Source organism: Engystomops pustulosus, chromosome 1 (genome assembly GCF_040894005.1).
Source record: "Engystomops pustulosus chromosome 1, aEngPut4.maternal, whole genome shotgun sequence".
Lineage (NCBI taxonomy): Eukaryota > Metazoa > Chordata > Amphibia > Anura > Leptodactylidae > Engystomops > Engystomops pustulosus.
In genome coordinates this window covers 70,263,721-70,407,899 of record NC_092411.1, presented here as the reverse complement: position 1 = coordinate 70,407,899, position 144,179 = coordinate 70,263,721, and the positions used below count along the sequence as shown (strand labels likewise).

Here is a 144,179-nt window from a genome sequence, read left to right as displayed (position 1 = left end):
CCTTAACGAATATTTAGAACAGAAGGTGGGCCAGTCCTTGAGCTTATCAGTTTCTTCCAGGGTGGACGTGTGGAGCTGTAACTACGGTCAGGGCCAGTACATGTCCTTTATGGCCCACTGGGTGAATGTGCTTCCTGCCCAGCAACAACAACCACTTGAACAAGAGACGCCGCTTTCTCCTCCACGTTGTCAAACTGCTGCTCCTGTGCCAGTGTCCGCCTCCTCCTCCTTCTCCATCACCACCTCAGCCTCCACAAGTCTAAGTGTTTCTCCATCATACCACATGTGCAGGGCACAGCGGTGTCTACAACTGGTTTGCCTGGGTGAACGAAGTCACACAGGGGAGGAACGGCTCCGCGTCATGCAACAAGAAATCAATCTGTGGCTTTCTCTGTGACTACTGAAAATTGGAACCATGGTGACAGACAATGGGAGGAATTTGGTGTTAATGATTTTTTGATTATGCAAGCGGACCGGAGTACTTCCCTGTGTAACTTTGATGTCAGCCACTGGCAGCTCGTGCGTGACACCTGCCGTTTGCTCAGGCCCTTTGAAGAGGCCACATTATTTGTCAGTCGCCAGGACTGCGGGATGAATAAAGTCATTCCTCTGCTGCAAAATCTGTCTGGTCAGGGCATTTGAGAAGTGGAGACTACATCTCATGGCCACATGAGTCTGGAGGGGGCTGAACTGGAGGAGGAGGAGGAGGAGGACATTGGAGCACAAGCAGAGTCTGGGGAAATCAGTAGTTTTTCCACTCAGGTGACAAGAGAGGAGGAGCAGGAGCATCCAGAGGAGGTAGAAGATGAGGCCCAATAGTCAATATCCGGCATAGGGATGAGTTTTGGCTCTCCACCCTCTTGGACCCTCGATACCGGTCAAAAATGGGTGACTTTTTTCCAGCTGCCAAGAGGGAGGAACAACTGGCATACTATAAAGAAATTCTTAAAAGACAGTTGTCCAGAGTTCGGTTTGCGCACTCCTTATAGGCCACAGCAAGTCTCTGTTTGCTTCTCCAAAACGACGTTGACAAAGTCCACATATGGAGCGGGAAGGCTTGGAAGGACTTCGGAAGAGACACAGTGGAGATGAGACAAGGTAGCTCCAGACATCGTGAATGGCAGTCTGATCCCCAGCGGAGAACTTCCCCGATCTGCCAGTCGAGCACCAGTACATGGTGCTGCAACCACGGAAGGCCCAGAAGAACTGAAGACATGGACCGGGTTAGCACGTAAAAGGAAAGTCTCTGCTTGTGCAAGACTCCCACTTGCTGGCATAGGGGTTCAGTGTGGTACCAGATGGGGTCGTGGAGAATCTGCCCACTGACTGACGAGATGACCAGCAGCTTCTCGAGTTGGACCACAGGAACACGATACTGAGAGACCAGGGCAGCATCTACAAAGTTTCCTGCAGAACCAGAATCCAGGGAGGCAGAGGCTTGAAACTGATTACCCATCCCGGAGTAAGACAGGTATGTTCAGATGTGGAGGGACGCTTCTCCCAAGAACCCTAGGTGCATACATTTCCCGGATGCTAAGGACAGAGGGGACTGGTCTGAAGGAAGTGTTCCGAGCTGGCACAATAAAGACAGAGGTTCTCCTCACATTGCCTGGAACGCACCTGGGGAGACAGCCAAGCTCTATCCACCTGCAACGGTTCCTCTGCAGCTGTCACAGCAAGTTGCTGAAGCACGTGGCTGACTTGCACTTGTTTAAGATGTTCCTCCTCAGAGCAATCCATAAATTGGATTCAATTTGAGTGGCCAGAGAGATGAGACCACTCAGAGTAGACGTCAGGTCACGTGCAGACAGTGCCTCTTTAACCGGTCCTGAAAGTCCCTTTTTAAAGGTTGCAACCAGAGCTACTCCATTCTAGTTTAACTCAGAAGCCAGGGTATGGAACCGAACCACGTAGTCACCAACAGATGAGTCCCCTTGACACAGGTTCAGCAGTCCGGTCTTAGCAGAAGACGCCGTGCATGGGGGTAGCCCATGCCAATACCTTCCCGGAGATGAGGCTGATGATGAAAGCCACTTGTCCAAGTTGTTGACCTTGCGTGGCAATCTGCTGGGACTGCTGGACCACTATGGTGGTAAGATCAGCCAGTTCAGGTAGCGGAACTTGGGTGGGATTTATGGCCAGATCTTACTGTCAAGCACCAGGTGTAATGGACTCACTAGACCACCACAGACGATGACGTAAGCTGACACCTGGGAGCAGAGTCTTTGTTTACCCGGCTTTCACCAGTGCTCGCTGCAAAGCGGGTTGGACTTGTGACGGCATGGTACCACCTGGTCGCTCCACAGGCAACGTGGTCCGCGGTGGTGGCCAAGGCAAAGTACAAAGTTGTATAGCAGAATTGGGGTTGGGGACAGGCAAGAGGTCTAGACAGGCATCACAGGCATCACAGAGTCTGGGATGTAGCAGAAGGTCAGGACAGGCAGCACGGGATCGAAGTCAATAACGGAATTGGAGCCACAACGGGAATTCACAATACAAGCACAGGGCACCAGACAAAGCTTTCTCTAAGGCTATGAGGCAGGGTACACAGGAAGGGGTTGGATATTTAACAGAATTGACAGCTGGCCACAGCCAATTATCGGTGCGCTAGGCCTTTAAATCTCCAGAAGCTGGCGCACGCGTGTCCTAGGAGGCGGGGATGTGCGGGCTGGCCCGCCGGAGCCAGCGCTGGATCGAGGGATGGTGAGACCGACAGCAGGGGTCCTGGGGAATCTGGGGAATGGAGAGGGGCATGGGTGCACCTGCGACCCCGGGATGTGGGGGCACCGTTCCAATAATCTTTGGCCTGCTGCAATATACATTATTCATCAGAGGGGTTACTTCTTCTACAGGTGCCTGCACATTTTATAATTGTTCCACTCATTTTGATAGCATCCCATATTTCCTTATAATTTAAAAGGGTCTTGAAACTTATCACATATCAGCCAGTGACTAAAACTAATGGAGTGTTTTTGTGGGGGAGAGGAAGGTAATGTTTGCTATAAATGTATTATATATTTATATACAAATTAAACAATACAATGATTTATGCAATTATTTATCTTCTTATTTTGTTGTTGAAATTAACATGTAAAAATCTTAAAAACAATTAATGGTGTGTTGCTAAAATGCAATAACATATCTGCTAGTCTAGGAAGAATGGGAGATAAGAGAAGAACACACAAGGAGTTCTGGGAGATTCTAAAATAGGACTTGGCTGGCTCATAATGCAACATCAGTGTTAATAATGAACCCAGTTGGATAGATTTAGATTCCCACTCATTAAATAAAGACAAAAATGTACATTGGGATAAAGTACCAATTTTACTTGATGTTTCCATAGAGTGGATGAGTCTCAGACTGCCTTTTATGAGCTATTAATGGGGGATAAAATAAGATGCTTTGAAGTAACCACTTTCCCTTTGAGAGGGAGCCAGTGGCATGGATACAATTAATAGAGAAGTTGGTCATTTGTGTTCCCTATCTTGGTGTGACTAATGTGTTGGTGCATATCGTTCCCAGTTGCTCAAATTCAAGCTACACCACAGTACTGAGCAGTTTATTTTTATTCAGTGTGACCCCAAGACAATAAGCTTGAAACCAAAAACTGAGGTTTTATAGTCCAGACAATTTCATGGTTTTCCCAATAGAGTGATAGCATTAGTAATATTATTTATGCTTCTAGTATTAACCCCTTAAGGACGCAGCCATTTTGAAGCTTAAGGCTCAGCCCCATTTTCTGGATTCTGACTTGCGTCGCTTTATATGGTTCTAACTTTTGAACACTACTTTTGAACACATTACTTATCAAAGCGATTCTGAGATTTTTTTTTCCCACATGTTGTACTTCTTTTTAGTGGTAAATTTTGCGTTTATTTACAAAAAAAGAAAAAATTATGAATTTTTTTAAAAATTAGCCATTTTCGAAATTCAAAATCATTGCGTTTTCAGGCACATAGATTTGCCACCTAAATAAATAACTGAATAACATTTCCCATATGTCTACTTTACATTTTCATAATTTTTGAAATGTCTGGATAATTAATTTTGACGTCACGTGGCTTAAAAATCGAATATCACTTTTCCGCATTTTCAGAATTAACTATTTTGGGGATAAATACAGTTTTGAATGAAATTTTACATATTTAGCATCAAAACCCCCTATATAATCAAACCATTTTCAAATCCCTCAAACTATCAGAAACAGCTTTTAGAAAGATTGTTAACTCCTTGAGATCTTCATAGAAATTTAATCAAAATGGAGGTGAAATTTAGAATGGTCAAATTTTCATGGTTATACGTTTATTTATCCCTAAAATTACACATTTCCAAAATATAAAAAGAGAAAATCCATCTTACAATTTGTTATGCAATTTCTCCCGAGTACAGAGAGAATAGGTTAAAATCATAATTTTTGGAGGGTTTATAACAGTTTTTTTAACTGCGTTCATCGTGACGGTTCAATAATTATTTACTGTTATTCTACCGGTTGTTACAGACGCGGTGATACTATATATGTGGGGTTTGTTTTATGATTTAGACTTTTTTTGCATTATATGTCTCTTTATATGTTATGTTATAGTTTCCACCATGGGACTGATGTATTGCAGAGTATTAGCAGTGTCAGCCTAGCACATGCCTAGGCTGACATTGTGCCTGTAAGATGACGTCACTGACGCCATCTTACAGGCAGTTCTTACAAGTTGCTATAGCAACGATTGGCGCCCCCCCCCCCTTCCCCCCGAAAACGGCTCAGGGGGGCCGATCGTGGGGAAAAGACCCCCCAAAGCCATGTTAAAAGCCATGGTCACACTGACCACTCCAAGTTCGGGTGTTACACTGGGGTGTCGGCTATATATTACAGCCGGCACCCCGTGTTTCCCGATGCCGGTTTGGCTTAGATTTTGAGCCGAACCGGCATCGGCTCTGTGTCCGATATATCGGACGCAGAGCGGGAAGGGATTAAGTAGTCTTAAAGGGGGAGAAGTGTCCCCAATCTGGTGGACGCTGGTTTAATCCATATGATCTGGAGATGTCCAAAATTGACCCATTACTGGGAGGGAGTAATGAAATGTTTACAACACTCATTTGAATGCTATGAGAAATGAAATGTGAAGGTGCTAGAGATAGACTGCATAAAATGTGGTTTGACAGATCTAGAGCCCTTGACAATAACAGTTGAATCTATATTTATGGCATGCATAATCACCAGCCACTACTGGGGTTGGAAGGGGTGGGTCTGGGGAATAAAGGAATATATGGTATATTATTCTGGACAGGTGCTGGGTGCTGCTGCTGGGTCTTCCATGGCTGCAGCTCCACAAACCTTTCCTTAACTGGAAGATGGGGGATATTCTTCGTTGTGGACCCGAGTGTCTGTCTCACTGCATGGTGGCGCCTCTACCTGTCCTTAGTCTCCTCCGTAGCTCCCAAGCCTCTGGAGGGCCTACCTACATGTCTCTGCACCATCCCTACAATTGCCCAGTGGATCTCCTGCTGGGTGCCTCTCCTCCCCGAGGTCAGGTGTGGTGTATCCTCTCTCTGTTCCCGAGACTGCAGTCCGAGTACATCCAAAAGAACGTGCAGCGAGGGTTTATATGCAAATCCTCGTCTCCGGCTGGTGTGGGCTTCTTTTTCATGACCAAGAAGGATGGCTCACTCCCTCTCTGCAATGATTATCGCTGTCTTAACAAGGTCACAGTTAAGAACCAGATCACGGAGCTCTCTGACCGCCTCTGTGGTTCCCAGGTCTTTTCCAAGTTGGACCTTTGTGGGGCCTAAAACCTCATCCGGATCCGCAAGGGTGGCAAATTGCAGACAGCTTTTAACACTTCAAGTACCTGGAGATCCCATTCGGGCTGTGTAATGCGCCAGCTGTCGTTCAAGAATTCGTCAATGACATCTTCAGGGATATGTTGTATACGTGTGTTGTAATCTACCTTGACGACATTATGATGTTCTCCCCGGATCTTGAGTCCCACCAGTCCCACGTACGGCAAGTTCTTGGTCGCCTTCGGGCCAATCGTCACTACACCAATTTCTAGAAATGTGAACTATTACCGGCAGTTTATGCCGCATTTCTCCACTCTGGTGTCTCCCATCGTGGCACTCACTAAGAAGGGCACTAATACCCGCCTCTGGTCTGAAGAGGCCTTCTCAAGGTTGAAATCCGCTTTTGTCTCGGCTCCAGTTCTCACCAAGCCTGATACAAAGAAGCCCTTTCATCTGGAGAATGACGCATCCTCTGTAGGTGCAGGGTCAGTGCTCACTCAGAAAGGACTTAAAGACCGAATTCTCACTTGCAGCTTTTTCTCTAGGACTTTTTCCTCCACTGAAAGAAATTATTCCATAGGAGAACTTCTGGCCATCAAACTTGCCTTGGAGGAATGGCAATATCTCCTGGAGGGAGCTCATTATCCGGTCTGTGTAAAATTACAGATCATAAAAATCTCCTGTATTTCCAGACAACATCTCAGTCCATTGGTCGCTCTTCTTTTCACGCTTCAACCTTTTCATCCACTTCCGTCCTGCGGAGAAGAACATCAAAATAGATGCCGTTTATCTTGCCTCTGATGTCATCGGAGAAGAGCCGATTCCTCTGCATTTTATCTCTCCTGAACAACTATTGGTTGCCGCTCCAGTGGATCTTCAGCAGCTTCCCCCCGGCAAGACGTATGTCTGATGTGCACTGCAAAAGAGAATTCTGCCTCGGGGTCATTGTTTGTTTCTGACTGGGCACCCTGGAGTGCAACATTCCATGGCCCTTATATCCCGTTACTACTGGTGGCCTGACCTGGTCAAAGATTTTCGGGATTTTGTGGGCTCCTGTACTTCCTGTGCCTGTAATAAGCATACCATACCGCTCGCCACCACAACTGAGCTCACCCTAAATAAATACTTTATTATGTGTAATATGTTGAGGTCCCTTTAACACCCTATGTTAAAAATGCACCGCAAAAAAGATGGTGTACTCTGTCGGACCTGTAGGGGGAAACGACACAATCTTGATTTCTGGCGTATGATCTTAGTGAATCGCCGCATGCTGCATAATAGACGGATACTGCGCTTTCATTGAACTCCTATGACCCTGTAAGTAAATGTGCCCCGTTATGTACACCACCCATTTGTTAATTATATAAGCAATAAATTGTCCAAAGCCCTTGTCCCCTCTGCATTAAAGGAAATCTACGGTCAGGAATTTACTAGGTTACGTACAAGATCGTTTTTTTTAGTTTGTACTTAAGTTGCATGTGTCTGTAAGTTGGAACACTAATATTGTAACTCCAGAATTGCCAAGCTGCTTGTTCCCCCATATTCTTATAAACCGTGCATTGCCAAAACGCTCTCCCCCATATTCTTATAAATTGTGCAGTGCGAAAACCGCTCGCCCCATATTCTTATTAACTGTGCAGTGCCAAACTGCTCCCACCCACATTCTTATAAACTTTACAGTGCCATTCCCCTCCCAATATATACTTATAATCTGTGTAGTACCCATCAGTTCCCCCCCTCCAATATACTTATATTCTCTGCAGTGCCCTTCCGTGCTCCAGGGGCGTCGCTAGGTCAAAACATCCGCGGCTCGTGCCCCGGATCTTTTGACCGGAGCCCCGGATCTCCCCAGATCAGCTGGTCCCTGGTCCCGCTGTCTGGGGAGATTTTTTCACTCTCATCTCTATCTGTGTCATCAGGACACAGATAGAGATGGATAGTGTAATGGTGCACGCAGGCTCGGACTGGCTTGCCGGGGTACCGGCAAATCCCCGGTGGGCCCTGGCACCTGTCACTGTGCTCCCGTTCTACCCCTGCTGTGGACTCCTGCACTGGCACTTGTATGCTGCAGCTGCCGGAGTTCCCCGCCTGCTCCTCCCGCAGACCAGGAAGTGATAGAGATGCCGGGATGGAGCTTGTGGAGGAGGAGGTGAGCAGTGAATATGTAATGACCTGGTAATGACTGTGCTTGCAGCAGCTGCTGCTGCTTTGATTCTCCTCCTCTTCTGCTGCTGCCCTGTATACAGTGTGATGTACTGTATGTATTCATGTCTGCTCTGTGTATACTATAGGTGTATTGAGTGCTGTATTATGTATACTATGCGTGTTAATGTATATATAGGGTATGCATATTGTGTTTCCAGCATGTATTAAAGTGTATATAGTGTGTCCGTGTGTATATAGTGTGTCCAGTGTCTGTCAATGTGTGTATATAGTGTGTCCATGTGTGTATATAGTATGTCTATGTGTGTGTCCATGTGTGTATATAGTATGTCCATGTGTGTGTCTATGTGTGTATATAGTGTGTTCAGCGTGTGTAAGGTATGCATATTGTGTTTCCAGCATGTATTAAAGTGTATATAGGGGGTCATTTACTAAGGGCCCGATTCGCGTTTTCCCGACGTGTTACCCGAATATTTCCGATTTGCGCCGATTGTACCTGAATTGCCCAGGGATTGTGGCGCACGCGATCGGATTGTGGCGCATCGGCGCCGGCATGCACGCGACGGAAATCGGGAGGCGTGGCCGAACGAAAACCCGACGTATTCGGAAAAACCGCCGCATTTAAAAACCGAAAAAGTGTCGCTTGGGGAGCGCTTACCTTCACCTGGTCCGAGGTGGTGCATTCCGGCGCGATGAGATGACTTTCAGCGCAGCAGCGCCACATGGTGGACGGCGGAAGAACTACATTCATAAATCCCGGCCGGACCCGAATCCTGTGCAGAGAACGCGCCGCTGGATCGCGACTGGACCGGGTAAGTAAATGTGCCCCATAGTGTGTCCACTGTGTGTCCATGTGTGTATATAGTGTGTCCATGTGTGTATATAGTATGTCTATCAGTGTGTCCATGTGTGTATATAGTATGTCCATGTGTGTGTCCATGTGTGTATATAGTGTGTTCAGCGTGTGTCCATGTGTGTATATAGTGTGTATATAGTGTGTCCAGTGTGTGTCCAGTATGTCCATGTATGTGTGTATATAGTATGTCCATGTATGTGTGTATATAGTATGTCCATGTATGTGTGTATATAGTGTGTCCAGCGTGTGTCCATGTGTATATAGTGTGTCCATGTTTATATATTGTGTCCAGCATGTGTCCATGTGTATATAGTGTGTTCATGTGTGTATATAGTATGTTCATGTGTGTTCATGTGTGTATATAGTGTGTCCATGTGTATATAGTGTGTCCATGTGTATATATTGTGTCCAGCATGTGTCCATGTGTATATAGTGTGTCCAATGTGTGTTCATGTGTGTATATAGTATGTCCATGTGTGTATATAGTGTGTCCATGTGTATATAGTGTGTCCAATGTGTGTTCATGTGTGTATATAGTATGTCTATGTGTGTTCATGTGTGTGTATATAGTGTGTCCTGTAAACATTTATAGTAAATAGACTATGATATGTATATACATATGCTATATGTAGTTAGAGTGTTAGTGGCGTAACAATCAGGCCTCATGATAGAAGGGGCCTGCTACCTGCGGGTCCATTACGGGAAGATAACACAAATACAATTGATTATTAGAGTTCACGGGCAGATGCATGTCTGTGCGCTCTGGCCATGCACACTGTGTGACATTATACAGTATGCACTGGGAAAGCGCACACACATGTCTATACCCCTGCTACAGCATGGGACACCACAAGGAGACTGTCAATGGACATTTTATTATTAAGTGCTACCACTAGACATTTTATTAGTGAGGGGAGGCCGCTGCTGGACATATTATTAGTGAGGGGAGGCCGCTGCTGGGACATATTATTATTGAGGAGAGGCCGCTAGCTGGGACATGTTATTATTGAGGAGAGGCCGCTAGCTGGGACATGTAATTAGTGAGGGGAGGCCGCTGCTGGGACATGTTATTAGTGAGGGGAGGCCGCTGCTGGGACATATTATTATTGAGGAGAGGCCGCTAGCTGGGACATGTTATTATTGAGGAGAGGCCGCTAGCTGGGACATGTAATTAGTGAGGGGAGGCCGCTGCTGGGACATGTTATTAGTGAGGGGAGGCCGCTGCTGGGACATGTTATTAGTGAGGGGAGGCCGCTGCTGGGACATGTTATTAGTGAGGGGAGGCCGCTGCTGGGACATGTTATTAGTGAGGGGAGGCCGCTGCTGGGACATGTTATTAGTGAGGGGAGGCCGCTGCTGGGACATGTTATTAGTGAGGGGAGGCCGCTGCTGGGACATGTTATTAGTGAGGGGAGGCCGCTGCTGGGACATGTTATTAGTGAGGGGAGGCCGCTGCTGGGACATGTTATTAGTGAGGGGAGGCCGCTGCTGGGACATGTTATTAGTGAGGGGAGGCCGCTGCTGGGACATGTTATTAGTGAGGGGAGGCCGCTGCTGGGACATGTTATTAGTGAGGGGGTGGCAGCGCAATTTTAGATATATGGGAGCCCCAATCCAAAGGTCACATTAGGGCTCACTGATGTCTTGTTATGCACTGTATAGTGTATAATTAACCCCTTCCCACTCAGGCCCTTTTTAGTTTTTGTGTTTTAATTTCTTTACTCCCCACCTTCAAAAACCAAAACCTTTTTTATTTTTCCATGTACAGAGCTGTGTGAGGGCTTGTTTTCTGTGTAACAAATTGCACGTCATAGTGACGGTATTTAATATGAAAAAAATTTGTAGTAAGTTAGACGGTATTTAATGAAAAAATGCATTTGCACCATTTTCTTGTGGGCTTGGATTTTACTGATTTCACTGAGCGCCCCAAATGACATGTCTACTTTATACTTTTTGAAAAAATTGTCGCATGCATGAGGTCTTAGTCTGCGTTCACATCATGGGGGAGATGTATCAAAAGTGTCTGAGAGCAGAAAATAGCTCTTTACAAAAGGAATCACCATATCTGATTGGTTGACATACTAGTCGTTAAGGGAATTTTCGCAGCCTTATATTGTACATGCAATATTTCCTCTTAGCAGTAGGTGGGCCCCCAGAATCAACTTTACTGGTGGGCCCTAGGCCCCCAGTCCGACCCTGGGTGCACGGAGCCGTCAGGTCCCTGCAACACTACACAGAGCAGGAGACGCGATAATTGTGACTACATCGCGTCTCCTGCTTCATGCAGCTCAATACAGCAGCCGGGAGCAGGAGACGCGATGTGATGACGTCACCGGCGATCGTCCTGCACAGAAGACAGGATAAGCAGGGAAAACAGAGGTGAGTATTAGGGATTTTTTTTGTTAATTAGTAAACCGTGTGGGCATTACTTTATAAAGGGTATAACTGTGAACAGGGGGCATTATGTGGACTGAGGATATTACTTTATATGGTGACATTACTGTGAATAGGGGGCATTATTTGGACTGGGGGTATTACTTTATATGGGAGCATTAATGTAGACTGGGGACATTACTTTATAAGCGGGCATTATTATGGACTGGGGACATTATTATGGACTGGGGACATTATGATGGACTGGGGGAATTACTATGGACTAGGAACATTACTTTATAAATGGAGCATTTCTATATAAAGGGGGAATTACTGTGGACTGGGGGCTTTACTTTATTAGGGGGACATTTCTTTGTAGAGGGGGCATAATTGGACTGGGGGGGCATTAATGTAGAGCGTGGGTAATACAGGGAATTACTGTGGGCAATAATCCGGGCATTACTGGGGAGTTTGGGGGCATCACTAAGGAATGTGGACTTATTTAGAGGGAAGGCACTTTTAGGTAGGGGTTCCTTTCAGTGGGCAATGTTAGGACAGGAGCCACAGTCGGGGAAGAGGAATTATTAGGAAGGAGAATTGGGCAGGGGGACACAATTATGGGGCGTAAAGTATAGGGTCTTTGAGGGGGCATTCTTTAGTGTTAGGAGACACAGTAAGAGGGAATTAGTAGGGTATACAGAGATTTAGTGAGTGGCATTATAGCACATAGTCAGGCCACATTTATGTAACATTTATTGGGTGGGTGGCACGATGGGTGTCATTATTAAGTACAAGTGACACCTCAGAGAGGGATAATGCAATGTATGGGACCATATACTAGGATATTAGACGGTTCATTATAAAATGTGGCTAATGTACAGTGTCTAAACGTGAATGTGGAGTTTAATGCTTGTTGGTCATTACTAAGTTTGGGAGCCAATATCAGGACAGTATACTGCCACAATGTCCCGCATTATAAATTGTGGGGGCCATACAGCTCAAGAATCGTAAAGAGGGCTTTTTATGGTGTAGGGCCTGGAATGGGGGTAATTTTACAGCGTGTTATACTAGGAAGCATTATTTGTATACTGGTGCTTATAAATACTGTTACAGAGTTTTAGGGGCAGCAGCAGGATGGCACTGTGGGGGACCGACATGTAGGGACAAGAGGAAACTGAATAACATAAGATGCATATGCCAGGCCTGATGGAGAAGATAAAGAACAGGTACAATGTGAGGACATGTCACCCGCATTCAGTGAATGGAATAGGTAGGGATTTCGCCTGTGTTTCCTGTAACTGTATAGGTGCAGTTATTGTTGGTGCAGGAACATGTAAGGGGGTTATGTACGGCAGTGGACACTTCAGTAAATTTTTACATATGCATTGGGGCCTGTGCCCCCGGATCTTTTGCTACCCTAGCAACGCCCCTGCCGTGCTCCCATATGCTGATAATCTGTGCCGTGGCCATCCAGCCTCCCCCCCCCCCCCACAATATACTTATAATCTGTGCAGTGCCCATCCGGCTCTGATACCCGACCCCCTCTCCCTCTGAAAGAAGTAGCTGCATGCTGCTACTGCCTCACCACCTGTCAGTCAGCCCAACCGGCATCAGACAGGCCCCAGATCGGTCCCGGACCTGTCGGCCCACTGAGAACGGCACCAGTGGATTGAATAGGCAGTCCGCCCCTGGATAAAACTCACCAAAGACTATCCAAATCAGCTCAGCTACACCTTTATTACTCGCCATAAGGGCCGCATCTGCCATGAGGCATGATGATCTGCTCGCCTCAGGCAGCAGATGGAAGAGCCCTTTCTGAAGCGGAAAAATATTTTAATATAATGTGGGCGATTCGGCCGCCCATGGCCTTCTGAATCGCCTGCCAGAAAAATCAGTCGCATCTGTGACTGTGTCACTGAAGCGATTGATATACAGAGTAGCGAAGTTACCCAACTGTCTACGCCACTCTCATCTTTTTCATGCTCTTCTGCTGGGTCACGTCTCTGCACCAGGTCAAGTCTCCATGGAAGAGCCGGAAGAAGATGCACCGCATGGAAGACAGCAGCGATCACGTAGCACAGACTGGATCAAGGCTGTATTAGTTTTAATTTTTTTTAACTGGCCAGATATTTATTTATAAGACTAAATCTACAGAAATGTGGGGGGGGGGGGGTTAGAATTGTACATGGGGTCAGATATTTATTAAACTGGGGGGAAGGAATCTACTAATGGGATCAGAATGTATTAAACTGCAGCCTGCAGGGAAATATCTACATAAGGCCAGGTATTTTAGTAAATTGGAGGGGGCATAAATGTGGTCAAATATTTATTAAATTGGAAGGGGTTCTTTTTATGGGACCAGAAATTTATTAAACTCAAGGGGGAATCTATATGTTGGGAAAAATATTTATTAAACTAGGGAGGCTGCATATTGAGGGTTCTGTTTGTAAATGAGTGGATCAGAGTGAGACTGTATATAAAATCATAATAACAGGACGTTGTATATTAATTAGAGGATACAATATACAGTACTATTCATATGATGCGTTTGCTTTGCGTTTTGAAATGGCCAAAACAGGTCAGCAAACGCATAGTTGTGTTATAATTGGCAGCCTGTATTTTACATTGTTGATCTAATTGTTGTTACCTATATAAATAATGTATAAATATGTGTTTGGTACAGTGCTTTGCCTGATGCCCTTATACCTGGTTTCAAAACAAAATACAAACGCTCTTTATTTGAGGGGTCTATATTAATTAGTTGGTGCTGTATTTAATTACTACAGGGGTTTCTGTATATAATAAATGGGGGTACTGCACATGCTATAATTCCAGGGGGCTATATATACAGGACCATCAAATGGATGCTTTTACGTGGCGGGCAGTAAGGTCAATTGTGTAGTGAGGGTAATATATATTTAGAAGCACAATGTTGTTATCCAGGTGAAATTATACTGTAAGTGACTGTGGTTTTTATACTGACCCAGTGTGCTGCATGGCGCTGAGGACATCTGGGGATGGTATTAGCAGTAATGGCTGGGAGAAGTCATGATCAAGTCCTCTTCCTGATGGAGCAGATTATCATCTATAAGGTACTATTTGCCACTAATGTCTGTCTCACTGACTGACCTACTAATATGTGATACAGTGAGTGAGACTAGTGTGTGTTGTGACGGTCACAGAGTTCCTGTAAGGCTGATGCCACACGACACGTTTTTGGACCGTTTTAAAGCATGCGCTTTCAGTCTGTTTAAAAAAACATGTGTTTTTAAAATGCATGCAGTTTTTTTTATGTTTACCATCCGTTTGACTGCTTTGAATCTGTTTATCTTCATTTCTAGAAGTGTAGGCAGCTGTGTAACAGATTAAAACCAGCTAAACACATGGTAAACATTCAAAAACGCATTTGTTTTTAAACGGACTGAAAATGCATGCTTTACCAAGAGAAGGCGGAGATACTTAATAGGTTTTTTAGCTCCATTTATACGATAGAAGAAAGAACTTCTGACGTGGGTGGTGCCAGTGCGGATCATGGATCCTGTGATATACTAGACTGGCTGAATGTAGACATGATCCAATCTAAGCTCAATAAAATCAATGTGTACAAAGCTCCTGGACCAGATGGGTTACACCCCAGAGTTCTTAAAGAACTCAGTTCTGTTATTGCTGTACCGCTGTCTAACATTTTCAGGGATTCCGTAATGTCTGGTGTGGTGCCAAGTGACTGGCGCAAGGCAAATGTGGTGCCAATATATAAAAAGGGCTCTAGAACTTCGCCAGGCAATTACAGGCCTGTAAGCTTAACTTCCATTGTGGGGAAAATACTGGAAGGGTTAGTAAAAGACTATATACTGGAGTATGTGACATCAAATAGTATAATAACTGACAGCCAGCGTGGGTTTACTAAGAATAGAAGTTGTCAAACTAACCTTATCTGCTTCTATGAAGAGGTGAGAAGGTGCCTGGATGAAGGAGCAGCTGTGGATATTGTGTTCTTGGACTTTGCAAAGGCATTTGACACTGTCCCTCATAGACGCCTGATGGGTAAAATTAGGGTTATTGGTTTGGCAGAAATCATTTGCAATTGGATTGCAAACTGGCTAAAGGATCGTATCCAGAGAGTTGTGGTCAATGATTCCTACTCGGAATGGTCACCAGTTATGAGTGGTGTACCCCAGGGTTCTGTGCTTGGCCCACTACTATTTAATATATTTATCAATGATATAGAGGTAGGTATTAATAGCACTGTGTCTATTTTTGCAGATGACGCCAAACTGTGTAGTGTAATACAGCCTATGGAGGATGTTCATAGGCTGCAGGGTGACTTGGACAAACTGAATGTTTGGTCATCCACTTGGCAAATGAGGTTTAATGTGGATAAATGTAAGGTTATGCACCTGGGGGCCAATAATCTAAAGGCAAAATATGTACTTGGGGGAGTAAATCTGGGAGAGTCCCTTGTTGAGAAGGACCTGGGTGTACTAGTAGATCATAAATTGAGTAACAGCATGCAATGTCAAGCAGCTGCCTCTAAAGCTAGTAGGATCTTGTCATGTATCAAAAGTGGTATGGACTCTCGTGATAGGGATGTAATATTACCACTATACAAGGCATTGGTTCGGCCTCACCTGGAATATGCTGTCCAGTTCTGGGCACCGGTCCATAAAAAGGATTATGGAACTGGAGAGGGTTCAACGTAGAGCCACAAAAATGATAAGGGGTATAGAGGGTCTTAGTTATGAGGAAAGATTAAAAAAAGATTTATTTAGTCTGGAAAAAATGACGACTATGAGGGGACATGATTAATTTATTTAAATATATGAATGGTCCATACAAAAAATATGGTGGTAAGTTGTTTCAGATTAAATCAAATCAAAAGACGTGGGGGCACTGTCTCCGTTTGGAGAAATCAAGGTTTAATCACCGGGGACGACAGGGCTTTTTTACTATGAGAACTGTCAATCTGTGGAATAGCCTGCCTCAGGCGCTGGTCACAGCAGGGACAGCAGAGAGCTTCAAGAAGGGTCTAGATGCCTTTTTAAACCTAAATAACATTGATGGTTATGTTATATAGAATTGTTTCCCCTAAATCCCTTCCTCATCCAATCCCTTCCCTTCCTTGGTTGAACTTGATGGACAAGTGTCTTTTTTCAACCGTATAAACTATGAAACTATAAAAATGGCCCAGAAACGTGACGTTGTGGCATTACCCCAAGGGTCTCGGGATGTTATGAAATGTTAGTAAAGTCTTCAGTATTTTCTTATGAAGGTGTGGGCACCTATATATTTGATGGGGTGCATGTAGCAGGAGATCAGGGGTAGGAGTGCATTTTAATTTTTTGCCTCAGGTACCAAAAAGGCTAGATTTGGCCCTGCTCACCAACACCTATCCAAATCAGCTCAGGTGCACCTGTCCAACTCAGCTACACCTATCTAAATTAAACCTATAAAACTCACCAACACCTATCCAAAGCATCTACGCTACACATGTCCAGCTGAGGCCAGAGCCATCCTGTAAAATTAATGGATAGATGTAGTAGAGCTGATGTGTCCACCTAAGCACAGCTACATCTATCCACTGTGGACAGGAGTGTGTGTTAGGGAAGGGCTTCAATGTTTGCTAGAAGAAACTGGGGAAGAAGCTGCCTGGGAAAATAAAATAATGTAACCTTACATAGCAACTACTACATACAGGACACCAGCAAGTAAAATCCCAGAGTAGTGGAGGACATGACACATATCTACTGCTGACTGCCTTGTATCTGCTTTTGCTGGCAGATTCTGCTCCTTCTCCTCTCCAGTCAACAAAGTAAGAGCTTAAAAATGCTAAGAAAGTAAAAAAGAAAACAGTATAAAGTGGTATAACTTTAATATACAGTGATGAACCCTTACTAATGTGTATAAAACTCAGCGGTGGTAGAAGTGTTAAGCTAATGAATATGCATAAAATATTTCCACTGCAATACTGAATCCAATGATGAGGTTAATGATTCTAGAATACAGACATGTGCACAGAGTACGGCTGCAATGGAATATTTTGCTGAGATTCCTAGCAAGCAGTGACAGGCCCAGCCGAGCTTCTACGGGGAAAATACTATGCAAAGAATTCAGTTTATCTTCCTAGGATGAGCTGCTCCGCATTAGGTGTGAATGAACATTTCTCTGCCAAAAGCATCAGTTAATCACAGCCAACTGGAAGATAATAGCATGGAACAAGTCATTACCTTCTCTAGCTTTCTAAAGTCCTTTTGTATTTTCGAGCTTTGTTCCAAGCACAGTGGAATACTCTATAAGTATATCATTATAATGAAGCTATTTCACCATACAGCCAGCTCAACAGACTGTGAAAACTACACATTGCAGGACAGCCTGGAATGATACATGTCATTTACAAAATCTAAAGTGTCCCCATCTGGTGAAACTCACATAAATAGAGGGTTTTTCTCGGATAGTTGCAGCAAGAGGTATTAACCCCTTAATGCATATGCCCTTTTATCTATTTTTTTATGTTTTGCTCCAATCCTTTCAAAAGCCATAACTTTTTCTATTTTTCTGTGTAGAGAGCTGTATGAGTGCTTGTTTCTGCATATCAAATTGTGCTTCCTATTGTCAGTATTTAATATCCCATATCATGTACTGAAAGCTAGAAAAATATCAAATGCAGCAAAATTATAGAAAAAAAACTATTGTATAAAAATTCTACCATTATGTTGTGGGCTCTTTTTTTCTCTGATGTCTTTCCCTATGTGCTCCAAATGACACCGACCATAGCTGTGGGTGTTTTCAGCATAATATAGCAATCACCCACTATGTATGAAACCAACTTTATGCATGCTTAATGGTATATAGATCCTGATTGTGCCCTTAAAGGGGTATTCCAATTTCAGAACATTATTGTTATTGTTTTTATTATAAAAAGTTATACAATTGTCCAATACACTTTCTGTATCAATTCCTTATGGATTTCTAGATCTCTGCTTGCTGTCATTCTATGGAAAGCTTCTATGTTTACTACTAGTGGACAGAACTGCTCGTTATATCACAGAGAGTAATCAGAGCAGAGTGATATAGAATTCAATAGAATGACAGCAATCGGAGATCTAAAAAAAAAACTGTAAGGAATTGGTACAGAAAGTATATTGGAAAACTGTATAACCCTTTATCCCAAAAAGAATAACATTAATTTGCTGAATTTGCTGTAATGGGAATACCCCTTTAAGGTGTTAACATTTCAACCTATAGCTAAATAGTCTACTTGCTTGCAACCATAGTAGAAGCATCACGAATTATCATCATTGTAAGAAAAAAGGAAACAGCTCTCCACAAAATGAAGGCATGATTTACAGTACTTAAAGGGGTTAGCCACTAATATGTTTACCAGGTTAAGTACAATAGCCTAAGGGTCACACATATGGACCTATACTCACACAAAGTGGAGGAATGCTTGAGAGCAGAACAAAAATGTAATGTTAACTTCTGTTATGCATCATATGCTTTCTGTAGAACGATAATAATTGTAATAAAACATGCCATGTCTTCTTTCACTTATCTGATAAAACAGCAAGACCTGCAATCCAGTGACTGTAGTAAATTTTATGTGACATCAGCGCCATCTGCAGTCTACTTCTCATAATGACAATTGGTGACAAAGCCTCTAACCACTCTTAGAATCACTCTTTCGATTAGTAAATTGGAACCATGTACTATGAGGAGTACAAGTATAAGAGTATAACACCAAAATCTGGGGCATAAACACAAATGCATTTTAAGGGAGTCTACCTCGTCACCCAAATGTGATAATCTGCTGGAAGCATGTTTTGGAAATTGCACTGTAAGGAATTTCCATTTTAATCCATAAGTTAATGAGGTAGATGATGTGCCTGGGAGGTGCCATCAACATTGCGAGTGCTGATATTCCTGCCATTCCCTCAGTGCAGGGAGTTGCACAGAGAGGAAAGAGAAGCGGTTCAGGAATTCCAGTGCTACAGACTTTAAAGGGGTATTCCCATTTCGGCAAATTAAAATTATTGTTTGGATGATGGAAAATTGTACAATTTTCCAATATACTTTCTGTATCAATTCCTCACAGTTTTCTAGATCTCTGCTTGCTGTCATTCTATGAAAAGCTTCTAAGTTTACTTCCAGTGGATAGAAATCTGACGATGGACACACAGGTGCACGGTTCGTTATAGAACACAGCTTTGATTACTTTCTGTGATATAACGAGCCGCGCACCTGTGTGACCATGGTCAGATTTCTGTCCACTGGAAGTAAACAATAAAGCTTTCTATATAAGGACAGCAGGCAGAGATCTAGACAACCGTGAGGAATTGATACAGAAATATATTGGAAAATTATATAACTTTTCATTATACAAACAATACCCCTTTAAGAGTACATCCTAGGTGACAGGTAATAGGTGGTAGGATCAGGGATTCTTTGATGCACATATTCAACACCGTCTTTCTATACAGGCAATTTTGGCGTGACATCTTCATATAAGATGTAATACTCATCACTCATGACAGCTATTAAAGGTAATGATAGTATGTCAATTAGTGTCCTATAAACTATACAATATTCTGTTCACTTTTCAGCAGTTCTGTCTTAATATTCACAGGCAGGACTATAGCCCCTCCATAATAGGATCCACTAGATACTGTAGGTAATGAACATGCTCATGGATGAACATGCTCCCTTACACACTCCCAATTCACTATGGGGCACATTTACTTACCCGTTCATGTGCTTTTCCTGAGGTGCATTACCCAACGAGAATGCACAGCTGTCGCGATTCACTGTGCATGTGTTGCTACCCTGTTCAGGTCCGCCGGAGTTCACCATCTTCTTTCTGATGCATGTAAGTGCTTGGCTTGCGACACAATTTTGAAGTTAAATCCCGCGGTTTGTCTGAATCCTGCCTGCCCCCCGATATGTGTCGCAAGAAAACCGGCACCAAAATCCCCTTCTAAATCCCTGTCCTGGCAGCGCGGTCCCTGAAAACCCGACAGAAATGCGGCCGCAGAATACTTAGTAAATAAGCCCCTGCACAAGTCACAAAACATATTGAGAAAGTGGAGTAAGATCGTAGCCACCATAATTATATGAAAAAAACTAATATAACATAAAAATGTGTTTATTGCTAGATTGTTACCACATTCTTTAGTAAAATCGCATGATTTAGTTAACAATAAAAATAACCAATTCATTTTGAGAGGCAACAATCACTATGACTGGCCTATAATTGGCACTAGCATCTTGTCCGCCTTCATTGTTCAGTTGATGTGTCAATCTGTATAATTTTTTGTTTTATAACCCAGTCCCAGGACACGCCCACAGATCTTAAAGCGTAACTGTAAAGTTATAATGATTTTACCAAATTATTATATGTGATTCTCCTTTAAAAATAAACATAACAATGCTTACTTTGTGTGTAAATCCATGGAGAACAGCACAGTGCACGACCAGGATGTATATGGGGACTAGCCTGGCAGCTTCCATAACATGGAGGAGCAGGGAACATATAATAAGTGGTAGAAATCATAATTAAACCAGATACATGAAGTCTATAGCATGTGCTGTGTGAGCACCAAGGGTTAATAGCTTTTCTGCAAACTGCTGATGCTGCCTATGACAAGGTGGTGGAAGGGCTAAAGCATGAGGTAAAGAGAGACACTTAGAGGGAACAGGGGAGATCTTGTATGTCACTATTTTGTGCAGGAGACGTCTGTACTATAGGTTCACAGGGCTTGTCAGCACATGCAGAGGAAGCAACCATTGCAGCAGGTCTCCAGCAGGTGGTGTGAGCAAGAAATATAGAGGGAGAGGCTGATGCACTGGTTCTCCCTGGGGCAACCCCTTAGTGTTTGTAAGATATGCCCCTGCATAATGGATGGGAGCCCGTGTTGGTGACAGCCGTATCCAGGGATCAGACATTTTTGAAACGTATTTTTTGTCCATTTTCCAATTATTCTAATTAACATAATTGGGAAAAATGGTCAAAAACTGATGTGTTTTCAAAAAACGCATGCATTTTTTAACGGACTGCTTAAAAAATGTTTTCAAAGCGCCACGTGTACAACCACCCTTACATGAGTTGTACAGGCTCACCTGCTGGGGAGAGACAAATAGATGGCCTATTCACAACTGTCCCTTGCCTATACTGTACATTGGCTGGGTAGTTGCAGATCCATGTATTAAAGCAATGCTGTAGGGAAACGTGGGCCAACATTTCCACAGAACAAATCACAGACTAATAAAGTTATAGAAAAGAAGATGACTTCAAGTTATAGCTGCTGAAGGTAGTGATTGATTTATGGTGTTTACTTACTTTTCACAAGTGTTGTTTTTAATTTTGGCTTTGCCTTTTAACCCCTACGGGACTCAGCCTCTTTTGGCCTTAAGGATGCGGCCCCATTTTTCAAATCTGGCCTGTGTCACTATAAGTGGTTATAGCTTTGGAACGCTATGAGACATCCAGGGGATTTTGAGATTGTTTTCTCGTGACACATTGTACTTCAAATTAGTTTAAAAATTTGGATGATATCTTTTGCGTTTAGTTATGAAAAAAAACTAAATTTGGAAATATTCTTTATTTTCAACGTTCTAAATTCTCTACTTTTGATGCAGATAGTCATAGCACCCAAATAAATTCATAACTTACATTTCCCAAATGTCTGCTTCATGTTGGATGTTTTTTTAAGATTCCACATATTTTACTAGAATGTTATGAGGCTCAGAATTTAGGTATCATTTTTCACATTTTTTATAAAATCACCAAAACCCGTATTTAGATGAACCTGCTCAACTTCTAATTGACACTGAGAGGCCTAAATAATAGCAAGACTCATAAATTACCCCATTAAGGAAACTACACCCCTCAACGTATGAAAAACCACATTTAAGAAGTTTGTTAACCCTTTAGGTGTTTTATAGGGGTTAAAACAAAATGGAGGTGTGGTCTACAAATTGTAATATTTTTTCACAATGCACTCATTTTGGGAGGAAAATTAAACATTTACAATGGATTAAATGAAAAAAGGCTCCACAAAGTTTGATACCCAATTTCTCTCGAGTACACAGATCCCCCATATGTGGTGGTATCCTGCTGTATGGGCGCACGGCCGGGCATAGAAGAGAAGGAGCCGCAGAGCAGATTTGCTATGTCACATTGTACAGGCTATAATTTTTTTCTTTTTTTAATGTGGACCTATAGGGGCTTATTTCTTTTGCCACATGAGATGCACGTTTCTGGTACGTAATTTTGGGGCATCTATAGGTCAGATTTTATTAACTCTTTCTTGGTAGAGGAAATGAAAATCATCAATTTTTAGGAAAATTTTTATGTTTTTTTTTTGGTCTTTGACCATACCATAAAAATAGTATATTACTCTATGGGTCGCCATGATTACGAAAAGACCTCATTTATATAGATTTTTTATTTTTTCCCATTTTTACTGAGTAAAAAGTAATTTGGCAAAAATGTTGTTAATTTTAGCATCACCGTCTTTCATATGCATAACTTTTTTATTTTTCGCCTCACAAATCTGTTTAAGGGCTTATTTTTTGCAAGAATGATTGTTCTTTTTAGTGGTCTTATTTTAGAGTGCATAACATTTTTTAAATCACTTTTTAGAGCATTTTTTATAGGGTATTAATTGAAAATTAGCTTTTTTTTAGCTTTTTTTTTACAGGGTTCACTTTGCGGTTCTAATAATGATTCTGTTTTATTATGCAGATTGTTACGGACGCAGGGATACCAAATATGTGGGGGTTTTGTGTATTTTATTCAATTGTACTGAATAAAAACTAATTTGGAGAAAATCTTGTTCGTTTTAGCATTACCATCTTTTCATATGCATAACTTTTTTATTTTTCGGCTGACAAATCTGGTTAAGGGCTTATTTTTTGCGAGAAGAGTTGCTCTTTTGAGTGGGCTTATTTTAGAGTGCATAACATTTTTTAAATCACTTTTTAGAGCATTTTTTATAGGGTATTAATTAAAAATTATCTTTTTTTGGAATGTTTTTGTGTTTTTTTATCTCTGGCGTTTACTGTGCGCATCCAGTAATGATTCTGTTTTATTATACAGATTATTACGGACGCGGCAATACCAAATATGCATGGGTTTTTTGTGTTTTTTATACTTTATTAAGTGTTTTTATGGGAAAGTGACATTTTAGGGGCTTATATTTAAATGTATTTATTTTTTATTTATTATATTGTGTAGTGTTCAGTGTTTTTTACTTTTTTTTACTAATACATACTTGAACTTGAACCAGCGATGCTCTGATCGCTGGTTCAAGTTCAATACACTGCTCTACAATACTATTTTATTGTAGAGCAGTGTAATCTGTCTGGCATGCTCGCGCATGCTCGCGCATGCTCAGACAGTTTGCAGTCAGTCCCAGAAGGGGTCTGACTGCCAGGGAGACCGGGCAGCTCCAGGGCACATGCCAGTCCTCGGAGCTGCCCAGAAGGGGATCGGATCCCCCGATAAGCGGCGCGGGGGATCCGATCCATAGCGCAAACACCCTTACACGCCGCGGTCATGCTTGACCGCAGCGTGTAAGGGGTTAACAATCGCGATCAGAGTCGGCTCCGATCGCGGGTGTTATAGACAGCTGACAGCCGCTGCTTCTGGTGCCGGCTCCGTTCGTGAGCCGTGCCAGAAGCAGGACGTTATAGCACGTCCGTGTACGCTTAGTATGTAGCCCCGGGGACGTACTATAACGTCCTGGTGCGCCTAGGGGTTAATGAATCTGTTGTGTGTTGTTCTTCTTAGGCTGCATTCACACGACCGTTGGGCGGCAATGGGCGCACAGAGCAGTACGGAGCGATACGGTGCAGCATACGTGGATAGGACATTTTCCCCGACTCTGTACACGAGGAAAAGATAGTACATGTCTTATCCTACCTGTGTTACGGCACCGTGTCTCTTTATGGAGAGGAGAGTGGTTAACCCTCCTGCTCTCCATGGCGCCGGGCATACATTTGTGTAAATGCACCTTAGGCTATATTTACCTGATTTTAAGACTTTTTAAGGAACAGATTCTTTTCATCTTTATTTATACATTATGTCATGATATGCAAAATGATAGAATGCAAAGAGGATGTACTCTCTTTTTCTCGACTGTACAAATACAGCATGTGGTTCAGTAGTGAAAGTATCCAATATACCATGCATGTGCTAGAATTTCCTTCTGTTACCATGGCTACTGAAATCTTACTCCCTAATTTAGTTACAATGTATTGTGTGACAGGCCATACCTGCACTGCCGGTCTTACACAACACTCATCACAGGAGCAATACTGAATACAAAGGTGACATGGAAACTGGCTTTCAATGGCAACATAAGATTTCTTAGTCTACTCTGCTCAATACATAAGATTAGGAACATCCATTATGCGGCTTAACAATGATCATCAAATTGATTACGTGAATGATCCAGCCATCAGCATATCGGAATAACCCAGAAGATCAAGGATATAGTTATAAATAAGGTGTAATGCTCCTGCTCAAAGTGGCAAATGAATGACCACAAGCGACACAATGGTATCAATAATAATGTCAACTCGTCAAGCTAAAAAAATGACACCTTTCTCAGCCCTGTTCACTGTGAAAAAGTTATGAGTATCAGAAATCATGGGGGTTTTTTTAAAGGTACATAACAAGTCTATAGACTTGGTATGCCATACGGACACAAAGAATAAGGGGGATATGTCAATTGTACAATTGTACAGTACAAGCTGTACAAAGCTTCATGTGACAAAGCACATGAAAAAAATGGTGCAATTTCATTTTATGTCAATTTTCATAATTTTTTAAGCTTTCCAAAACACTATATGGAATTTTAAATGGCACCACAGAAAAACCCTCATACGTGTCTGCAAATGAAAAATTAATAAACTTATGGTTGTTCAAATGTTGGGAATAAAAAATACTGAAACTCCAAAACAAGAAGGGCTGAGTCCTATAAGGGTTAAAGAGACCCTGTCAGGACAATAAAACCCCCTAGCAGCACTTACTAAAGGAAGCCCTAGCTCTCCCCCAGTTATAGCACTGTAAAAATTTCCAGCTTTATTGGAACATACAGAAAAGCTATGAAACATTGCAGTACTTATAGGTCCGATTGATGGACCTAGCTTCTGGCGGTCTCATTTATCCATCAGGGGGGCGGTCTGAGGAGGCGGTGACTGTAGCATCGAGCCTGGCAGTCAACGCCGGCATCTGGTATGGGGCTGTGGCCCACTGAGAGAAGCTGAAGAGAGGGGAGTGCCTAGGACAGCCCCTCATGAATATGCCAGACTGCCGGAAGCTAGGTCCTTGATCAGACCGCTACCTACTGCAGTTTTTCATAGCTTTTCAGTATGTTCTAATTTTCTAATGCTAGAAATTTAACATTGCTACAACAGGGGTATGGCTAGGGAGCTATGAGGAACTACAGGGGTAACAGCCATAGCAGGGGGCCTGACATCTGACCTGCCACACACATGCTATGCATAAAACATGTTATGTACAGCATAATATGTTTAAAACAGTGCAAATGTTGCACAGTACACAGTCAGTAACTCAGATAAGTTATGTTACGAAAGGGGGGGCGGAGCAAAATGGCAGGAAGTAGAAAATCTCAACTCTAGGTCCTGCTGTCTACTTCCCCTGGTGAGCAGCTACTGGGACACTTCTGTGACCTCTGACACACTCCTAAGAAGACTGTATGTGTGTGTGCGTGTCTGTGTACACTGTATGTCTGTTTTATACTGTATGTTGTCTGTGTGTCTTTGTGTCTTGTGTGTATGCTGTATTTGTGTGTGTGGTGTGTATAAACTGTGTGTGTGTCCATGTTTTTGTCTGTTTATATACTGAATGTATATTCTGTATGCGTGTATATGGCGTGTGGTGTATATATACTGTATGTGTGCGCATATGATGTATGCTTTTAGCTTCCATGCTCCGTTGCTCTCATTTCATCACATGGGCCTTCAGCAAGTGATGGTGAATCCGTTGCAGGTGGACATTCAATATCATGATGTGGCCCCTGCACCACTGGTCTGGGATCAAGTTGCACGGAATAGAACAAGGTAAGTATTTTTTTTTTTACCATTGGCTACTGAGGGCATCAATGTCCCTACTAGCTACTGCGGGGCATGACTCCAACTACTGGAGGCATTATTGTGGCCATTGGGAGCATAAATGTGACTACTGGTTACTGGAGGCATCACTATGACTACTGACTACTGGGGGCATTATTGTGGCAACAAGAGGCATCACTGTGGCTAATGGCTACTGGCGACATCACTGTGACTGCTAGCGACAGAGGTATCACTGTGACTGCTGGCGACAGGGGATCACTGTGATTGCTGGCTACTGGGGCATCACTTTGAGTACTGGGTACTGGGGGCAACACTGACTACTAACTACTAGGGTCATTATTGTGGCTACAGTAAGGCATCACTGTAACTATTGGCTTCTGGGGGCATCACTGTGACTAATGGCTACTGGGGACATCAATGTGACTGGTGGCTACTGGGGCGTCACTGTGACTACTGGCTACTGGGGGGATTACTGTGACTACTGGCTATTGGGGACATCACTGTGACTACTGCCTACTGGAGTTAGTAATTTCGGCAACTAGGGACAAGCACTGTAACTAATGGCTACTGAGGGTAGCCACTGAGACTGTTAGCTACTGTGGATACTGGGAGCAGGCATCATGCCTATTGGCTACTGTGACTGCTGACTACATAGTCACACCAGGATGCTGGTGTAACTATTGGCTACTGTGGGGCTAGTGTTATGACTACTGGCTACGGTGTATGGCTGTGACTATTGGCTACTGTTTGGGGGCATTGGCAGGAACTGTGACTATATTGTTGACTATGAGGGAAAAGTTACTATTTTGGCTACTGTGTGGGGGCACCATAAGTATATTGGCAACTGTGAGTGGAATGCTACTATATTGGCTACTATGTGGGGGCAATGTTACTATATTGGTGACTGTAAGGGGAATGTTGCCATATTGGCTACTGTGTGGAGGTACTCTTACTATATTGAAGAAGAGGATGAAAGAGTTTCCTCAGATCATATGTCATTGAATTTACAGTAAGTCATTACACATGAGCTCACAATTTTGCACTCAATCCTTTTTCCTATCTTTGTTCTATTTTTATGTACTTAATTGGCTTCTGGTGAATTTATTTAGTGATCTCTGTTCTGTTGCTTTTATTTTTCTTCTAATATCAGTTTCTGGTGCTGTTTTTATGTACTAAACTGGGTTCTGGTGTTATAAATATGTACAAACTAGTTTTTTTTTTTTTTGCTCTAGTTACTTTAAGTAATGGGCACAATTCTGATGTTATATGTGTTGTACCTTCTAAATCCATGCAGTTAACACAACATTTTTGTATTTATGGAATTTTAAATAGTGTCACAATAAAGTGCATTTGTTACACAGAAAACAAGCTCTCATACAGCTCTGTATATGGAAAAAAAAAAATTATAGTTTTTTTGAAGGTGGGGAGTGAAAAATGTAAAACTAAATAAGAAAAAAGGGCCAGTAAAAAGTAAATTAAAATGAATGCATTTTAAATATTGGAATTAGTGATTAGAGTAATTTTTTCTCGCGTGGCACGACGGGATCGTCGTATCACTCCAAAAGTAGAGAGCCTGTTGTTAAAAATTTGGATCATGCCTCCTTTACCCCAAATACGCACCTTGATGTAATAGTATGTACATGCGGGAAGCTACTTCCCGCAACCAAACATACTATTACATCCTGTTTCAGGCAGTGCCAGAAGCAGCGGGTGTTGGCTGTATATCACAGCTGACACTGTGTTGTAACACCAGTGCCTGGAGCTGTCTCCAATCGCAGTGTTATCTCCTTACACGCTGCAGTCAAGCATAACCATGGCCTCATATATTAGTATTGCAGTGCAGTGTCTTGGAATTGACAAAATGGGGCTTTTTTACTAAGGGTCCACGGATCGCATTTCTGTCGGACTTCCCAACATTTTCAGGATTGTCACCACTGTGACAGGGATTTAGCAGGGGATTGTGTAGCACGAGATCAGATTTTGGCGCAGCGGCGCCGGTCTTCATGCGACAGAATTTGGGGGGGGGGCGTCAAGCGATCCGACTGATTCGGACTGAGCACGGGATTTAAGATTCAAATTGTGTCGCATCCGATGCACTTACATACACCAGGAAGAAGATGGTGAACGATTTTCGTGAATCGAGGCACAGTGCATTGTTGTCGGACAATGCACTTTTGGGAACCCCAAGGGACCGGGTAAGTAAATGTACCCAGTGTCCTCTCTCATCTCAGTCTATAATCCAATCCGTGCTCTTTGATCTGATAGTGATCTTGGATTATTCTCTTCCTTAATTCGAACTTCCCACTCATGTCTCCAGGACTTCTCCAGAGCTGCACCAATTCTCTGGAATGCCCGGTCTATCAAACTAATACCCAACCCCTAATGCTTCAAACATTCTCTTAAAACTCATTTTTTTAGGAAAGCCTTTCCCGCTAACTAACTTCAGCCACTATTTTCCATTACAGAGTTAAGCCCCGGGAAAAAACTTTATTATATTTTGATAGATTAGATATTTGGGCACACGGCAATACCTAACATGTTTATGATTCTTACTGTTTGTTTATATTTACATCAGTTCTAAGGAAAGGTGGGTGATTTGAATTTTTAGGGGTTATTTATTTATTTTCAACTTTAAAAAATTTTTTTTTTTACTATTTTTCAGACCCCCTATGGTACTTTAACCCAAGGTTGTCTGATTAATCCTACCATATATGGCCATACTAAGTATGGCAGTATATCATGACATACTTTCCAACCACTCCACATTTGGTGGGACAGTCCCGGATTTTGGGCTCTATCCCACTGTCATGGGCGGCTTGGAGAATGTCCCGTGTTCCCTCCAGTTCCCCCGGTTTGTACCGCCTCTTCCTGGTCCTGTACATTAGAGCCGCAGAGCAGCCAAAGCATTGGGACCAGGAGGAGGTGGGATCAGCCCCCGCTACCTCCTCACATTATGTCTTCACAAATCATTGGCCACTGAGCTGGCCCCTCCCCCTTCACAAGTCAGTCCGAGGCAAGGGAAGAGAGAGTGATCGCGGGGGAACGAGGTAGGGTAAGAAACAGAGTTTTTTTGTTTAATACCAGGGAACAGTGGGCCACAATAAGAGCAGGCTGGAGGCCAGGAGAAGGATAGAGGACAGGGGAGGCTGGAGGCTACAGGAGGAGGCTGGAGTTCAGGAGGAGAATAGAGGACAGGGGAGGCTGGAGTCTACAGAAGGAGGAGGCTGGAGCACAGGAGGAGAGTAGAAGACAGGGGGCTGGAGGACAGGAGGAGGCTGGAGGCTACAGGAGGCTGTAAGACAGGAGGAGGATAGAGGACAGGGGAGGCTGGAGGCTACAGGAGGAGTAGGCTGGAGGACAGGGGAAGTCTGAAAGCTACAGGAGGAGGCTGGAGGACAGGGGGGCTGGAGGGCTGGATCCGGGGCTGAAGGACAGTAGGAGGATAGAGGACAGGGGGGCTGGAGGACAGGAGGAGGATGCTGGAGGAGGAGGAAGCTGGATGACATGAGTAGGCTGGAGGAAAGAGGACAGGGGGGCTGAAGGACAGGAGGAGGCTGGACAACAGAAGGAGGAGGCTGAAGGAGGAGGCCAGGAGGAGAATAGAGGTCAGGGGACTGAAGGACAGGAGGAGGATGCTGGAGAAGGAAAATGACAGGAGGATGCTGGAGGAGGCTGGAGACATGGGGCAACAGGAGGGTCTGGAGGACAGGAGACCACATGAGTAGACTGTAGGACAGGAGGCTACAGGAGGAGGCTGGAGGACAGGAGGCTACAAGAGGAAGAGGCTGCAATATGAGGAGGATAGAGAACAGCGGCCACACCACTGTGAGGAGGGATAGGGGTAGGAGTACAGATAGTATGATGTGTAAGTTGGGGGAGATAAATAAAAGTGGAAAACCAAATCGAAAGGGAGGATAAAATTTAAGAGGGAGTTTTATATGTTTTATATGTTGCAGAGTTGCATTGGGGAGTATTATACGGGTCCATGGGAGGGGGTTGGTCAAAGTAAGGGGCATTGTACTACGTGGGGATCATCAAGATCGATATTATATGCTAATATATGATATTCTATGTTTGTGGGTGGAACAATGGGCGTGGTTTATAAAAGGGGAGGGGCTTTTATCTACACCAAAAGTTGGGAGGTATGTGGGGATTTTACACATCATCTATCACAATGTGCAAATCGCACATTGTAATACGCAAGTTAAAACGAGACAGTGAAGACCTTACAGGGGGCGTTGATCGAATCCAATTTTGCGGTGCCACCAGGATTCAAATGCCTTTGGCAGCTTTGCATTTACACGATTAACACCCTCGATCAAGGCCAGCACGCCCACTGGTGTTACCCTGGGGTGTTTGCTGCAATATTCCTTGTATGGAGAGGGCTCAGCCCATAAGCTAAACACCAGTCCTTATCCCAAAGAGTTTGGCTTCATTTTTATTTCACTAGCCAGAGGATACCATTGGATTATGTGAATTTCAATGTATTTATCTATTTATTAGATATAAGGTTCCACACCGCACACCATTTGGTACATGCTGCAGTAACACCATAATCCCACAGACCACAAATATAAAGTCATTTTTTTCTATTCCAACAAAAAAAAAACTTTTCAGTTTCTAAAGACATTATACACTAACAGGCGGCGGTAACCTACATGCCATAACTACAATATGTCATGCAGCCACCACTAGGAGGTAGTGTCTGCTGTGGAGCGGGGAGGATCCCCGGCACTGTACACGGGTGAGACACTGCGCCACGGTGCTGACAGCGGGACGTGACTCTAGTGACCCCCAGCGGACGTCCAGTGTCACTGCCGCGCTCTGCCTCTTCCTGTGTGACCTCGTTTCCATGGTGACGGCGGTGCACCTGAGCCCTGCGCCGTTGTGTGCGGGGTAGAGAACCCTGAGCACCGGGACACAGGAAACGCCCGAGAGGTCGGACTCACCGTCCAAGTGTACACTGTCACCTACGCGGCCTGCACCGCACCATAGCTGCTACATGTTTGCCGCATCTCCGGGAGGCCTCCCGTCATGCACTGCTGTATTGTGACCGGTAGCTCAGGGAGATAGGAGCTGGACACAGGGACAAGGCCGGCGGACATGAGCCTGTGACCTGCACAGCGGGTAGGTATGGCCGCTACACTCTGTGATTGTTGGCTGGATGCCCAAATGTGACACCGGACAGGATTGCAGGGACATCCAGCATAGCCATGTATCAGAGCTGCAGGCACATCCAGCATAGCCATGTATCAGAGCTGCAGGTTACATTCAGCATAGCCATGTATCAGAGCTGCAGGCACATCCAGCATAGCCATGTATCAGAGCTGCAGGTTACATCCAGCATAGTCATGTATCAGAACTACAGGGGACATCCAGCATAGCCATGTATCAGAGCTGCAGGTTACATCCAGCATAGCCATGTATCAGAGCTGCAGGGACATCCAGCATAGCCATGTATCAGAGCTGCAGGCACATCCAGCATAGCCATGTATCAGAGCTGCAGGTTACATCCAGCATAGTCATGTATCAGAACTACAGGGGACATCCAGCATAGTCATGTATCAGAGCTGCAGGTTACATCCAGCATAGCCATGTATCAGAGCTGCAGGTTACATTCAGCATAGCCATGTATCAGAGCTGCAGGCACATCCAGCATAGCCATGTATCAGAGCTGCAGGTTACATCCAGCATAGTCATGTATCAGAACTACAGGGGACATCCAGCATAGCCATGTATCAGAGCTGCAGGTTACATCCAGCATAGCCATGTATCAGAGCTGCAGGGACATCCAGCATAGCCATGTATCAGAGCTGCAGGCACATCCAGCATAGCCATGTATCAGAGCTGCAGGTTACATCCAGCATAGTCATGTATCAGAACTACAGGGGACATCCAGCATAGTCATGTATCAGAGCTGCAGGTTACATCCAGCATAGCCATGTATCAGAGCTGCAGGTTACATCCAGCATAGCCATGTATCAGAGCTGCAGGGGACATCCAGCATAGTCATGTATCAGAGCTACAGGCACATCCAGCATAGCCATGTATCAAAGCTGCAGGTTACATCCAGCATAGTCATGTATTAGAGCTGCAGGGACATCCAGCATAGTCATGTATCAGAGCTACAGGCACATCCTGTATAGCCATGTATCAGAGCTGCAGGGGACATCCAGCATAGTCATGTATCAGAGCTACAGGCACATCCAGCATAGCCATGTATCAGAGCTACAGGCACATCCAGCATAGCCATGTATCAGAGCTACAGGCACATCCAGCATAGCCATGTATCAAAGCTGCAGGTTAAATCCAGCATAGTCATGTATTAGAGCTGCAGGGACATCCAGCATAGCCATGTATCAGAGCTGCAGGTTACATCCAGCATAGCCATGTATCAGAGCTGCAGATTACATCCAGCATAGCCATGTATCAGAGCTGCAGATTACATCCAGCATAGCCATGTATCAGAGCTGCAGGTTACATCCAGCATAGCCATGTATCAGAGCTGCAGGTTACATCCAGCATAGCCATGTATCAGAACTGCAGGGGACATCCAGCACAGCCATGTATCAGAGCTGCAGATTACATCCAGCATAGCCATGTATCAGAGCTGCAGATTACATCCAGCATAGCCATGTATCAGAGCTGCAGGTTACATCCAGCATAGCCATGTATCAGAGCTGCAGGGACATCCAGCATAGCCATGTATTAGAGCTGCAGGTTACATCCAGCATAGTCATGTTTCAGAGCTGCAGGTTACATCCAGCATAGTCATGTTTCAGAGCTGCAGGTTACATCCAGCATAGTCATGTATCAGAACTGCAGGGGACATCCAGCATAGCCATGTATCAGAGCTGCAGGTTACATCCAGCATAGCCATGTATCAAAGCTGCAGGGACACCCAGTATAGTCATGTATCAAAGCTGCAGGGACACCCAGCATAGCCATGTATCAGAGCTGCAGGTTACATCCAGCATAGTCATGTATCAGAGCTGCAGGTTACATCCAGCATAGCCATGTATCAGAGCTGCAGGTTACATCCAGCATAGTCATGTATCAGAACTACAGGGGACATCCAGCACAGCCATGTATCAGAGCTGCAGGTTACATCCAGCATAGCCATGTATCAGAGCTGCAGGTTACATCCAGCATAGCCATGTATCAAAGCTACAGGTTACATCCAGCATAGCCATGTATCAGAGCTGTAGCGAGCACCCAGCATAGCCATGTATCAGAGCTGCAGAGACATCCAGCATAGCCATGTATCAGAGCTGCAGGCACATCCAGCATAGCCATGTATCAGAGCTGCAGGTTACATTCAGCATAGCCATGTATCAGAGCTGCAGGCACATCCAGCATAGCCATGTATCAGAGCTGCAGGTTACATCCAGCATAGTCATGTATCAGAACTACAGGGGACATCCAGCATAGCCATGTATCAGAGCTGCAGGTTACATCCAGCATAGCCATGTATCAGAGCTGCAGGGACATCCAGCATAGCCATGTATCAGAGCTGCAGGCACATCCAGCATAGCCATGTATCAGAGCTGCAGGTTACATCCAGCATAGTCATGTATCAGAACTACAGGGGACATCCAGCATAGTCATGTATCAGAGCTGCAGGTTACATCCAGCATAGCCATGTATCAGAGCTGCAGGTTACATTCAGCATAGCCATGTATCAGAGCTGCAGGCACATCCAGCATAGCCATGTATCAGAGCTGCAGGTTACATCCAGCATAGTCATGTATCAGAACTACAGGGGACATCCAGCATAGCCATGTATCAGAGCTGCAGGTTACATCCAGCATAGCCATGTATCAGAGCTGCAGGGACATCCAGCATAGCCATGTATCAGAGCTGCAGGCACATCCAGCATAGCCATGTATCAGAGCTGCAGGTTACATCCAGCATAGTCATGTATCAGAACTACAGGGGACATCCAGCATAGTCATGTATCAGAGCTGCAGGTTACATCCAGCATAGCCATGTATCAGAGCTGCAGGTTACATTCAGCATAGCCATGTATCAGAGCTGCAGGCACATCCAGCATAGCCATGTATCAGAGCTGCAGGTTACATCCAGCATAGTCATGTATCAGAACTACAGGGGACATCCAGCATAGCCATGTATCAGAGCTGCAGGTTACATCCAGCATAGCCATGTATCAGAGCTGCAGGGACATCCAGCATAGCCATGTATCAGAGCTGCAGGCACATCCAGCATAGCCATGTATCAGAGCTGCAGGTTACATCCAGCATAGTCATGTATCAGAACTACAGGGGACATCCAGCATAGTCATGTATCAGAGCTGCAGGTTACATCCAGCATAGCCATGTATCAGAGCTGCAGGTTACATCCAGCATAGCCATGTATCAGAGCTGCAGGGGACATCCAGCATAGTCATGTATCAGAGCTACAGGCACATCCAGCATAGCCATGTATCAAAGCTGCAGGTTACATCCAGCATAGTCATGTATTAGAGCTGCAGGGACATCCAGCATAGTCATGTATCAGAGCTACAGGCACATCCTGTATAGCCATGTATCAGAGCTGCAGGGGACATCCAGCATAGTCATGTATCAGAGCTACAGGCACATCCAGCATAGCCATGTATCAGAGCTACAGGCACATCCAGCATAGCCATGTATCAAAGCTGCAGGTTAAATCCAGCATAGTCATGTATTAGAGCTGCAGGGACATCCAGCATAGCCATGTATCAGAGCTGCAGGTTACATCCAGCATAGCCATGTATCAGAGCTGCAGATTACATCCAGCATAGCCATGTATCAGAGCTGCAGATTACATCCAGCATAGCCATGTATCAGAGCTGCAGGTTACATCCAGCATAGCCATGTATCAGAGCTGCAGGTTACATCCAGCATAGCCATGTATCAGAACTGCAGGGGACATCCAGCACAGCCATGTATCAGAGCTGCAGATTACATCCAGCATAGCCATGTATCAGAGCTGCAGATTACATCCAGCATAGCCATGTATCAGAGCTGCAGGTTACATCCAGCATAGCCATGTATCAGAGCTGCAGGGACATCCAGCATAGCCATGTATTAGAGCTGCAGGTTACATCCAGCATAGTCATGTTTCAGAGCTGCAGGTTACATCCAGCATAGTCATGTTTCAGAGCTGCAGGTTACATCCAGCATAGTCATGTATCAGAACTGCAGGGGACATCCAGCATAGCCATGTATCAGAGCTGCAGGTTACATCCAGCATAGCCATGTATCAAAGCTGCAGGGACACCCAGTATAGTCATGTATCAAAGCTGCAGGGACACCCAGCATAGCCATGTATCAGAGCTGCAGGTTACATCCAGCATAGTCATGTATCAGAGCTGCAGGTTACATCCAGCATAGCCATGTATCAGAGCTGCAGGTTACATCCAGCATAGTCATGTATCAGAACTACAGGGGACATCCAGCACAGCCATGTATCAGAGCTGCAGGTTACATCCAGCATAGCCATGTATCAGAGCTGCAGGTTACATCCAGCATAGCCATGTATCAAAGCTACAGGTTACATCCAGCATAGCCATGTATCAGAGCTGTAGCGAGCACCCAGCATAGCCATGTATCAGAGCTGCAGAGACATCCAGCATAGCCATGTATCAGAGCTGCAGGTTACATCCAGCATGGTCATGTTTCAGAGCTGCAGGTTACATCCAGCATAGCCATGTATCAGAGCTGCAGGTTACATCCAGCATAGTCATGTATCAGAACTGCAGGGGACATCCAGCACAGCCATGTATCAGAGCTGCAGGTTACATCCAGCATAGTCATGTATCAGAGCTGCAGGTTACATCCAGCATAGTCATGTATCAGAGCTGCAGGTTACATCCAGCATAGTCATGTATCAGAGCTGCAGGTTACATCCAGCATAGTCATGTATCAAAGTTGTGTTTGTCTCAACTTGAAGGGGTCTTCCAAATGTAACATATTATTTTTTTTATATGGAAAATGGCTCATCATGCTCTTAAGGGTGTTGACCAGAAGTTGTAAAACATGGCTACTCTCTTACAAAAATCTCCTGACCATGGGTAGTGTGTGGTATTGCAACTAAGCTCCATCTATCCCTATACAGCAATACCAGCAAAAAACATGGTCAGGTGTGATGCTGTTTTGGCATGTAACCATTTGTTTCAACCTTAGGACAACCCCTTTAACAGTAACAAGAAGTAGCGATAGTCACTTGGCCATTTCCTCTATTTGGTGCTGCTGGTCTATTATGTACTGGTGCAGCAGTGATGGGATGAGACACCTATAGGCTGTCATCCATGATTGTCCACAGCTGCTAATGTCCCTATGACAACATGTAATGCCGATCAGAAAGTGTCAGAAGGAGGCAACAGGGAATAGCAAAGACACATTTAGTTCTTTTTCACTACTCAATGGCATGCAGGGCGATTTACCGAAAAATTGGGTATGACTAGAAATATCTGTAAAGGGGTTTTACTAACTATTTAATTTATCCACACAGGGTAGGAGATAACAAGCTGAACAGTGAAGGTCCGACTGTTGGGACCTCCACAAATCCAGAGAATGAGGTCCGATTCCCACTATTGTGTGGCGCATGAGTCCTTCTGTTCAATAGTATAGGAGTGTCACAAATTGCCAAGGACAGTGTTTGGCTGTCTCTAGCACTCTAATAGACAGTAGATGGTAATTCTCATGATCGGTGTGTCAGAGCCTCACAATCAACTTGTTGTCCTCCTATCCTGTAGAAAGGGGGTAACCTAAATAGTTAGGTGACCATGTTTGCTTGTGTCATGTCCCTGCTACACCAAAAATGATTTGCATCAGATAAAAAATTCAAATTCTGAAACACAGATAGATGTATATGAGGTAGATATTTATGGCAAAACCTTTTATATTGATTAAATAACGGAAACTTTTGTTTTAAAGGACACCTGTCATCAGGTCTCTGCCACTAGTCCTGTCACCTCTACCTGTTGGAGCAGATCACAAGGATCCATCCCAGCCTTTATCTAGTTATTTCATACATTAATCATTGTAAAATCATCTATTTTTTATCATGTAAATGAGGCTGGTCACATGGTCAGAGGCAGTGATGTCACCCCTGTTACCCCTCCCCTCTCCTCCCCCTGCTCATGTCTGTGTGTAATGTATAGTAAAGCATGGCTAGTGTGTGCACTGTTTCTGCTGACATGCTGCATCCTCCTAATATACAGGTGATAGACAGACATCAGCTACACATCAACCTGACATGTTCTGCTGTAACATGGCTGCATGGAGCTGCTGTATCTCTCCTATACAGACACATGCACACACAGGCTGCAGGGGGCGTGGCCACCAGCACCAGGAAGCACATCATTATACAGCCTCACATCATTATACAGGCTGTCAGTCATGCACTGGGGGTGTGGCTGTGCCTCCCACTCATGAATAGAGTGGACAGCTTGAATATGCTAATGCTTCATTGGACACTTCACAGGTCATTTGCATACAGCTTTAGGACCTCATTGCTTAGGTTTACAGGCATGTAGAGGGACAATGAAGGGATAAAGGCAATGCTCTCTAATGGCAGTTTATGAAAATATATTTAGTTTAGGGGGGTTATTTTGCATGACGGGTTCTCTTTAAGTTTTGTGCTTGTTACCCTTATCACGTCTGCACCATTACAGTATAATATGCCTCTATTTAGGTTTCTGGGAGGGTATGTTGACATGCTAGGCTTCTGACCAGGATAGAAGCACTTCAAAAACGACATAAATTGCAGGGTAAAGGTAAACTGATGAAGTTAGCATAGGACAGTACCTATAGGCTAGGGTCACACAACTGTGTATGGCCCACATACTACTGACTGTATGTCAGCAAAATACTGGGAACGAAAACTGGGGATTGTGTCAGGATTCGGGATATGTGGATCCACTGGACCACTGCGGGAGATGGAACTAGCCGACACCTGGGACTGGAGTCTAAGTATCACCTGGTCTTCACCAGAGCTCACCGCAAAGCGGGATGGACTTGCTGGGGCAGGGTACCACCAGGTCGTTCCACAAGTGGGAGTAGCCTGCGGTGACAGCTGAGGTCGAGGTACCTTAACGGAAGACAGTCTTGTGGTTGGGTCCAGGCACAGGGTCAGGGCAGGCGGCAGAGATGCAGGGTCAAGTCCAATCCGGGGTCAGCAATGGGAGATTCAGATGGGAATGGGAACATAGGCACATGGGACACAGCAACACAGGAACACGGATGGACTCTGGTAACACAGGAACACGGCAACACAGAACTCAGGAGGAGGAACACACTGGAACGCAGGAATACACAGGAACACACAGAAACGCAGGAATACACAGGAATATCGCTGGGGAGCTTTTTCTAAGGCTGCGAGACACAAAGATCCAGCAGAGGACACAGGCAGGGGCTGGGAATTTAACTGAGAAGGCGGCAGGCCAGCGCCAATTATCGTCACGAGATGGGGACAAGGTTGCTGGACCGCGGGAGCTGCAGAGACTGTCGCTGGAGCCAGGAGAGGTGAGTTCTCCGGCGGTGCAACTCCGGGGGCACGCGGAAGTACACTGGTGTGCCTGCGACCCGGGGTATGGGTCACAGGAGCACCCGTGACAGATTGGAATTGCCAGGATTATAGTCATTTATACCATTATTCCTGCCTCCTTGTAGGATATGAGTACAACTCGGGAAAGTGTCAGGAAGTGTCGTCCAATACCGGAGAAATAGAACTCCGCTATGGATACTGAACCCCTGGTTTTCTGTAGAATCAAAAGTTCTCAAATCACGTGCTAAAATGTTGTGTGACATGTTGAGGTTCTTGTTAAGTTGTAAGGTTATCTACTTTTAGCTGTCTACTTTTAGCAAATAATTGATATTGTTTGAGTAATGAAAAGTTATACAAGTTTCCAATGTGTCTTCTGTATCAATTTAATTTTTCCAGATCTCTGCTTCCTGTCATTCTATAGAAAGCTTCTATGTTTACTTCCAGTGGATAGAAATCTGTCCATGGTCACACATGTGCGCAGCTCGTTATATCACACAACTCTTATAACTCTCTGTGATACTAATGAGCTGTGCACCTACGTGTCCATCACATGACCATGGACAGATTTCTATACAGTAAGCATAGAAGCTTTCTATGGCGAGGCAGCAAGCACAGATCTAGAAAACAGCGAGGAATTGATACAGAAAGTATATTGGAAAATGGTATAACTTTTCCTTACACAAACAATATTATTTGCTGAAAGTGAACAACCCCTTTAAGTCTTTAGTAAGTCTTCTTTTAATCTCAATAAAGGTGACGACGGCGTTGCCATGTTTTAAGCACCACGGGATCTTTGCTGGCGGCAGACAAGAGGTTAACACCTGCATTCGGTGCAAGCACCGACCGCGGCTGTTAGCAATGGGTCTTTGCTGCAATATGCAGCAAAGCCTATCTCTGTATGAAGAGGGCTCAGCCCGTGAGCCTTCTTCATACACCCTTCATAGCTCTGCGGCGGATATAACTGTTGCAGAGCGCAAAGGGGCTAGAGAACCATGTGAGGGCACAGCCCTATCACTATTTCTGTTTACCTTCAGTTACTACTCACCACATCATCTCCTAAAGTGTTCTTATAACAATGTGGTGATTGGGGTTGTTTCAAGAGATAATGTACCATTGCTTGTTGTTTGGAGAAAATAACCTGAAGTAATCTTAGAAATTGGTAGTAGAAATTGACTTAATAAACCACTACCAGTTTATTGTCAAGCATCCTCAAATTATCCTTGAAGTGAAATGTAAATTGGTTCTATAAAGAGGCAGAAAATTCTGTACTTAAGTCAGGTGCTCCCTGCCTAACACTGCTCCCCCTGTTGTGATTGAGGTCACAATAGGGATGTTTAGTCAAGTCCTCCTCACCTTAAAATGCCTCCTTCGCTGTAATTGATGGCTCTATCCAGGGACTTCACTAACCGGCTCTAGAAGACTGGAGAATGACATCAGTCACAACAGAGGGGACATTCTGAGATGGGGAGAGCTTGACTTCAGTACTAAACTATACCCTTCCGTGACGTCATGCAACCAATTTACATCTCACTTCAAAGTTGATTTTCTGGATGATGCCACCATACTGGGCCATGAAAGAAACATCATCTAAAATGTGGTAATCTTCTTCACAAGATACTGGAAGAGGTTTATGCCAACAGTCAGTTTACGCTGACAGGTTCCCTTTAATGTAATTAAATAAAAGAAATTATTTGTAATCACTTCCATACTGCTGTACGACTATATATGTCATACAGCGGTGAGGGGAGTATGAGGAAGGCTCACGGACTACACAGCAGGTGTCCGCTGTATTACAAAGCTTACACCCGGCGGTCGGTGCTGGCACCAATCGAGTTAGTTGACCTGTTAGGTGCCCGGTCAAAGCGGACAGCGGGACCTAACAGTGCTTCCAATGGGCACTGTCATCTTGGATTGCCAGCTTAAGGCTCCATAGCTGTCATTCATCTTCAGTTTTCAGAGACAGACTCTATACTCTATATCTTCAGAGACAGACTCTAATACAGAAGCAGTATATTCACAATACAGGCAGTCCCCGGGTTACATACAAGATAGGGTCTGTAGGTTTGTTCTTAAGTTGAATTTGTATGTAGGTCGGAACTGTATATTTTATCATTGTAATCCCAGCCAGAACTTTTTTGGTCTCTGCGAAAAAATGTTGGGTTGTCATAAGAATCAATATTAACACTAAATCTTCAATACAGACACCTGTGATAACTGTTACAGCTGATTATTGTAGCCTAGGACTAAAGTACAATCAATTACCAATATCCAGAGGTCCGTTTGTAACTAGGGGTCGTATGTAAGTCGAGTGTTCTTAAGTAGGGGACCGCCTGTATATAGAAATACAATTGTATTGCAGTATACTGTATGAGTGATCAGACACTCTTGGGTTAAACTACCCTAGGAGGTCTGAAATAATAGTAAAAATAAAAATTTTATAAAAGTTTAAAAACGATAAAGAAATATAAAAATTCAAATCACTCCCCCCTTTCCATAGAACGCATATAAAAATAAATAAGTAAAATCATAAACATGTTAGCTACCGCCGAGCCCCAAAATGTCCCATCTATCCTAATATAAAAAATTATTATTCCCGACGGTTAACCCCTTAACAGAAAATGGTGCCCAAATGCCTAGATTGCCACTTTTTGCTATTTTGTAACACATACAAATTTAAAATAATAGTGATCAAAAGGCTGTACCGTCCCCAAAATGATATCAATGAAAATGTCATCGTGTCCCGCAAAAAATGAAAAAGTTATTGCTGTCAAAATATGGCAAAGCTAAGAATTTTTTTCACAAAAGATTTTAATCTTTTTTTTTAGTTAAAAAGTTTAGTTAGTATAGTTTTTTTTTTAGTTAAAGTTTTAGTTACTTTGGTATTACTGTGATCATACTGACCCAAAGAATAAAGGTGAGGTTTTATGTGGACCGCACAGGAAAAGCAATTCTACCACATTTGGAATTTTTTTCCAGCTTCCCAGTACAATGAACAAAATAAAAAATGATGCCCCTAGAAAATACAAAATATATGGCTTGTGAAAGTAAAGAAACGGAAGTGCAAAACTGGAAAATTGTCCAGTAATGAAATGGTTAATGTTAGTAAACAAAATTAGGTGTTAGATCCGATAGCTAGTGCAGGTCAGTCAGCTGAGGGCTATAAATATTAGGGAGTCTATGCTGATTGGAAATACCCAGATAAATTACCATATATACTCAAGTATAAGCCAAGTTTTTCAGCACAATTTTTGTGCTGAAAATTCCCCACTGACTACTCACCATTCTGACGGCCCGGGCTGCTCCGCCTCTTCATGTCGCAGGTCCAAGACAGCCCTGTGGCCGCGCCTCTTCTGTCTTCATGCGGGCACCAGTTCCGTGACTGCTCCGTGCGCAAGGCCCGGCCGGTGCACAACTGTCGTGTCAGCCACTGCTGACATCACAGAGTGCACCGGTCGGGCTGTGCGCACGGAGCTGTCACGGACCTGGTGCCAATGTGAAGACAGAATATATATACTATATACTACAGGAAGCTGGCAGGCTATATACTACAGGAGGCTGGCAGGCTATATGCTACAGGGGGCTGGCAGGCTATATGCTACATGGGGCTGGCAGGCTATATGCTACATGGGGCTGGCAGGCTATATGCTACAGGGGGCTGGCAGGCTATATGCTACAGGGGGCTGGCAGGCTATATGCTACAGGGGGCTGGCAGGCTATATGCTACAGGGGGCTGGCAGGCTATATGCTACAGGGGGCTGGCAGGCTATATGCTACAGGAAGCTGGAAGGCTATATACTACAGGGGGCTTGCTGGCTATATACTGGGATGCTGTGACTAATGCATTTCCCACCATGGGCTTATACCCGAGTGAATAGGTTTTCCCAGTTTTTGGGTACCTCGGCTTATACTTGGGCCGGCTTTTACTCGAGTATATACAGTAAAAGTATAAAGAATTTTTTTTTTTTTTAGTAAATTGTTGGCCCTTAATGTGTGCCATACGATGTTTTATCACTTCTCAGGGGTATACAGTACTTTCCTAGGGGCTATACCTTGTAGAAAATATGAATCTATGGGAAAGATATATCACACGCTGGCATTGGATGATGGTGACCACTCTTTCTAACGATCGTCCAAGAGGCTTCGGTCTTTTGATGTATCTGGCAGGCAATGCACCTGCAGGGCAAATCTATGCTAGGTCCGTTTGTAAAAAAAACTTGCAAACAAACAGGTTTTTCAGAATTACATGAGCCCATTCCGCCGGCCTGGATTTGCAATTCTTTAACTGCTTCTAAGCAAGAAAACAGAGCAGTGATACATCTCCCTGTGTGTTATATATTGTCTGCTGCTGACAATGCTTTTTGTAATGAATAATTGAATTTGTGTTGGTTGGGGAATAGTAGTGTCCCTGTTGGGATTATTAAAGTTATCTATTTATCTATAAATAGGTTGCATCGGATTTGGTCTACATATTTAGCCTTGAAATTGAAAGAATACGTGCAGTGTACAGGAAGACAGAGATATTAGAATGTTGGAAATACCTATTTCATAGATTGTAAGCTCTTGTGTACTGAATCCTAACTCATAGGGTGGATATGTTGTTTTACTTCTGACAATGAGCCCTTTAATAAATAAAGTTCTAATGTATGTTACAATCCTAGATAATGTTACAATCCTATACAATGTTACAATCCTATATAATGTCACAATCCTATATAATGTTACATCCTATATAACAGTGATGGCGAACCTTCTAGAGACCGAGTGCCCAAACTAAAACCAAAATCCACTTATTTACCGTGAAGTGTCAACACGACATTTTAAGCAGTAACTTATTGCTACCTGTTCTTCCTCGTCTTTCAATCGTATTGACCCCCTGAGGCCACCAATACAGTTGAAAGAAGGAACACAGATGCAGACCCTCATTGTAGCTTCTCTCCTGGGTACCTCTGTAGAGAAAGAATAGTGGGTCCAGCCGGATGACCAACAAAGACCAATTGCACTTCTGTCAACACCTCACTTTTCCCAGAGTTCAAAACAGCAAATGAAATGTCGCTTTAAAACAGCATCTCTTAATTTGCCTGGGACTGCAGGTGGATTTGGTCCTATTTAGTGTACTCTGTCCTGGAGCAATGGTCTGAGTGCCCACAAAAATGGCTCTGAGTGCCACCTCTGGCACCTGTGCCATAGGTTCACCACCACTGCTATATAATGTTACAATACTATACAATGTTACAATACTATACAATGTTACAATCCTATATAATGTTACAATACTATATAATGTTACATCCTATATAATGGTGCTATGTAATGTTACACTGCTATTTTAATTATTATCATGAGTGACATTTCTCCTTCTTGCACCCCTGACTAGTTATTAGCCCACTTCCTGTAATTTCATATAAGGAAGAGGTTAGGTTTTTGAACATTATATTAGGCTTGTTAAATATTGTAATCTATCAGCGCTTCCTCTTTCACAATTTTGCCAAATAAATAAATTAAGGCACTTATAGAGGGTCTTTTACTACTTCCACCAACTCTTTGCATCCTTCGATAGTTATCATTTCATGGATGCTGGTGCATATGAAATTATTTTTTAGCTCCCCTAACTTGCCTGAACGTTCAGTACCATGAGTTTCAGTAGCCTAATTTCGGGTCCCGTGCTGAAGCAGACAGCAGGGCACCGCCCACCTGACAGTAAATTTGCATAAAAAGAGATAATCGCTTGAGAACGTTGAGGGCTAGAGAAAAAATTTCAGCTATGCCAGAATTGGTGAAGCTACACCCGTTACAGGACAGAAGATTTTGGAATCGGTGGAGGTGACAATAGGTTTTTTATTACATCTGAAGAGGTTCAATAACTGTTTGGAGTCTTTCTTAAGGTTTTGGCTTGGTCATAAGTGTTTTTTTTTCTTTTTTTGGGGATGTGTATAGATGGAAACCTGAGAGCTGTGACCTTCATGATCTGCTCATTCTCTGGCGTTACATATGGAAAGAAATTTTGAGTGACCCCTAGCCAGGCATTTTATACTTGTATAGGAAGGACGTTTCTATGGCTTCAGCTGGACTTTTCTAGGACAATGATTTTAACAATGTGTGTTGTATCATTTTTTGGGGAGCTAGGGGTGAGGGGCTTGTAGGATAAATATTATATTACAGTGTTATGATATTATTCCATTTTAATGCTTTTCACATTTCTTGCTTACCATAAATAATTCTCATGTACTTATATTGTTCTATAGTGGACATTTATATATTTACTTTGTTTTTGTTACATAAAATATTTTATTTTTACCTGGGCACAGGCTGGCATCAGCTGGTACCACCCTATGATGTGACTATAATGCAACCTCTAGAAAACCAGCTGCTCTGCGTGACATAATCTCTGCATTGTCGCTATATTGTACGTCTCATGGCTAGGACTGTCTGTAGATGCAGTCTTATTTTTAGCACTTTGTAGCAATACATTTGATCTACTAGTTCTGATGTGAGGGAGGGGCTGAGGCTTTTTTTTCCCAGCCTCCCATGTCTCGTCATCAGTATGCGGGGCATTGCCTGGGAATAAACGATCCATATTGTACCCCCGGGATATGAAGGGCGTTTTCCTCCCCTGATCACTGGAGGACAAGGGGCTCGGAGCATCCTCTCTATGACAGGGTGGGGACACGGTGCAGTCTGTGTCTGCATACATCGGTGTGTGAATAGCAGAGCTGCACTTCCTCATGAGCTGACCCTTCTACACGTGGTGCTGAAATCTTCAGGAGGCGAGGATAATCCCCCAGAGGTAACGACATAGATTTCTGATAATGTAATGTAGATTTCCTTGTTCCAGTTTACGGACGTAATGTAAGCAGGGATCAGATGGTCCGCATTGCAGATGGAGAACTAAGTGTCCTGGCTGGTACCTCCGTGATTTACTCACATAGATGTTAGACTTGCTTTAATAGAACAGTCTTGTATCATCCCTCCTGCCCCTGCAATGTCCAAAAATGATTAATTGCTTTCTAATAATAACCTGATCTAGCACCTCGTCTGCGTCCAGACACTCAGCCTTTCTTCTGGGTGGCATTGTTAGGTGGGCACGCTGTTGTTTAGGGGATCCCGGACCACACTTGGAAGAAGTAGGTCGGCTTTTATCTGTTTTGCTGGTAATAATGGAACAACCTGTTCCTGGAGAAAACAAAGGATGTAAAGATGTGTCCATATGACCTACCGCGGGAGGGGGCGATGAGAACATAGGTGTCGCCCGCATTGTCTGCAGCAGCCTCAAGGAAAAACTTTCACTCCCAGATTGAATTCGGATGAGGGATCATATTGGGTTATCCTAGATATCCAGCCCAGGCCACGTGCGTTTCATTTGATATCCCCCGCAGAGATTGCTTACTTGAATGCTTCAGCTCTATCACAGCAGCTTTCTGTTCCTTTTTCCTGTTTTTGTTCATGGTGATATTCTGGGAATTTGCAGCTGTAACTACATTGTGAGTGAATGTCACTTGCACAATTAACCTTTTCTTAGTCACATGAGTTACATGTAAGTTGTTCTAAACTTTCTGTTATTGTATAGCGGCACCGTATGATAGAGCGCAGTACACGGTGGGGCTCATAGTTAAATCTGCAGATCTCAGATGTCCATTCCAGAAATGTATAGGATATATATCTACTTGTGGGTTATTATTGTAGTGCGGTTAATGGTGACTTTTTTGGAATAGTTTGGCTCCCACTGCGCTTCTGGCCCCGGGCACGTTCCTCGCTGTGCAGTGCTGCTCATAGTCAGTCAGAACTGAAAACTAAAAATAATTAAATTGGTTGATGTGATGCAAAAAATTGCAAGTTTACCCTGAATATACAGTGACTGCTGGGAAGCATGATGTCAGCTGTCAGTTTACCATTGTTCAGAGACACACCCATGAGACCTGCGCTCGTGTGATCTCCTCCTCTACCAGAACGTATGTCCCGCCCTTGTGTCTAGTACATACAATGGTTGGGATTTATGCAGTACACATATATTGTTATCATGACTACAGTGAAGCTTTGTGTAATGCATATGGAGATAACATTATACATTGTGTACATTAGAGCGCTGTCGCAGCTTGTCCACTTTATATTTAGTTTACTGTACCAGAAAAGCCACACACAGGCGAGATCTAGTGACTTATTACCAATTATTATCAACTATCTCAACAAACTGAGCCTTATTATCAAAACTGCCTCAGGCCGGGTCAAGAAGAATAAACAGAGTTTGGCTGGGGACACACCTTGTGAAATCTCTGCAGGTTAGCCGCAGCAAAATATCGTCATTTACCCATTCCAAATTTACAGCAAGTTGGTGATAGCGGCAGATTCCTAACCTCTGCAGGGATTGGTTATTCTGGCCAGTAAGTTAAATGGGTATTCCCATTCCCATTATTTGTACAATAAAAAGTTATACAATTTTCCAATATACTGTCTGTATCAATTACTCACTGTTTTCTAGATCTCTGCTTGCTGTCATTCCATAGAAAGCTTCATTGCTTATTTCGAGTGGACAGAAATCTGACCATGGTCACATAGCTCAATATAATCCACAGTCTAATGATACTAATGAGCCTGTGTAACCATGGTCAGATTTCTGTCCACAGGAAATAGACATAAAAGCTTTTTATAAAAGGTGAGCAAGCAGAGATGTAGAAAACCATGAGGAATTCATACAGAAAGTATAATAGAAAAATGTATAATTTTTCATCATGCAAACAATAACATTAATTTGGCGAAATACCCCTTTAAAGTTTGATTAAGTTAGTAATACTACAGTGTGTCAGAAACAAAAGTTCTAAACTTTTCTTGAGGTTTGATCAGTCTAAATTGGCGCGGTTAGCTATAATAGAGACATATAGTTATCCATCGGTAAGTTTGTTAGGTTGATATTTTTGGTCTGTGTGACGATGTTGACTTGTAAATACAGGCGGTCCCCTACTTAAGAACACCTGACTTACAGACTACCCCTAGTTACAAACGGACCTCTGGATATTGGTAATTTATTGTACTTTAGTCCTAGGCTACAATGATCAGCTCTAACCGTTATCACAGGAGTCTGTAATGAAGCTTTATTGTTAATCCTGGTTCTTATGACAACCCAACATTTTTAAAATCCAATTGTCACAGAGACCTAAAACATTCTTGCTGGGGTTACAATTATAAAATATACAGTTCTGACTTACATACAAACTCAACTTAAGAACAAATCTACTGAAGCAATCTTGTATGTAACCCGGGGACTGCCTGTAGCGTGTTGCACAAGAGCAATAAATTTCGATTGCAAGATTTTTACTTACAATATGGTATATGATACATCTGGATCACTTCTTCACATGGATGAATCCCAAAATAAAATGTATATTCAACTACAAGTCTCTTGTCATAATGGAATGGAGTAAGGGGTACAGCTAGTTAATACTGCACAAGTAGGCTTGGGGCTATGAAATGACCTTGGTCTTCCTCTCTATTATTGGACTTCTACACTATCCATTAGTTGCATTTATTTTTTGATGCAGCTGAAAGAACTCTAAGTGCATGCAAGGTCACTTCATTTATTAAACTAAGAAATCTACTCCAACATATAGTAAAAACTATTAAAATCCACTTTCTTGCATAATAGTTTAAAAAAAAATCTGAGCACCACTTAACATAAGAAAGGAATCATTTCAAATCAGGCCTTGTACCAACAATTTAAAGGGAACCTGTCATCAAGAATTGGCCTATTAAACCACTATATAGTATAGTGTCTAGCTTTCTAGCTTTCTGGTTTTTGTTTCTTTCATGGCCCATGGTGGTCGCATCATCCATAAAATTAACTGCTTGGTAACATACTGGTAGTGGTTTATTAGGTTGATTTCTGATGACAGGTTCCCTTTATGTTATCCCCTACACAAAGGAGTTCCTGTTCTCACTAAAGGATTGAGCATCGGGTTTGAGCATGTGTCCTGCCACTCCATTCAATTGTGTGTTTGTGTCAGAAATATCCAAACACCTTGTTCATCAATGAGAGGCATGCTCGACCCCCTGTTACTGAGAACAGGACCCAAGTTCTCCAGATTGATGAGGGTCTCGCTCTTGCAATCATTGAGGTCTCAGCAGTGAGACCCCACTATCCGCCTGTATTCCTTATCCTGTTCTTTATCCACTTTCATTGTCTGTGGGACTGTACAGGATGGAGAATAATGTTATAACATCAGACATGCCGTACACATTGCAGATTATTCTGATAATTATCCATTGTAAGATAACCTCTGATACAATAGATTGGGTACATAGTACAACAAGAGATGAACTGTCTGATAGACATCCCAAATATTTCCTGCACTGCTGGTACCTGTGCCAGTGCCGTGTACTCATTCATGACTCAGCAGCTATTTATACATAGATTACATGTAATCCTATTCATAGGAAATACTAACCTGAGGAGGATTGTTTCCTGGAAGACTATCCAGTAATATCAGAATGATAACAGTACATGTATATCCAGCAGCACAGTGCCAATATGACAAAATATGTGAAAGAGAGGTGAAGTGGTTAATCTCATGTTATCAGATTTCTATTTATACTACTAGATGTGCACCAATGTATTAGCATAGGCCCTGGTGCAGGTAGCTGTACTATATACAAGGTGTGAGCCCACTGTCATCGACGGCAATAAGTGTTATGGATTATTGAAACCCAGACCCATCGGCTTTGTCATATATCAGGGACATCTCCAGCAGTGATGGATCACGTATCGGGAAGAAGATGTGTTGTAAATTGCGGTAATAGAGGAAGTGATCTACGCAGGACCAGGTCCTCTCTAATCTTTCTCTTCGAGATATGGGCAGCAAAAGTAAATAGTTCTTTAAAACAATGCGATTTCCTCATGTTCCTTTACAAGGTGTGTATGTGTTTTTCCACATCTGTTCATAAAATGTATTTTTCCTTCTTCAGGCTGACACCTTCCTCACTCCATAAAAGCGATCAAAATGGCCACTTCTAACCTGGAAAATCAATTACAGAGTGCCCAGAAAAACCTCTTGTTTCTCCAACAAGAACATGCCAACACGCTGAAAGGATTACACGCTGAGATCCGCCGGCTACAGCAACACTGCACAGGTGGGAATGGAGAGCCATGACCTTCTAAGGGGTTATGTACGGCTTTGTTTCTGTGATGACAAATCCTCATGATTGGCCATTATTATCTGGTCAGTGCCAATGCACCCTCCAGCTATAGGGGATGGTGGGTGACCTGCCACAACCTCAGAAGCTGATGGCCATGCAATGCTTTACCATTACTGCAGGCTCCACTGCCGAGTCCCAGGAATAAGTAGACTGATACCAGGGTATGAAACTGTGTGGAAAAGTATCCAATATAGTCCACCCGCTATTTTCTAGAACAACATGTGGTACTTTTATTTCTGCAGTGGATCTGCACAAGGAATAGCTGCATTGGTATTCACCAGGACTAATCGATGGGTACATGCAGAATCTAGAGAATTGTCATTCTTACCATATTTTTCCATAGTAGATTCTCCGCAAAAGTGGAGCCAGTTTTTACAACACATAACATTTAAAACAACCTCCCTCCGTCCCCTGTCCGTACATCAAACATCAACTTTTGCTTAACCTGAAACAGATATGGCTTTAAGTAAGAATCAAGTAGATGGATATATATTAATGAGATGGGTCCAATGTTATCCCCCCCTAAACTAGGGAGTTAAATGGGAATGTACCATAGGACCACAAAGGACCAGATTCTCCACCTGAGCCGTCCAGGCGTGTCTTAATTGTACGAATTTGTAAAATTGGTGACAAATTAAACTCCTCTTGAAGGACTGCAAACTCTTTAAAGGACACCTATCATCAGTTTTTAGATGGTAGATGTGTCCTAATAAAAAATTCTTGAGGAACATCGTTTTTCAGGACTTCTTTTATCATAACTCTATATGCCGCAATGGCGGAGGTGTTTAAATAAGGGGTATTAGATACAGCAGAGGTCTCTGGAAGAGGATCAAGAGGGGGTAGACATGACTTGCTCCAGTTAATCTTGAGCCCTGAGTAGTCACCAAAACAACTGATGACTGATATGGTCTGCAGCAGAGAGTGACCCGTTATCCCTAGAAAAAAGGAATAGGTTGTCTCCATAAAGTGCTGTTTTTCCAATATGCTGATCATTTTGCAGACCTGTAATTGAGGAATCGCTTCTTACTATCTGGGCCAGTGGTTCCACCGCGAGGGTGAATAGCAAGGGCGACAGCAGGCAAAGACATTTTCAGTATAATATGAGCAGGGGTGAGGAAAAAATCAAGACTAGTCAGTTGCAATACACAAAAGAAAATCTGATATTCAGTTGTATCTGTCTGGCTTCCTCTTTGTCTGGGTGGAGGTCTCCTTCTGCTGACTGAACGTCCCCTGGGACTGTCCCCGCTGGTCCTCTCTGTTGTCCATGGGGCAATATGTTCTATATGTGTAGTTATTTGTGTAATATGACTGATAATAGCATATATGTACTTTATACACCAACCAAAAAATGGACTCAATCCTGCCTAAGGCTACATTCACACGAACGTATGGAGGACGTATATACGGCCGACGTATATACGGCCGATATACGTCCCCCATACACTCCTATGGGCGCACGGCACCCTACGGGAGCGGTACGGTGCCGCACACGTGTGGCACCATACCGTTCCGTACCCGGGAAAAAGATAGGACATGTCCTATCTTTTCCCGTAATACGGCGCCGTGCGCCATAGGTTGCTATGGAGAGGGGCGGGGGTGAGCTGCGCTCACCTCCTCCTCCTCTCCCCGTACACTGCCGTTGCCCGCTACGGTACGGTACGGGCGGGCAACGGCAGTGTGAATATAGCCTTAGTCTCTATAGACTAAAACATTAGCTTTTAGCTAAGAAAGCCAAAAAATGTGAACCATCCATCAGGGGAACCCACAGCATTCACACATCATGGGTAAGGTACCGTTTATTTCTCAAACCACTGATATCATTTGACTGACATTTACCTTCCCTTGTGGAGGATATGGTATATATAATTGTACAAAAAAAATAAAGAAAAAATGTAGAAACGTGGTCCCTGCACCTCTAACTTTTCCTACGCATATGCAAATGGGCGAAGCCCTCTTCCACTGTGGGCGCAGATGCAATGTGTGGTTTGGAAAAGACTACTAACCTCTCTGTTACACATGGATGAGCAGTTGTGGTTGTGCTTACTATATGGAGAAAGGGGCCTGTGCCTTGTTGTATACCCACGCGTCAGAACACGGTATACTGTATACCTAGGATATACATACATATTGATGTTCAATAGCTTCAACCAGATTTTTATTCATGAAAACATGACACAAAGTGCTTGAAATTATTTCTGAACATTTGGATGTCTGCTTTCATTCAGTATTTCATGCAGTGGACAGGTTTTGGCCTTGGGTTGTTATGTGTTCAGTATCCCAATATACGGAGTTGTTTTTAGAATTAGCCCTTTTGACCATAAGTGATTGCAGTCAGTGCAGAACGCTCTGTGCGCTGAAGGGATGTCCCAACCCACTTCTGATTACTGCAATGAGCACAGATTCCTGTGGTGAATGGTTCGGGGTCGGGAGATCCCCTCGGCACACGGAGCGATTTCCACTGACTGCACTCGCTCGTGGGCCGGTGGCCTAAGTCATGGTGTATCACTAGGATCAGCCACCACTTACATGAAGCACAGTGGCTCCTGCACTTTTCCCTAGCAGAGTAGATTGTAAACTCTTGCGAGCAGGGCCCCCATCCTTATTGTTTTATATGACAATAGTCTTACTCTGTAATGCCTTATGTTGGTTTTATAGGTAATCCATGATCTGTAAAGCGCTGCAGTATATAGTGGTATTATTAGAATAATATTCCTGTACATCACAGCCCCATGTAACTGCATTGCAGTTCTCCGCCTGGCGTGTGGCCGGGAGCTCCGCTGTGCAGGAAATAAGCCACAGAGACCAAGCTCCATTATTTCCTCTGATGATCAGAGACAGCAGAGGTCAAATCCTCAGCAATCGTAGTGTTACTGTAATACCAGCAATATCCATGGCACTATAACATGGGATTACCTTTTTGGGGCAGTTATAATGTTTCATCTATCTTTTATTTTCTATCTCTACAGATCTAACATATGAGCTGACGCTGAAATCCTCTGACCAGACAGGTAAGCGTCATTATTATATTATTTCATCAATTTTTTTTTTTTCATTTTCCGTTGCAAATTGAGACTGAACAGTTGTGTTTCTGGTCTCAATAGTCACTTTTATTCAACGTTGGAAAGAACAAGAGGCATTTTTTTTACTGATCCAGTATGTTCTTTCTAAGCTGAATATGATATAAAAGTAGAGCTCTATGAGAGGTTGTGAAGAATGAAAGGCCACGGGGACCGAGCCAGCATGGACACAACACCACTCACACTGCGGCCTTTGTAGTTATTATCTATTAGATCTCCACTGACATTTGCTAAGTCTTTGCTGGAATTTGAGATGTTATAGTGTAACACTGTAACTTCTAACCAAATAGACTTGAAGTTGATCTCACTTAAAGGGGTTGTCCGAGAGTTCAAAGGAAATGTACAATTAAAATAAAGAATGATAAACCAGAGACACTTACTCCTAGATCCAGGCACCGTGACTGTGGTAATCTTCTTATATTTCTTATCTAAAGCCTCTTCCCTTCCAAAATCACAAAAAGCCACAAGTGCTTTAGTTGAGCCCCTCCGTGCTGTAGCTTCACAGACTTTCACACTGTCTCCTCCTCCCTACCTAAGGGGAGTGCTTCTGTGCAGTGTAACAGCCTGTGAAGCTACAGCACTCTGGCACCATGGAGTCCTCCTCGCTCATTATTTTACTAGTTGATTTTAGAAGGAAGGAGGCGATGGATAACTAATTTAAGAACATTACTCATAGATCCAGGCACCGTAACTGTGGTAATTGTCCCTGGTTTATCATTTGAATTTGATGGTAGATTTCCTTAAAGTAATGAAATGGCAAGAAATGTTATAAACTAATAAATAAATAAATAAAGACTTTACTCCCCTGTTTAGTATTCCTGTACTGCAGCACCCATGCTCCAGTGATATTCAATTGTCTATAATGTCCTAGAGCACTGATGTTCTCTACATCTTCTTGATCCATGCAACCATTTCTTGTACTGAACAGTTAATATTGTATGCATTTAGTTGTTTTTAAGAATGTTCTTGTTTTGTTTCAAACATTTGGACAGTCCCTTAAAGTGGTTCCCCATAAAATACATGTCTCCCCTTTCCTGTAGATAAATGTAAGTGATTACATGGGCTGAGGCAGCAGGGACCCCCATTATTGCCATTATACCCCCATTATACAGGCTTCCAGCATTAGCTCATCTAAGCCGTCTTGGAAGTCCTATACAGAAGCACCAGATAGGGGATAAATGTATGATAACAGGGGTCTAAAACCTGGGATGGGAGAAAAAATGTATATTAGATAAAAACCTTATTCTGTTTAATCAATGCACACTGCTCTACTAACCCATCAGATCTAATGGAGCGATAAAGCAGAATCCTGCTAAGTGTTTCCTGAGACATTGAGGCCACGCCATCCTGCAGCTGATCATCTCTCTGCTTACATGCTGCCATACATGCAGTGTCCCCTGTGGGTTACAGGCGATATAAATGTTTCATGTAATCTTGTTACAGCCAGCATTGATGGGTCAAACAAAATGGGAAAAATTGGACCCTTGAACAAGAAATGACCTCTCCTTATTGATTTATTGGCCATTAGTGTCCTTGAGCAGACGCTCTCCTCCATGTTGTCCTCTGCTTACGGTCTGAAATCTGAGCTTGTAGGTGGAGGATAAAAACACTGCAGTTTCATAAATGTTTTATTATTTCTTATGGTGCATGGACTAAACCATGTCTGACGGGAATAGGAAATCTGTTCTCATAGAAACATACAGGACTTTTACTTACGTTCAACATTTCCCTGAATTTGCAAGTGGATTTATAATTTTTCTTCCAAGATATTTTCATTTACAAATGAATGCAAACATAATCTGAATAATGAATGAGCACAGGATTTTCTCAAAATGCTTGAGTGGTATTTTTGTACTTTACAATGAATTCCTTGTCCTTAGGAGAGGTCATGTTTCCTGATTTGACATAAAGAAAATAGCATAGGAACTGCACAAGAGAGTTTAGTTAAAAAGATAGGATTGCTCTAAAATGGAAAGGGTCACCTTTACATTTAATTTCATCATTTTTTGCATCACTTATTGTGAGCCAAAACCAGGTGTGGAGTTTACACAGGGATAAGATTTGTGCTTGTTCTGTGTGTTTGACCACTCCTGGTTTTGGCTGAAAATAACTGATGAAAAAAACTTGAAATGAAACAACCGAGATGTGAACTGGTCCTTGGGGTAAAAAATTTTGTTCAGTGACATAGAAATAGTTAAAAAATGATTGAATTAGATGAGCAAATTTTTTGAAAAGATTCAGTTCGGGATCAAATCGAACTGAACTTGATTTTTTTCATAATATTTTCTTTCATTATTTTTCTATGAATTTTTTCATTTGGATTAACATCAGGGTTAACCAAAACGGCCTCATGAAAAAATTCTAAGAAAATAAATGAAATAAAATGCAATCCACCTCATCACTAGGTGGATTGCATTTCTTCTAACAGTGCTGCCAGGGACTATGGTACCGTTTATAGCCAAGGCAGAGAATGGTAATGTACTGCATTGAATAGATGGCATCTCCAGAATTGTGATGTTATGTTTTCATCCATTCGTAGGAGATAGTTTTTCAAGAAGTGATGAGCTCCGAAGAAAATGTGAAGAACTGGAAGCTCAGCTAAAAGATAAAGAAACGGAGAACAACGAGTTAATAAAGGAGCTAGAACAGAAAAATGCCATGATCATGGTGCTGGAAAACACAATAAAGGAAAGAGAGAAGAAATATTTGGAAGAACTGAAAGTTAAAAGCCATAAGCTCAACATGTTGTCCAGTGAGCTGGAGCAAAGAGCCAGCACTATCGCTTATCTCACGTCACAGCTGCATGCAACAAAGAAAAAGCTGCTAAGTACAAGTGGGGCCCCTGAAGCCGCTCCTCCGGGGAGTCCAGTCATGTCCACCTACAAGCCATCTCCTCCAAAGGAAAAGTTACCAGAGACCCCAAGAAGAAGGATGAAGAAGAGCTTATCCACTCCCCTGAATGCAGACTTTGCAGAGGTCTATAGGCTTGGGGCTGATGGTCGTAAGATAATGTTGCGCGAACCTGTGGATGCAATGCCTGATCCCACCCCATTTTTACTGGCGAGGCAGTCAGCGGACACACAGGTCGTCAAAGAGCGCCCACTTGTTATCCCTCCCATACGCTCTGACTCTAGTAGTCCAGCTAAAGAGAAGAAGCAGAAGGCCCATGTTGGGGTTGCCCATAGGATCCCACACGCCACCTCTGTCCAGAGTCAGCTCGTACCCCAGCCAGAAGTCGAGACCCTGGCAGTGGACCAGGTCAATGCAAGCAAAGTTGTTAGGAAGCACTCGGGGACGGACAGAACTATTTAAAACATATGTATCCACATCCACTGGTAAAAATAATGATGATGACGCTTTTTATGCACTGTGTTACCATATACGGTAAATACAAAAAGTAGATTTGATTTCCTTTTTATTTTTTTTCCAGTTACTTGATCTCCCTGCATGCCAAATATAATACAGACCTAATTCACCGTTCTGAAATCCTGATGGCAAATCACTCAATAACTATCAGCCTGTGCAATGCTTGCTCCCAGAGTCACTGACTATGCTGCCAGACCTGCAGCATTACTAACACAGCAATACTAGTGCAGCAAGCTGTATGAGGCTGTTCACACCTACTGCTCTAATGTGTACACTGTATAACAATACCTTTACTGGCAGAACGTCAAACCACGCAGATAAATGTATATGTCTGATCAACTGAATAAGACACTTTACTCAAAGTCAATGGTGATGTGTAGAGGTTTCATTTACCACAATGCCACTTGCTCCTTCCTAGGTCTTTGCTCTTTATTTAATCTTTATTTTTAATTTGAAGCACCCACTTGAAAAAGTAAGTGCATCCTCTTTGAATTCTATGGTTCCACATATCAGGGTATTATTAGAAATCTTGTCATAGAAGGTCTTAAAATTCGGTAAATATAACCAGAACAACACAGAACACGTTCCATTGTGCTATTACTTAACAAGAATGGCACAAAAATGCAAATACAGTGTGTAAATAGCTCGGTGAACCACCACTGGCAGCAATAACTGGTAGTCATTGTTGGTCAACTCTTCTCAGCATTGCCCCAAGGGAGGTTTGTAGTTGTTTGCTGTGTTCAGCAGCATTTCTATTGTGTTAAGGTTTGGGCCTTGGCTGATTCTTCCGGTTTCAATTTTTAGTTGTTGGTTTGTGATGGGGAGAAACACCTCCCTGCTGTACCTGAATTAGGTTTTTATCACAAGAGAAAAGGCTTCAGCACTTAAAGGGGTATTCTCGTCTGGGCAATCACATTCAGTTTCACTAATCTTCCATTTATAAACATTTCTTCAATAGGATGTTATTTAAAAAAATGTTCCTGTGTGAAGATAATTTCCCATAAACATAGCCATGTTGTCCCTTAGAAACGAGATTGCTTCCTCGGTTACGACCACCTCACATTTGGGCAGCAGTTGCCAGACATGTGCTATTGAGTCCTGTCTGACCACCAGGATTCAGCGTTCATTACCACAGGACGGCTGTAGGATATGCAGTAATTCCCAGACATTTCATATACAAAAACTTTTTGTTTCTTTGTGAAATCCATCGAGCAGAGGTGGCCGTATCCGAGGAAGCCATCTCGTTTCTAAGGGACATAATTACTACATTTATGAGAAATTATCTTCATACAGGAACATTTTTTTTAATAACATCTAATTAAAGAAATGTTTATGTATGGAAGATTTATCAAACTGAATGTGAATGCCCAGATGAGAATACCCCTTTAAATATCAGATGAAAAAAGTGTTGGTGCTGGTAAAGGAAACACTTTTTTATCTGATATGAGTGCCGCCGCCGTTTTTCTTTTGATGGCTGTGTTTGGATCCGTGGAACCAGGATTAAAAGGTTACATGCACCCAAATGAACCTAATTTGGCTAAAATCCAGTGCTGCTCAGCTAGTTGTGAATTAGGATTCAAAACTCAATTCAAAACACACTAGGGCACATTTACTAAGGGTCCGCACACCACATTTCCGTCGGGTTTCCCGACTATTTCCGATTTATGGCGCATTTAACAGGGGTTTTTAGCGCACCCGATTGGATTTTGGCGCCAACTTTCATGCAACACAAATCGAGGGGCGAGGCCGTCGGACAACCCGACTAATTTGGACTAAGTGCGGGATTTAAAATTCAAATTGTGTCGCATGCCATTCACTCACATGCACCGGGAAGAAGAAGGTGAACTCCGGCGGACCTCAGCAGGGAAGCGACACATGCAGGATATCGGGCACACAATCTTAGTGAATCGCGCTGGACTTCATCCTCGCCGGACAACGCACCTCAGGGATCGTGCAGGGAATGGGTAAGTAAATGTGCCCCAGTATGTAAACACAGCCTGAATGCTCCAGACCTGCAGATTGACAAAACCTCTGCTTTTATAGGAGTGGTCACACTTGCTGGTGATCAATTAATCAAGGACATTTGATTGCAAACACATTTATTTCTATGGAACCGATGAGACCATCCTTAGGTTTTTCATGCAGAGTTTGAAACCAAAAATGGATTGATAAAAAGAAGGGAAGGAGCACCTGTTCTTTACCCCCATAACACATTATGATTTAATAATCTTTATATAGCGCCATCAAATTCCGTAGCAGATTTACAGATTATGTCTGCTTCCAGGATGAAGGACTGTATGCAGGCTCCAGTCCCATAGGTGTTAATGGAGCCTGGATTCCCTCAGGCTCATTTGGTAGATGTCCTTTAAGGAGGCATGAAGAGGGTTTATGGGCTAAGCCCTCTTCAAATGTTGTGTTTGCTGCCTTATGTAGCAAGCACTCATCACTGACAATCACTGCTGGCACCATTTGCTGGTGTTAACCATTTAACTGCCATCTACAAAGCTGTCGACAGCAGTTAAATGTCAGCAGTGCATGAGCACCTCCATCTTGGAAGGGACATTGCTCTCCATGACTTCATTGAGGGGCAACTATCCGTTCCCATGACAGCCTGGCGTCTTTATAAGCCTCCAGGACCTGTCTTTTAGAAAGATCTATAACAGTGTGCTGGAGGCACAATGTCATAGATCCCTAACTCATTCTCCATGTACTGCAATACAGTAGTATTGCTGTAAATGGTATGAGCTATCAACCTACGGTCAAAGTAAAAAAAAAGTAAAGTAAAAAATATAAAAACTAAAAATTAAATTTGAAAAAACAACTAAAAACTCGAATCACCCTCCTTTCCCTAGAAGTGATCTAAAAATAAACAAATTAAATCATAAACATGTTGGTTATTGCTGCATCCAAGGAGTTCTGATCTATTACTGTAATATATAAAAATCCTTTATCACAAAACCACATATCCATCAGTTTCTCTTCTCCTGCTCTATACTAAACATACTAGCTATAGATTAAGTGGCGTTTCCAAGGTGATAAACTAAAGTGGGACTAACAGTACAGTGATAAATATATTGACCAGCCGTCATTTATTAAAGTCTTTAGATTTTCATTTATTTAAATGTAAGAACATTTAACAAAAAATATATATATTATCTTTAATAAGTCTTTTTTTTTTTCCAAAAAATAAATTCTTCTAATCTGAATTAAGTGTAAGGCAGACGCCTTGTAGCACCCAGTGCGAGATGTGTTTAGTTGTGAAGAGATCAGCCTCAAACACCAGACCAACTCCCATTGCATTTCTCCTCATTGATGTAGTGTAGACCGGGGTCCTTAATGTATTCTGCAAAACACCAAGAGGTACACATCACATAACATATCACCTGTACCAGAAGATCAGCACTTTACCAGGAACCTTTGTATTCTGCGGCACATAAATGAATTGTTCAAGAAGGGTTCTGCCACAAAAAATATGCAAATGTGGGCAATTTTTTTTGACAAATTGGAAATGTAATGTTAAAAATGTACTCTGAGTAAATGTGGTGCAGTACAAGACTGTCCCTCTGATTTTGTACTTCCTAACTTTTTGCGAATCTTCCTGTGTCTTTAGAGGAAGTCATCTAAACATTAAACTAGTCTTTAGCACGTTGCATATATCGACTATTCAGACAGTAAAAAAAAAACTCACATTTACGACTGTGTGTTACTGAATGCATGTCTATGTATTCATATAGCAGTCTACGTATGTATCTTGGTATATGTGCAGTATGTGTGAATTCTGTGCTTGTGTTGGACCATGATAGACTTGGTGAAAAGTAAAAAAGCATCTGCCAGAATATGTTCTGTGAACGACCATATGGCTATATACCTGTAGTTTAAGACGATGCGCTTCAATCGGAATAACCTTTAACACAGGCAACTCCACTACAAGGACTTTGGGTTTGCTTTTAATCAGACAGGATTTCTCAATGTCCCAGTCGGCTCCTTCCAGGTACAGGCCAGAAATAAAGCATCCTGCGCAAAGGAGAAAAACGCTAAGCACTCATTTGGTGTGAATCTACATAGTAGGAACACATTCTGATAATAACATTCTAAATACATTAAGAATAATTTTTTTTATAAATCTGTTGCAGAGTACAACATTTTGAATAATTGGAAAGCTCCTAGATACCAATTGTAGTAATAATTCTTGACGTATCTTTTGGTGTTCTCAATAGAATTGAAGCCTTCTGATGTACATATAGTCCTAATGGAAATGGTCTCTGGTAATTCTTACCTTGGCCGGGTCTCTCAGTGACCTCTTCAGCAGTGCGAAACTTTGTAACCTGAGTGTACAATGTAGAACGGTCAAGTGGCCACCCATTCTTTCGACAAGTGGCTTGTACCAGAGCTGTCAGGTAGGACTCTGGAATGTGTAACCCGGACAGCCACATGACATTTGGCTCCCCCTCGTTCACCTGCACAAAAAAAAAAAAAAAAAAAGATATTAACATGACCAATGTACATGAGTAATGTACAGAGCTTGACAGGGAACCGGTCTCCATGAAAATGCTGCCCCATCTGCCCGCAGCACGTTATAGATTAACAAGAGAGGAGCAGATTGGTATATAGCTCATGGGAAAGGATTTGGTAGAAAGGAATATATATCGGTTTAGACTTAGGAGTCCAGTGAGTGATCCTAATGTGGCTGTGGATGTAAATAGATAGGAGATCTCTATGTAACCATCTCCTGAAGTGTAACATGTTTGTGTACTTCACAAGCATCTACACTGTAGTATACAGAGATTCCATGTAGGAATACAGGCAGTATGTCTGATCATACCCATGATGTATACTGATTATAACGGGTCCGGAAATGAATCATCCAGTTTCCCAATGACTTTAGGGTATCAGGCGCCAGTCTTCTCCATATGCCTGGAATCTGCCCATTAAATAGAGCTCGCGCTACCTCATCTAATTCATTGCTCATCCCAACTTCACCAGCCAAGGCCTGTGGACACAGAAGAACAAGAAGTAGAACGTATATACGAGGACAGCTGCAGCTATGTGAACACTTACACATTGATCCAGGACTCAGATTTTTCTGTAGTTAAAATAATACAAGTACTCCATATGAATTGATATAAAAGGGTTAGAGGTTAGGAGACATAACACCAAGTCATCACAGTACTCACCCTCTGAAGTTCAGCCAGAGACCTGGACATGCGTACGATCAGCTTATTAAATCTCTCCAGCTCCTGAAGTAAAACCACTGTGGTTGGTGATATTTCCAACCCAAAATTTTTCCGTATTTGATCTAGATCAAATACTTGAGGCAGCTTGTTTTCAATGTCCTTTGCCACCTGTGCAATATATTCATCCCGGCTTATACCTTTGCCTGATTCTCCTGTAGAGACATACAGCTAAGTTTTACAAACAATATATAAATGGTTGCCAAAGATCTACTAAGGAGTTTTACAATGTATAATCTCTGAAGTTATATATATTTCATCAGTAATGTAACTTGAAGCTGATGTACCCCAGTGTAAAGTCTGTGCCAGGCCCCGACTATTATGTAAGGTTTATAGTAGTAGACTTCTCATAGGGAAAAGTGAGACTTATGGGTCCCCTAAGCCTCTTGTTACTGCACCCTCTGCGCCCCCTCAAGTTACGCCCTCAAGACCACCTTTATGTTGTTTCATATAGCTTTTGGAACCACTAAAGTGTTAATAATTTGTGATTTCTTGAGGATTTTCAGAGAATTTTTCTTATTTTAGCCTGTGAACCTATTTGGTCTTTTATAATTATACTAAGTAGATCCAACGTCCAGTTCACATTTCTTTTAGGCTTACAATTATTATATAAGACATTACCAGATGTTGAACACACAGAACAGATGCAAGCCTTTCCATTATACCTCATCTCTGTACAGTTCAAACCTCATTTAGGCTCACAATAACCCAAGGAAAATCTGAATACATAACAGAAATGTGAACTGGGCATACGATGTTTCCTGTTCTTGAGTAAGACTAGATGATATGTCCATAGCTGTGAAAATCTATATCACAACAGGAATGCAGCAGATTGCTCAGGACCCCAATTCCTGAGCAACACATTTCATTAAGAAACAGGTGAAATCCAGGAAACTCTTAACAGAATTTAAGGGAAACAAAGTAAGAAATAAATCTATAGAATTAGTGCACCGAGAACTGTGTTCCCATGCTGCAGATGCTCAAAGATTAAAAAGAAATCCAATTAAACACAGGCAGTCCCTGGGTTACATACAAGATATGGTCCGGAGGTTTGTTCTTAAGTTGAATTTGTATGTAAGTCGAAACTGTATATTTTATAATTGAAGTTCTAGACAAAAAAATGTTTTTGCCCCAGTGACAATTGGAGTTTCAAAATTTTTTGCATGGGACCAAGGATTATCAATAAAGCTTCATTACAGACACTTTACATCCAATCATAGTAAAGCATCCAGAGAGTAAAGCACCCAGAGAGCTTCACCAGAGGTCACAGTGGGCAGAGGGGTCCATCTGTAACTACGGGTCGTCTGTAAGTCGGGTGTCCTTAAGTAGGGGACCGCCTGTAATTACATTACTTTTATAAAATAATGTAACTCTTCTAAAAAATCTAATGACCCCGCATGATCGTGATTGGATTACCCCAATTCTTGTACCTGTTTGCGGCTGCAGTTCCAGGAGGTGAGACCACATATCTCGTGCTGCCTGGGTGTAGTACCCAATTTCAGCATTCGGATGCAGGCCAAACACTTCAGGGGTATTTGCTAGTGGAAGCGATTCTATTTCCTCTGTTAAAGTGAATAAAAGATAAAGATTAAAATAAAAAGCTAATTTAACATAATTATTTATATACATATGAAAGCAAAATCACTTTACAGATTATCCTTCCCTTTCTCCAACCACATGGGGCACAACATATTTTGGTTACTTGCTGATTGTTTCCAATATTGCGAGCGGGGAAGAAAATACATGTACATGACATAGAGTCTAAATTATAGGCTGTAACTATATAAATCTTACCCACAAAGTCGTCTTTTTTATCTCCGCTTGGAATTTTATAATCAACATCATCATTTTTATAGAAATGGAACAGCTGAAATGTGTCAAATATAAAGTCTCCCAAATATTCATCCATGTAGGTGGTGAGAATCCGGCGGTCAAAGCTGTCGATGGCTCTTCCTCCGTACATAACCTATTCAGATACACAGGTGGTAACACTTGCATGTGATTTGCATCTTATCATAGAGGGGAGGCCACTAAGCCAAATTTTGGGCTACATCAACTGATATGAAGTGGACCAGAGCAGTGCTAGCGGTGAGTTCAGTTTTATATGTCACTTTTCCCCAGTAGACCTACTTGCTGCATAATCTTACATTGTCAGAAATTCTTGGCACCATTCTCCTAAACTATTTGTAGTCACTCCACACAGCATGCCATTACCTCCAATAATGAGGAAAGGTTACATTTTTTTATCGTCACTCAAATAATAGAGTAATATTGCATAATAGCAAATAATGCACACCCTTTATTGGGAGACCACCAAACCCAGCGACACCTTTCATCACTCCAGCTATGATTAGACCATTTGATACTAATCACTATACACTGATAAGGAAGGAAGATCTGTGTAGTCAGAAGATGGTAGACACCCTGGTTTGAGATATTTTATAGTACAGTACTTATATCCCTCACGGGAATCTGGTATCGTATTGGCTCATTTTAACTTTGTCTTTTGTGACATGTATGAGGTATGTTGAGAGCAGTCAAAATAACAATGCGATGCCCTTTTTGTGGAATGGGCTCTGTGTAATGTATAGTAATGCCCAGCGGTGGCGCTGCAGGGGAATGAAACAATAATGCATACAGGCCTTTATCTCTGAGAGTCCCAGCATGAGAAATGTAAAAATCTAAGAAATACTGTACCTATTATCCAGTGGATGTTACACTACAGGACACTGAAGTCCCCTTATTGTTATTATCCATAGCTATTTTAATAGATGTTGCCGAAACAATTCTAGATACTGGTGAAGGGGGGGGAGGGGTTGCTGACTGGCATGCTGGGAATACAGCCGTCATGTTTAATTCCACGGGATTTCCAGGAAGCTGTATGAATAAGCTTTCAGCGAGTTATGTCTAAGGGAGTTAATAGAAATCAATGAGTGTAAGAAAATAGCTGCAGTATAAACAAACCTCGCCAATGAGATACTTCAGGCTGCCCCAGGGTATTCTGGTGTCATGCTGGGTATAAGCTTTGGTCAGATACGTGTTTAAAATTTCCATGCAAACCTGAACAAAACAGAAAAGCAAGTCTGTTATAAAAGCAAATGATCAAAATAACATATGCCCCGAAGTGAATGATGCTGCATAAAATCAGATCCAGGCAGTATTCTGGTACTGACCAATATAATAGCCTATCACTGACTTTACAAATGTCAAACACGTAAGAACACATCAAACTCTCACTGACACCTTATACGTAATAACTAGTTCAATAAACTCAAATTAACATAATCCATTGGTATCCTCTGGATATTCACATGAAAATGAAGTTAAGCTTTTTGGAGACTGGTGTTTATCCATCGATTCTTCTATCACATAAAGTATTTTCTCTGCATGAGGAGCTTTGTGATGTTTATTTTAAAGGAAATCTACCATCAAAATCAAGCATGATAAATCAGGGGCACTTACTCATAGATCCAGGTGACTGTGTTAATATTCTAATATTTGTTATCTCTGGCTTTCCTTATATAGAATGTAACGACGTGTCAGCACAGAGAGCTTCTGGTAACACGCCCAGAGCCCTTCAGACTCATTAGCATACTTTAAAAGTTGTAGAAGGATAATAATAATACCACAGTCGTGGTGCCTGGTTCTATGAGGAAGTGTAAAAGGTTTATCATGTTTGATGGCAGATTTTCTTAAGGTCTTATACACACAACTCCATACAACTCAAAGCTAAAGGCTAGGTTCACATCTGCACTGTTTAAAATGTAAGGCCTAAAAAATGTCATTGACTCTAAAGGGTTTTTGTTATTTTTTTTTGTTCTATGATATTCAGTATACCCTAAGAGAAATGCTCCACAATCATTGGGCAATTACAGATGTGTCATTATCCTTCAGGATTGCCTTTAGAGAGGATATTATACAAAAGCTATGGGCTGGTTAAATCATTCATCTCTAAGGCCACTATCCTTACAAAGCCATATTTATTAGATACAAAAAAATAGTAATAATTACTTATTTAATTTCCTTTAGTAGTCTCGTAATCTATTTCTAGCCACCATTTATACACATCTTACAGCTTCTGAATTCTGCCTGTCACTTCCGGATCATACCTGGAAATCAGATTCATTAAAATCATATGGGACATTCCATCCAATCTTTCCAAATTTCCTCCTCTCCTGCACCACAGCATGAAAGAAGGCCAGCACATAGACCAGGGATTTAAAGGCTGGATGTTGGCAAGCGTCAAGAGCTTCGTGAGAGATCTTGAAGTACGTAGCCCTCATATTCAGCTTTAGGCCATTAGGCGGTTCTGTAACAACCTGTAAGGAAACAGAGAACATTTAAACTATGTAAAATAATTGATCTAACTCTACTTACTTATCTTCTGTTACATTTCCATGATGTTGACTATATAGATATTTGATTTTGGAAACTAGAACCTACTTATTAACACAATGGCGCAGATTTATTAACTGGCTTGTGTCAGTTTTCTTTTTTTCCCGCTTTTTTATCTACAGAACAAACCTTGAGGGATTTCTGAAGTATCCCAATAGGAAAGTCTTTGGTGGGATCTGTAGTGAGCCATAGACGGAAGTCTGGATGTGGTTTCCTTATCATCTCCAGGGCTTTCTCCAAATCTTTGAGCCACTTCACCAACAAGTGGCAGTTCTGTAACATAAGCCACTGGCCACGAGACACTGCTGTTTCCAAGAGCTGAAGCGCAACCTATCACGAGAAAAGTAACATGCAAATTAACTACTTTGTTAAGATATCGGTGTGTTAGGTGTGCTCACACGAAGAGGACAGTAGAAAAGGACTAGGAACTTCTCCAAAATTTCTGGCTTGGGCAAATCATGGCCATGGTTTGAGTGAGCTCCCTGAAGTAGATGGAGCTGGCACACTGCCAAAAAACACATCCTTGTGAATGTAGCCATAGGTCCCTTTCACACACACATGGTCAGGACACGGCAGGAGAGGTGGAGATGTGACCCCTCTACATGAGTGCCATGTACCGTGCCATGCACAATGCACTTCTATGGCAGTCGTATTGTAGCTGCTGTTCGTACAGCTAGCATACGGCCGCCATAAACACATGTGCCTAAGGGGTCCTAAGGGGTCTTAGATTATCTGACATCTGATGTTCAAAGAACAATAAAATCATTTCAAAGCTGAGAGGATCCTGAATTTAGACACAACCTACACATCATGGCCTTTGAAGAAAACCTGCAGACAACTAGTCAAGTTACTTACCTTCTCCTGTCCTTGCCCCATTGCAAGGAACTTAAGGCGATTTCCTCCAAATCCTGACCTTTCTGCCAATTTCATGAGGTCACTAGCAGGATCAGACCCAGGACTCAGGATAAAGACAATAGGTGAAGTTGGAACACTCTGTTCAAATATAGCTTCAAAGCTTATGACTGGCGGCTGTACATATCTAGGGGTGATAAAAATGTACAATGTATATATAGCATGGTATGTACATGTTATACCAAAAATATCTATTTTACTATACATTATGTACTATGATCTATCTGCCTTCTGCATATTAAAAGACATCTGACAAAATGGAAAACTGCACTGTAAATTCTAGAGTTTTTGTAATATTACAGGAACTTAAAAATAGATGTCTGGGTGTATTTACACTGCAGTGTACATTGGAGGTATATGTCAGGTGTTTGTATTGTGTATACATACTGGGGCATACATCATCAATCCATACTTCAGTGCCTCTGTCCGAAATAGTGTGGAATAGGACTATAATATACATCCTTAAAGGAAACCTACCACTTCTGACCTATAAATACCGTTACTTTGGGGTATGTAAGCTGATGCTGGAAGTGCTCTTGTTAAGGCAGATAAATCCACAGTTTCGGCAAAATAATCTATTTTTACACTAATCAAATGACGCCATTCGGCGCACCTGTGCCCCTGACACAGGAGGCTCGGCGCTTGGTCACGATCATGAGAATTTTATATTAAAAAACACATTATAAAATAACAATAATAGAGGAAATATCTCAAAAGCACATATTTAGCTGTTACATTATTATAATGGCTATTACTATGACAACTGGCTTGCCATCACAATTAAAGCATGCTGGGATACAGGTTAAAGGCCCAGAGGCATTAATTTGAGCAGTTTACACCAAAATTTGGTTTATATGGATGATATAATTTATGATCTCAAAAGAAAATGACTCTCGGGTATTGCATCAGTCCTTTGCACCAGTTATTGTAAGCCAAATCAACAAGTGGTCAAACCAGCAGAACAGATGCAAATCCATTATAACCATTACATCTTCTCTATAGGTTTGGCTCATAATAACCAGTATAAAAAACATATGAAATATCTGAGTTGTGAACTGCCCCTTCGCTATGTATGTACTCACTTCTCTCCCATGGTGACAGTCACGTAGTCAGTCACAGCTCTGTAGACGCGGTCTACTCGGAAGCATCGCAGGAGAAGCAGTTTTTGAAAGGTCGAGAGTTTGTCATTGTAGTTTAATGGTAAGGGGTATTGTTCAGGAGTATCCAGGTCATACCACTGAATGAAAGAAAGTGACATACCTCAGGTTTTTGGCGATTCAGCAGGAAAATATACTAGAAAATGATTATACATATCTGAAATGGTTCCACCTTTTTTATTATAAAACAGCTACAATATAGGGCTATTTAGGATAGAAATTAGCGGTATATTACTAGGATATGCCAGCAATGCAAAGGTAAGGAAGACCCCTGAATGGACTTTGATGAAATTACAGGAGGCTATGTTGCCAATGTCTATCCTGAGACTCCTTTAAAATGCAACGGCTTGTTACTGTTTGAGCTAAAATAAAAAGGACTCATTGTCCATAATTTTATATATATATACCGTATATACTCAAGTATAATTGAGTTTTTCAGCACAAAATTTGTGCTCAAAAACCCTAACTCGGCTTATATTCGAGTCTATGAAAAATTAAGACTGTACCTCACCTTTCCGATGTCCCCTTCGGGTTCTCCCGGTTGTCTTCGGGTACCCTCGCGATGCCGGCGGCTCACAAACAATGACGTCAGCAAGCGACTGATGTCAGCTTGTGTGCCATCCGAGCGCGAAGACCCGAAGAGGAGCGGAATACTGCAGGGGGCAGTCAGGCCGCACACTGCAGGGGGCAGGCAGGCCGCACACTGCAGGGGGAAGGCAGGCCGCACACTGCAGGGGGAAGGCAGGCCGCACACTGCAGGGGGCTGGCAGGCCGCACACTGCAGGGGGCTGGCAGGCCGTTTTCGACAGGGGCTGGCGGGTTATATACTACAGGGGCTAGCTGGCTATAAACTACAGGGGCTGGCTGGCTATATACTACAGGGGCTGGCTGGCTATATACTACAGGGGCCGGAAGGCTTTATACTACAGGGGGCTTGCTGGTTATATACTGGGAGACTGTGACCAATGCATTTCCCACCCTCGGCTTATACTCAAGTAAATACGTTTTCCCAGTTGTTTGTGTTAAAATTGGGTACCCTGGCTTATACTCGGGTCAGCTTATACTCGAGTATACACGGTATATATATAATATATATACACTCACCGGCCACTTTATTAGGTACACCATGCTAGTAACGGGTTAGACCCCCTTTTGCCTTCAGAACTGCCTCAATTCTTCGTGGCATAGATTCAACAAGGTGCTGGAAGCATTCCTCAGAGATTTTGGTCCATATTGACATGATGGCATCACACAGTTGCCGCAGATTTGTCGGCTGCACATCCATGATGCGAATCTCCCGTTCCACCACATCCCAAAGATGCTCTATTGGATTGACATCTGGTGACTGTGGAGGCCATTTGAGTACAGTGAACTCATTGTCATGTTCAAGAAACCAGTCTGAGATGATTCCAGCTTTATGACATGGCGCATTATCCTGCTGAAAGTAGCCATCAGATGTTGGGTACATTGTGGTCATAAAGGGATGGACATGGTCAGCAACAATACTCAGGTAGGCTGTGGCATTGCAACGATGCTCAATTGGTACCAAGGGGCCCAAAGAGTGCCAAGAAAATATTCCCCACACCATGACACCACCACCACCAGCCTGAACCGTTGATACAAGGCAGGATGGATCCATGCTTTCATGTTGTTGACGCCAAATTCTGACCCTACCATCCGAATGTCACAGCAGAAATCGATACTCATCAGACCAGGCAACGTTTTTCCAATCTTCTACTGTCCAAATTCGATGAGCTTGTGCAAATTGTAGCTTCAGTTTCCTGTTCTTAGCTGAAAGGAGTGGCACCCGGTGTGGTCTTCTGCTGCTGTAGCCCATCGGCCTCAAAGTTTGACGTACTGTGTGTTCAGAGATGCTCTTCTGCCTACCTTGGTTGTAACGGGTGGCGATTTGAGTCACTGTTGCCTTTCTATCAGCTTGAACCAGTCTGCCCATTCTCCTCTGACCTCTGGCATCAACAAGGCATTTCCGCCCACAGAACTGCCGCTCACTGGATGTTTTTTCTTTTTCGGACCATTCTCTGTAAACCCTAGAGATGGTTGTGCGTGACAATCCCAGTAGATCAGCAGTTTCTGAAATACTCAGACCAGCCCTTCTGGCACCAACAACCATGCCACGTTCAAAGGCACTCAAATCACCTTTCTTCCCCATACTGATGCTCGGTTTGAACCGCAGGAGATTGTCTTGACCATGTCTACATGCCTAAATGCACTGAGTTGCCGCAATGTGATTGGCTGATTAGAAATTAAGTGTTAACGAGCAGTTGGACAGGTGTACCTAATAAAGTGGCCGGTGAGTGTATATATATATATATATATATATATATATATATATATATATATATATATATATATTATACCCTAAAAAATACTCTATTGTGGGTTATAGTAATACTACAGCCTGGTTGGTGTAATTTTGATGCGAATCTGACACTTACAGCTTTCCATTGTGACTCTTGTCTCTCTACATCATCAGGGAGCGACCCAAACAATGTTGGGAATTGTTCAGATAAGCGCATGATGTCCTCCCATCCTTGGTCAGGGAGCCAAGAGCATGGCTTCTTCCTCCTGCTTTTCTCTAAGGAAATATTTCCTAGAATAAAAGTAAAGATTAGAACCTAATGAATCCAAGCCTGAAATCTCATTGCAAGAACAAATACAATTTATATGTTAAGAAGATGATAGCAATTTAGTTCTTGTACCTTTTAAGAAAAAGTCCAGTTCTTCCTGTGGCACCCTGCCGTCCGCTTGTTCAATCTTGATGGTCATATTGAAAGAAAACAGCAACTTATGTCTTTCAAATAAGCCTGAAAGAAATGGTATATTACTTTGACTAATCTGCAATAGGAAAATATATAATATATGGCTGTGACTGGTAGGACAACTATAAGCTAATGGTAAGATTTCTAATTTCAAGGGAACCTGTCACCAGCTTTTACATCAGTAAACAACATCAACCTAATGTAAGGGTGTGAAATATTCCCTGGAGTCTCACTCATTTATCTATAAAAAAAAATCACTTCTATAGTCACATTCAAATGAGGTGAAGAGAGCCTGAGATGAGTAATACAGAGAGGCTGCAGGGGGAGTGTCATTACAGATGTCTCTATCTTCTAGTTCTGTGGTACCTATAACCATGCTTATGGTGTCATATTAGAGATAAAAAGCTCATCTTTCAAATGGACCCAGAAATATAAGTAGTTAAATAAAAAGGGAGGAATTGCATTTACAACTATACCTTTAACTGCCTGTATCTCCGTTTCTGTAACTCACAGAAGCACAAAGATATAAAGGGTGGCATCTATATCTTTAATATGGTACCAAAGGCTTCCCCCCTATCAATGGAAAACATCCAAGTGTGCATGTGTATGGTGGATGTTCTGAATGCAGCAATAGATACAAGTAGTAGGGGATGCTTTATGTTTTTTAAAGTCCTATTTGAGACAAGTTCCCAAAACTGCAATGGAAAGGGAAGTGATCTTCTAAGGGAGTGATCTTCTCAAAGGCTTTATTCACACAACTTTCAAGGCCATTTCTTGGATGTGAACATCCGTTTTTGGCTTTGTTTAGCCTCGGTTTTGCATCCATGTGTCCATTTTTAAGTAGACAAACTGCAACCATGTGGCAGGCCATATGTTTTTGAGACAATAAATTGCTAGCTTGTGGGTTTGCAAATATCAAGCTGCCAATTGGACCTTAATATAGTGAATGTGGCTGTGCTAGTATTCAGCAGGTTTGGATTTCTGTCTACTTGACAACATTCACCAACATTAATTGCAATGTAGCAGTGCATTTTATGTTGCCTTGCCTCTGTCGCCCTCACTGTGGTGTTTCACTAAAATAGGGCTGCATTAATGTTGGCTAAAAAGGATCATATAATTTATTGCTCTCATATTTAGGTCTATATTAGGTCGGGATAAAGAATAGAGTTTGTAAAAAGCCAACCTGTACAACCGTAGTTATAAACATTGAATGTCAAGGTGTCCATTATGTTTTTCAACCTTTTGCCCAAAATGCCGTCAGGAAGAGACTTCCGCAGAGATAAATCGAAGACAGCCAAGAAAGACGACAAAGAGTACTGATACATGGAGTTAACTAAAGCCATTTCAGAAAGTACAAAGAACAGTATGGCTCCACGCTTGGCAGCTGGTCTGTAACCATCTCGCAATTTATCGATGTCTGAGGCAGTCCGCTCTGCTAATTTCAGTTTTTCAGACACCTAAAAGTATGACATTTATTAATATTGTTAAATCTGCACTTGTTATGTTATTCTTTATGAGCAAATATACAATAACATTTTAGGTGCTGCAGTCCCCCACTATGCATCAAACCTCTTCACTCAGTCACATTTCATAGTTACCTCTGTAGCTTTGGATTTTGTCTCCTCTAGTGTATGGACTAGCTCCACATTGTCCAACATGTTACCGGTGGAAGTGGCGAGCTCTCTCAGCAAAGAGTCTTCCAGATCTTTCAATAGCTTTTTATTCTCACTCGTCTCTTGAATTAAATGTTCTCTTTGTTCTTCTAATTCTCTTCTCTCAAAACCAACAATGACACTGAGCAGCTGATCTTCAAGGCCCTTTAGGGTGACTGAGAAAAAGAATGAAAAAAAGATGTACAGAAAACAATATGGACATATTTATTGAGAACACTCCTGCTATAAATGGCCAGTTACTAGTGACATCTAGTTTCAAGAAAGCAATGAGAATCTGAAGAATGAGAATTAGTTCTGTATTTGATTACCTGTATAATTGATGACCATGGCTTTACCAAACACTGAGGGAGAATACTTTGGATTTGCCAGTTTTGTATTCAGGTAGAGTTTGAAGTTCGGATCGTAGTCAACTTCTTTATCTCCTAGGATGATAAACTGACGACCTTGGGCACCCTTGATATTTTTCTCTAGAACATTGTCAATGACAGGATCAATATATTCATCAACGTCTTGAAAGAGGAAGGGGAAGCCGTATTTAATTGCCATTTCTAATTGCTTTAAGAAATCAGGATCATTAAAAGAGGAAATCTGAAAAAGAAAAAAATATCAATAATTATTTTTTTCTGCGGTCAATGTTAAGTGTGCTTAGTAGCCTAATTTATTCCATTAAAACAGATTAGACAGATGAGAGCTTCAATTACAACAGAATTCAGATTAAAAAGTGAAAGCGATGGTGTTCTTCCAAATAAGCCAAGCTTCACTTTGAGAAAACATATATATAGTATACTCGTATATACTCGAGTATAAGCCAACCCGAGTATAAGCCGAGACCCCCAATTTTACCACCAAAAACTGGGAAAACCTATTGACTCGCATATAAGCCGAGGGTGGGAAATGCAGACCCCCCCCCCCCCAGTATATAGCCAGCAAGCTCCCAGTAGTATACAGCCAGCCCATTCTGCCCCCTGTAGTATACAGCCAGCCCAACACTTAAAAAACAAAAAAAAAGCTTACATACTCACCCTCCGGCGGCTCCGATGCACATCAATGCTCCCCCGATGTCAACGCGGCTCCTCTTCTGGCTTCCCGGTTCCTCTTCTTTCTTTTGTAACAGGCGGCAGGACGCGGTTATGTTATCTGCCAGCAGGCGTCGGCTGCTGCCGACGTCATACTATGCGCCTGCCGGCTGTGAGATAACATGGCCCCGTCCTGCCGCCTGTTACAGAAGAAAGAAGAGGAACCGGGAAGCCAGAAGAGGAGCCAAAATGACATTGGGGGATCGATCGGGGAAGCAGCGCTGCGCATCGGGGCTGCCAGATGGTGAGTATGTAAACTGTTTTTTTTAAGTATTGACTCGTGTATAAGCCGAGTTGAGGTTTTTCAGCACATTTTTTGTGCTGAAAAACTTGGCTTATACACGAGTATATACGGTACATCTTTAAGTGAATGTACCTACATGTGGCTACTACTGGCTAATTATATGGCATTTTGGCAAAATAAAAGAATGATAGACACCTACATGAAGCTTTTTATCTAAATGTGCACCTACCTATTCTTTTAAGAATACAGTCAATGCTGATTATTGATGGCAGAAGTATACTAGCATAGCATACAATGGGGCACATTTACTAAGAATGGTTCAAACTGCAGTAAGTGTGTTTTGCCTGTGTATAATGCTGGGTGCGCCAGATTCATGATTTCTGATGCCCGTTCCTCATGAATCTGGCACTAATGACATAGTGCACCACTTTTTTTCTGGTCTATCTTTACCATGGGGAGTGTGACACACTATTGTCAGACTTGCATGTTAAATCTGGCATATGGTCCATCTAAGCACTGGAACGCCCCCTAATTTGAGTCGCATGTTCCCACAAAAGGGTCGCGTGTGACCCATTTGTGGTGCAGACACTTCTTAAGCAAGCAGTCTGCACTAGAAAGAACGTGCAAAGTCCACCAGAAAACTAGCGCACATCCCTTAGTAAACGTGCCCCAATATGTGCATCTTCTGTTCAGAAAGATCAGAAAAATTAGCTGTACATTTCTGTAATGTCCTCATTACTAAAGTAAGAAAGGAGCAAGGCTGAAAGTCTCGCCCACCAGTCTGCTCCGTCAACACATCCCACTCCCTTTGCCTGATGCACTCTCAAGGCAGCAGAAGAAGTTTCGGCACACAGTGGGAGGAGGAAGTGCTCCTTATAATGTAACAGCCTGTGAAGCTGCAGCACGGAAGGGCTCTGGTAATGTTCCCCAAGAGTCTTTCTAGTTCATTAACACAATTTTAAAAGTTGATTTTAGAAGGATATGGCCATGGATAAATAAAAGAAGATTAGAACAGTCCCGGTGCCTGGTTTATCTACTCATCTACTCTAACTCAAAGTGATCATGAAAAAAATGTAGATTACTTCGTAGATAGTGTACTAGGAAGATTGCTATAGCTCACTTAAAAGGGTATTCCCATCTCGGCATCCACAATTAGTTTATTTCATTTACCATTTATTTTTTTCAATTGGATGTTATAAAAAAAAATTTTGTGGGAAGATAATTTCCTATAAATGTAGCCATGTTGCTCCTTAAAAATGAGATGGTAGTCCTTGGATACGACTACCCTTCCACTGGCAGCAGTGGCCAGACACGTACTATTGAGCCCTGCTGGCCCACTTGGATTCAGAGTTTATTACCACAGGACCAATGTGGGGTAGTAACTCCCAGCCATTTCATATGCAAAATGTTTTTGTTTCTTTATCACTCCAGCAGAGGTGGTTGTATCTAAGGATAACAATCTCGTTTCTAGGGGACAACAGGGCGACATTTATGGTACATTATCTTCTCACAGGTAACTTTTTTTATTAATAACATCCAATTGTAGAAATGTATTTATATGGAAGATGAATTAAATTTATTGTCAATGCCCAGATGAGAAAACCCATTTAAGCTGTCCATACAGTACACATAAGCTAGCAAAACATTTGACTCCCACCCTAGCACTGCATGTGCATGGCTGTCTCCGTGATACAGGGAGGTGGTTGACATGTTACTACCCTTGCATCTTCCTTCAGTGGTTACTATAGAAGAAAAATAATCCAGGCACACCTTAAGGTTACTCCGCTCCTCCTTTCTTTTGATCCAGTTCAGAGCTTGCTGCTGAGGATCAATGCATAGTGGAAAGCGACTTGCTCTAGTGGTGAGTATACCGTTCTGTATGGAGAGTTCATCAGGAGGTAATCCTTCTGAGCCCCACCTGCAGAAAAGTTACAGAGTGAAGTGAATTTGAGAGTTGAATCTGCATGTTCTCATTGTTAGTATAATTGTATTTCCTAAATTGTAGAGCTATTTTATGCAAACAGTAGATCTGATATGCATAACAACGAAGAATCGCAATGGTTGATGTTGTAGAAGCAATAAACAAATAACTTCAAACTAAACATGACCATTTTATCTAGACCAGTTTGAGAAACCCTGGATGTTGTGGGGTGATACTCCTGCTATGGTTTATAGGTAAGTGCTGCATTGATACAGAAGCTACATACGTACTGTGATCATAGGGGGGATAACACAGGACCTTGTTGTATGTGCAACCAGGTCCTGCTGCAAATACAGTTTTACAAGTAGGACAGTAATGTGGGAGATAATACAGATAAGATGAGTCCAACGCAGATGCATCAAAGCATTCCCATACATACAATCTAATTCATTCATTTACTCCACTCTTTATAATAAAGACTAAAGAAAGAGAATTGGTCTACCTGCTAATTTCCACATCATCAGTTAGCAGACTCTCCACCCTAAATGGGTGACTGAGAGGGATTTCACGGTCCAATATGTCCTGCTGCCATCCTGTGTATACCATTTCTTTCCGAAATTCCCAATTGAAGGCGCCTTCATAGCTGAGAAATGCAGAACAAAGCAAACAATCTCCGAGTAACTTGACCCTTCTCTCCTTCAACTCTTCCAAGTCGTTTGTCCACCTTAAATAGTAAAAAAAGAGCATAGTGTCTTTTTCGCTGAAGGTACAGTTGCAATCCCCAGACAGCTGATGTTAGCAGCAACTGATACAGAGAATAGATGCAGGATAAGGTAAGCTCTGTTCCCTGTGTAGTGGTCAGACCAGGTTATTGCAGATGAGCTCCTATTTATTTGAATTTAAAGTTTAGCCTTAACACTTGGGGTGCACAACCCATGACCCACGAGCCGCATGTGGCACAAAGAGCCTTAGTTTGTGGCTCACACTTGACCTGTAGAGTCCAATGTGCACTGCCATCATGGATTGCAGCACTCATTGGTGCAGAAGCCCAGGTCGTAGCGAGAACAGCTGAGCAGTACTCATGTCTCCCGGCTCCTCTCCTGCCACTCTGTTCGGTGTCCGGATGCTGATAGTACGCGGTGGCCAGAGCAAGAGAGAAGCCGGGAGCAGAAAGTACTGTACTGTACACATTGCTCCTTCATCCTCACCTACTCCATGCAGTGCTCTGCTCCTGATGCCAGCGCTTACCATCAGCGCCAGGACAAAGCAGAGCGGTGCCTGGAATTTGAAAGAAGCTGCGGTGTGACTCAGGGAGCAGAAGAGGAGCCAGATGAGGTGAGTATTTTATTATATGATCTGGTCTGGGGTTCTCCGGGCTTGGCAGTCCGGTCTGGGGTTCTCCGGGCTTGGCAGTCCGGTCTGGGGTTCTCCGGGCTTGGCAGTCCGGTCTGGGGTTCTCCGGGCCTGGCAGTCCGGTCTGGGGTTCTCCGGGCCTGGCAGTCCGGTCTGGGGTTCTCCGGGCCTGGCAGTCCGGTCTGGGGTTCTCCGGGCCTGGCAGTCCGGTCTGGGGTTCTCCGGGCCTGGCAGTCCGGTCTGGGGGTCTCCGGGCTTGGCAGTCCGGTCTGGGGGTCTCCGGGCTTGGCAGTCCGGTCTGGGGGTCTCCGGGCCTGGCAGTCCGGTCTGGGGGTCTGCGGGCTTGGCAGTCCGGTCTGGGGGTCTGCGGGCTTGGCAGTCCGGTCTGGGGGTCTGCGGGCTTGGCAGTCCGGTCTGGGGGTCTGCGGGCTTGGCAGTCCGGTCTGGGGGTCTCTAGTATTTGTAGTTTGGTCTGGAGTCTCCAGTATTTCTAGTCTGGTCTGGAGATTTAAGCATTGGTAGCCCAGTCTTGGGTCTCCAGACTTAGTAGTCAAGTCTGGATTTTCAAGTATTATTAGTTAGGTCAGGGGTCTCCATTGTTATCTGCTCTGGGGTCTCCAGTATTATTGTCTGATCTAGGATCTCCAGTATTGTCTGCATTAAGGGTGTCCAGTATTTATGTCTTCTCTGGGAGTATCCAGTATTAATGTCTTCTCTGGGAGTATCCAGTATTAATGTCTTCTCTGGGACTATCCAGTATTAATAAAGCTTGAAAAAGGAAAAAATGTCAGCTTACCTAATGCAATGAATTCACTGTGTGACCACCGGTGCTCGGGAGAGGAGAGGGGGTAGATAAGATCGGTATCGACTAAAACGCGTTGGTCTGTGTACCACACATGCACTTTTTGCATTCATACTATTTGTAATGTAAATCGAGAATTTTTATCTTTATTGGAGTGCTGGAGAACTTTTTTCTTATCCAGTTTTAATGTCTGCTCTGGGATCTCCAGTATTATTATTGCCTGTTTGGGGGTTTCTAGGGTAATTATCTGTCTGTTTTGGGGTTTCTAGGGTAATTATCTGTCTGTTTTGGGGTTTCTAGGGTAATTATCTGTCTGTTTTGGGGTTTCTAGGGTAATTATCTGTCTGTTTTGGGGTATCTCCATTATATATCTCTGCTCTGTGGTCTTAATTTTTACTTTTTTCTCTAGGGGTCTCTGGGGTCTGTATTATTATTTATCACCTGGTCTGGGGTCTGTATTATTATTTATAACCTGGTCTGGGGTCTGTATTATTTATTGTCAGAATGCAGTATTTGGTTTGTGGAGTGGCATTTAGTTCTTTGGTTGTTTGTGCATCTAGAGTACTGGTTACTAGTGAGTGCCCTTGAGGTTAAACAGTATGTCAATGCGGCCCTTCGCGAAACCAAAGATCCAAGAAACTTAAGGTTAACTTTACCTTATATTCTCTGATCCCAAGCCAGAGATCAGTTTATCAGCTGCAATCAGTCTACGCTCCATAATTTCTGCTTCCTCCTGAAGTTTTTGTTTTTCTGTTATGGCAGCTTCATATCTCTCTCCAAGGGTAGTCAATTCACTTTGTATTGTGGCCAATTCAGCTTGAATCCTTTCCAGATCACGCTTACTCATGTGATAGTTGCGTTCCAGTTTTGCTACCTACATAACAGAAATGGTATGTCTTTTTTCTCACATTTTTGTTATCCAACAAAGCACACCCATAGGAGAGGTGAATGAAGTGTGACTGTTAGGGCCATCACTTACATGAACCATCCTGATAACTAGAACTGGGATGGAAGACACCTCTTTTCTTACTCATTGCATGACTGCAGCAAAGAAAAGGTTAAAACGAGCAGCAGTCAATCATTCTATGTGTATGAAGAGAAAGCACACACTCAAACTCAATTCATGCTGCTCTATTCCAACTCATCCTCACTGATGTCATGCAAGGAGTACAGAGGGCTCAGGCGCCACTGGTAGGGCATTCAGCTATCTGTAATTTCTTAACTTCTCTGTATATAAATCCTGAAAATGTGCTGACACCAATTTTTCTCACTAGTAGCCGATTGTGCTATGTTTGTCCTGTCAAAAGCCTGCAAACTGTTTTTTGTCTTGGACTAGGGCCCTTTTATATCTTTAAGCTACTGATACTTACCCACATTGCGGCAGCTCCTCCAAGATAATTGGTGATGGTGATCCCTGTGGCTACATCAATAAAACTGGACAAACAGAGAGGCTACTGTATAGCCTGTCACTGCAACTAGATATCATTTCTGTATCGTAATCTGTGCATATAATCATACATTGGAGGGCTTTATCAATGATTTCCTAAGTTTTTTATATGAAGAAATGGTTGCAATGCTATAGACTGCCTAATATGTTTAGTGCAGTCTATTTACCTTACTGTATACCAATTATGTATGGGATGGGGCCAGGGCCCCACTCTGGGGCTTTATCTGCTCTACTTTGGGTTAATCCAAGCATGGCCCAAACATAGACTACTTTTACGTTGTGGTCACCATTGGAGACAGGGACTAATGTGAGTGATAGTGATCTCTGCACAGCACTAGGTAATAAAGTATCACTATATAAGCAAAAATATAAAGAACAAATAATAGGCAACTTACATTATTATTTAATTATATGTAATTATTCTACATACCTTTTCTCGCTTGGGTTTAATTTCCTTAGCCACATCACAGTAACCCATTACTGCATCAACAAACTTCAACATCCCCAGACCTGCTTTACTAATGGCTTCCATCTCTTCAAATGTGGCATTTAGATTTCTAAGGAATCCTACAAAAATTCCAATAACATGACAGATGATCAAAGCTTACAAAGCGTACTGTAAAATGATATTCCATAAGGATAAAACATAAGCATGTTACCTCTGACTGTCCTGACTTGATTCTGAGTGATGGCATCAAAATCTATTTCCATAAGAGTTTTTAGGAAATTTGGCTCGGCCATCATTCCCTTTGCACTTTTCCAGCTGATCTCCTTAAAGCCCCTCATGACCAGGATACATTCACATACAACCTGTACTGCTCTTGGTGGTTTAGCAAATGTCCTTAAATATAACAACAAAATGAAGTGAAAATTATTTTATTTCAATTTATATAACAATTTAGATATGACATTAACCACTGCAAATGACTCATTCTGAAAAAAACAACAATGTAGCTGTTATATATTGAACTTTGTACAGTGCATATCATGTCTATATCATGAAAATACAACTTTATAAAGAGACGTATAAAGAGAAAAAAATGAGGGAACTACTTCTTCTTGCCATGGTCACCTTTATAAATAGACTCTGAATACAAGTTAATATAAAGGTCATATCATAATATGTTGACATAGAGATTTTCGTTAGTCAAACTTTTAAATGTTTGACATAATACACCATAAAAATAAATAGACACAGTATATGTCTAATATACATTCTATTACTGATATATACCACATATTTTTGTATTGCCATTATAGTCCATCATCACTTACCGTAATCATCAACTATATGGATTCCCTAAAATTGACACTCCACAGTACAGTCACTCACATTGAAAAGCTCACAGCACCCCAAATCAGAAAGGTCCTCACATGTACTTACATCTTCCTTTGATGAGCATAAAGTAAGAGAAAAGCCTTATTCCATGTCATGCTGGACACTTAAGAGAATAACTTAATACTCAAGTTGACAAATATTAAGACTTTATCTGAGCATTCTGTACAAAGCTACAGCCTTCTCATTGCATCTTATTTAGGAGATACTCTGATTTGCAGTAAGACATTGTAGTTTATGATTGATGCAGAAGAAACATTTGCCTCAGTACAGTCTTTTACATTTGGTTTCTTAAAATACAATTTTTGTGTCAAATAAATATCAAAATTAGTATTATTCCACATTATTGCATAGCATCCGATGACAGGTGCTGGATTCTGATCATACAATGCACCTAATATTAGAGGCATAAAAGAGTAGAATAACTTTTTTACAGTATACTTCCAATAAGTTATATTGAGGTAACAATCTAGATGCAGCCTCCTTCACGCATTGCCAATCATATTTCCTGCAACGTTGCCTTTGGTTTCCCCGTACAGTCATCCACATTGCCAGATAAGCAGCCCTTCTCTATGGGTCTGAACATAGGCTTCCCAAGATAATATTAACAAATACAAAACACCTGACAAATATATATCAGGATATAATCTGCTAAACCAATATAATGTGCCAAAGGATTAGATCTATTTACTAGGATGGCAATGGAAACCACAGTCCCCTCATTGGCCTATATTAGATATCCTCATTCAAATGCAATGACCCATTTTATTCCTTTGCTATAGGTGGCCTCGTTTTTAGATTGCACCGCTTTTGGATACATATTATGGGTTCTCTAACAACTTTAAATGTTTTTACCAAACATAACAATTCTGTCATTGATTTTTGCTTTTATATTTTTTATGCAGTATAAAGGGCAGGAACATTCCTTTTTGTTGTCAGTATGATTCCAAGGAATTTCAAAATAAGCATTCTATTTTTACTTTAGCCTAATAAAATAATTTTTTAAAGTCATACGTTTCAGAGACAAGCAGTTATCTCTAGCCCTAAGAGTGAGAGTCAGTTACCTGTATAACATAGTTGGCAATCACTCTACTGCAACAGTTCTCTGGCAAGCAGCTGCTTACAAAACAGAGTGACGAGGGATAATACTGGGGGCACAATCATTCCAAATTAGAGTTTGATAAAGGAACAGGTCTTCCTTATAATGCAACAATTACTGGAGTGTTCTTTTTTATACACTTGTGTTGTTTTGTTTGTAGCAAAAAAATAGATACATTTATAGTTTGGGGACTATGAGTTTGGGGTGTGTTACACACAGTTTTAATCAGCCCTGAACATTTTTAACTGCATCACATGTCTTAAAGTAACACTGTTTCCACTAAAAATAACCTCATTTGGTACAACACATACATTGGGAGAAACTGACAGAAAAGGCTCTGCCACAAGAAGTTTTTGTAAAGGTAAAGAATTCCAAGTTGTGGAAAACATCATCCTCAGTACTGATGGTTTTAAAGGAATTACATGATCAAATTAGAATTCAGATAGACAGGATATGGGGGAACCTAAGAAGAAGAATATCCCGTACCGTTAAAATATGTTCTATTTCTACAGTGGTGAAGTTCTGTTTCTGTTCAGGTCGCCGCTGCAATGTAGTGATGTGCTGTCTGTGCACAGGTCACACTGATTGCAGTAACTCTCCACTGCAGCGGTCAGTAATTGGTCGCAGTGGAGACTTACAACTATATGTCGCCTCTTCCAATCTGGCAAAGAACAAAAACCGCAGGAACTGGGTTTTCACAACTTGAATGGGACACAATGAAAAGTTACTTTTGGGCTATTTTCTCAGGTTCTACTCTATCCTGCCAGTATTCATTTTATATCCTCTTTTCCAAAATTTACTCTTTTAATTTTTTTTTTTCCATTATTAACATGTATGTATAAAATTAACGTTGCAAAATCCAGATCTGATCATTATTGATTGCATGTTACATTAGTGTGACCTACCTAATCTCCGTTACATCTGACCGGTCCAATTTCTGCAGTTCCAGCTGTGCAGCCTCCAGTATAGGCAAAGCTTCGGCCAAGGCACTCTCTGCCTCCTGCTTCTCCACGGCAATGACTTTATTTTGCTCCTCTATTTCTGCAGCCTTCTCCTCGGCAAGCTTCCTTTTCTCCTCCGCTGTAATTTTACATAAACATTATATGACTTGTAGAAATATAAATGTGTATATATCGCTAAACAAGCAAAAATAGAGAATTTATATACAAAATATATAGATTTATAAAACACAATATAGTGTAAGAATATGTATGACTTCACCATTTCCATGTGTGGTACATGTGAACAAAAAAAAAAAATTTAATCCTATATTGCATCCAGTAAATTTCTAGTTTATATTTGGCCAACCAGACCCACAGCCGATTAATGTGGATAGGTACAGGGGCACTTGGCTCACCTACTGCAGTGTTCACGGATATCTCTTCCAATAATGCTTCACATGCAGCGGATTTCTCTGCTAAAACCACCTTTTGCTCAGCCAGCTTTACATTCAGTTCAGCCAATTGGACAGTAGCTTCCTTCAGCTTGTCTAGACCGCCTTCCAATCTCTTACACTGTGCTACAGTAAAAGAAAAAAAAAAGTGATGGTAAAATGCTGAGGTTTCATAACAGTTAATTAGAAGACGCATGGCTACCTAACACAGTTACATAGGTGTATTTTTAGAAAGTTTCCACAAGAAACTCTTTGACCGTCCCACTGAAACCTTAAAAAGTTCAGCTAAGTTCATATCTCTGTTTGGTCTCTACTTATTCTATTTTTTTATAGAATCCAACATCATATACCAAAAATGCCCAATAGATCCCATTGACAACAATGTGGTTCCAGAGTACTGTCCGTTATTTTCCCAGATAAAAAAGTTGTCTCTTTGTCCATGTAGTAGCCAGAAGCTGTGATTACAGTCGTGACTCCCATTCACTAGCAATGGCAACCTCAGCTACAGTGATAATGCCATGCAACTACAGAGCAAACTGCTTTCAACTCCATGTTCTGTGAAGTCAGCCCCTACTCTGATGTAGCTATTCCATATAAGCTGCTTTACCATAAATATTGAGCCAAAATCAAAAAATTTAAAGAAAATCTACCATAAAAATCAAGAATGATAAACCTGGAACACTTACTTACAGTGGTAATCTTCTTATAATTGTTATCCATGGCCTTCTTTCTTCTAAAATCAACTTATCAAATTGTGCTAATGAAGGGCTCCTGTGGACTGTTACCAGAGCCCCTCCATGCTGCAGATTCACAGGCAAAAAGTGTGCAAAAAGAACTTCCCTCTCCCACTGTGTGCTAAATCTTCCTACATTGCAGTGAGATTACATAAGGCAGAGAGAGAGAACAAGAAAAGTGCTGAGGGAGCAGGGAGTGGGAGACATTGGAAACAACCCTTCATGCTCATTAGCATAATTTTAAAAGTTGATTTTACATGGAGGCCATGGATAACAAATATAAGAAGATTATCTTAGTCACGCTGCCTGGATCTATAACCCTGGTTTATTATGCTTGATTATGCTTTAACCAGTTTTGCCACATTGGCAGAAAAAGATAATAAAGGTAATGCAGTCAGTTTACCATGGCCTTAATATATTCTGACAAAAAGACAGCTGGTCACCAAAAGTTAACTAAAGAAGGCACCCAACAGGACGGTACTTCCGCAAAACCATCAGCTGCATCTGAGGGGAAAACTGGTCATATCAATGTAAGTAAAACACACATATCTATGCTAACCTTGATTCCTATGAAAGCTCATCATTAAAATAGATACTCCTATCTTACCCAGATTAAATTGGTTCTTTTCATCCAATAACTTGGAATATGTGTTGATAAAATCCAGGTAATTTTTTGGCGTGACATAGTTACTTCGTCTTAACTTCCGCTGGAACTTTTTACTAAATTCTCCAACTGAATCATGAACCATAACAACATGGGCAATGACAGGCTCCAAAAGCTGAGGAGGGATCATTTGGTTCTCCCCTGGAATAAAGAATAGAAATATATATATATATATATGTCATAAACCTTGCACATCATGCATACAAGAAATAATAACTAATGACAACTAGAATAGTATAGTCTCATTTGTGTGACAATTTGTTTATATTACTTAAACTTGTAGATCTAACTATTAAATTAGCATACTAGGACTTTTTAATTCTGGCATTGCCCCTAATCAGCTATTTGAAGGAGTTCTGCTTCCGTCAGCTATAACACATCCATCAGTCAAGCGCTTGTACTGCAGCCCCATTCAAGTAAAAGGGGCTGAGCTGCAAAACCAATCACAACCACTATACAATGAAGTAGGTTGTGCAAGGAAGATTGTGAGGAAGCTACAGCGCTCACCCACAAACTGTGTCAGACCCCTGTTGCTCTGATATCAATCACCTATCCTAAGGATAGGTGGTCAATACAAAAATCATGGAGAACCCCTTTAACTTTATTTCAGGATATGTACTATAGTAAAACCACAACTCCAGAACATTTGTGAGTTATAATGTTATTCAGAATAAGAAAGTAATGAGAAATAGATTAAACTCACCTAAAAAGGACTTGGCCACAGCATACAAGGCCTGAGGTGGCCACGGCAAGAACCAGTCGATACCAGTGTTATTCACCAAACCTTAGCGTGAAAACAAAATGTTTAATATTTGATTTTACAGGTAAAATATAAGGTAAAAGTAGTATAAGGGAACCAGCTTTAATTTTTTAGAAAATATTTTAGCTTAAAATAAAATTCTAATCAATGCTTTTTTAATGCAAAACAATATGGTATTCAAACAGTCTTCAGCCCATTCAGAAATTCTTCCACATGTTCATCCACTTTTTGCAATACTTAATTATTACAAGGCTCTCACAAAAGGGCAATGGGGGAGATGTATCAATGTCCACAAAAAAGAAATTTCCGGATCCAGCTAGGTGCAGATTAAAATCGCCTTTATTCGATTTTCATGGCATCCATCAGATAAAATACAGGTGGCATGGTATAATCGTCAACGCGTTTCTAGCACATACAAGTGCTCTTAATCATGAGTCATGATTAAGAGCACTTGTATGTGCTAAAAACGCGTTGACGATTATACCATGCCACCTGTATTTTATCTGATGGATGCCCTGAAAATCGAATAAAGGCGATTTTAATCTGCACCTAGCTGGATCCGGAAATTTCTTTTTTGTGGACTACATCGCCCAGCAGCGGGGTGGATCCGCGCTAGCGGACTAAGTTGCCGCATGATCCAGGTGAGCTGGAGGACTTTTTGTATAGATGTATCAATGTGTCTGCATCAGAAAACTGGAGTAAATTGCATCTGAAACGCTGATAACCCTTTAAAAGGTTGTCCACTTTATGCACACTACAGCAAATAATTAATATTGTTTGTGTAATGTTATTACATTTAACAATATACTTTTTGTATCAATTTCTTACACTTTTCTAGACCTTAGTTTGCTGTTATTCTGTAGGAATCTTCTACGTTTACTTCCTGTAGATAAACACCGGTCCATGGTCATGTGATATCACACAGGTGTGTGGATCGGTGTTTAACTACAGGAAGTAAACAAGGAAGCTTCCTTTTACATGACAGCAATCAAAGATCATGGAAACCATCAAGTATTCATACAGAAAGCATATTGGTGAACTGATTAACTTTTCATTAAACAAACAATATCAATGATTTCCTAGAATGTGTATAAAGTGGACAACCCCTTTAAGTACAATACCTTCCCTGAAACAGAGATACAAATATACTTTTATAGAAAAAGATCTCCTTACCTGGAAAATTTCTACATCTTGTCCTCAATGTATCACCTACTGGAGACATTCCAAGAACAATATGAAGGTTGTTTGCGCTCTTGTTAACAAAGAACTGCCAAATACTCTCTTTAGCAGGTCCCATGCCATGTTTTCCAGCCTCATCTCTAATTTGGTTCAAAATGGATTCCTTCTCATCATCTGGGAAAAGTGCTGGGACCATTCCTAAGTAATAACCAAATACCATGTATATTAAATGCTCACAAACACTAGTGATTAAATGCTTCCAAATCTATGCAAATATATAAAAAATGTCTAGCAAAGAACGATTTTGCTGGGAATAGTTAATACATTTGGTTTGTGCCAAAAATTGTGACTTTTTATATGCCTTGTCTGGCAGAAAACTGTCAGACAAAACATAACAAATGCCCCCCCCAATGCGTCAAAATACATTAAAGCAGTCCAAGTTATTATCACAAGGAGTGATCATTTCAGATTTTAATAATGGGACCTCGTCAGTAAGTTCAAAATTGGAAAAGGTGAGAATAGGTTAATAAACTTCATGGGTGAGATCTACGAAGACTAGTGTTTTGAACACAAGCCTTCTTTGCCCCCCTCATCAGAGCACCACTCTGGATTTACGAAGAGGTTCAGTCCACTCAAAGAGGGGGGTCCGCTGCTCTCCCCTGATTTCCGCTAAGTTTGAATGGTTTACACCAAGACAAAATGGTCAAAAAATCAAAAGCAGTCTATGCTGTTTAGACTTTAGTAAATTCAGCAGGCCAAAGTGTTTATACACCTGTCCTCCTATAAAGTGCCGAACAGGTAGGGGTGCAAACAGTGGCATGTGGGGTGCAAACAGCTTAAAATCTGCTGAAACACTGATAAACTGGCGGACAAGGCTTAGTGAAATCACCCACTATATGGTTAAACAATATAGGCATATCACAGACAAGGAAATCTAAATGTTCTACTCATGCAGTTTAGAATAATTTGGGATCACAGATGGTAACCTCACCAGATGTTAGCATGTTATTAATCAGTTCCAGAAACCCTTCTTCAGCCACATGCGCATCTGTAAACAAGAAAATCATTTTCTTGTTCTCTAAACCAAGCTTTATGTAGAGATTCTTCAAGTCTTCCCGAAAACTGTTCTCTCCATATCCACGGCTTAGGACAATTTCAAAAACCTAGTCAAAAGACATACATTTAGTGATACCTTCCAGCAATGGAAATACACTGTCTGTTACAGAAATATGATCAAACCTCATATCCAGCAGCAAATGCTGCAAGCCTAGCAAGGGATTGCTTTCCTGAGCCTCCTACACCAACCAATAGTGCATGGCCTCTATCCATTCTTATAATGCGGTGTATTCGGGTTAAATGCTCAAGTGCATCATCAAAGAGAACCAAATTCATTTTGGTTTTACTTTCATTGTATTCTTCAAGGATTTCCTTATGGAAAAGAGAAAAAAAAATCAATGCAGAACATTTACATGATAAATGGAATGATATGCATAATTATACTGAAATTTGGAGCATATCTCACCTGAAAGAGAGCTTTAGCGGCATCATAATCTTGGATGTCTTCATAAACTCGTGGTTCCCCTTCATTCATCGCTGTTCTGTAGTCCCCAAACAGAATGGGGTCTCGCATGGCATAATCCAAGTCAGCCTTAAAGTGTTCATCAATCAGACTCCGAATATGACCTTGTACCTTGAATATCAACGATAGTGAGAGATCAGCATATCATACTTGAGGCAAGTCCAGTTTTTACTCTGCTTTTTACACTGAAATAATTGCAGAATTCAGAAATCTATGCCGGCGGAGGGGAAGCAGTGAATCACAACGGCTAAATCTCCTTCCACAGCTCAGGGGGAATTGTAACTTAAAAGACAGAGGGGGAAATTTATCAGGGCGCAGACAGCAGCGGAGTGGGCTGGTGCGCGTGGGATGGTCCTTGATTTCAGGGAGGAGAGGCATACAGAGGGTTGCGCTGCTGCCTTCGAAAGGATATTCTTAAAAATAAATGGAAAAAAACAAGATGTGAATGTAGCTTCATTCACAAATTCATATTTTCAAGAGACTTTTTGTATTCTCCACTGCTTTAAAGGAGTATTTTCATCTGGGCATTCTCAATCCAATTTAATTCATTTGTCATAATTATATATTTCTTCAATTACATGTAATTAAAAAATGAAGATAATTTCGCATAAATTGAGCCATGTTGTCCCCTAAAAAATAAGGTAGCTGTCCTTGGCTATGACCAATATCTCAGAATGAATGTGGAACATGTAGTAAGTCCTGGTCATTTTATATGGAAAAACAATTAGTTTCGTTGCACAATCACTCATGTAGAAGTGGTTGTATCCATGGAAAGCAATCTAGTTTCTAAGAGACCATATAACTACATTTATAGAAAATTATCTTCTCATAGGTACATTTTTTAATAACCTACAATTGGAGAAATGTACCATTTGTATATAGCTGATGAATTAAGTTAATTACATGTGAATATCCAGATGAGAACACCCCTTTTACATAAAATACATCCTTTATCATAAGTTAGACTAGACTAAATCTTTTTTGGTTGTCCAATGTCAAGAAACATCTCCATAATGTGTTATTTACCACTGTCTTGTCGGTTTCATTTATAAGCCTATCATGGAAAACTCTCAGGGCCTCATTCCTCCACACTCTAACCATCTCTGCCACGGTCTGGAATCTAGAATTTAAAAACAAAAAAACTCATAAAAATGATACAAAATCTTTATATAAAATATTAATTTTAAAATTGAGTACTGTATTTTACTCAACAAATTCTATACTTGTCTACATACTTTACTTCTATAAATACTTTGTAATGTAATAGTTTTGCATAAGCTGATGCTACAACACATATATATTATAAACCCGCAGAAACGCCAGGATTGATCCCGACACATGTGCAGGCTTGTCCAAGTGCATCCATATATAATCCAAAATTGTGCACGGACTACGAGAACAATATGAAGATAAAAAACATAACATCTGTACAGAAAATAACAGTGAAAAATACCTTTCTGGAGTTGTCAAAATTAATCCATTAAATAGTCGGGAAAGATCCCGTAGGTTAAATATATAATGAAACTTTGAAGGCGTTGGAGGAAGATCTCGAACAATCATTTTGTAGAGCTCCAGGGTGCAATTAGTTAATTTATCACAAATGGTCTGGACATCATCATTGAATAACTGTAGAAGTCAAAGAGGACATTTGGTCAAATATTATGTAATTTCAAATAGGGTACATTTGCAATATAAGATTTTATGTTTCGTTTAATATGAGTAGTCATTTTGATTGGTGGTGGTCTGACTCCCACTGACATCAACGCTGCTGTTTAATTAAAGGCACAGTGAACGAGAGCGAGACATTGTAATTACCATTGTGTGTCCATGGAGAATAGAGAAATATATAAGATGTAAAGATTCTTCTGATGGGAAAAGCACATTAAATACAGTGAACAGGGATATAAAGCGTGTGTCCACTTCGTTTCGTCCACCACCAGCTTTTCCCATTGCAGCGATAAATCCGAGATCCCTTAGGAACTTGCAGTTCAGTTCTTTGCCACGGTCATACATCCCACCCTTTTCAAGCAGTAACTTTAACAGAGCAATAGGCTGCTGTGTCCCATATTCATCCACCTATATTTAAAAATGTAACTAGAGTTATTATTTTGTTTAAATAAGGAATGATTAAAATTTTCATTTAAGAAATAATAATAAAAACACAAACCTTTGGCATGTTCATGTCATCCATAAAAACCAATAAGCGTTTCCCCATAGGGGGTCCATAGGTGTCTTTGGTACGTTTTTCTACATTGGCTTCTAGATTTCTTTGGATATCCATAGAAGTGGTACGAGAAGAGAAATTGATAGTCAGCAGCATCTGTCCAGGAAGAAATATGGAAGTGTATGAAAATACTTTATTTCACAGTATGCATATACAAAACCTGAGAAAGGGAAGAAGAAGCAGCAGGGCGTTGACTGCGCAATTATATCGGTACCGTATTATCGTTGTTTAAGTTCCTCAAAAGGTTCAGTGTAGTAGCTGTCTTGGATGTACCAGATTCACCGACAAGTACAACGGGTCTTTTTATCTTCACCATTTGCTCCAACAGCCATGTGGTACGTGTTGTGTCTACCGTAGGAACTATGGACAGTATTGAATGATATAAAATGATTTTTAATTATTTAAAAACTACAGTAATGAAATCTAAATATCGATATTATTCAAACTTACCTAAAATATCAATAAATTTTTCCTCTGATTTGTGTATATATTTTGGAACCAATTTGCTCCATGGTATCCATTTCTTTTTTTCACCATCAAAATGGAAGTCATAAATGGTAGGTAGCTGACCTGAAACGGCACAGATCAAATCAATGCTCTTGAATTCCTTGGAATGTCATCTTCCTGCTGGAGTGACACTTACCGGGAAGTTCCCCAGGTCCAGCTAGGGCCTGCTCATCATATGTAGTGGACATTGAGGCTAAACGTTTTATGTACTCATCAAATTTTATTCTTCCACTTTCAAGCAGTGCTGCTCCCAGAGAGCAATATAAAGCCTCTATGAAGTAACACTCCAACACATTCACATCTTCAACTTCTTTTTCGATCAGAGCATCAAGCATCATGGACAACTGTGTCACCTATAGAAATCAGAATAATATTACAGTACTAATAAGCATGTATTTTCACATTTCTTTTTAACAGAAAACAAGACATAGGCCCATATCCACTGTTTTGGTTTTTGGTGTGAATTACTTTTCTGAAAAATGCATGCATAATTCTTAATGGAAGCTCCTGATAGAGTCTCTGCTGCAAATGTGAACAAAGCCTTAACCATTTATGCAAAAATACAATAAATAAAAAAATAAACGACAAAACAATCTATAATTACCATGTTCAGGTCTGTTTGAGGAACAATAGTTTTTAACTTTTCTCCTTGTTTCCCATCCATGATTCCTTCAACAATCATTTCAATACAAGGAGGCACATATTTCTCAAATAAGCAATTTAATTCAATGTGTTCTTGCTGAAACATATAGATTTAAGATTTGATTTAGAAAATAAAAGTTTTCAAAAATGTATGATGTGGTTTATCAATATAAGATGGCATCTATATTGTCTTTATACAGATACCTTGTTTTGTCTATTGGTGACCCATTTGTCCCAGTAAGGTCTATATTTAAGATTCTTAGGATCTACAAAGACCATTCCACAACGGGACACAGTAGCAGGCGAAGCATATTGTAAATCTCCAACCTAAAAAAAGAACTCATATCAATTAAACAGTAGCCTATGGGAGGCTGCAAATCAATAATACAATGTAAATAGTCTGGACCTCAAATAATAATGCACAGTGTGGCTGAAGTCTTATTCTCTCTCCATTTGCCAAGGTCAAAAGCTTGTTGTCATCCATCACTGAATTCATATTTTCTACCCAGAGAGCATCAACATCTCCATCAAACAATATATACCTGTCCAAAGAAAATATAAAAGTGTATAATAAATAATATGCAAGCTTAGAATGGAGTAATATACTTCCAGGGGCATTGTTTACAAGATTATGAAGAAACATGTTATTGATAATATAGAATATAAGGGACCAGAAAACTTTAGGATAAAAATGGCAGGAGTGAGCACAAAGCACCGTCCTGAAGTGAAAAGAAAGATTCAGAAGCTGTCCATGGTACCTTATACATACTAAAGTAATATAAAAAAACGACTGTATTGTAAATAAAGCTTTTCCTAGTGTAATTTCACCAGCAGACGATATGTAAAACTATTTGCAAAGCTTGTTTGTGGTTAAAACTACAGGACTACATTGTGAGCCCTTGTAACCGTATTCCTTTTACAGTCCCTTATATACAGACTGTGTGACACCAATATGTTACCCAAAGCGACTTCTATTGGAGTTGACGTCTCATGGCTCAAATATGGTGCGGTGAGAAATACGGCCATTCAAATTCAACGGGGCCTTCTGTAAGCCGTGAAAACATCGTAACCATATGGCTAGCACTTGGCCCAGAAATGGGGCATGTGCATGAGGGCTCACTGTCTTACCGTCTTTCTTTTTTATCTGTCGGCTTATTGATTTCCCTGAAGATGTTTGAAAGGACTCCATCAGTCCAGTCCCTTGTTGTTGGATCCAGGATACCGTACAATTCTATCACACTCATAGCTTTGGGATTAAGCGTATATAACTTTGTTGTAAGACCAAGTCTAGAGAAGGTGAAATGAAAAAATTTTTAAATTAAAGAACTGGTAATAAACATACCATTTTCAAGCACGTAAACCAAAATGCATTGAAGCTTATCCACATGTGTCCACTAACTGCTAAAAGCCATGCAAGTTAGGTCACAAACTCAAATTGGGTCTGGGAGGTGCACTTACAGGCCTTCCTGTAAACACTCACTTATTGATACATGGCGGCATAAAAATTATGTATGAAAAGATTTACTGAGAATGTACTAGGTTAAAATATAAAATAAACGACAAATGCGTTTACAAAAGAAACAAACAAAATGAAAAAAAAAATGCAAATTAACCCCAACTTCTGAGACAAAGTACAGAATCCCAGACTGATAATTTGATGGTCGGTACTTACTTAGTCTGTGCTAAGCACAATGTATTTATTACAACAGACTTTCCACCACCTGTGGGACCAACTACCATGGTAGTGTGACGTGTCAACATGGTTTCATACATCTGAACAACTTTGTCTACCTAAAAAAATATTTAAAAAATGTTTAAAACATCCTATAAAAGCCCAAGTTTAAAACAGCACAATCTATACAAAGCAACAGGCATCCCTCTTTCTCGGACTTAAAGGAAACCTACTACTTGATCCCGGCCGAAATGACCTCCCCACACCACCCTCTGGGCTCTGTACCACTGACCCCAGGACATATTTTGTTTAGGGACAAAAACCGATAGTTTAAGCAAAAAAAAGGATTCTATAATGTATAAAAAATGAAGCTTCGGCGCTTCACTTACGTCACCCTGGCAATTCCGTGCACCTCAGATATTTAATTATGCACGCCCCATCTTCGTTGTGTTCCTCCTCCTTGGACCGAGAGCCGGCAACGTCACTCGGCTCTCAGCACTTCTCGCACATGTACAGGCAGTGAATCTTGCACAGCCGGTTGTGACACATTGCAGCTGTGCGAGATTCAATGACTGCACATGCGCAAGAAGTGCCGTGAACCAAGTTACGTCACCGGCTCTCAGTCCCAGGAGGAGGTCATTTGGGCCGGGATTTAGGCCAAGGAGGAGGTCATTTGGGCCCGGATCAAGTGGTAGGATTCCTTTAATATACAAGATGGCAGCTGATGGCTGGTTCAAGTAGCAGCATCTTTATTTATTAAATTATTTTATTGTATTCCCTTATAAAGAATGGCTGGACCATTATACAACCTCTTATACCTCTTGTGTCACCCCCTCATCCTCATAGACTTAGAGCTCTTGGGAGCATGGTCCTCACTCCTATTGTTCCACATGACTGTCTGTACACTGTAATGTCTTATTTTATTTGCATATGTCCCCTATGAATTGTAAAGCCCTACAGAATATGAGGCTTCTATATAAATAAAGATTATTATTATTATCCTAGGCCTTTACATTTTGGCTCAGTGTTTTTAGTTGAAAAAGTCAACAAGTTACATGCTCTAGATTTCACATACCTGGACAGGAAGCAAGATATAGTTATTGTCTGTAAGTGCCTCCTCTACTGCATCATTAAAGTTGGGGTAACGAACTCGGGGGCAGTCAAGTCCCGGGAACAAGTCCGAAATTAAGCCAAGAAACAGGGGAACGTCTTCGAATACAAACTTGGGAAGGTTCATGTCTCTCAGTGCCCTCATCAGAACAACATCCTGACAAAAAAAGTGAACAACCTTAGAAACTTTTGCACCTTTAACCAATGGAGAAATTTTAGCCAAAGCATTTCAAAGACATGGAGACATCTTAGCCAAAAACATTTACAAAGTGAACATCAGATTTCTATTTTAAATTTAAAAAAAACAACCATGTTGCTGAAATGTCCATAAATGCTGCTTTTTTCTGAACTTTTAGTTTTAACACTAAACCTGACCTGTCTGCAAGATAAAAGGTCCCTCCCACTGTATACTTTACATATCACTGGGGAAGCTAGTTACATCAATGACTAAGTTATGCAGTGAAAGGTCAGCCAGAACAGTAGCCACCTTTCCATTCTGGTTAAAAAAAACTTTAATCATTCCAATTTTTTTTATAAAGATTAACATACAAACAACAAAGTCAAGGCACCAACGTAGAGAGATACAATCAGAGGAATTTTGAACGCCAGTATTAAAATTCCCCCACCGGCACATGGGGTCCCCCCTACTGGCACATGGGGTCCAAGGTCTTTGAAGATATTCTGGCCTCTTAGTAGATCCAGAAGCCATCTTTGCCAGTTCTCACCTACTTAGACCAGGTCTGACCTGGTGGAGATTTCAGCTATAATCTCTGCCAGTTTTCTTTTTTTTCTGAGACTGATGATAAACATTAAGGCAATGAAGTTGACTTTAGAACATGAAGGTAGGTGGGTGAGAGGAGAATAAACCAGAAGCAAGAAGACTATGAAGAGGCAAGGGAAGCAGAACTATATTGAAACTCACATGAAAGCAACCAGTAGGCAGAAGAGGCTTAAGATGTTAAAATCAGCCAAGTTGCAGGGTAGTAGGACTTTTCTTTAGGAGTCTGAACTACTTACTCTTCCATACAATGGTTCTTAGGAACATTTTTGATAGGATACAATATACATACCTCACTCAAGTCTGGTGAACCTCTCTTCAACTCCCCAGCCATCACCAGCACAGATTTTAGAGCACGCAATCCAAAATCATAATGATGCTGTTTTGAAAGTTGTTCTTTGGCAAGTTTATATAACACGGTCATCTTTTTAGCCAAATTCTAGAAAACCATAAAATCATTAGTACTTAAAAAAACAGCCTTGATGCTTTACATTCAGTCTTATTACATTGATCTTTAGAAATAATATGAACAAAATCTTCAGATCATCTTCATTTTAGTAGTTGAAAGAGTAGCCAATATAAATAACCCTAAATTACCTCTAATTATCATTATGCTCAAGGCTGCAATAGCAATCACTACACAATAAACATATTGCTGTGATAAATATCAGATATCACTTTGTATGCTACAGTCAATAATGTTTGTGGCATCTTAGGGGTTTATTGGCTGGGATCTGTATTATTGTGTTCCTCTCAGTTATGGCTGAACTACGCAGCTGGACTACTCATGTCACATACATGTACAAAGCGTTGCACTAATAAAGTAGCACCCCGAGGAACATGTGCATTGTGCTGTCATTCAGTCACCCCCTATGCAAAAATATCAACTCTATAGAGAAGAGTAAGAAAGCTCCCTTTTCTGAATTAGATGTACAAGGACAATCTACATGTCAGGGGACATTTCGTAAGTCTTGTAGTAAATTTCTTTTATAATATCTTTGTAAACCAATCACACTGACATACTGGTGTGTGCCCCCTCTGTCAGGATCCACCCTTATTTTCGCTACTCATGCCTTTGTTTTTACAAAAAATTACTTTAACAAGCCTAGAGCCCCCCAAGGCTTATTTGCATAATTTTTAAAGCCTTTTATTTGTAAACACAAGGGCATAAGTAGCAAAAAGAGGAGCGGATCCTACCAGAGATGGCACAGACCAGCATGTAAAAGTGTGCTTGGTTTATAATCCATGATTCTGGTGGCATATTTCCTTTACAGGGAACCCGTCACCAGAATTTCACTAATGCACCTAATGAGAGGTTCCCATAGCATTATGCTAACTATTGCCACACTGTTTAGCTAGAAAATGCATAGTTCTTATCCACAGAAAATGAATTTTGTAAGATTACGTAGAACCCTGCCAGAAGGAGCAGTGAGTCACAAATAAATGTGTATTAATCATGTGAGTCACTGTGTGATGTGATTTAGCCCATGACTTTGGCATCTCCCTCGTTCCCCCTCCCTTCTGCAAAGCAGAGAACAGAATGGTGTCAGTCAAAGGGAGGAGAAGTGAGATAGGAGACATGGGCTAAGTCATATAGTGACTAGAATGAATAATACATGTCCCTTTAAAGTCAATGTAATTTTTGCTTCTCAGATCAAAACCCTCATCTTAATAAAAGTGATCAGCAGAGTGGAAACTTGAAGGTGTATGAACTCTTAATCTCATTTAGAAGTATAATAGATGTTACTATATCACAGGGTTCCCCAAACTACGGCCCGCTGGCCACATGCGGCCCGCGGACCGTTTCGATCCGGCCCCCGACACTTTGCGCGCCAGCGCCGGGCCCTCGCGGCCTGCGACAGTCGGGCAGGAGCCTCCGTCCGTCCGGACAGGAAGCTCCTGCCCGTCACTGTATAGTGCTCGATGCGGCCGGAAACGACCGCTCGAGCACTATTATTGGAGCGATGTGGCCGGAATACAACCCCGGCGCACATCGCTCCATGAACTAGGCTGCGCGGTCGCGCGATGACGTCATCACGCGGCCGCGCGCCCCTTCCTTCCCGGACGCGGCAAGAAGATAGAAAACTTAGGTGAGTACAGGGTTTTTATTTTTTTATTAAAGGGCAGTAAAAAGATTGTGGCGACTGGGGACTAGTATAGTTAGTTATGAGGGGCAGAATAAGAAATAATTAATTATAAGGGGCAGCTTAGGAAATAATTAATTATGTGGGGCAGAATAGGAAATAATTAATTATAAGGGGTAGCATAGGAAATAATTATAAGGGACAGATTAGTAAATAATTAATTATGAGGGGCAGCATAGGAAATAATTAATTATGAGGGGCAGCATAGGAAATAATTAATTATGAGGGGCAGCATAGGAAATAATTAATTATGAGGGACAGAATAGGAAAAAATTAATTATGAGGGACAGCATAGGAAAAAAATTAATTATAAGGGGCAGAATAGGAAATAATTAATTATGAGGGGTAGAATAGGAAATAATTAATTATGAGGGGGCAGCGTAGGGAATAATTAATGGTGAGGGTATAGGAAATAATTACCGTAATTATGAGGGGCAGTTTAGTAATTAATTTGGGGGGAGGCATATTCAATAATTAATGGAAAGAGATCCCAGTATATTAATTAATTAATTGGGCCAATATATAAAATAGTTCACAAGGGGGTGCAGTACCGGTATATTAAATAATTAATTGAGGGGGGTGCCAGTGTATTATGGATGCGGTCACATGTACCGCTATTTACTTTTAGACTTTAGTCCGGCCCTCCAACCGTCTGAGGGGGACAGCGAGCGGCCCCCTATGTAAAAAGTTTGGGGACCCCTGCTATATCATAATATATAATAATCATATATGTAAATCATTTAACTTACCTTGGCCAAAAGAAATCCTTCTGAAAATAGCATAATTTCACAGATTTGTTGGAGATCTGGTACAATCACAACCACAGGCCGGAACAGAGCTTTCACTGATTCTGGTAATTCTGTACGACCAGCATAACCAGGGTTCATTGTAATAAAGATCCCCATACGAGCATCCATAGCAATCTCCTGACCTTCAAACTGCAAAGAAATATGTTAAAATAAATTCAAATTACACATTTTTGGTGGTGGGGATATTAGAAGCTTGTATTGTAACAGATGTGGAATATACAGGATCTATATATTTTAAGTGTAACTGTCATTTTGAGCAAAAAAAAAAATATGTATACATATATAATTAATGTATAATTATAATAAATGTGTGACCAGTTTGGTTGGGGACAACCTCAGACCCCATGGGGATAAGCCTAGGCATATGAGGGGTAGATCTATTGTCATATTGGGAGAGCATATTTCTCTGATTTCTTTCTGTATGTCCAACCAGAACGCAGATATCTGGGGGCAGTGCCACCATATACGTTCATATGAACCGTTTGCTCTATTACATCTCCAACATTGGCCTGTACGGTGGAGACCCCATCTTCGTAATAACTCTAGTGTTTTGTACCACCTCGCCAACAACTTAAAATGGCTCTCCTGTAATCTCACACATCTAGAGAAACCATATGGATGATGTAGAATCCAGTTTCTATCACTGTCCGACAGTTTAATACTCAGCTCCTCCTCCCAGGCCGACAAGTACAAAGGGTCTAACATAGTTCTGCTTCTGCTTTACTTTCTTAATATGTAAAGTGAAGCCTCCTGTCTTCTACCTCATCAGCCAGACATTCCTGACCATAAAATGGCTGCAGATGGAGGGTCATGTGATCACTAACTGGCGATTGTTCATAGACATTTAAAGATCACACGACCCTCCATCTGCAGCCATTTTATGGACAGGAATGTCTGGCTGATGAGGCTAAAGACCGGAGGCTTCACTTTACATATCAAGAAAGCAGTGCAAAACTATTATTGGATGTATATTAGTAAATTACCTAATATCTCCCCACACACACATTACGAAATACATTAGGTAAAGTGGCCACTTCAATGGGCCATGCACAAAGAAGTATTCCACGGTCTCATGTTTGAGCCAACTACCCAAAATGCAAAATATGGAACAGGTCCTACTCCTGCCCATGTTTGCATCCTGGGTTGTCACTTTCATGGTCATTGGTGTGTGAGCGCAGTTCACCGGCGGATGACACGTGGGATGCAAACAATGGTCCACTGGATGGATATTTGTGTTCTGTATAACTGCACAAATCATTTGCAAGTAGCCTTAGAGATACAGCTAGAGGAAGCTCTCACCTGAAATCTCTTCAAGTGATGCATTAAAGCATTGCGTATAGTCTGTATCTGGGAGGAAATAACCGAGAGTACAGAGGCGTCAATTCGATTGAACTCATCAAAGCAGCCCCATGCGCCACACTGAGCTAGACCAGAGAAGATTTTTCCAACAGCCTGCAAAAAAAAAAATTACAAACAATAAACTTGTGAACAACACAACATTTCACAAGAAAGCACTGTCAAGAAGACAAAATAAAATTTATATGCTATGAAATATCTGTCAATGTGTAAGATGACAACAATGTAATTTATGTTTGTGAATACATTCTATGCATACACTAAACATAAGACAGTAAGAGGGTAAATGCATAGCGTTTATTGCTACTTGACCCAGGCACTTGATTGTAACATAAAAGGATTATTATTGTCAATAATGACTGATGGATCGATTTTCATGATATGGATTGTGTAGCATTTATAACTGTTATGTGTAGAAAAAGGAATTGATACAAAGGAATTATGTGTAGATCAAATTCTTTGGTTGCCCTAATGTTTTATTTGGGGAAGTGGGGTATTGTACCCATAAGTAGGTACTGTATTGTACTGTACTATAAGCACTGTGTTTTACATTTGATATATTTATTGAAGATGTGTATTTATTGGCAGGAGATTCCAATTATTGCAGAGGAATAGGCTTATTTCATAGGTTCAGTTCACATTATGCCTTCTATGGAAGTTTTCTGTATGTGTGCGGCAATTCACTAAGATAGTGCACCAAAAATCATGAATGTGCACCAAAAATCATGATTGTGTCGCTTCCCCACTCAGGTCTGACAGAGTTCACCATCTTTTTTGTGGTGCTCCTTTAACATACGTAGTGCCACACAATTTGAAAGTTACATACGGCGCTAGGTCAGAATCAGTCGGACCGTCCGACAGCACGCCCCCTAATTTGTGTTGCATGGAAGCCAGCGCAGCTGCTCCACGAAAGGGTTGCGTGTGACACAATCGCAGTGTAGACACTTCTTAAATACCTGTGCAAGATGTTTTAGCCATGAAGAAGAAGGTGCACAGTCCAACAAAAATGCAGCGTGTGACCCTTAGTAAATGTGACTCTATATGTAAAATCTCAGCCAGATCAGACCTGGTCTACAGGTCTGAACTAGCAGAGATGGCTTCTGGGTCTACCAAGAGGCCACAGCCTCTTAGATCTGACACGCTGTCAACCGGAAAAGGGTGAATTTTAAGACTGAATGGCAGTATATATATTTTTTTATACTAAATCAAATCTGCCTCCAAATGATTTCAGCAAGTGTAATCTGTCCTATCGCTCCACAGTTTAAGCACAAACTGCAAACCGCAACATAGTTTAGCTTAAGGGTATCAACACTCAGTATTGATCAGTATTTTGCATCAGTATTTGTAAGCCAAAACCTAAAGTGAAACCTACAAAGAGAAAAGTCACAATGAAATGATCTGTATCCGTCACATATTTTGGACCATTCGTGGTTTTGGCTTGCAAATCCTGATCGCAAGATACCTTAGATTTCATCCAAGTGCTGAACAGCAAAATACATATTGGATTTTATTCTCAAGTACCTTGTAGTCCATGCCTTCACCACAGTTTGTCACCACACACAGCAACCCAAGAGCTTTAGCCAGATCTTTAGTGGTCTCAGTTTTACCAGTTCCTGCTGGTCCTGCAGGTGCCCCACCTAAATACATGGAGAGTGCCTAGAAGACAAGACACATTAGAATCTACATTACCAGCAGAGCACTTATAATCTTGTACATATTTTGTTTTTCTGATCAATTATACAAGACAAGATTGTCAAGACAGACCTCAAAAGACCCTTACGGACCCCAATGTCCGTCATGATTATATGGTACTTGGAATTTTACGGTGGAAGATGAAATGTAAAAGCTGGAGATGTAAACTTACTAGATGTATTTTGAGTTACCTGTGTAAGAGTGAGATATATCCGATCAGTCAGAGGTGTAATGACTAGCCTTCCATTAAGACCCATGTATTCATAACCATAGGCAAAGGTCCCAGTGCACTGGCGGACATTCAACTCATCTGGTTCTCTATCCCAGTAGAAACGCAGTTGACTTTCCCATTCAAACTCACGGGCATCCATAATGCTAGCAAAAAGATTAACATTTCCATCAGACACAATCCCTGTTTGCTAGATCACCCTGAATGATGTTAGTATTAACCTTAAACTTACCTGTCTCTCACAAATATGTCCACAATGTCTCTGGCATGTACATCAATAATGAGAACAGTATTATATTTTTTTCTGTCATTTTTCGCTAGCGGTTCTGTGATACGAGTAACAAGCTCATCAATCTGTTGGTGCATTTTCTTTGCATAGTTTTTCAGTGCTTGTTTTTCTCCCTTCTTGACCTTACGGAAAACATCTTCCACCTCCCAGGTCCACCAGACTTGATTACCAGCCAAGACTACCATCCCCTGGTACAACAGCATCCAATCTACCCTGTAAAATGCAACATGCACATGGAAAATACACCATTAATAAGGTAATGAATCATTAATTGTTAAAACTGTAAAATCTAGGCTATTCTATTTAAAATCCCATGGGTAGTGCAGCAAGTGAAAGATATTTTGGCATTGTAATTAAACAAACATGATTGTGTATTAATAATCCTATGGGGAACAGAAGATGAATTCAAGACCTTCCGATTACCTTTCATATTTAGTTTCTGTTCTCCTCTTCTATAATGAAAGAGCATAACAGAAATAATATCAATAGTAGGAACAGAGCCTTACTCCCATAGAAAGAGACTATGGGGCTTATTTATCATACATCGGCGCCCTGCCACTGCTCTTGCGCAACCCGATACATCAAGAGGCTCCGGTGGGGTCCTGTGCAGCGTTTATTTCTACGCCATGCCATATGGAAATTTGCTGACTGCAGAGAGTGCAGCAGCGTGGGGACAGTAAAGCCCCGCATCGGCCTATTCCAGGCCAGCTGCACCAACCTCCCCTTCATCCCTCTTCATGCCCCACTGGCGTGAAGTTGGCAGATTGGGGGAATAGGCTAGCATTTGTGATTATTTCAGTGCTAAGTGCCGCAGAGGCGCGTAAAAAAAATCCCCTATATTTGCATGTAGACCGCTTTGAAGTTCCAAATGCTATGCCACTGTCAGACATGCCATGTTGGCTCCTTTTGGGATTATTGTGCATAGTGTATACTAAATATAAGTCAGTTCTTGACATGTTTAAAGGGAACCTGTCACACATTTTCACAAATATGCTTAGTGATAAGTTCCCAAAGAGCCCAATTAACTAAATGCCCTTCTTTTAACTACAAAGTGTTTTCCCTTACATCTCCATAAAATCAACTACATGTTATATTAACTGGCATCAGAGATGGCATGTCCTGCTCAGATGGCACCCCCCATCTACTCCTCTCCATTATGCCTCCTCACTATTCAGCACTTCATGTCATGTGACCAGAGGGATCTCATCTAATGGCATTTACCCTTTACATTTGTAAAATGTACCCAACAGGTAGGGCAGTGCCCAAGATTTGAAGAGATACAGAGCTGTCAGTCAAAATAATGGGATGTGGTTCGCTGGCAGCCCGGGAGAAAACAAGAGTCATATCTTAAATAAAAGTATGCTTATTTGCCTTGATGGTTTGGGTGGTAAAATTCTGGTGGCCAATATTTGTATGTAAACTTTATTCAGATTATGAAATAAGAGGGCATGAGGTGAAGTACTAAAATGTACTGTTGACACAATACTATCATGAAGAATATAACTGGAGTGATGACAGTACCTGCTCTTATCCTCACAGTATCTAAATATAGCCTCCTTAGTAATGAGTCTGTTGGTTCTCCTCATTTCCTGAAGGACAGCAGTCATCCAATCCTCCACACGACCTTCAGCAGCTATAGCCTGGCGGAATGCCATTACCTCTCCTTCAGCTGATATCATGCCTGTTGCCAACATTTCACCACTGTCTCCATCTTGAAATCTCAGTGATGCAATGTTATCATACATCTGCAACAAATCAAGTCTTAATTTTATACATTATATATAGTGTAGTTATAGCAAAGCCTTTTCTTCACATTAATTAAATATCCTCATTTCATTTCACACATCCTCAGGTCCAAAATATTTAGAGAGGATCTTTTACAATTCAATACATTGGATGTCAAAGATCAAACAAAGATCAAAAAAGGACAATAACAATAAAAAATATGCATCACAATGTGCCATGTGTACATTTCCCCCCATAGACTACCTCTACTTTTTTGATGGTTAAAATCTCACTTGGCCTCGAAGTTTAGGAAGGCTGATAAGAACATGTAGGGTGCTGTCAGTGAATCATTTGTGGCCATACACATTAGAAAGAAGTAGTAGTTAATGCTTGGATAACCAATAAATAAACCTTCACATGGTGACCAATTATTCTGATGAAGCATCCATATCCATTTTTGCTCCCTACTGGTGATTACATGTTCACTATAGAGGAGTAATGGCCAATACTCCTTCTAGGATTCTGCTGGGAAGGTGCGTCCAATGTAGGACCATATATGGACTATATTGATGAAATTTCCATCTTTTATTTTGGGTGAAAATGTCTGTTTGCATTAACTTTATTTTAATGCTTACTTACAACTTAAGTAACTGAACCATTTTATTTCAGAAATGCATATAACAGGTGATATAAGTACATCGTACTGTTCTCAATTGAGGAAAGTAGCTTCTCTTTTCTTTTTTTCTGCTCTCCTACAGTGCGCAGTGTATCTAAAAGTTTTCAAAGGTCCACCCACTTAAGACGTTAAAGATTAACTCTTTCCATAACTAGAGAGTATTTCCCTTGACAATTCATCTTACTGAAGGGTTAGACCCCCAGAGACTGTAAAGAGTTTAGTCATTAGGAACATTATCTTTAGCTATTAGCTGTGTTGGAACAGAGCAATGATTTACAGCTTAATTTATATAAGAAGGAAAGGCAGAGGAAAAAGAAGAGCACATGAACATTTCTTTAATAATGTATATTAAAGTTCATTATTATGATCTCCACTTTTAATTTTTGCAACTTTGTAGAAACCAGGAGGGTTTTCCATCCCAATCCCCCCAACCAAACAAACCAAATAGGAATACCACACACAAACTTATGCCTCAAGTTAACAAACGTGCGCACTTTGGGGAACATGAACCCCCTTACACCACTGAAGTCAAAAGAAAATAACTGCATGGGTCACAAAACAAGCAGGAGCAGCAGCTGCCCTATAATTTGTGGTGCGGGCAGTCGGCTTGCACGCGGAGCGGTGTATGCCCTGAAACGTTTTGTTGGCTGCTAGCATACATCCCCATTGTGTGCATGAAACCTAATGAAAATACAATATTTGGGTATATAGCAATAAACTCATTCCAAGGCTCTTCAGCCCAGCAATGACCATGTTGACAATGCCTTAAAATATAGTAACTAGAGTTTACCTTTATGATATGCTCCTGAACACAAGTGGGATCACTGCTGCCCAGAATACTGAGAAGCTCATCATCTGATATAAAGAAAAATCGTGGAAAAGCATTTCTCTTAGAGTCTAAGTAATCGTTCAAGCTTTTTTGACATTTCTCAAGATCCTCACTAAGGTTTTGTAAATCAAACAGTCGATTTGAGGCCTGACAACAACGCTTTATTACTGGATCTTTCACAGTTTCTGACATTATCTGAAAGGCAAGATTAGGACAATTATATCTTATGTTTGTTATTAAGACAAAATACTAAATCAAACAAAAACAGTCCAGTCAGATTAGCAAACATGAGAGGTGCCAAAGCCCTGAACTGTACATATGAAATGAATGTTATGAAGGCATTTATACATACCCTTTTAAATATTTTATCAATATTGTCAAATTTTTTAGCCTCTTCTGGCAGCTGTGACCTGATATCACCTCCAATAAATATACTCTCTAAATACATCCATTTTCGTTGAACTACCATCCACACCTATAAACCAGACAAAAAAATGTTATTGATTATTTGGACCAAAAAATATACGGGTGAATAAAAACAAAATAATTGTACACTTACTGCAATAACTTCTCCGATTAGAGAAAGTGTTTTTTCCCACTGTTGTACTGTGTTCAGGAAAGGACCAACAAAGCGACTCCCAGAAATACTTTGTAAATTCATAGCATTGTCATCAAGTATCTGTAGAATATCATCAACGGACCCCAATATATTTCCACGGTCTTGAGTCCCCTTTATATACTTCTGTACAGTAAATTTCATATTTTCCCAAGTATCTACAATTTCTTTAACACCCTGTGAACAAAAATAACGGCAAATGTGTAGTTATTTTCCATTTTGTAGCAAATTAGTCATTCCTTAACATGGAGATACTCATTTTTCACATATTGCTCTTATCTTGGTTTTTATATATGAGAATTAGTGTCTGAAGTGAAAAAGCTTGTGTTTTACCCTTAACTTCCTGGCAAATAGCTCTAAAGTATGAGCTGTAGCATTTGTCACTAAAGCTCATATAATATTCTCCTTAGGGTTCAATTTTAATTTTATATGACCAGCAACGACCTAAATTGCAAAAGGTGTCCAAAAATGTCCCTTCCATTAAGCTGTTCTTTACACCTTGATGCCATTTACAGTGTCATGTATCATCATATGAATAGAAAGAGAAGAGGTTCTAAGAGAATCCGTCATCGGTTTTGACCATGATAAACTGAAGGCAGTTCTCCAAGGTGTAGGCCTTGGAGAGCCATGTAATCATTCCTTTTCATATGTAGTAATTAGCATCAGGAATGTGAAATTACTTTAAATCCAGGTTTGCAGCTCCTGCAAGTGCTCTGGGTGAGTCTTTCAGCTTTAAGAGTTCTCTGCTCTCATTAATGAACTGTTCAATAGCCCCTCCCCAAAATCCAACCAAAATCCTGCTACGGCTCCTACTCTTAGCAGAGGCCTGGGCTGCGGAGAAGCACAGTGCACACAGCAGAAAGCTCTTCAGGTGGAAAGAACTACCAGAGCCCTTGCAAAGCTAGATTTGTACCTTCACTTTTCAAAGTCATGTCACTACTAACAGCATAAACAAAGGTATGGCTACACATATCTCCAGGGTTGCTATCTTTATATGGTCAAAACTGCTGTAAGATTCCCTATAAGAATGTGCCGACTGGGACTGTATTTCTGAGGTTTCTTTTTTAATAAATTAAAGCTCCATCTTTACATATTGGTGCCTGGTCTACAAACATCTTTATATTTTGTGACTTGTTTGTAACTCATAAGTCTTACCTTTTCAATGCTAAGCTCCTTAACTGCTGAAGCTACAATGTCACTTATGACGTCAGCATACTTGTGTAATTCCATGGCAAACATGTTTTCCAGGGTGAAGGTATCAGGATTCATTTCAAAACTTGTCCCTGTTTTGATCATCAGATCCTTCCAATGTCTGCAAGGACAAGAGATTGTACAAGAAGTAAGCAAAGTTTTAATACAATGCTGATAAACACAAAATTTCATTGCTTAAATCTAAAGAATAGATTTATCCAGTCCCATCAATAAACTTGCACGGAACCAGCTTTTGGTGCATATTATAATTAGCTTTTTAGTAATAAAGAGAAGAAATTTTTATGGCCACTTCCTTTAAAATAAGCAGCATATTTTAATATGTTTTTAACAAATGCAACACCCTTATTAAATGCTAATGTGGTGATATTTTTATTGATTCTATCCAATCATTAAAATTCTAACCTGTCTCTCAAGGCTTCATTCTTCAGATCAAGAAGTAAAGGAATTGAGTCCTTAAATTCTTTCATTTTTGACTCAAGGTAAAAAGCCACTGGCAGGCTGCGAATATCTTTTGGAAGTTTTCTGAATGTTTTGAGAAAGCCATCAATTCCATCTTGGAGAATTTGAACATTCAAGTTTGCCCACAATGTCTGTGACCATTCTTCTTTGGCAAGCTAAAAATATGTATAATTTTGTTAGTGCTGATTGCAAAAAAATGAAAAACATCTTGTATTTTTAAAAAATAAAAACGTGACTAGAGCTCTACCTATCCATTTATAGCCACTTTCCAGATTAGGTCTACAGATCTGTCACTGTATTTCAGACCTCCTAGAGCAGTGATGGTGAACCTTTTAGAGACCGAGTGCCCAAACTACAACCAAAATCCACTTATTTACCTTTAAGTGCCAACATGGCATTTTAAGCAGTAACTTACTGCTACCTGGTCTTCCACTTCATTCAATTGTATTGGCCGCCCGAGGCCCCCCAATACAGTTGAAAGAAGGAGGGCAAATTCAGACTTTTATTATAGCTTCTCTACAAGTTGCCTGGGACAGCTGGAAGATTTGATGTATTTGGTCCTGTTTGGTGAACTCTGTCCTGGGGTGATGGCTTGAGTGCCCACAGAAAGGGCTCTGAGTGCCACCTCTGGCACCAGTGCCATAGGTTCGCCACCACTGTCCTAGAGTACTCTAACCCCAGGGTGTCTGATCTTGCCATATACTGCCATACTACAGTATGGCTGTAAGTGAGGGTTTTACATCATGCATGCATAACGAATGATCAGATGCTATACAGCCTCAGGTCTTACAAAGACTGAAAAGTACTGTGAAAAATGTATATTTATTTTTATATGTAGCTGGACTTGGAGCACTGCTGTGTTTTTTGATCTTTGCACTACACTGCTTCCCCTTTTTAGAGAAGTGGAACATATGGAAAAAAAAGCCCCCAAATTCATGCGGAATGCAAAAGATTAATTTGAATTCATTAAAAAAATCTTTTTGTGTTTTACTGCATATAATAGCAAAGCATAAAATATTGGTCTACAAACCTTTTGTGCACTGTAGATATCATATATTTGACGTAGACCCTTCATTTCTTTCTGTACTTGTAAGAGTTCAGGATACATTGTTATAGGAAGATCAAAAAGTTTTTCAGCATTTGCCAACTCTTGTCTGTTCTTTTCATACTTCACCAACTCTTTTTCATATGTTACAAGAATCTGTAAGCCTATAAGAAACCAGATGTGCCATTTATATCTCAGTTGTCATTTTAAATCATCCCTGTCTTTTCAGGATAAGCATTTTTATATCTAATGTATAAGCATTTTGTTATACTAACAGTACATCTGTCCATCATAGAAGTCTATAAGCCAGACTAGCTGTTCTGACATCTCTCATTCATAGCACACAGAGAAATGAAGATCTTGCCATCCTACATACAAAGAAGTGGCAGCAGTATGGAGTATATTATGGACAAGAAATAACCATCATAACTTTGAATCCAGCATTCAGATAAGTTATGGTCTTGCTAAAAGCTGCAGACTGTACTTACTACTCATAATCATAAACAGCAATTAGCATTTATCAGAAATGATGACTCTGGGGTACACGGTTGTAGTTATGGGTCGTGACCAATGTAGGACTCCACCCATAATCTCCAAAATAAGTAGAGAATTTGTTTGCGGACTGCACTGCATATTGTGTACTCCCATCAGATCTACGGTCATCTACAGCCGGATGGGCATAGGTCAGCCACGATGAAGAGGAAGAGGGGTGACCCCCTCCCCTCTCCATAGCGATTCACAGCCCGCAACACAAGGAAAGATAGGACGGCACCGTATCTCTCCGTGCGGCCATTGCCAGTCTACAGGGGACATATGTACGGCTGCAAGCTTGTGGCCATACATCGACCCCCTAGGGTCGTGTAATAAGACCTCATGGCGGACACAAAGTTAAAACTGGGAGTGGAGTAACTATGCAACTTTTTATGGGACCTTATGGCTCTGCACAGTGTTGCACTAGAAGTTCTATGTTTATGCCGATTAAGTGGCGGAAATAGTCCTGTGAGACCTTATAGCAGTGAAAAGTCCTAAATGACCTCAATGCATAATAATAATAATAATAACCATAATAATCATCTTTATTTATAAAGCGCCATCAAATTCTGTAGCACTTTACAAATCATAGCATCTTTTTCAAGACTGTTTTACACCATAAAAACCTGAAATAACAATAAATAAATAAATCACATTCCTGTAAATTTAAAATCATATTTTTGGATATGTAAGTAGGAAAATCTTTCAAAAATCAACTGCATAAGCAAATATAAGGGACTTCTTTTTCTGTGCTTTATTGGCAACGGACATCAGTGATTTTCTGGTATTTTATATTTTATAAGTAGAACTGGTCACTGTAACCAATGAAATGATACAAGCATCAGAAGTTTTTATGCTTTAATTCAGTGAAGAAGAGCCTGAACAGTGTTGTGCTTTTGACCTGCCATTCTATCAAATGCTTATGGAGTCCACAAACACAGTGAAGCATGGTACTCATCTGTCTTCATCGGTTTCATTGACTCTGAAGGGAGCAGCAGGTCACATGCATTACCACCATTTTATTCACGGTGTTGGCAAGGAACATTGGGCTCAGACCCTGAGAGATCAAGGGGTGGGTCCACTTCTTCAAATTGAAATTAATTTTAAAAAGGAGTTGACATTATTATAAGTTACCCTTATCAAGGTCATCTCCCACAGCGCCAGGTCCTTCAGAACGGAATAATTCTGCAAACTGCACCACCTCTTTCTTATAGTCTTCAATCTGATCCTTTGTAATCTAGTAAAAAAATGAGTGAATAAGTGAAAATGAGCAGGTGTAAATACAAGTGTAATTACTTTCTTCATTTGACACATACCCATGCACCTGCTGATGTCAATCAGTACCCCAATAACAATGTCTAAACTTTTTTAGCCAACTTATGTGTACCGTTAACCTTCCTTAATAAACATTTCAGGCCAAATAATAGTGTCCCATACAGTGCCCACAAATCAATGAAAACAAGGTGTCAGTTATTTATTCACTCACAGTAGGTTTATAACCATTTATACTGCTTAAAGCATAAAGCCACTGTACACCATTGTAAACTGAGCCCTTTCACAGCATTAACGACATATCACTTCCTATTTCAACAAGTAATTGATATTGTTTGAAAAATGAAAAGTTATACAACTGTCCAATGTACTTTCTGTATCAGTTCTTTACAGTTTTCTAGATCTCTGCTTGCTGTCCTTCTAAAGAAAGCTTCATTGTTTATTTCCAGTGGACAGAAATCTGTCCATGGTCACACAGGTGCACGGCTCGTTATAACACACAGCTCTGATTACTCTCTATGATACTAACGAGCTGTGCACCTGTGTGACCATGGACAGATTCCTGTCCTGTGGAAGTAAACATAGAAGCTTTCTATGGGAGGACAACAATCAGAGATCTAGAAAACTGTAAGGAATTGATACAGAAAGTATATTGGAAAATTGTATTATTTTTCATCATACAAGCAATAACATTAATTTCCCGAATTGGGAATAGCCCTTTAAAGACCCCAATCCAGCTCTGGGTGGGAGGGCGAGGGGGGAGTAAAATACAAATGTTGTGCGTAAACCACATAAAATACAGTACATTTTATACAGGGACCAGTAAAGCATCATGTTCTAATAACAAAGTAGTGAACAATTGTTACTATATTACAATCTCTGGAATATTAATGATGTTTGAAGGGGTTGTAAAAAAGTATTTGTTTTAGGTGTACAAAAAAGTATTTGTTTGTTTACGCAATCATGTGTACTTTTATTATGTATATATTGCTTCATGGCAGTAAGTACGGTATGTACTTAGTAATATACGCCAAAATGCATACTGTACATAGTAGTAAAAATGGAATCTGTCAATTATTTACCTGGGTAAATTTCCTTTTAACTTTTCCAAGGCTGCAATCTACCCGTTTTGATTCCAGGAACAGATCTTCCCAAATATGTGTTATTTTGTCAGATAAAACTTTCTCCTCTTCATCAAACTAAAGATAAATTAATATACAGTATACACAAATATTACATTATTAATCATACAAACAAAACAATTAAACATGGTCTACGAAAAGAAACTATGCAATTATAGAAGACATGATACATGGAAAAAATATCACAGTGCTAGAAACATGATATGCAACGCTAGTACTTCGCTAAAATACATATATACATAAAAATGCAAAGATATACATCTGGGGTTACAATTATAAAGTATACAGTTCCGACTTACATACAAATTCAATTTAAGAACAAACCGACAGACCCTATCTTGTATGTAACCCGGGGTCTGCCTGCATATTAGAAATGTATAAAAGTACAATACATGCATCTGTGGTAAATTATCTTCTAATCCTTCCCATGTAACAGACAAGGGATGTCAAGGGAGCTGCCTTACAAGGTAGCTAAAAGAGGTGTGGTTTTAATTATCACATCCTGGAAAACTTATTTGCATATTTTCCCAGAATCCCTTAGTGGAGTGTCCATGACTAGAAGTCTCCACCGGCAGTCTCCGTAAGGAGAACTCTTACTTCCAGACCCAGGAAGAAATAATTAAAGGCTAAAATGGTCCATAGAGTTGTCACATTACATTATAACCGCTATGTGGGGGAGAGGAAGGAACCAGGAGTCACAGCAGCTTGGTCTCTACCCAGCAGCTCAGAGTGGACTTCAGCGGTCATAGACATGTTATATGTGGCAGATAATGAAGATCACAAATCACATAACAATAACAGTGTTGCTCCTTATAAACCCATTGCTGCAAGTTTTTTTTTGTAAAGATAAGTTACGCTTCAATTGATTTTTTTTATCATTATCATGAGCCCCAAAAGCCATCATATTTCGGCATGTACCTACCTCAATATTATACATGATCAGGGTTCTATATCTCTCTTGGATATCTCGATATTGCATTTCAACGACAAGAGACATATCTCTAATGTCTGCAATTGTTGCAAGAACAAACTTAAGATCTTCAAGAGTATCCGGTGTCCTCATTAGATTTACAGACAGTCCCTACAACATAGGATACGTTGAGAAGCTTTATAAAATTTATTCTGCTATTTTGTATAACAAACAGTATTAGTAAAATGGCCACAAGTCTCCATAAAGTATCAGTGAGGGGAAAAAAAAAAAAAAATCAATAAAAATATTTTCTGAACTCTAACAGTAAAATTAAGGTATGTTCAGAAGATAAGTCTCATGCACACTAACATGTAATGGGGCTATGTGCTAGCTGTTTTTTTGCTGCTAACACAAGGCTGCATTACTTTCTATGTGCTCATGCCCATGGCTGGTGCATGCACCGTGCATGGGAGAGCTTACTGCCCGTGCTGAAAATTAGGGGGGACCTAGTCCTAGCGCTGCTCATATGCTGATGTCAAACGGGCCGCAAACAAGGGATCACGTTCCCCTGCTTGCAACCTGCAAAGTGCACACATTTGTATGAAGATGTCCATTTACTGGATTTGCTATCTTGATTTGCAGAGGTTTTATTTTCTTTCCCTACTTAAGGCTGGCACATGGAAACGGACCTGTATGTTGATCCAGTCCCATGGACTGCACACATTGCACATGACAGGAGTGTTTGCATCATACAGAAATATGATACAAGGATTCCGGGCTCTGTGTGCCAGTTAAACTGTTGCGCCGGCACTATAAGAACTATTAAAGTGCAGGAGCTGCAGTTAAGCGAGCAGACAGGGAGTACAGAAATATGATGAGAACCCCATCCTGTGTAATCGGGGGCATAATTTGAGGGGGTGCAGAGGACTTTGTCGCAACCGTCCCAAGAGGCCTAGGTGTCACTTTCCTCTATGAGAAGACTAGTACTATAAACCATACATTATAGTCATGGGCCTGGCACAGACTTTCCACTGGGGCCTATAAGGTTCAAATTTCACCAATTTGTGTAATGTTCATTGAACGTCTGCTGGCCCAAGTCTGCTGCTAGAAGATAGCAATGCACACACAAGTACATTATTTGAAGGCTTACAAAGGAAGAATAAATTTGCACATACATCCAACTCATCCCTGAGATTGTACAGCTGTTCACGGGCAGACTCATTCAGAAGGTGTCCCAGGGAGTTCACCCAGGCTCTAGCATTTTCCTGCACAGTGTAGGCTAGTGGTCCCAGATACAGTCTAATACATTGTTCGTCTTTGGTTAAGGGTTGCTGCATAACCTCCAGCGCAAGGCGACTATAGAACTGCAACTTCTCATCATAGGTAACACAGGATGGCTTCCTGGCTGCAAACCTCTCTAGTACAATGACCTTATCCAGCTTCCATAATGGCCGGTATCTCTTCCACCTGTTCAGGTACTTTGTGAGAGATGTCAGTAGCTTATGCATGTTCTGGTTGATAATAAGAGCTTGTTCTGTAATCTGAGGACTCTGGTAAATGTCATTATAAAAACTGTAGATAATAGGTTCATCTTCCTCGGACTTCTGAGGGGGACAGAGGATACAGGTCCCATGCATCCAGCGTACAAAACTCTGCAAGCAGAACAAATTACGTTAGGAAAAACTCTATAAAACTCCATCAGTGACAGATCACTATGTAATGGTGGGCATACAGAAATATCTGACAATCAATGGACCATCTCCATGAATTCTCAGACAGGCTTGAGTGCTGTAGCTGTTATGTGCACTCTTAGTTATTTCTCTCTAAAATACTACTAGTGAACCTAAACGAAAAAATATTGTTTTTGATTTTTTAATTACTTTTTTGGGAGGAAATTCACATCCCAGAATTGGATCCAGCATGAAAGAGAAATAGAATTCTCTATTTCTTTGCTCCCAATTTTAATTCAATCCACTCTTTACTTTGGCTTAACAAACTTTTTTTTATAAAACATCCTTCCTTTAAAATCCACTTTTCTTGGATCAATTAATTGCATGTGATTGCTTCCAAAAACACACACCAATTACAGCTCCCCTTTAAAATATTCATGAGCACTGGTTAAATGAAAGTTGAGCTGTAATTAGTTGCCATGGGCAACTAAGCACATTCTTACTCTTAGGCAGCTTGATAAATCTGCCCCATTGTGATTGAAATTCCATTTTATTTTGGCTGGGTGTTCATGATGTAAAACACGCTTCCATTTCACTTTCTCCATTGAATTCTAGATTATATTTGTTTTGCAGTTCTACTTTTAACCATAGAATACTTTTTTAGTATGGTGTTACCTTTGTGGTTTCAAGACATCCCTTGTAGCACTGCACAATCAACTTAAATATTTCATTGAAATTGGGATGAAGAATTATTTCAGGAGCTGAGAGGATGGTTTCAACTTGAAAGAGAGGTACATTTCCAATAATAGCTCCATTAAAAGCCTGAAAATTCCTGTTGAAAATAAATACTTTGACATTCATCACTAAAAAAAAGGACCATATTTACCATAAGGCACTTGAGGTCTAAGTATAAAGGTCTAGAGTGTCCAGTTACGGAGGGGCATCGAATTTTGACTGCCAGTATACATTCAATGACCTGCTAAGATCCAAAGGAATCAAAGTTTCACTTACCTAATGACCATCTTCGTCAGTGTGGTGTACACTTTGTTTTCCCAGAATGCATAGTATTGGGCCATCTGAGGATTTTTCCCTGTGTTTGTGTTCACCACTAGTCCTTCTATTTTTGTTAATATAGACCCGAAGGCCGTATACTTTCTGACCATAATTTCAACATCTTTGGACCGTTCATTTTCAATGTATTCAAAGAATTCCTTGACACCTAGGGACATGGAAATTATAACATTATATTGGGTTTAAAAACTGCCATTGCAGGTAGAGGGAATTTAGGTTTATATGTCCTGAAGGGTTTGACGTTGGCTCGTAGGGCAATATTGACTCACTGGAGATCGAGTGATGCACCAACACCTCTGGAGTGGAAAGGGAGAATGGATTTACTGGCATCAGCTGATAGTTGGGAGAATGGATTGATAAAATCAGATTTAAAAAAGTTAAGGCAAGCTTGGGAAAATAGAAGGGTGCTAGGCTGAGTGTTTTTTGTTGTTGTTTATGTTTTGTTTTTCTCTCCGAGTTTTCCATGGGGTGGGAGGTAGGGAAATTAAATGCTTGATATTGATATATTGAACTATTTGTATTTCGAGTTTGGCTAATGTAATTAATATATATTGTCTATTGTATTGTCCATGTATTAATATTGTGTATTGATATTTTGTATTGAAATAAAAGGAAAAAAAATATAACAGTTGATTCATCAGATATACAGGCGGTCCCCTACTTAAGAACACTCGACTTACATACGACCCATAGTTACAAACGGACCTCTGGATATTAGTAATTTATTGTACTTTAGTCCTAGGCTACAATAATCAGCTGGAACAGTTATCAAATGTGTCTGTAATGAAGCTTTATTGTTAATATTGATTCTTATGACAACCCAACATTTTTAAAATCCAATTGTCACAGAGACCAAAAAAGTTATGGCTGGGATTACAATGATAAAATATACAGTTCCGACTTACATACAAACTCAACTTAAGAGCAAACCTACAGACCCTATCTTGTATGTAACCCGGGGACTGCCTGTACTGTGAAGGAAAAATTGAACATCACTACAGCATTTCACTGGTCCATCGCCCATCTCACATTTCTTCTGAGGCAAGACAATTGGGAAAATTTCTGAAGTAAAATGTGTAGCCAAAAATAGTTTTATATGCAGTTTACACATTTTACATAGTAACTAGGGCTGAAAACCACATACAGTTCAACCTATATTTCTAGAGTATTGATCCCTAGGAAGGAAACCCCCATAATGGGTCGAGTTTTGTCATCCATTGTGTAAAATGATGCAGTTTAGAATCTGTAAAGCGCTATGGAATTTGATGGTGATATATAAAGATTATTATTATTATTATGCAGTTTAATTTTTTAGAGTCTGACCTTTTGACAGTGTTAATAAAGAGAAATTATCTTCACACAGGAAGATTTTTTTTAATAACATCCAATTGAAGAAATGTTAACATATGGCAAATTAATTAAATTAAATGTAAAACCCCAGATGGGAATACCCCTTTAATGAGTGGGAGAGATACTGCTAGGCATTTCATTTGGGAGGGGAGGTTACTGGACATTTCATTAGGGAGGGGAGGTTGCTGGACATTTCATTAGGGAGGGGAGGCTGCCAAATATTTAATTAGTGAGGGGAGGCTGCTGCTGGACATTTCATTAGCGGGGGAGGCTGTGACCAATGCATCATAGGCTTATATGCAAGTAAGTAACTTTTGAGTTTTTTTGTGGTAAAGTTAGGTGCCTCAGCTTATAATTGGGTCGCCTTTTACTCGAGTACATATGGTATTAGGTTTCAAAGAAAAAATTCCTGTTCCTTAGATTTGGAATTTCATTCATAACATACCTGGAAGATCTGTAGATGTCTTACTGATAAACTTAAAAAGGTTTGCAGATTCCATAGCTGATAACTTGTTGTCAATGTCATTTGCATTCTTCTGGACTTTATGGACCAAGGATTCAAACTTTGAGACCGCCTGGCTACAACGGGTAATGAATTCACCAATACCTAGTGATATACAACATCAAGTTTTCTCTGTAAATACTGCAGATCGTTATATATAAACACACTGCACATAAGCACACTGCAAGAAATTGTGATTATTTTGCGATTATGCCAACTCCACCCCATGTGGGCATGGAAGGGGAGAGCGCTGGCGCTGTGGACTGGCACAAGGCGTTCTTGGCCCGTGCCTGCACACTTTCTGAAAGCCTGCAAACATTGAGCTATACAATACCTTCTTCCCTCTGCTCTGATTGGAGGTTGCACCATCCAATCCAGTGTCTCATATAATAAAGCAGCTCATTTCACATTGCATACAGCGCTGTGTAAACATTTCAGGATTAGTAACCTATTGTGAACAGTGAACATTGTTGAGATACCTTCTTTTCTTAGACTGTAAAACCAAATGTTCATCCACAAAACTTAACTCAACAAGGCAAAAAAATGGCAGTTATTACACTCTAAACAAATCTGATATATATGGCCCAATTAAAATAATATTAATTAGAGCAGAAGAGAATGGTTTTTAAATGTATTCACCTAAAGAGTTCCAATTCAATCTTCTATATCCAGATCTAAATACTTTCAAAAGCTCTCGTATGTGATTATCAAAAAGTTGGGTCTCAGCTTCATTTAGTGATCGTAATAGTTTTTCATAAGAAGCCAGAATTTGCTTCATATCATCGATATACCTAAATAAAAAAAAAGTTTATTGTTGGACATGGAAATGTGTGCTTTTGACAGAAATGAAAAAAACATTTAAAGAAAACTAATTTGTACATTTACATATTCCAGTTGAAAAATGAAGTGATGGCACTTGTCATGGAACCCTTTAAATCTATGTCAAAGAGTGAATACATTTGTAAATACTTTGCTTTACTAATCTGAAGATTTGATTTGTATATATTTTTCAGCTCATACTAAACACCTAATGCAGTTTTCATTATTCTAGAATATTCTTCAGAAGATTATTATCTCTACAAAGGCATTGTATGTTTTTGTGTGATAAATTTGAATGTTGAGAGCTTCCCTTTTCTCCCTTTTACTGAGACTCACGAGAAAACTGTTAATGAGTGTCAGATGACTGCGAGCCTTTAGCTCATGAATATACTGGACTCCTGAGTTCATAATGTTAAAGATCTGAAGTGGAAAAAAGTTAAACCACCTTAAGAATTTGTCTTCTTGCAGGGCTACATTCCTTGGCAATTCACCAACAGAAAAGCCTAACTGCTCCATGTATTTTGTTTCTGTAATAATTTCTTGCAGTTCTGGAGAAAAGTTTACAGCATAGTGCACAGTCTTATAATTGGTGTCAGCCTTAAGTTGGTCCACATCCTGCAAACAAAATGTGTAAAAGAGAGGTTACTATTTTAACACAATATAAGGAAATGATTGGTGGTGGGTACAGATTTTATAAAAAAAAAATGTAAGAAAGTTTTTCCATCAAAGGAGGAGGCCAAACTTCATCAGGGCCCACTGGTGGGTTTTTTCCAGACATACCGGTTGCCGCAGACCGACACTGGGTTTACACCTACTTATTATTAAACCTTACCTTATTAAAAGCAGAAAAAAAATCACACAGCAGTATTTTCACCCCATAATAGTAGCATAACAGAAGGTAAAATTTGTAACAAAGAGGTGAATGGAAACCATTGTTTTGTTTCCCTTACCTTCTACTGTAACAGAGAGTATATCGAAAACACAGCTGCAGATGTAAGATGACTCTTATGCTTTATAAGAATTTATGAATTATTTTTGTAAAGCACAGAGGTTTTTTTCCTTATTTCTTGATTTCAATTTTAAAAGGCCAGAGGTTTGCCATATAAAAGTATATTGTTCTATAGTTGATAACCCCATACTGATTCATATCCCTATGAGAGCTTTGTGCTTTATTGTGGGATGTATGTTTATGGTAGAAAGCACAAATCAGAGAAGTAACTTTATAGAGGGATCTTTCTGTACTAGATTCAAAAAGACCAAAAAAAGGTAATATTGTTATGCCACAAATATGCAAAAATTCACTTTTTTATGCCTTAATGGCCATCAAACATACACTAGTATATTAAGTATATCAATGGCAGATTAGACAGTATAGGATACACTTTCCTAATAAGACTGCTTATTAAGGGACCTTACAGATCCCTTCCTCAGATCTTGACTAATGAAAGGAATAGTATGGTCCTGAAATGCATCATCCTTTAAATGAATGATGTACCCTGAACAAGTAGGGTACTTTGTTGTTTATTGTGCTTTTCTAGTTGAAAGAAGACATCTTCCATGTAGAAAACCTGCAAACACTACAACCATATCTGTAGCGTATCTGGAAGTATTGATAATACACTGGTGGCATACATAACTTTGGTAATGGTTTTAATGGTGGCACAGTAAATGTATGCACCTCTGTAGCATTGTCTCCTTAGGGGCAATCAATGGGAACGCTGTAGTGGATTTTAAGGACCAGTTCATTTTATTTTATTTTTTGCATTTTCATTTTTCATTCCTTAAAAATCCATAACTTTTAACGTTTTCCCATCTGCAGAGCTGTATGAGGGGATATTTTCTGAGTAAAAAAATTGTACTGGAAAAAATTTGAATAGATGAAATTGTAGAAAAAAACCTATTTGCACTATTCTCTTGTTTACACTGTTTTATGGCTTTCACAGTCAAATGACAGTTCTCATGTATTCTTTGGGTTGGTACAATCACAGAGATACCAAATTTGTATATGTTTTCTTATGTTTTAATAGATTTAAAAAAATTAAAACCTTTTGTACAAAATAAAATGTTCTTCATTTTGACCTTCACTATTCTGACATTAATAACTTTTTTATACTTTGGTGCACTGAGATCTGTAAGGTGTCATTTTTTGCAGGACATGTTGTCTTTTCCCTTTTATCATTTTAGAGTTTGGACGACTTTTTAATTACTTTTTATTCAAAATTTTATTCAAAATTGGTGATTTGCCCACTATTTTCTGTTATATCTGACATGTTTATATTTTTATTTTTTTATATGCATTCCAGGAAAAGGAGGGTGATTATGAATGTGTACTGGTTTTTTTTTAATTTTATATTTTTTTAAGTTTTATTTACTACTTTTTTATAGGTCCCCTATAGTGTTTAAACGATAAGGGGTCTGATCACTCATGCAATATACTGCAATACAACTGTATTGCTATATAATGTGAATATACAGATCTTTTACTACAGCCTGTCTCTAGCAGGCTGCGATAGAGAGGGTTAATTGGCAGCAATAGGAGCCTCCCAAGGGGTCCCAGCCACCATGGCAACCAATCAGCAACCCCAGAAGATGCCGTTGGGGGTGCTGATAGGCAGTAATATGGTGGCGCCTAGTGAAGCTGCTGTTAATGTTAAATGATCGGCTTTGACCATGGCAACTGTCAGCACCGACTGAAGCAGTTAGTTAGCTCCAGGTATCTGCTTTATAATACAGCAGATATCTGACCTGTATGGAAAGGGAACAGCCTTTTCACCTTCTCATACATCAGCCCATAACGTATATTTCCAACGGGAAGTCCTTAAGTAGTTAAACAGGAAACTGTGGTTTCATTACTATTGTAGATACTGTAATGGCATCATCATAGGCATTGTGGTTGCAGTGAAAATTGAAGTGCTGTATTGGCATTATAATAGAAGGACAATAAGGGTGCTGCAAGCACATGCATATTCGTGGTACAGTTTAAATCTTACAGGGTCAATATATTACTGTGATTATAAAGGGGTCTTAAAAGGATGCTGACTCATAGAGAGAGCTGAAATTGTCCATCTAGTAAAAGTTTGATAGACTTACAACATATGGTATATAACATGCTGTGATCCCAGCCTAATGGACACACTACATACTCATCTGCTCCACTGGAACACCCACAGGCACTCAACTTTGAGAGATATCTTACCTTTTTCCCCTGCGTTGTGAATGCTTACACAATGTGCTCAACAAAAGACATTAACAGTATAAGCAATAGCATGCAGTCTATAATTTCAGATATATAAGTGCTACATATTTACCATTTCAGTAAAAGATACGTTAGTTTGGTTAATAAGACCTGGGACATGTATGTTGACAAGTAAACTTTTTTTCAACAGCGATGGCAGGAGCTGATCTGTGCTTTCCTTCCAAGTCTCATACTTCTGGTCCTCATATTCCTTCATTCTTCTGGCCACTTCCAGGTATTTCGCCTTTGCCTGGGTTAAAAAATAAATAAATAAATAAATAAAAGACATCCCATCGTCTGACTTTTCAAAAGTTAGTGTACACTCACCGGCCACTTTATTAGGTACACCTGTCCAACTGCTCGTTAACACTTAATTTCTAATCAGCCAATCACATGGCGGCAACTCAGTGCATTTAGGCATGTAGACATGGTCAAGACAATCTCCTGCAGTTCAAACCGAGCAGCAGTATGGGGAAGAAAGGTGATTTGAGGCCTTTGAACGTGGCATGGTTGTTGGTGCCAGAAGGGCTGGTCTGAGTATTTCAGAAACTGCTGATCTACTGGGATTTTCACGCACAACCATCTCTAGGGTTTACAGAGAATGGTCCGAAAAAGAAAAAACATCCAGTGAGCGGTAGTTCTGTGGGCAGAAATGCCTTGTTGATGCCAGAGGTCAGAGGAGAATGGGCAGACTGGTTCGAGCTGATAGAAAGGCAACATTGACTCAAATCGCCACCCGTTACAACCAAGGTAGGCAGAAGAGCATCTCTGAACGCACAGTACATCGAACTTTGAGGCAGATGGGCTACAGCAGCAGAAGACCACACCGGGTGCCACTCCTTTCAGCTAAGAACAGGAAACTGAGGCTACAATTTGCACAAGCTCATCGAAATTGGACAGTAGAAGATTGGAAAAACATTGCCTGGTCTGATGAGTCTCAATTTCTGCTGCAACATTCGTATGGTAGGGTCAGAATTTGGCGTCAACAACATGAAAGCATGAATCCATCCTGCCTTGTATCAACGGTTCAGGCTGGTGGTGGTGGTGTTATGGTGTGGGGAATATTTTCTTGGCACTCTTTGGGCCCCTTGGTACCAATTGAGCATCGTTGCAACGCCACAGGCTACCTGAGTATTGTTGCTGACCATGTCCATCCCTTTATTACCACAATGTACCCAACATCTGATGGCTACTTTCAGCAGGATAATGCGCCATGTCATAAAGCTGGAATCATCTCAGACTGGTTTCTTGAACATGACAATGAGGTCACTGGACTCAAATGGCCTCCACAGTCACCAGATCTCAATCCAATAGAGCATCTTTGGGATGTGGTGGAACGGGAGATTCGCATCATGGATGTGCAGCCGACAAATCTGCGGCAACTGTGTGATGCCATCATGTCAATATGGACCAAAATCTCTGAGGAATGCTTCCAGCACCTTGTTGAATCTATGCCACGAAGAATTGAGGCAGTTCTGAAGGCAAAAGGGGGTCCAACCCGTTACTAGCATGGTGTACCTAATAAAGTGGCCGGTGAGTGTATGTTATAGTTATGTGATGTCAACCAGCAGCAGAACTGTCCATACTGTTATTCCAAGCCTGCACTGATAGCACAAACAGCTAAATCTACGATATTGCCACATATCGGTGGGTTCTTTCATGGAATACAACAGGTTAAAAACTCACCATTTTCCCATGAGCACTTTCCAGCATCTCCTCCATTTCCAGAAAGCGAACAATGGTGTGTTTGATTCGGAGGAAAAGTGATCTTTCCCAATATATTGCCCCGGCCACTGGAGGTTGATTTTTATAGAGAGGAGGATTTTCCATGTTTTTTATGAAGAGTTTGTTTACTATATCCACCTAAAATGCAAAATAAACAAAAATATCCTTTGTCTCTGTCATGTAGACTCTTCATGATATCACATAAAGTGGAAAAACAAATGGAACAGTTGCATTTCGATAATTGTAAATAATTAATACTTTAAAACTTTTTCATTATGACTATGGGGATACCACTCAATAATGATGATGTTATACGTTGTATCCTCCTTACCTCTTTACAATACTGCTCTAGGATGGCATTAAATTTCATCATCATCTGCTTGTTGATGGCTTCTCGAGAGCGAATGTGCTTAAACTTCAATAGCATGTCAAAAGCAGCCTCAGCTGAGCGCAGAGTCTTAAAAGATTCATCAATAAAATTGATGGCTTCTCCTTCAATGGCCTGTTATATGTCATATGATAGAAAACATGTAACTTTCAGGTATTGCTATTGCCAAGTCTAAATCAACACATAATTTCCATTCATTTCATACCTGGACTTCATTTTTAAAGTCATCAATGACAAGTTTCCACTGCTGGACATATTTTATATTGAAGGGATCAAAAGACAGGTCTTCCATTGGTTTGATAAGACCATCAACTCTATGCAATACATCATCAATACGCTTAGGATCCCCAGTAACAGCTTTTAATTCTGGACCAAAAATGTTGTAAAATTCATCAAGAACCTATAAATTAGAAGAATGTGGGGTCATATTGTTATACAGTAAATATGTTTTAAGGAAATCTACTGGGAAAATCAAACATGATAAATCAGGGACACTTACCAGTAGATCCAGGCACTGTAACTGTGGTAATCTTCTTATATTTGTTATGCATGGCCTCCTTGCATCTAAAATCAACTTTTATAATTATTCTAATGAGCCTTGAGGGCTACCCTAGCCTCTCATTCATCTGACTTTACAGGTAATCTTCTTATATTTGTTATGCATGGCCTCCTTACATCTAAAATCAACTTTTATAATTATTCTAATGAGCCTGGAGGGATACCCTAGCCTCTCATTCATCTGGCTTTACAGGCTCTTACCCTGGCAATTACTGTGTTTCACCTGCTCCGCTGCTTCCTTAGCATTTCTTGCTCACTGCACATATGCTGGGGGAGTAGTGGGGAGGGCAAGACAGTGTAAGAGCCTGTAAAGCCAGAACAGAGAGGGGCTAGGGCAGTGGTGGCGAACCTATGGCACTGGTGCCAGAGGTGGCACTCGGAGCACTCTCTGTGGGCACCCAGGCCATCACCCCAGCACAGAGATTCCAGACAGGACTCACAACCTCCTCCTGCACTCCCTGGCCACCCAGGATGTGCTGTGATCAGGGCTATTTTAAAGCTAAACATAGTTAGCTGCCCAGGACTATAGGAGGAGCAAGGAAGTGCGGACAAGGCTGCGTTATTATTGGAGCTCCTACTCTGGGCCCCGCAGTTCTTCCTCTTCAGGGTACCATGGAAGGAAGCTACAATGATAATCTGAATTTCTCCTCTTTATTTCAACTGTATTAGTGTCCTCATGGTGCCAATACAATTAAAAACCATGACAAAACAGGTAGTAACATGTTACTGCTTAAATTGCCATGTCGGTACTTTCTATTTATACAAGTGGGTTTGATTGTAGTTTTGGCACTCTGCCTCAAAAAGGTTCGCCATCACTGGGCTAGGGTAAAAGTTGATTATAGTTGAAAGGAGGTCATGGATAACAAATTAAAAAATATTACGACAGTCACGGAGCCTGTATCTATGAGTAAGTGTCCCTGGTTTGTCATGGTTGATTTTGATTTTTGATTGACCGATTTTGGTCAAACGGTAAAATACATACATCCAATTGATCAAAAGGACAAAGAACATTTCCACTTCACTGCAGCTCCAGTGCTCCTTGATGGCAGTTGCTTACTTGGCTGTACCAGTTATATGACTGTCTACACACAACCACTGTAGCCAATTGGTGGTCTTGCATCTTTCAAATGCTGAGGAAAATGACTAGCTGTCATTCCTATCTTAAATTTAACGAAGACCAGTAAGGAGCACAGGAAAGTAGCACTAAAACACGGTCAGGGTTTAATTGGGCAAGTCATTTTTTTTATTATTTAGGCCTTTTTCCCAAATTTGTTTTTGTTGATCTAAGAAACCCTCATTAAGTCAATCAATCATGAGGCGTACCGCAATCCTAACAGTTTGTCAATCAAAAAAAGAAAAACAAATCAGAACCTGTAATATATCAAAGAGATCTTGACATATGGTGGCCAAATAATCTGTTTTCTCAAATAGACGTTTTCTATCAAATTCCCAGCGCTGGTCCCGTCCAGATGCTTCAATTTTAGCACGGATTTCAAAGTAGCAACTTTTCCACAACTCCATAGTCTTCTTTGCTTCCAGCGTTTTGTTTTTTGCTGCTTCTCTGTTCTCTCTGAAAAGCAATGAGGGATTATTCGATTCATAATAATTATTAATTGTGATGAGAGTTGGGTTTCGGTGAGAACTTAACATTTTAAAGCAATATTTAAAGAAACACTCCAGTCAAAGCTAATTCATTGAATAATGCATGGTGCAGGGCCTGAAGGGAGCAGCAATACTCGCTGTATTCCTAGAACTTTGTACAAGGTATAATTCAATGAATCAGCATTAACTGGAGTGTTCCTTTAACTAATAATATTTACTTATTGCCTACCGAAACAAGCTGTGAATATTTAGGACTCTGCAGACTCTTTCTGCAATTTCCCAGGCTATTCTTTCCATCAAAGGGACCATTCTTTCATCTTTATTGTAATGACGGGAAATAATCCACACCATTCTCAAAGCATTCATCATTGGAGGAACTGTATCCAACACTACATTAAAACCTGTGCCATGTGTCAGATTCTATAGGAGAAAGAAACAAAATAAATAAAGATCCTGATCCATAATGCATCATACTAGGTACTGTACTGTACTAAATAGTGCATATAGAATACTGACCTTCAAATGACGTTCAAGAGTGGTCAGGAATCGGACATTATCAGCAGCTTCTACCTGGTACTTTGCAAGCTCGGTTACTGTAAGATCTAGGTTTTGTACCAAACCTGGATCAGTTATAGAAAGAACATTTAGGACCTTCTTTACTGTAGGAAGCTTCAGCTGTTCACTAAGTGCACTTAAGGTAGCATTGCGTTCACGCCAGTAGTCTATTTCAGCCAGTGGAGCCTTTCCCTGAAAAATAAGACATTTAGAAAATGTAAAAACAACAAAAAAATATATAATAATAATTACAATAACGTGACATTGTTTCTGAGAAAACAAAACAAACAAAATATCTTTAAACAGAGATTTTAGTGGTAGCATGTATACCTGCGGTTTCTTTTGCAGCAGTTCTTCCAGAGCCGCGGACACTTGTGTTTGCCAATTCATCACGCATTGCTCAAGTTTCTCTACAGCTATTTTATCGGATGCCACTATTTTAGGTTCAACATCAAGATTCACATCTGGCATTTCTAATTTAATTTCTCCTGCAAAAGAAAACAATGATTTACAATATTGTAAATTTTGTGAATATTTTTACAATGCAACATTTTAGGCCTCTTTCACATGAATGTATGAAAACAGTGTGATTTCATACAGGTAGCATACGGCCACATTCATTTAAATGGGCAATACAGCCATCCTTTTAAATGGCGGTATTGTCCACGTACTGTACCGTTCCAATAAGCGACATGCAAAATATGTCCTATTTTCTCCAGAATTTTCGTTCCCATATGCCCCATAGAAGCTTATAGGAATGATTAAAATACATGTTGCATACATGTTGTATATGGTTGTGCACAGTAAGCTGTCGTATATACGTGCAGTATCCAGGGAGAATTTAGGTCTATTCCGTCAGCCAGCCAATTGTCAGCCAGTCCACCATTTTTTAAATGGATATGGTGCGAATACAGTGTATTATATGTGCACATATGAGTGAAAAACGCCAGGTACATACAGATTCATACATCACAGAAATACTGGACTGGTGAAATCATATGTTTGTGTGAAAGGGCCTGACAATATTGTAAAATCCAATATTTAGTACACATTGTAAATTGTAATTGTAATATGGTAATATCTTTGCTGATGAAAGGACCCTGCTTCTTAAATTATTTCCTCTTATTAGAGGGGTGGATATCACCACATATTCCAACAATGATTCAGATTATATGGAGATGGAAAGAAGATTTGGAAGGGTGGAAAAAGTGTTTTATGATTATTTAAGATTAGTACCAGTTAAGCTGCAGTTTGTATGCATTAGAGAAAATAATAAAGTAATGTATATACTCGAGTATAAGCGGACCCGATTATAAGCCGAGACCCCTAATTTTACCACCAAAAACTGGGAAAACCTATTGACTCGAGTACAAGTCGAGGGTGGGAAATGCATTGGTCACAGCCTCCCCAGTATATAGCCAGCCTGCCCACAGTAGTAGCCAGCCAGCCCCGTGCAGTATACAGCCAGCCCCGTGCAGTATACAGCCAGCCCCGTGCAGTATACAGCCAGCCCCGTGCAGTATACAGCCAGCCCCGTGCAGTATACAGCCAGCCCCGTGCAGTATACAGCCAGCCCCGTGCAGTATACAGCCAGCCCAGCCAGCCCCCTGCAGTATACAGCTAGCCCCCTGTAGTATACAGCCAGCCCAGCCAGCCCCCTGCAGTATACAGCTAGCCCCCTGTAGTATACAGCCAGCCCAGCCAGCCCCCTGCAGTATACAGCCAGCCCAGCCAGCCCCCTGCAGTATACAGCTAGCCCCCTGTAGTATACAGCCAGCCCAGCCCTTAAAAAAAAAAAAAAAAACTTCTATCTCCCCTGCGGCTCCTCTTCGGTCTTCTGTAACAGCCGGCAGAGACGTGGCCATGCGCTCTACCGGCAGCCGCATACTATGACTTGGCCGCTGCTGACATCATAGTATGCGCCGGCCAGCAGATAACATGGGTGCGTCTATATCGGCTGTTACAGAAGATCGAAGACAGAAAAGGAATGTGCTGAAAAACTCGGCTTATACACTAGTATATACAGTATGTTTAAATACATATGTATACAAAGTGTATCACTCGCATTACAGCTCTGTATGTAAACGTTTTACGTACACATTTTGTCTTAAATTTACCTTCAAGTTGCTGTATTGTTTGCTGAATGTGGTTCAAGAATTTTTGCATATTCATGAGAAATTCATCCCGAATTAATTGTACACTTCGTAGTTCCACATTAGTTTCTTCCAGATTTAAGGAATCTTCAGAACCTTTTTGCTGATTTTGATCCTCTTGATGGGCGTTATCCTTACTTTTGTGCTCATTGAAAGACAACAGAGGCATAAAAACCTAAACCGAAAATAAATGAGTTACATGCCAATGGATAACCAACTGGGGATAGTATAATGCCCCCCATCCTATGGTGGCACTGTAGATACATCAAACATTATTATAGCTTATAACTGCAAGTTATAATAACAGTTATATCTAACAAAGTGATGTAAAATACCTGTGAGAACATTTGCTTTAGCATCAGAAGGCAATGTCCATTTAGGAATCCATACTCCAAAAACATTGGCATGACATCATTTGCTTCCTGAAGATCGTTGGGCTCTGAAATTGTTTCTACACAAAGAGGCATTTCATTAAGAGTCAATGGACAGTTTTTTTGTATTTCAGAAATGAATAGAATAGGTGAGGATAGTGAACTCTATAATATACTGTATTAAGTAAAGCACTTTCTCTGCAGTTTCTTTTTTCCTGCATTGAGAAGTGCATCTGAAAGCATTCGGAGATCCCTCCACTTCAGAGAGATAGTGATTAGCCCTATCCATTACACCCATTCATATTTCCAGTGGGTCCCAGGGCAAAATTCCCCCCCCCCCCCCCCCCAGTATGCTAAAAACATTGAACACCATCCACCAGTAGCCGTAATAAATGTCCCCCCCCCTCACCAGTAGCCATTATTAATGTCCCTTATATGTTCTTATTTTGAAATGTGACAGCTCCGGGCCCCTCTGATCCAGCGCATGGACCAGATGCAGAACAGTCCGTGCGCTGTAACAGGAAGGCCCGCAGCTGTCACAATTTAAAACATCTGCCCGCTGTGCTGCGCCGAGTTATCAGCGCAGCGCAGGGGTCAGGTGCGTGCCTCTGACTGGCAATGGGACCGGTCTCAGTCGTGACCCCTGTGGCCTCGATCGTTACGCCCCTGCATATTTCCCTTGACAATTCAGCTGTATGAGTTGATTACCGGTAGTCACTGGATAATCTTAAAGCGTAAACATCATTTGAGATCATTTTTAATATTGTGTGTGGGGAGATGTGGTGAACATTTTTCTGATATACTTCATTAACAAATTCTGCTTAGTTGAAAAAAAAATAAATCAAAATACTGCCTCCCATATAGATGAGTATTCCAGCCTGTACAGTGTGTGTCTATCCCCATAGCGCAATAAGACGTACCCTTACGTCTTACTGCGCATGGGGGAGTATGAAGAGGGCTCACGGGCTGAGCCCTCTTCATACTCCCCGGGCATTTGCTTCATAATGAAGCAAACGCCCGTCGCTAACACCCGCGATCGGTGCTTGCAGAGCCGGCGGCACGTGTTAAAGAGCCGGCGGCACGTGGGCGCTGCCATCTTGGCTCCGATCGTCACTCCCCAGCGATCCGTTGCCATGACAGCCTGGGATCACACAAAGATCCGAGGCTGTCATGATCGAGGCTATCTATTACAATGTGCGATCTGCACATTGTAATAGATGGTATGCAAAATCCCCATATATTGCCATACTGTAGTATGGCAGTATATGGTAGGATCAATCAGACAACCTAGGGTTAAAGTACCCTAGGGAGTCTGAAAAATAGTAAAAAAAAAAAAAAGTAATTATATTAAAAAAACATAATAATTCAAATCACCCCCCTTTCCCTAGAACTGATATAAATATAAATAAACCGTAAAAATCATAAACACATTAGGTATCGCCGTGTCCGAAAATGCCCGATCTATCAAAGTATAATAACCGTTTTTCACTGCGTTTAACCCCGTAGCGGAAAATAGCGCCCGAAGTCGCAAATGGCATTTTTTTGCCATTTTGAAAAATAGAAAAAATTCTATAAAAAGTGATCAAAAGGTCGCACAGTCCTAAAAATAGAAGCATTGAAAACGTCATCAGAAGTCGCAAAAAATGACACCGCTCACAGCTCCATACACCAAAGTATGAAAAAGTTATTAGCGCAAGAACACGGCAAAATGAAGAATTTTTTTTCTGTACAGGAGGTTTTAATTTTTGTAAATGTATGAAAACATTATAAAACCTATACAAATTTAGTATCCTCGTGATCGTACCGACCCAATGAATGAAATAGACCTGTCATTTGGGGCGCACAGTGAAAGCTGTAAAAACCAAGCCCACAAGAAATGGCGCAAATGTGTTTTTTCATCATTTTCACTGCATTTAGAATTTTTTTCCCGCTTCCCAGTACACGGCATGGAATATTTAATACCATCACTACGAAGAGCAATTTGTTACGCAGAAAATAAGCCATCACATAGCTCTGTACACGGAAAAATAAAAAAGTTATAGATTTTTGAAGGTGGGGAGTGAAAAATAAAAACGCAAAAACGAAAAAGGGCCTGGTCCTTAAGGGGCTATGGAGGCTGCATGAGCTCACATCTAATCTCCCTATGCGTGTTTAAATAGCGCTGGCAGTGATGATTAACCCCCTTGATGTCAGCCTGATGTTTGAATTTAGTGCTCATAGCATACTGCAGCCATGGAGAGTGTAGAAAGGGTTAACACTAACTCACAGCTGTGTGTGGGAGAGGAGAGAGAGAGACCCATCTTCACTCTGGAAGACAATCGACCATAGCAATGTAGAAGTAACATTGTATCTAAGGAGAACTTCGCAGTCTGTTTCTTTACAAGCCAAGAAGAATTTCTTACTGAAGAACAGTATATTAGAAAAATGTTCAAAAGACTCCCCCACACACAATATCAAAAATCATCTGAAATTACGGTTACCCTTTACGATTAAGTATTTAGACACTTTTTCAAGTTCCATTATCTCTCAGCTGTGAAAGGGGTATGGGACACAAGGCTGATTTACATAAACTGCTTAAAGGCAACCTACCACCACGATTCTACCTATAAAGGTAGAACGGGTGGTAGGGGGATGTATGGGACGTGAGGCTAGCCCTTTTTAGAGCTAATCCTCACGTCCCGGCTATCTCTTAGAAAACTTTGTAGCGCTGATATGTAAATTTTCTTAAGAGGCTACTGGGGCGTGAAGTAGCCGGACATGAGGCTACACGTTGCGGCTACTCCACTTCCCAGTAGCCTATTTTTCCTCCTACCATTTCATCTTCGGCGCGCAGCTACGAGTAGCCGGCGTTCTGCGCATACGCAGTAGCTCCGGCCTCGGAGCTATGGTGATGCAGCCGCAGGCCTGTATCCTGCGCGTGCGCAGAACACCGGGGGCGCGGACGAGGCGTGGAGTAGCCGCGACGTGTAGCCTCATGTCCGACTACTTCCCGCCCCAGTAGCCGCATAACAAAATTTACATATCAGCGCTAAAAGGTTTTCTAAAACATAGCCGGGACGTGAGGATTAGCTCTAAAAAGGGCTAATCCTCACGTCCCATTCATCCACCCGTTCTACCTTTATAGGTAGAATCGTGGTGGTAGGTTCCCTTTAATTGAAGTAAATTACAGAGTTTGCCATTATCATCTGCACTAGTGATTTATACAATTGTGTTGAAAGTTTAGTTCTGCTTTAAAAGGAATCTGTCAGTCAAATTAATTAATACATTGTCCCTCTCCATGCCTGTAAACTTAAACATTCAGTTCCTAAAGTAATAGGCAAATGACCTAAAGTGAGTCTGATCAGCATCTTCCCTAAAGCGGGGTCTGGCTAATTCATATCTTTCATGTGCAGGAACCCCTTCCTGATTGACTTGATTGCCCATATGATTATGTGACATGCAGAGCTATGCAGCTACTACTACAATACATTGGGAGGTTTGCTGTAAATCCGTATATTAACATATACACATATGTAAAACATAGTAATACTATACCTTGGGTATTACGCAGAAAATACAAGGCATTAGAGTCAGCAAATTCTTGTGGGATGCAGTTGAAAGATACATGTAGAACTGTGCGATTGACTTTCTTTTTGATTGTTTTCTAGAATGAAAAACTTAATATTTAATATATTATGGCTGTGGCAGAACAGTGGTTTATAAAAGCAGTCATTCTAAAATAGCAGAAAGCTTTACACTTATACTTAAAGGGAACCTATTAAGCACCTCTAGCCCCCCAAACCGAAGGTCCTGCCCCACTTACTGGGGTAAGTCGCTCTGCATGATGATATTGAAGAGAGTCAATGGCTCCCGTTCATTTCACTTTATGATCCGCAATACAACAGCTGAGGAGAAGATATTTACTTAATTACATTGCTGTTAACATCTGCATTTACAAAATGCAATGTTAATGTATGTGAGTTAACACATGCATTTTGTTAACAACATGTTTACACATGTATCAACATCCAGTTAACGGTTGCACTTTGTAAATGTTAACAGCAATGCAGTTAGGCACTATGTCAATCAAATTACAAAGCCAATATCATCATGCAGAACAACTCACTACAGAAATTGTGGCAGGACCTTGGGTTAAGGGGGGGGGGGGGGGATGTGACTGACCGGTTCCCTTTAAGACTTTGCTTAAAGCATTTCCAAAAACAAGAGATACAAAAAATAAAAGTCTTAGGTACTGTACATTAGAGACTGGAACATTATTATCTCTAAGGGTAGAAAGTGTTCAGCCTTACGGTGAGTTTAGTGGGAACAACAGCATTTTCATCTGCTCCCTCTTCGTTTGATTCTGGACTACTTTCTGTCCCGGAGGGGATATAGGCCTCCGCTTTTCTGTCCGTGTCTATGTGCAGACTTGCGCTGTCTGACGTCTCTTTCACTAAATTCAAAGAGCAATTTCTTATCATTAATTTATTGGTTAATAGGGGCAATAAAATACAATGTAACACATATAGGAAAAGAAGAGGAAAGGAGAACTGAATATAAATGTTATAATCTTGTTCCACAGTATTTTCAGTACTTTCTCACCCTGCACAGAACCGCAGTTAAAAAAAATGTTTTATTTTTTCTTACTGCCACTAAATGGACGTAGGGACATGGTGTCAGCAGATTTGATTTCTTCAGTTCCATTGCTGATTGTAGGGATGTCATCTCCTTCATGTAGAGCCAAAGTTTGTGTTTCTAATTCTTCAGGTTCTAGAAAAACACAAAATAGAGGATATAACATTAAATGATTAATAGGTTATTACAGGATGGTGATCACAAACACAATTTTATTTGTGATTGGCTAAATTCATGCAAATATAAGATAAATATAATAATAAGCCCATCTTTTCCTTGTGCTATCCCCAGCACATGGAGAACACAGAAATGAATTTGTCCTACACATATCTGTGTTTAACCACCCTGTGTGTGTACGGACTGCCCAAGCCGAAATACTCAGAGTGGTTCCTATTACTGTCCATGTTTGCGGCTCGGGTACGATTTTCTACTAAAATCAGTGCGTGAGCTGACCTCACACTGATGACACTCGAGGCTGCAACCAACGGACCACAGAGCCATTGTTTGTGGCCCGTGAAATGTCATTAAAAGGAACCTGTCATCGGGTTTTGACCCATCACCCCATGACATGTTCCTATAGCTTCCAAAAATATTAAGTATTTATTTGTTATGTAGTTTCCTACACTTTAAGACTAGATTTGTCAATGGAAAGACAGAAATGTGAAGCAATATATGTGCCCAGAAGTGCCAGGGAGGGAACTAGGGGAGGGCAGCAGCAAATCAGTTTGTCTTCATCTGGGTACTTAAAGGGGTGACCAGAAAGGACCGCTTTCTTTAAATAAACAGCGCCACACCTGACTATGGGTGGTGTGTGGTATTGCACGTCAGCTAAATCCATCTCTATACAGCTGAGCTGCAATACACGCACCAACCATAGTCAGGTGTGACGAAGTTTTTCAACCCCTTTCCACACTATAGTACAGCATTATAATCTACCAAGCAGACTGGTATAATAGTAATAGAGCTACAAGTCTCACCCACTGCGATCTCCACCTGCAGCTCGTCCTGCCTGGTGCTCCTGAAGAACAGCAGTGCTGAGGCGCCCTCCTCCTCCGAGCTCTCATTCAGAAAGCGCAGCAGCTTCACCTCGTTTTCTCCATCATTGCGGTTCAGCAGCTCCTCGAAGCAGTCGTGGTCGGCCAGGCCGAAGCCGCAGTACACTCGCTCCCGGATCCATTCCAGGCGCGGATCGTCCAGGGCCATGTCCTCCGCTCTGCGCTGCCTTCAGTTTGTGGTGTGTAGCTATAGCAACGCGACGCTGCCGGCTCCATCTACACAGAGCACGTAGGAGAGGCGCGTACAGACTGCAGTGCCAGTGTTCGGGCGCCCCCTGCTGGAGCGGAGCGGATAACAGGGGGAGCTGCTGGTAGGTGGGCACAATAGGGGTAAGATGGGGAGCTTCTTAGGGGCAAAATAAGAGGGGGGTTGCTGAGGGTCAGCTGCTGGGGGGGGGGGGGTCACAATATGAGGGGAAGCTGCTGGGTGGCACAATAGGAGGACGCTTTAATATGAGGGAACACAATATCAGAGGAGATACAATGTGGGAGTTGAGAGGACACAATGTGATGGGGACCCCTTACTCTCCTACACAAGTTGGGAGGTATGTAGCTGTATTATTACACTATACAATAATCTGTATTTGTATAGTATACAGGCGGGCCCCTACTTAACGACACCTGACTTTCAGACAAAGCCTAGTTACTAACAGACCCCTGGATTTTGGACATTTACTGTACTTTCGCCTTAGGCTACAAAGATCAGCTATAACAATTATCACAGGTGTCTGTAATGAAGCTTTATTGTTAATCCTGGTTCTTATGACAATCCAACATTTTTATAATCCAATTGTCACAGTGACCAAAAAATTTTTGTCTGGGGTTACAATTATAAAATATACAGTTCCGACTTACATACAAATTCAAATTAAGAACAAACCTACAGAACCTATCCTATACGTAACCTGGGGACTGCCTGTAATACACCAGTACATACACAATATGCTGCAATAACAATGTTTTGCAATACATTGCATGAGTAATTGGAACCTCTAGGGTTCAAATCTTGTAGAAGTTTGAACTAAAAATAATTTTGCTTCATATTTTTTTTAAAAAAAGGTTCAAAACACATCCCTTTCAAAAGAATGCAAATTCAAACAGTAATAATCATGAAAATGTTTGGTATCCCTATGACCAAGCAAGCATACCCATTGAAAGCCACAAAAAGAAAAGAAAAACATCTAGATGTCTAAATTACTCCCACCCTTAAACGTTGGAATAAAATGTGATGAAAAGGCTGTAGAGGTACCAAAATAGTTTCAATAAAATGTTAGCTCGTCACACAAAAAGCGTAGGACTTACACTGCATCCTTAAGTGCATCTGCATCTCTTAAGTGCACAAACTGGATTATACCAGAACATAGCATTACCAAATATGCTATATTCATCATCTTCATTGTCATCACTTACCTGTTCTCACCATCACTCATTTCTCTCATCCTCAGGTATGTATGCTTAATTCGGCACCATTATTATTGTTAGGTGTGAATGCATATCTAATTCCATGCTGCTTTGACTCCTCTGTCTCTCCACACTCTTGTTAAGGCTGCATTCACACTACCGCAAGGGGGACGTATATATGGCCAATATAAGTCCCCATAGATGGCAATGGGCGACCGGCGCCCTACGGGAGCTGCACTGTACCGCTCCGTACCCAGTGAAAAAATAGGACATGTCCTATTTTTTCAGGGCATATGGCGCCATGCACCATGTATCCCTATGGAGAGGGGCGGGGGTGAGCAGCGCTCTCCCCCTCTTCCTCTCCCCGCGTGCTGCCGTGTGCCCACCGTGCTACGGTACGGCGGGCACCGGTCGTGTGAATCCAGCCTAACACCTGGTATTTATAACAAATTTTTCTTGAGTGTATAAATTGCAGACTACACACTGTGGTTTTATACACATATCCTCCTAAACGTGGTCTTACACTACATCCTTTAAGTGCACAAACTCAATAATCTCAGGATCTCAGTAAACAAAATGTCTCCTTCTGTAATTACTTATCACCAATACCACGGTTTCAAATGATAGCTAAAAACCACCAAGTCACACCATTACCTCTGTCTCCAACCTATCAACTCTAAAATGTTGTGGACTTGCAGTTGCATTTAGGAGGATGCACTGTCAAGATGGTGCCACTATAGGCAGCTGCCTGTGCATTGGCTCTGCCCCCCCCTCTCCAGGGTAGCCCCCCCCCCCTCTCCAGGGTAGCCCCAACTCACCCTCTGCCCTTCACCACAAAGAAGATCATCAGTACCAGGAGCTCCATGGTACATTACTGGGTTCAACAGAGCACCGGAACCTGGCAGTAAAGCGCACCAGTTACGGAATACTCGGAGCACCTGAAATGGAAGTGATCACAACCAGTGCCTTACCGCGTCAGGAGGAACACTGTACTAAGGCTTCAGCAGTAGCCAGCAGCAGGCAGCTTAAAGGGAAGCTGCCATCAGAAATTGACCTAATTAACCATTAACGGTATGATGTGAAGTAGATTAACACCTTCCAGATCCTGTTTCTTTCATGGCTCAGTGCAATGGCATCAATCAAATAAACTTTGAAGTTAGTTGTAAATTGGTTGTATAAAGTCATGGAGACAGAGAGTTGAACACTGAAGTCAAGTTCTTCTCGCCTCAGAACGAAGGGGATCTGCTTAGTGATGTGTCTGGATGCCGGACCATCAATTACAGTGAAGAGGGCATCCTGAAGTGAGCAAAGCTAGACTTCAGTGTTTAACTCTCCACCTCCTTGACTTTATAGAACCAAATTACATGTCACTTCAAAGTTGATTTCCTGGCCAATGCCACCCCACTGGGCCATGAAATAAACATGATCTAGAAGGTTTTCAGCTGCTTGATGACATACTGGTAGTGGTTTATTTGTGCTGACAGGTTACCTTTAAGCGCCAGTACATAGCAAAGTGGAGCTACGGGCACACCACTGTTTCACCACAGTCACCATCAGGGCCACTCTGGCACCCCTATTGTAGTAACTCCTATGCATGTCTGTCGGCCATGTGATAATTTATCACTTGTGTATTTCGTAGCGTAATCGTTTCCATAATGCAATGTAATGTGCTCATGCTAAGCTATATGGTGCTGTATCACAAATGTGATGTAACTATTATTTTATGCAACATGTAAGAACGTGCATCTTGTAATGTATGTAAATTAATGTTAAGCCCATCTCTAAGGGTTCATGCAGATGGGCGTTTTTTTTTTTTTTTGTATAATTGTATTTTTATTATCATTTTTCAGAAAATATATAACAGACAAATTATCACGTACATATTTCACATTGAAGTTTTTCAACAGTAAAACAACTGAAAGACAGAATTTTTCCCCTCCCAAGGATATCAACATTTTAAATCTTCCATTTGCGTATCAAAAGGTTACGACTAATAGTGTAGTATGTTTATGATGCTAGAACTAGTACTAAAGATGGCATCAACATTATGCCTAACCGATTTAAAGGGGTTGGGGATAAGGGTACAGACAAAGACATCCAGACACACTCACTATGACAACAGATAACACTTGGGTAGAAACTAAAGGGGTGGCCATGTCACTCTCCTCCTCCTGCTCGCTCCTCTATCCAGTAGCGGTCCCAGCTCACCCAAGTTTTGTCGAACAATGGGATACGATTGTTCAGGGAGGCAGTCAGATGTTCCATACTACGAATTTCCCTTACCCTGGAGAGAAGGTCCATTCGAGAGGGGGGGGGCTTGTCTCTTCCAGAATTGCGCTATCAGGCACCTCGCGGCTGTGAGTATGTGCAAGCTCAGTTTTGTGGTCGCCTTGGCCATGGGGTGCGGAGAAACATTCAGCAAGTGAAATAATGGGGAGAGTGGAATATCCACCGCTACGACCTCCCGAAGGAGAGTCTTTACCTCCTGCCAAAATGGCTTCACTAATGGGCATGTCCAGAAGATATGTTGAAGGGTTCCTCCAACTGAGCCGCATCGCCAGCAAGTATCTGGCGTATCCGGAAATAGTCTGTGTAGCAAGGATGGGGTATGATACCACTGCATCATCAGTTTGTACTGGTTCTCCTTATGTGTGGCACACAAGGAGGTCTTAGTCGCCCTATGCCATATCAACCGCCATGTGTCTTGTGATATTGGTCCCCCTACTATGCTCTCCCACTTGGTCATGTAAGGGTATGCGATGGGTTCGTCTGGGTTAGGGTGTAATAGTATCATGTAGATATCTGATATAAGGCCAGAAGTTTGGGTAGCAGTTTTGCAAATGTGCTCAAACGTAGTGGGTGCCGAAACCACCTCCGCACTATCCAGAGATTGCAAGAGGTGCCTGATTCGGATGTAGTGAAAATTGGCCGCATGCGGGAGATGAAATTTATCCTGTAGGGCAGCGAAGGGCAGAATCTTCCTATCTCGGTAATCCACAATGTCTGCAAACCTAAACAAACCCTTCTCGTGCCAGGGTTTAATTTCCTGCCCAGCCCCGGCTTGTTGCATGAGGGGGGTCTGCAAGAAAGATTGCATAGGTGAGCACTGAGACCTCAGGGGGAACCTGGTCAGACAGGCCTTCCACAACTTAATTGTGAATGAGATGGGGCCTAATTGGGGGTCGGGTAGCGCAGGCGCCTCTTTGGGCCAAAGATAAGAGTTAGGATGGAAAGGGGCCAACCACAATTTCTCTATCTCCATCCACTTAGAGAATGCCAGTAAGGTAGACCATGCTGGGATACGCCGCAAATGTGTTGCCCAATAGTATCTGGTTATATCCGGTACCGATAGGCCGCCTCTAGATTTATGAGCGAGTAGAACAGACCTGGAGATTCTGTGTCTCTTTTTAGCCCAGATAAAGTGTAATATTGATGCTTGCAGGGACCTCAGGACACCCAACGGCACTGGCACTGATAGGGTTTCAAAAAGATAAAGCAGCTTAGGTAAGATGGTCATTTTAACCGCTGCTATCCTGCCAAAGAGGGAAAGGGGGAGGCTGTTCCAATTATCAAGTAGGGTCCTTATTTCCCGAAAACTGCCAGGGAAGTTCTGCCCATAGAGTGTATTGTAAGAGGGGGTCAGGAGTATCCCCAGATACTTAATAGCATCTGCTTTCCAATTATATCTGAATGTAGCTTTCAATTGGTCTACCAACGGTTGGGTAAGATTAAGAGGCAAGGCCTCCGTCTTTGAAGTGTTTACTTTATAGCCAGAGAGACGGCCATACTGCTGTAGTCTCGCTTGTAGATTGGGTAGGGAGATTAAAGGTTGAGTAAGGGTGAGTAAGATATCGTCTGCGAATAACGATAATTTGAATTCCTTGTCTCTAACCATAATACCATGGATATTCGGGTCCTGTCGGATGATGGAGGCCAAGGGTTCAATGCAAAGTATAAACAAGAGAGGAGAAAGTGGGCAGCCCTGACGTGTACCATTCCTAATCTGCAGAGGTGGGGAGGACGCATGTGGGAGCTTAATTTCCGCTGTAGGGTTTGAATATAACCCCCTCAAAGCCTGGAAGAAGGGACCTTTTATCCCAATGTGCTCTAACACTTGAAACATAAAGGGCCAACTGAGGCGATCAAACGCCTTCTCAGCGTCTAAACTGAGAATCAGGGCCTGGTCATTTTGCTTATTAACTACATCAATAAGATCAATTGTTCTCCTCGTGTTGTCACCACCTTGCCGTCCAGGTACAAAGCCTACCTGATCCTTATGGATTACCTGAGGAATCCACTGAATCAGGCGATTGGCCAGCAGCTTTGTGAATATTTTTAAATCTGCGTTCAAAAGTGCAATCGGTCTGTAATTAGCACAATCAGTTGCGTCTTTCCCAGGCTTGGGAATAAGGGTGATATATGAATGAGTGAAAGTTGTAGGCATGGGTTCACCTTGTAAGAACGCGTTAAACACTTTTGTCATATGTGGCAACAACACAGGGGAGAAGGTTTGATAGTACAGATAAGTGAGCCCGTCTGGGCCCGGGGATTTCCCATTAGGCATTCCTTTGATCACCTCCTCTATCTCCTCCGGCGTTAAGTCTGAGCTGAGCGTCTCAATGGCCTCCGAGGGGAGTTCAGGGAGGGAGCTAGAGTTCAAAAAATCTAGTAACAGCGTTTTTCTAAGGCTCTCATCTAGGGGTAGGGTGTTTGGCAGGGAATATAATTTAGCATAAAATTCTTGGAAGCGGGAGGCAATCGCTCTCGGGTCATGTAATAGATTCCCCCCAGAGTCCCGTATGATGTGGGGAGTCTGGTGTTCTCTCTTCTCCCTCAGTTGTTTCGCCAGGAGAGAGTGGTGTTTGTTCGCTTGCTCATAATATCTTTGCCTAGTAAATACCAATAATTTCTCTACTGTTTGATTCTGAACCTCCCGCAGTTGCTCCCTAACCTCAATTAGCTGTTGAAGTCTCCTCCTAGTTGGTTTAGCTAACAAGGCTGCCTCCTGTTTACCAATCTCCTTTCTCAGTTCTTTTTCCAGATGGGCTCTGTTTCTTTTCAACCTGGTGCCCTGTTCTATGCAATGACCTCTGAAAACCGCCTTATGGGCTTCCCACGTCAGAGGAACAGAGGGAATTGAATCTTCATTAAGCTGGAAATATTCCCGCAGTATTCCATTGAGCTCCTCCTGGATCAGGGGTTTTTTAAGAAGGGATTCATTTAAGCGCCAATGACATACCCTAGTTGTGGAGGGACCCTCTATAAGCTGCAGGAGGACTGGCGCATGGTCTGACCACGATATGTCTCCCACCTCTGCAGTGTGCATCATTCGCAGGAATTGTATATCACCAAACCAATAATCGATGCGGGTATGGGTGCCATGTGGTGCAGAGTAAAAGGTAAATGAACGGTCACCCGGATTGCCCACTCTCCATAGATCGTATAAAGCAAACCTCCTGATGACTCTACGGAAAGCCGCTGAAATAGTGTTCTGCGACCTAGTGGTGGGGCTGGGGTCGATTGCCAGTCGATCCATATTTTCAGAAAAAATGACATTGAAGTCCCCTCCTAACAGTAAAGGTGCCGGTGGGAGTCTGGCTATTTTATTCAGGACTTTGGTAATGAAGCGGACCTGTGATGAATTGGGGGCATATATATTGCATAAAAGCACAGGCGAACCAAACATTTTACCCTGAACAATGATAAAGCGGCCCATGGGGTCTGACGTCACAGTTTCAGGCACTATGGGGCATGAGGTTGCGAACAAAATCGCCACTCCCGCTTTCTTGTTCTCTGTGTATGCCATATAAGAGATCGGGTAAAGATGCTTAGCAAAATTAAAATTCCCCGTCGCATCATAATGCGTCTCCTGCAAGAACACCACATCTGCTCTACTTCTCTTTAGCTCGTTAAGCATGAGTCGTCGCTTACGGGCTGAGTTGAGCCCTTTTACATTTAGCGTCAAGAGCTGGACCATGATGAGCGTACGGACCGACGCTCCTAGGCAAGACCCGCGGCGTGCTCCTACGTGATATGCACCTGAACCAAGGGAGGGAGGGGATGAGAGAGGCTATATGTAGCTTCTACAGCAAGGCGTCAGTATGGGAGTGAGGAAGTGTGTTGGTGTGTGCAGACCTAGAATATCAGAAACACTAGGGTAGACACACAGGGAATATGACAAGGGGGGGACAAAACTTGCACACCACAAGACAAACAATCAATACGAACAAAGAACAAATAAATAAAAAAAAAAAAAAAAAAAAGGTTATAAAAAAAAAAACAAAAACCAAGAATAACTTCCAATTCTATAACCAGAGAGAGGAGAAGCCTCCTGACCCTAGTGCAGGTCTGTTCAGCCGGTCTGCCCCTAAAGTAGGGGAGTATAGTCGGCTGATCCGGATTCACCACCTCCTATTTAGACCCTAAGTCAGGGTCAGAGGACAGTATCCAGAAAAGACCCACCTAGTGGGGAAAACGTGGCTATGGAACCTGTCAAAGGAAAAGAATACGACAAGTACAGAACTGTACAAGATTAAATACTTTGATATGTCACTAACCCTCCAGAGATTAACCCCGGTGCCGTTGTGCATATTACTACCCAAAAATACTAAGGAAGGGATTAGCCCCCCGAATATGAGCAAACATAAGCATACATAAGACCCCCTTCAAACAATCAAGAACCCGAACTGTAAAGGATATATATTTAGCAGGCATTCTCCTCTAATCATAAGAGTCCTGGGATGGAGCTCTGGTTCGTGATCTTCGCCTCTTTTGTTGTGGTTGGTTCTTATTCTGCAGTTGGCGAAGTTGAGGGGGGAGACCCCCCCAGTCGTCCAGCCGTGGAATCGGGATGTTCCAGATGTCGCAGAATTCCTGGAGCTCCTCAATCACAGTGAGCGTTGCCGTTATCCCATCTTTGGTGGCCGACAGAGCAAAAGGAAAATTCCATCGATAGGATATGTCATTCTCCCTTAGAATGTCCAGAAACGGTCGTAAAATCCGCCTCTTCTGTAAAGTGATCCCCGAGAGATCCTGATAAAGCTGTATGACATCACCATTAAAATCAAAGTTCTTGTTTTTCCGCGCCGCAAACATGAGGCGCTCCTTTAATTCGAAGTCATGCACACAACAGATAACGTCCCGCGGGCTCTATCTAGCTTCACCTGTGTTCCTGGTTCCCTTAGTAGCGCTGAAAAGAGTGTTTGTAGTGTGGCTCGCACATCCTCTTTACCCTCCACCTCCGATAGACCCCTTACTCGAATATTATTGCGTCTTCCTCTGTTATCAAGATCCTCCAGGTGCCTGGCCATATCTTGTAGTGTAACAGATTGAGAATGCAAAGCATGTTGCGTATGTGAAATCTGACGCTTTGAGTCCGCCTGTGCAGCTTCCAGAACATCAATTTTCTGCGTCATACACCGAATATCACGACGCACTTCCGAGATTTCAGATTTGAAAGCCTCTTTGACTTCAGCAATTAGAGATTTAAAGTCCTCTTTAGTAGGCAAATTCTGGAGATGGACCTGCCAGTACGGTTCTGATGTCGGTGGTCTCTTATCTGCTGTAGCATCCTGGCTGCATGGCTCAGGTGATGATGCCCACTCTGGGGAGGGCGCTGCATAGCGAGTGAGGGTGGGGGTAGCATTCAGCTCGTCCTCTGACAATTGTGACCTAGGGATAAATGGGACCCCAGGGACAAATTCCCCTGGCTGTGATAGTTGGGGGGATCTTAGGGGGAGACCCTTGGGACACTTCCCCTGTCCTCCATTTCCTTCCTGCTCATCATCTATGGGGCTTTGCCCTTTTTCTGGAGCTTGTGACTGGGGTGAGGTGCTCCTGCATGGTTTCTCACCTTGCTTGTGGTGCTGCCGGTCACCTTTAACTGGGGTCCACGGGGAAGCCGCTGCTGTCTGGCGCTGCTGCGCCGCAGGAGAGCCACGCTGCTCCTTAGGTTGTGCGCCAATATGGCGGTCAGGCGCGGCCTGCATCGTGGTGGCGGGAGCATGGCGCGCAGTATGCGGGAGCGGTGCGGTGGCTGCCGACGAACCGCGCTTACCCGCTGCTGGAGTAGGAGCCATGATGGGAGCCTCGATGGTTCGTGCCGGGTTCCTCGTGGTGCCACCAGCTTTCCTTCCCGTTCGCGGGTCCGTGCTGGCTGCGGCGGTGGAGCGGAGGAAGCGGGTGAGTAGCGTGTCTGCCGTTCTGACAGGGTTCTGGTGTCCCGGGGTCTTTGCTCCCCTCCTGGGGGTCTTTTTGGCTTTGGGGGCCAGGGTATCTCCCCTCCTTACAGGCTAAATGGGCACCGGGGTACGGAGCTCTCTCAATGTGCGGCCATTAGCTCCAGGGTCCAGCCACGCCCCCCCCAGATGGGCGTTTTTGACAGATACTAATCCATTGATTTCTATGGGTTTGTTCACATATCCGTTATTTTTTTCTTGTATTGAATACAGGAAAGGTGTTGCAGTCTGACTTGCCTCTTGACTTTTGGTCTTTAAAGAAACTATGCCATTAGAATCATCCCATTAACCTACTAGCACCATCAGGTAGGGTATGACATGTCCTTTCCAAAACTGTGTTTATGTGAAATATTTTTCAAAAAAATACTCCAGATGAGCAGAGAATTTCAGAATTTCGATGTGATTAGTCAAGTTTAGAGCCTACAGGGTTCATGTCACTTCAGATTCCCCTTTCTTTGCTTCACAGAAATAGGTCTTATAGTATCATATTAAAGAGAAGGTCTTATGATTGTACGCATTAGGCACGATTCGCATCTCGTTTTTCGTATACACTCAGTGTATAGACTGGGAAATCTCCTGTTTTTAGTATACGCTCAGCATACCCATTTACTTATAATGGCAGACTGAGGCATAGTTACTGTGAAAAAGACATTGCAAGCTACGTCTTCCCTTCCTGCTACCTCTTACACAGCGACATAATATGCTCATCGGAGGCAACAGAAGCATTTGGCTTTATATGTATAGCAACACATTTATGTGCAACTTAATTTTCTATGATGGGAAAAATAATCAAATAATCAACTTTAATAAATTAATATGGAGCCTGTTCCCCCTTTAATGTTTTTCCATGCACAGAA

General features: G+C 41.4%; 2 protein-coding genes across 5 annotated transcripts; one reads left to right on the top strand and one right to left on the bottom strand.

Annotated features, from left to right (window-relative positions):
• The first annotated feature begins 30,997 nt into the window (after positions 1-30,997).
• Positions 30,998-56,779, top strand: CCDC92 (coiled-coil domain containing 92). 4 transcript variants are annotated; one of them, XM_072144327.1, is made up of 4 exons: positions 30,998-31,388; positions 49,739-49,903; positions 52,936-52,977; positions 55,586-56,779. In XM_072144327.1, the coding sequence occupies exons 2-4, from the start codon at positions 49,774-49,776 to the stop codon at positions 56,356-56,358; spliced, it is 945 nt and encodes a 314-aa protein (XP_072000428.1). In that variant the 5' UTR covers positions 30,998-31,388; positions 49,739-49,773; the 3' UTR covers positions 56,359-56,779. The 4 variants fall into 4 exon arrangements, with proteins under 4 accessions (XP_072000428.1, XP_072000427.1, XP_072000430.1 ...); XM_072144326.1 differs by having other exon boundaries at positions 31,001-31,384; XM_072144329.1 differs by lacking the exon at positions 30,998-31,388 and adding an exon at positions 36,798-36,818.
• A 2,693-nt stretch (positions 56,780-59,472) lies between these two features.
• Positions 59,473-133,905, bottom strand: DNAH10 (dynein axonemal heavy chain 10). Its single transcript, XM_072144322.1, has 79 exons — positions 133,607-133,905; positions 132,642-132,764; positions 132,305-132,447; positions 131,550-131,658; positions 127,980-128,095; positions 127,609-127,819; positions 125,822-125,979; positions 125,453-125,683; positions 125,166-125,356; positions 124,706-124,904; positions 122,982-123,176; positions 122,720-122,890; positions 122,350-122,526; positions 120,737-120,913; positions 117,874-118,043; positions 117,249-117,400; positions 116,553-116,714; positions 114,698-114,905; positions 114,362-114,518; positions 113,192-113,668; positions 112,029-112,187; positions 111,047-111,163; positions 109,827-109,929; positions 108,147-108,325; positions 107,060-107,271; positions 106,601-106,757; positions 105,389-105,622; positions 105,182-105,304; positions 104,791-105,024; positions 103,121-103,344; positions 101,543-101,812; positions 101,273-101,456; positions 100,911-101,045; positions 99,333-99,485; positions 97,974-98,162; positions 95,373-95,519; positions 94,268-94,459; positions 93,193-93,311; positions 92,649-92,807; positions 91,927-92,062; positions 91,725-91,847; positions 91,483-91,617; positions 91,015-91,231; positions 90,822-90,941; positions 90,586-90,731; positions 90,315-90,467; positions 89,963-90,223; positions 89,601-89,773; positions 89,174-89,267; positions 88,091-88,258; positions 87,808-87,996; positions 87,560-87,731; positions 86,563-86,766; positions 85,333-85,413; positions 84,573-84,770; positions 83,196-83,357; positions 82,744-82,918; positions 80,063-80,244; positions 79,834-79,970; positions 78,613-78,830; positions 76,304-76,525; positions 75,651-75,798; positions 72,869-73,148; positions 72,486-72,715; positions 72,071-72,344; positions 70,828-70,932; positions 70,564-70,718; positions 68,033-68,187; positions 66,894-67,077; positions 66,168-66,368; positions 65,753-65,962; positions 64,608-64,703; positions 63,438-63,609; positions 63,074-63,205; positions 61,587-61,798; positions 61,235-61,402; positions 60,689-60,869; positions 60,281-60,426; positions 59,473-59,755 (listed from the first exon to the last, which is right to left on the bottom strand). Exons 1-79 carry the CDS (start codon positions 133,830-133,832, stop codon positions 59,609-59,611), a joined length of 13,905 nt encoding a protein of 4,634 aa, XP_072000423.1. The 5' UTR covers positions 133,833-133,905; the 3' UTR covers positions 59,473-59,608.
• Between the last annotated feature and the right edge of the window lie 10,274 nt (positions 133,906-144,179).

Excerpts from the sequence above, each read along its gene's own strand:
- CCDC92 (XM_072144327.1), top strand. The coding sequence starts at position 49,774 with ATGGCCACTTCTAACCTGGAAAATCAATTACAGAGTGCCCAGAAAAAC. Across the intron at positions 49,904-52,935 it reads GCTACAGCAACACTGCACAG|ATCTAACATATGAGCTGACG; the intron begins GTGGGAATGGAG and ends CTATCTCTACAG. Across the intron at positions 52,978-55,585 it reads GAAATCCTCTGACCAGACAG|GAGATAGTTTTTCAAGAAGT; the intron begins GTAAGCGTCATT and ends ATCCATTCGTAG.
- DNAH10 (XM_072144322.1), bottom strand. The coding sequence starts at position 133,832 with ATGGCCCTGGACGATCCGCGCCTGGAATGGATCCGGGAGCGAGTGTAC. Across the intron at positions 131,659-132,304 it reads TTGTTCCCACTAAACTCACC|AAAACAATCAAAAAGAAAGT; the intron begins GTAAGGCTGAAC and ends TTTTCATTCTAG. Across the intron at positions 122,891-122,981 it reads ACTTTAAAAATGAAGTCCAG|GCCATTGAAGGAGAAGCCAT; the intron begins GTATGAAATGAA and ends GACATATAACAG.